This window comes from Ranitomeya imitator, chromosome 2, assembly GCF_032444005.1.
Source record: "Ranitomeya imitator isolate aRanImi1 chromosome 2, aRanImi1.pri, whole genome shotgun sequence".
Lineage (NCBI taxonomy): Eukaryota > Metazoa > Chordata > Amphibia > Anura > Dendrobatidae > Ranitomeya > Ranitomeya imitator.
Window position 1 is genome coordinate 159438503 of NC_091283.1, and position 115327 is coordinate 159553829.

At 45.3% G+C, this 115327-nt stretch overlaps 2 protein-coding genes across 7 annotated transcripts; one reads left to right on the forward strand and one right to left on the reverse strand.

Annotated features, from left to right (window-relative positions):
- The first annotated feature begins 36906 nt into the window (after nucleotides 1-36906).
- LOC138662255 (dual specificity testis-specific protein kinase 1-like) lies at nucleotides 36907-89842 on the forward strand. Of its 5 annotated transcripts, none has more exons than XM_069747640.1 (9): nucleotides 36907-37131; nucleotides 72419-72618; nucleotides 82483-82604; nucleotides 83394-83442; nucleotides 83917-84066; nucleotides 84153-84326; nucleotides 88733-88816; nucleotides 88954-89040; nucleotides 89409-89842. In XM_069747640.1, the coding sequence occupies exons 2-9, from the start codon at nucleotides 72433-72435 to the stop codon at nucleotides 89508-89510; spliced, it is 954 nt and encodes a 317-aa protein (XP_069603741.1). In that variant the 5' UTR covers nucleotides 36907-37131; nucleotides 72419-72432; the 3' UTR covers nucleotides 89511-89842. The 5 variants fall into 5 exon arrangements, with proteins under 5 accessions (XP_069603741.1, XP_069603740.1, XP_069603743.1 ...); XM_069747639.1 differs by lacking the exon at nucleotides 36907-37131 and adding an exon at nucleotides 48422-48537; XM_069747642.1 differs by lacking the exon at nucleotides 36907-37131 and adding an exon at nucleotides 51167-51287.
- Nucleotides 89843-90098: 256 nt separating this feature from the next.
- Nucleotides 90099-107926, reverse strand: LOC138662256 (ficolin-1-B-like). Of its 2 annotated transcripts, none has more exons than XM_069747646.1 (8): nucleotides 107799-107926; nucleotides 104590-104694; nucleotides 103137-103199; nucleotides 92886-92912; nucleotides 92633-92688; nucleotides 92404-92533; nucleotides 91296-91430; nucleotides 90099-90451 (listed from the first exon to the last, which is right to left on the reverse strand). In XM_069747646.1, exons 1-8 carry the CDS (start codon nucleotides 107875-107877, stop codon nucleotides 90201-90203), a joined length of 846 nt encoding a protein of 281 aa, XP_069603747.1. In that variant the 5' UTR covers nucleotides 107878-107926; the 3' UTR covers nucleotides 90099-90200. The 2 variants fall into 2 exon arrangements, with proteins under 2 accessions (XP_069603747.1, XP_069603746.1); XM_069747645.1 differs by having other exon boundaries at nucleotides 92633-92760.
- Nucleotides 107927-115327: the final 7401 nt, after the last annotated feature.

Below are 115327 nucleotides of genomic sequence, written 5' to 3' on the forward strand. Positions count from 1 at the left end.
TTTTCTGTATGTAAATCCCATTTCCTTGAGGCAGTTTCTTACAGTTCTGTCACAGATGTTGACTCCAGTTACCACCCATTTGTTCCTCATTTGTTTTGTTGTGCATTTCCTGTTTTGGAGACATATTGTTTGACGTTTCTGGTCTTGATGGTTTGATGTCTTCCTTGGTCTACCAGTATGTTTGCCTTTAACAACCTTCCCATGTTGTTTGTATTTGGTCCAGATTTTAGACAGCTGACTGTGAACAACCAACATCTTTTGCAACATTGCGTGATGATTTACCCTCTTTTAAGAGTTTGATAATCCTCTCCTTTGTTTCAATTTACATCTCTCGTGTTGAAGCCATGATTCATGTCAGTCCACTTGGTGCAACAGCTCTCCAAGGTGTAATCACTCCTTTTTAGATGCAGAATTGAGTGATTCCATAATTTTTCCCCTATGCTTGGTTAAAAAAGTAACCATTACTGACTACCACATTTTTTATTCTTGATTTCTTTTAGTGTTTCTTAAATGACTTTAGTTTTGTGCCATGTCTGTGATTTGCTTTTTTTCTACAAAATTAAACAACTGAATGAACATCCTCCAAGGCCGATGGTTCCATAATTGTTGCCAGGGGTTGTAGACTCTATGCTTCTCTAAATGCATTTTAGAACTGTGCTGGCCTTTTTTGCTGCTGCATTACACTGTTGACTCATGTGCAGTCTGCAATCTATTAGTATACCCACGTCTTTTTCACACATGCTGTTGCTTAGTTCTATTCCTCCCATTCTGTAGATTTTTTTTTTTTTGCCCAGATGCGGAATCTTGCATATTTCCCTGTTAGACTGTTAGATACCAATCTATTAGTTGCTGCCCATTGTTCAAACTTATCTCAATCCCTCTGAATTCTTTCTATGTCATCTGTAGCATTAACTATTTCTCCTAGCTTTGCATCTTCTGTAATTTTGATTGGTTTACCTTTAGTTCCCTTATCTAGTTCTTATAAAAATGTCACAAATTTAGTTGTCAGTATTTAAGCAACTGCAGCATGTTTATTATGTGGCTGTGCCTTAACCTGCTGCATTCTGTACGTTATGTTACATGTGGATATATACAATGAGCATTGTATGGAATGATGCCGTAATCACATATGTCCGCTCACTATGGCGGTAACATAAGCTGCAGACAGTTGCTTCCGGATGTTTCTGTCCCTGGGGAATCTTTGCCAGTAACTTCCCTGTCAGCAGATTGTGTAACACCAGACGGTGTCCTGCAATGTGCTCCGCTACAACTCGTGAGGGATAATTACAGTCACCCAAACACGAAAATCAGGTCTGGAAACGTGACTTAGAGTGTGACCTCACTGGTATGACTGGAAGTGATACCAAAGAGGTGCAAGTCTTTCACAGCTAATAATCAGATGAAAATTTGAACCCCCTTAGTAAACCTCTTCCGTTTTGTATATACAACTCTTGTGCAGATTTATGTGTCTCCATGGTTACAGACTACCTGCAGTCATGAGTTACTTCATTGCATTTGTCCTCTGCATTTCTGGTCTGGAGGACATCAAGAAGCAGAAGCAAAGGGGGTCAAGTAACCAATGGCTGGTTCGAATCAATTATTTGCCAGCTTCAAAATCCCTACTTACTATTCGTAGATGGAACCTCCCTGTTTATAGGATCATCAGAGTATTGCATTTATTGTATACGTATTGTATACCACTTATACATTGTAACTAGTCTCATATCAGGGCACGAGTTCCTCTGCTTAATTCCCAACCCGTAAAGGTATGTCCAATATTCAGCTGTCAACCCGATACGCGCTTCGCACGTAAATGGCAAAGGAGTTCCATTATTTAGGCAATATTGCCATGATCCGTAACATTGCTGGAATTAATATGTTTTTACGAGCTGCTGTACAGTTTAACTTACGATCTACTCTTTGGGGGCAAATTCTAAGGGCAATTGGGCCTATGTTCCCAAATGGTCACAGCCTATTTTCCATCACTCACAATGAGGGATCTCCTGGGTGTCAGTGACACCACACTTTCAGGTTATCTCAATTTTAAATATTGGAATAGTTGCCTTTGTCAGTGATGACTAGTGTTGAGCCATCTCGATACTGCAATATCGGGTATCGAACGATATTCGCAGCATCGGAGTTCCGATACTGAGTTCCGATACTTTTACAATATCGAATACCGGAATAGGAAGTTCCCATAATGCAATGAGCCAGTTTGATTTTATTCAGCCAATGAGGAATCCTAAGAAGTGTGGGCCCATCCTGTTATGCATGTTAGGCATGTTAACCAATGGCATAGCTGTGATTGGCTGCTGAAATGATGTCATGATGCACTATAAAAGACGCCGCCGCTATTTTGGGTTCACTCTGCTGTGAATTTACTTAGGGACAGGACGCTGCTGTTCTGACTCTGAGGGACAGTTTGAGCTAGCGATTTGCTTTATTGTGCTTTACCCAGGCTACTTTAGCAACCGCTGTGTGAGAATTGAGAAGCTTTGTTTTGCCTTGCAGCACTGTTCATGGCTGTCTGCGAGGTCTGTGTGTGTGAGTGCAGCTCACTCTGTAGTTGTGTTCTGCAGCCACCTCCGGTTGTAGTCCGCTCAGCATGCGTCACTGCCTCATACATTGTCCTTTTTTGCATTAGTGCAGCTCATTTTTCCTGATTTCTCCTATTAGTGTGGTTCCATCCATATCCAGCTAGATTGCTTGAAAACACTATATAAGAGTAGATGGAGCTTTTCTGCAGCCTTGCAGCGCTGTTCACGGCTGTCTGCGATGTCTCTGTGTGTGAGTGCAGCTCACGCTGTAGTGTGTTCTGCAGCCACCTCCGGTTATAGTCCGCTCAGCGTTGCGTCACTGCCTCATACATTGTCCTTTTTTTCATTAGTGCAGCTCATTTTTCCTGATTTCTCCTATTAGTGTGGTTCCATCTGTATCCAGCTAGATTGCTTGAAAACACTATATAGGAGTAGATAGAGGAGCCTTTCTGCTGGCTTGTGCCCTGCAGCCCCAGCCAGATTAGTATTAGCCTATTTTTTGGAGTCTCATCTATTGCATTGTAGGTTACCTTCCTGCATTGTAATAGCTACAAAAAGTTAGTGATACTATCGGTTTTACATCTTTGGGCACATCCAGTGTCTTTTTGTGAAAAAAAAAAAAAACGTTACTAAAGTTCAAACACTCCTCTTTACAGTTGTGTAGGCCACATTAGCTCATATTAAAGTCTAGTCCACACTTTATAAAATTAGTGTTTCTTATACCTGTTAGCAGCTGTTCAGAAATAAGCACACTAAGCCCTTAGTACTTTTCTGTCTACCAAGATGAACAAGGCAGGGAGTAAGGCACGTGGGCGTGGAGTTTCTGCAGGGAGAGGACATGGGGATTCTGTACCTGCTGCGGGCACCAGTGACTCAGCATCCCCCAGTTTTACCAGGGAACAGTCCTTTATGCGCAGCTTTATAGGAGCTCGCCGTACCCCACTGCTGCGGGATGAACAAATTGAAGCTGTTGTCAGATGGATGGCAGCTAACACATCGACTTCAATTAGTTCCAGATCCTCTCAGGTCCAGAGCACTGAAGAGTACCCATCTGTCTCTTCACCACCTGCCAAATTGCCCAGGCAGTCGGAGAGCCCTGGACCGGATCCATCTCTACTTCTGTTCTCTGAATTTGTTGGCTTGGAAAGAGGGGGCCAGCCAAGCAGCATTCGAGAATTTGAAGAAGAGGTAGTATGCAAGGATGCGCAACACGTTTGTCTCTAGGAATCTGAAGAGGCGGGTGGGCCAGTGCCTATGGTCAGCACACCTCAGTACGCATCTGATGATGAGACTCAGGTGCCACTTTCTGGTGCGTACTGTGCTGTCGAGACTACCCAGGAGAAGCAGTCGTTTGAAGAGGGTAGTGTAGATGATGAGATCGTTGACCCATCATGGCGTGAGGTACAGGAAGGTGGTGGGAGCAGCTCTGAGGAAGAGATTCCCCGAACGGCCAAAAAAGTAGGGAGGGGGCCACGTTCTGTTGCCTGTAGCCTCCACTTCGGCACTCATTAGGAGCATGCCTCTTTCAAAACCCAAAACGGGTGCTCACAAGACTTGTAGTGCCTGGTCCTTTTTTGACACAGTTGCAGATGACATTTGCTTTGTCAAATGCAAGCTGTGTAATGAGAAAGTGAAAAGAGGGAAAAGTGTCAGCAACCTCAATACCACAAATATGTGGAAACATGTGGGGACCAAGCACGTGATGGAGTTACAAAGACACACTGAAGACCTAGGCCAACCTACAGCACCACCTACCACCTCTTCAGCTCGTGTTGTAGCCTCTTCCTCCAGCTCACACACAGCTGGTTCGGCTTCCTCACAGGATCGTCATTGAAGAACCTGTGGCACTGTTTTACAGACACAGTGTCATTCCACCCACAGCACCACGTTCCCTGTCATCCTCACACTCCCAGGCCAGTCTACAGCCATCGTTAGCACAGGCATGGGAGAAAAGTCGCCCATACTCTGCAAACCATCCCCGAGCACAGGCTCTGAATGCTGGCATTGCAAAACTACTGTCCCTTGAAATGCTCTCATTCAGGCTGGTGGAGACACCTTCCATAACTTCATGGCATTGGCAGTCACACAATACAACGTGCCCAGCCGTTTTTATTTCAGCAGGCAAGCCGTCCCTTCCCTGCAAAAGCATGTGGAGGGAAAAATTAAACATGTGCTACTAAACGCCGTCAGTAGCGAGGTCCACCTGACCACCGATGCGTGGACCAGTAACCATGGACAGGGACGATATCTTTCCCTCACTGCCCATTGGGTAAATGTTGTGGAGCCGGGTAGAGATCATGAGAGTAGTGCTGTACGTGTTCTGCCAATTTCAAGGATTGCAGGAATCCAGTCTGTACACATTGACTCCTCCTCATACTCCAGTTCCTCTGAATCAGCGCTGCAGGAGCCGTCACAGTCTACCTCCACATGGACCCGTGAACGCTTACCTGTTACGACCGATATGAGCATAGCCATGGCCAAATGTCAAGGCCGTATTGAAATTAACTTCTTTGGGGAATCGAAGCCACACAACGCAGGAGCTCTGGAATGCCATCAAGCAGGAGAGCGATGTGTGGTTTGTGCCAGCGAATCTCCAGCCAGACATGGTAGTGTGTGACAATGGCCGAAATCTGGTGGCAGCTCTGGGCCTAGGCAACCTCACTCACATCCCATGTCTGGCACATGTGCTCAACTTGGTCGTGCAGAGTTTTTTGAGGGACTATCCGGATCTTGATCACTTGCGGCGTTCCAGCATGGCAAGATCGCGCATTGCAGCTCTGCAGTGCCGATTCCGCCTTCCGGAACATCGCATCATATGTGATCTACCCACCAGGTGGAATTCAACGCTACATATGTTGGAGAGGTTGTGTGAGCAGCAGGCAGCAGTAATGGAGTACCAGCTGCATCAGGCGCAAACAAGTCACACTGCGCACCGTTCACACTTCACCACCACTGAGTGGGCCTCTATGAAGGACATCTGCCATGTTTTGCATGCCTTTGATGATTCCACACGGATGGCGAGTGCAGATGATGCACTAGTCAGCATGACTATCCTCATCTGCCTGCTTGAAAAAAACACTGCAAGAGCTAAGGGAGGAGGTTGTGGAAGAGGTGGAGGATGAGGAGTCACAAATGCCATCTGCTTCTGGACAGTCTGCGCAACGTGGTTCCTCACAAAAGCCTAGGCAGGGGACACTTTGTGAGGAGGATGAGGAGGAGTCAATGGAGGAGAAAGACATCTGTCCAGAGGAGGGAGGCACACAATGCTCTAGTAGTCAGTATGTAGAACGAGGGTGGGGTGATGCAGTGCAGGCAGAGATGACGCCTCAAGCAGGGGACAGCGTTTCTTGGCCAGTTGGCAGTCTGCAGCACATGGTTGATTTCATGCTGCAGTGCCTGAGAAACAACCGCCGCATCGCCCACATTCTCAACACGGCTGATTATTGGATGTACACCCTCCTAGATCCTCGTTACTGGGATAACTTACAAAGCCTCTGTTGTGAATTCCGCTCTTGGGCTCCCTCCGGTGGTTGTAAGTAGCATTTTTGTGAGTTCTGCTCTTTGGCTCCCTCCTGTGGTTTTGAGTGGTATGGCTGCTTCTTGGATTTAGCTTCAGCAGCTGTTTTCACTGATCGTCTTTCTGGCTCGGCTATATTAGTCTGGCCTTATCCCTCATTCAATGCCAGTTGTCAATTGTTCCTGCCTGGAGTCATTGCTCTTAGGACTTTCCTGACACTCTGACCAGTTCATCAAAGCTAAGTCCTTGCTTGTCCTTTTGCGGTTCTCTTGTTGTGGACTTGTTGTTCAGCACTTTCTTTGTTTTTGTTCATTTGTCCAGCTTTTCAGTATGGATCTATTCAGTTAAGCTGGAAGCTCCGGGCAGCAGAGTTTGCCCTCCACACCTTTAGTCAGGTGTGGAGATTTTTGCATTTCCCTGTGGTGGACTTTTTCTAGTTTTTTTTACTGACCGCACAGCGTTCTGTTCTGTACTATTTCTATTTAGCTAGAAGTGGCCTCCTGTGCTAAATCTTGTTTCATACTACGTATGTCATTTCCTTCTCCTCTCACAGTCATTATTTGTGGGGGGCTAATCTATCCTTTGGGGATTTTCTCTGAGGCAGGATAGTTTTCCTGCTTCTATCTTTAGGGGTAGTTAGCTCTTAGGCTGTGACGAGATGCCTAGTGTTATGACCTGGTGGTAAGGACACTAATGGACCTAGTGGGTAAGAGCACACGGAATGACCTAATAGTTACTAATAATATAGGACGAGCTCTGAGACGTGGGAACTCTGCTGACCGCAATCCCTAATCCTATCGCACACACTAGAAATAGCCGTGGATTGCTCCTAACGCTCCCTATGCAACTCGACACAGCCTAAGAAACTAGCTAGCCCTAGAGAAGAAAAATAAAACCTACCTTGCCTCAGAGAAATTCCCCAAAGGAAAAGGCAGCCCCCCACATATAATGACTGTGAGTAAAGATGAAAATTACAAACACAGAGATGAAATAGATTTAGCACAGTGAGGCCCGACTTACTGAACAGACAGAGGACAGGAAAGGTAACTTTGCGGTCAGCACAAAAACCTACAAAAAGACCACGCAGAGGGCGCAAAAAGACCCTCCGCACCGACTCACGGTGCGGAGGCGCTCCCTCTGCGTCCCAGAGCTTCCAGCAAGCAAGACAAAAATCAATATAGCAAGCTGGACAGAAAAATAGCAAACCAGAGAAAAACAAGCAGTAACTTAGCTTCAGCTGGGAAGACAGGTCACAAGAACGATCCAGGAGAGAGCAAGACCAATACTGGAACATTGACAGGTGGCGTGGAGCAATGATCTAAGTGGAGTTAAATAGAGCAGCCAGCTAACGAATTAACCTCGTCACCTGTAGAAGGAAACTCAGAAGCCGCAGCTCCACTCACAACCACCAGAGGAAGCCCATGGACAGAACCAGCCGAAGTACCATTCATGACCACAGGAGGGAGCTTGACAACAGAATTCACAACAGCCTAGGCCGAGTTAGGAGCATTCCACGGCTGCTTCTAGTGTTGTGTTGAGCTTAGGGACTGCGGTCAGTATAGTTGCCACCTGCTCAGAGCTAGACGCATGTCGCTCCTTAATCACCAGATCATAACAGCCTCATAACACCGTTGAACGTTGAACCGGGAGCGTAAAATGCGGGAGTACCAAGACACACTGGTGCATTCCATCATGTTCTCCATTCCACCCGAGAGCAGTGCTGTTAGTGCTTTACAAAGCAGCTCAGTGCGTCGAGGTAGTGGAGGAAGCTTTGCACAAAGAGGGAGCAGAAGCAGCACCTCAGCACAAGGCAAGACCAGCATGGCCCAAATGTGGCAAAGTTTTGTGTACCCGCCACAAATGTCTACTCCATCACAGATGGCTCCAGTCAGCAGGAGGCAACGTTTCCGTCAGATGGTGACAGACTACATGTCTTGCCCTCTCAGTGTTCTCCCACATGGCTCTTCCCCCTTCAAGTTTTGGGTCTCTAAGCTGGATACATGGCCAGAGCTTAGCCAGTATGCATTGGAGGTGCTGGCTTGCCCTGCTGCTAGTGTATTATCGGAACGCGTCTTTAGTGCCGCAGGTGGTGTACTAACAGACCGTCGCATGCGATTATCCTCCGATAACGTTGACCGGCTTACTTTTCTGAAAATGAACTAGGCCTGGATCTCGCAGGAATTTGCCAGTCCTCTTCCAGATTAAATAATTGGTTGGCAACAGTATCCAGGTCTCCTGTTTTGTTCATGTTTCTACCACCTGAACTGTAATCCCTGGGCTCCAACACCGCCAGTTGCTGCTCAGAAGTGCCGTCTGCTCAGTCAACACATGCTCCAGTGTTATTGGGGTTCAGTAATGTCAGCTGATCCCCCTGCTGTGTTTGCGGCAATTTATCCTGCTCCGTCCACACTCCCACTACTACATATATTAAACTTGCTCCAATTAGGCCTCTGACTACACTCTTTCTAGCATTGACCCTGGGCTCAAAATTGCCAGTTGCTGCTCAGAAGTGCCGTCTGCACAGTCAACACATGCTCCACTGTTATTGGGGTTCAGTAACGTAAGCTGATCCCCTGCTGTGTGTGCGGCAATTTCTCCTGCTCCGTCCACACTCCCACTTCTACAGATATTAAACTTGCTCCAATTAGGCCTCTGGCTACACCCTGTTTCTCCTGTAATCCCTGGGCCCCAACACCGCCAGTTGCTGCTCAGAAGTGCCATCTGCACAGTCAACACATGCTCAAGTGTTATAGGGTTTCAGTAACGTCAGCTGCTCCCCTGCTGTGTGTCCGGCAAATTTCGCCTGCTCCGTCCACACTCTAGCATTGACCCTGGGCTCCAACACCGCCAGTTGCTGCTCAAAAGTGCTGTCTCCACAGTCAACACTTGCTCCTGTGTTATTGGGTTTCAGTAACGTCAGCTGCTCTGTTGTGAATTCTGCTCTTAGGCTCCCTCCGGTGGTTATGAGTGGTAGTGCTGCGGTAGTTGGATCGCAGCATTTATCAGGTGTTTCTATTTTTTGCAATTTGGGCTTGGCTATTTAGTCCTGCTTTATCCTTTAGTCAGTGCCAGTTGTCCATTGTTTTTGGAGGATTCACATCCATACCTGCTCTCTTCTGTTCTGCTGTTCTTTTCAACAAAGATAAGTTCTGGCTTTGTTTTTGCTGTCCACCTGCTGTGGATCTTATAGTTCTGTGCATTTTCATGTTTTGTTTAGTCCAGCTTTGTCTGTGAAGGATTTTTTGCAGCCAAGCTGTGTCTCTGGAGATGCAGATATACCCTCCATGTCTTTTAGTCAGATGTGGAGATTTGTATTTTCTGTGGTGGATATTTTCTAGTGTTTTAATACTGACCGCATAGTACTCTGTCCTATTCTTTCTTTTTAGCTAGTATGGCCTCCTATGCTAAATCCTGATTTCATGTCTGCGTATGTTATTTCCCTCTCCTCTCACAGTCAATATTTGTGGGGGGCTGTCTATCCTTTGGGGATTTTCTTTGAGGCAAGATAGGTTTCCTGTTTCTGTCTTTAGGGGTGGTTAGTTCTTAGGCTGTGTCGAGGGGTCTAGGGAGTGTTAGGTACCCCCCACAGCTACTTCTAGTTGCGCTTCTAAGTTCAGGGTTTTGCGGTCAGTACAGGTACCACCTTCTCCAGAGTACGTCTCATGCTGCTCCTAGGCCACCAGATCATAACACTGCTCCCCTGCTGTGTATCCGGCAATTTCGCCTGCTCCGTCCACACTCACACTACTACAGATATTAAACTTGCTCCAATTAGGCCTCTGGCTACACTCTGTTTCTAGCATTGACCCTGGGCTCCAACACTGCCAGTTGCTGCTCAGAAGTGCCGTCTGCACAGTCAACACATGCTCCAGTGTTATTGGGTTTCAGTAACGTCAGCTGCTCCCCTGCTGTGTGTCTGGCAATTTCGCCTGCTCTGTCCACATTCACACTACTACAGATTTTAAACTTGCTCCAATTAGGCCTCTGGCTACACTCTGTTTCTCCTGTAATCCCTGGGCTCCAACACCACCAGTTGCTGCTCAGAAGTGCTGTCTGCACAGTCAACACTTGCTCCTGTGTTATTGTGGTTCAGTAACGTCAGCTGCTCCCCTGCTATGTGTCCGGCAATTTCGCCTGCTCCATCCACACTCACACTACTACAGATATTAAACTTGCTCCAATTAGGCCTCTGGCTACACTCTGTTTCTAGCATTGACCCTGGGCTCCAACACTGCCAGTTGCTGCTCAGAAGTGCCGTCTGCACAGTCAACACATGCTCCAGTGTTATTGGGTTTCAGTAACGTCAGCTGATCCCCTGCTGTGTGTCCAGCAATTTCGCCTGCTCTGTCCACACTCCCACTACTACAGATATTAAACTTGCTCCAATTAGGCCTCTGGCTACACTCTGTTTCTCTTGTAATCTCTGGGCTCCAACACCACCAGTTGCTCAGAAGTGCCGTTTGCACAGTCAACACATGACCCAGTGTTATTGGGTTTCAGTAACGTCACCTGATCCCCTGCTATGTGTACAGCAATTTCTCCTGCTCTGTCCACACTCCCACTACTACAGATATTAAACTTGCTCCAATTAGGCCTCTGGCTATAATCTGTTTCTAGCATTGACCCTGGGCTCCAACACTGCCAGTTGCTGCTCAGAAGTGCCATCTGCACAGTCAACACATGCTCCAGTGTTATTGGGTTTCAGTAACGTCAGCTGCTCCCCTGCTGTGTGTCCGTCAATTTTGCCTGCTCAGTCCCCACTCACATTACTACAGATATTAAACTTGCTCCAATTATGCCTCTGCCTCCACTCTTTTTCTAGTATTTACCCTGGGCTCCAACACCGCCAGTTGCTGCTCAGAAGTGTCCAGCATGCCAGCTGTTACCGGGTAGTGTCAACGTCACTTTGCCTCCAATACGTTGTCCTGACGTGTTGCGGTCGGGTTAGCCGACTCTATGGTGCCTGCAGTTTAGGTGCTTCCTATGTGGGATGCGGGATCTGGCAATGAAGGCTGGTTCCATAGTGCCAATCGGACAAGCTCCCCCTGTAGGATTGTGGGTTTTGGTAAATCCGGCTCTCTCGCGGCCTTACAACTTTTTTTTTCATGTGTACCTTCTGCTGCCTATCTGAGTTCCAGTACCATTAGCTGGTTCTTTGGAAGTCAGTCTTGAATATGTCCCCCTGGGTTCCAGTAACGTCAGCTGGTTCCAGGCAGAGCCTTTGGCTTAGGTGCCTCCTCGGTATCCGAGTTCCACCAGCGTCTGCTGGTCCTTGGTAGTGCTTTCTGGCACGGGTACCTCCTGCTTAGTAACCGGGTTCCAGTACCATCAGCTGGTCCTCGGTCGTTCCATTGGCTCTTGTAACTTCGGCTACCCATCTGGGTTCCAGTACCGTCAGCTGGTTCTCCGCAGTTCCTCAGCCTTCTTGTACCTTCTGCTACATTTCCAAGTTCAAGCTTTTTGAAATGGTTTTTGGTAATCACTCTGGATCTCCCTGACGACGACCCTAAAGACGACGACCCTGAAGACCACCCCGAAGAAGACCCTGAACAAGATGACCAAAAGGACAAAGAACAAGAAGACAACCACCAAGATACAGAAGAACAAGAGACAGAAGACCAAGAAGCAGAAGAACAAAAAGCTGCAGAACAAAAAAACAAAAGAACATTAAGCACAGGACTAAAAATCAGAGCAAAAGATATTATCTAAATTATAAGCAGAAGTGTATGGGGGTGAGTACATTCCTCCTCGTGGTGCCCCTGGAAAATACCAGCTGCTGCAGGCAAAACTGAACGCGGACAAATCCTGTTGTAAATCTTTTGTGACAGGCAGAACAGAAGGTGTAATCTTCAAACTTTTATAGATAACAACTACAGGAATGCCTGTCACAAATAAGAATATGATGAAGAAGAAGATGAAGAAGTAGAATATAAAGAAGAATAAGGGTATGTGCACACGTTGCGGATTCTCTGCGGATCCGCAGCGTTTTTTGAGGTGCAGAAACGCTGCAGATCCGCAATTGATTTACAGTACAATGTAAATCAATGAGGAAAAAAAATGTTGTGCACACTTTGCGGAAAATCCGCTGCGGAAACGCTGCGGTAAGAAGTAGCATGTCACTTCTTTTTTGTGAATCTGCAGCGTTTTTGTACCCATTCCATTATAGAAAACCGCAGGGGTAAAAACCGCAGCAAATCTGCAAGAAAACCACCGCAAAAACGCAAAAAAAACACTGCGGAACCGCAGGTGCGTTTTCTGCCAGGAGAGGCAGAATCCGCACCAGAAATTCCTAAGCCTAATCCGCAACGTGTGCACATAGCCTTATAGTTGAATGAGAAGAATATGAAGAATGTAAAAAAAAAAAAAGAATAGGAAGAAGGTGAAGAAGATGAATAAAGTGAAGAAAAAGCTGATGATCAAGATGCTGCTGCTGAGGATGATGAAGGAGAAAGTGTGGGAGAAGTAAAAAAAGAAGGTGAAGAGCATAGAAGTAGTGAAACATAAATATCTGACAAAATATAAAAAAGCTTAACGTAGTTAATATCTTTGTAACTCCGAATGTCTTAAAAAAAATAATAATTCCTGCTATTCCATTTGATTGGGCTTAACCTCTATGCCCTTAATGTCTCCTCCACCTCCCCCAATACATTCTACATTATTCTTAGTTGTTTTCCTTCAAGTAGAATTAACCTACAAGGAAAGAAAGGGTTATTTTCATTCCGATATTTTGGTCCCATTGACTTGCATTGGTTTCCGGTATCGGAATCAACGATATCTGATATTTTTGGGGTGTCGGTCCGATCCAATATTTCCCGATATCGGAAGGTATCGCTCAACACTAGTGATGATGACGCTATTGCATTAGTGGTCACTGATGGTATTGCAAGTTAAAAGAAATGTATGGACCTTTGAACATGATGCTCCTGGATTGGTGTGCAAAGGGTTGAAAAGAATGCAAAAAAAAGATTGTATTGTAAATTCACCAATTGGCAGGAGGTTGTTGGGTTTTCTGTGTTGTGTTTTTATTATTCTTTTCCTTGGCCATGAGGTGAGTGTTTGTCTATAGCAGGCCTCGGGTGGAAGTTGAGAGTAGTAGTGGGAGGTTGTCAGAGCCGGGTCTCCAGCATAACCTGGTGTCAGGTGTCATCATGTAGACTTGTGACTTGTTAGTGAAGTTCACAACTCGTCTTCTGCTGGGAGAGAATGTCAGTAGCGAAGCGGAAGAACTACAGGTCCCAGTAAACAGTTGGCCTTGTTACTGTACAAGTTACTGAATGATTTATTTTGTAGCATTGTGATTTAGTGGTTAACAAACTAGCTCAGTGATCAATATGGTGTCTCAATAGCTAACTTGGTAACTCAGTGATCAGCTTGGCAGCACAACAGTTTACAGGGTAGCTCACTGACCGTCATGATGGCTCAAAAGGTAACATCATGACTCAGTGATCAGCAAGATGGTTAAAATGGTGGCCCATTGAATGGAACGGTGGCTCATAGTTTAACATCTTGGATAAGTGATCAGAATGATGACTTTAAGAGACACTCCCATCTCAAAGGTCCCAGATATAGTACATATCATAATATTTGCAAATACCTCCAATTAGAAATGTAGTATAGTTCTTCTGATGTGCATTATTGCTTACCTTATGTGCATGGCACTGCAGTAGCTTAGATATTCATGGTTATGACCACTGTCACTATATGAGTCGTTGTAACCATGGATACCTAAGCTACTGCAATAGCCTGCACATTGGGTAAGCGACATAGCAAATCTGAAGAACTATATAACATTTCTAATTAGACTTTGACAAATTTCTGTCCATTATGGGGCCTTATGCTCTGGGAAATTTTGTAGGATTATAACATTTCTAATTAGAGGTATTTGTTAATATTTTTATTACACATACTACACATTGGGATAGGATTTTGAAGATTGGCATACCCCTTTATTGATTAACATGGGGACTTTGTGATCAGCATGATGGCCCCATGATTAGCGTAGCGGTGACGCATTGACTAACCATTGATTAACATGTTTGGGACTTAAGGTACCGTCACACTAGACGATATCGCTAGCGATCCGTGACGTTGCAGCGTCCTGGCTAGCGATATCGTCCAGTGTGACACGCAGCAGCGATCAGGCCCCTGCTGTGATATCGCTGGTCGGGGCAGAAAGTCCAGAACTTTATTTCGTCGCTGGACGTCCCGCTGACATCGCTGAATCGGTGTGTGTGACGCCGATTCAGCGATGTCTTCGCTGGTAACCAGGGTAAACATCGGGTTACTAAGCGCAGGGCCGCGCTTAGTAACCCGATGTTTACCCTGGTTACCATCGTTACAGTAAAAAAAACAACCACTACATACTTACCTACCGCTGTCTGTCCTCGGCGCTCTGCTTCTCTGCTCTGGCTGTGAGCGCCGGGCAGCCGGAAAGCAGAGCGGTGACGTCACCGCTCTGCTTTCCGGCCGCTCTGCTCACAGCCAGAGCAGAGAAGCAGAGCGCCGGGGACAGACAGCGGTAGGTAAGTATGTAGTGGTTGTTTTTTTTACTGTAACGATGGTAACCAGGGTAAACATCGGGTTACTAAGCGCGGCCCTGCGCTTAGTAACCCGATGTTTACCCTGGTTACCGGCATCGTTGGTCGCTGGAGAGCTGTCTGTGTGACAGCTCTCCAGCGACCAAACAGCGACGCTGCAGCGATCCGGATCGTTGTCGGTATCGCTGCAGCGTCGCTTAGTGTGACGGTACCTTTAGTGATCAGCATGTTTACTTAATAGGTAACAAGGACCAAGGTGAAAAGAACCGAACATATGGCCAAAAAAGAAAGGTTAGGACAATAGACATAAGATAAAATACCTTTATTAGTGAGGGTGGTAAGAAGTAGCACTACAAACAAAAGAGGTGCCACACAAGTTAAATAAAAAGGAGACATAATTATACATGACAATAAAAATGTATTAAAAAAACAAATGGAAGGATTATATGTACATGTATAAGCAGAAATAGTAGAGTAATTAGACGTTCTAATATATCAAAAGCCTACAGGAAATACTGCAGAAAAGTGCTGCACAGTATTGGTGTGACTGAGATGACAGGACACTCTCCTGGATACAATAATATCAGGTATGCTCTATGCAGTAAGAGAAATAGACACCACAAGGGTGCAAATTCATATAGGAGCACAAAGGATGCGTCACTGTATGGTTGTGTAGTGTGTCCAGATGTATAGAGGACAAGTGAGAGGGGGCAGGAGATGCAAGACCTACAGGAAAGTAGGTAACCATTGCAAGATATCTATAAGGCAAGTAAAAGGAGATGCAAAACCTGGGGAATACAATTAGTCCAAAGTGGGATATGATAATGTGGGCATGAGCACAATGAATTACCTGTGTGGTTCATGTCCTGGTGTGGCGCACACCCTGACGCGCGTTTCGGAACATGTCCTTCATCCTTTTTTTTTTTACCGTATGTTCGGTTCTTTTCTCCTTGGTCCTCAAAATTCCTGAGTGGTCTTCCATTCTTCCTTTTAGGCTATGTGCACACGTTGCGGATTTGATGCTTTGGATTTGCAGCTGTTTTCCATCAGGTTTACAGTACCATGTAAACAAAATCCGCAGTGCACATGTTGCGGAAAAAACGTGCAGAAACGTAGCGCTGTTTTTTCTGCAGCATGTCAGTTCTTTGTGCGGATTCCGCAGCGGTTTGCATCTGCTCCTTAATGGGAATCCGCAGGTGTAAAACCGCAGGTGGAATCTGCACAAAAACCGCGGTAAATCAGCGGCAAATCCACGGGTAATCCGCAGTGCTGTTTACCTGCGGATTTTGCAAAAACATTGCAGAAAAATCCGTACACCAATCCTCAATGTGTGCACATAGCCTAACAGCAGATATACAGTTATGTCCATATATATTTGACTCGTTACTCAAGATTTCCCAAGCACGCTCGGGGGTCCTCCGAGTATTTTTTAGTGCTCGGAGATTTAGTTTTCCTCACCTCAGCTGAATGATTTACATCTGCTAGCCAGCTTGATTACTTCCAGTTTCAGGCTCCAATAATACAATCTATGCTACAACTCACTACTGTCTCCACTATCAGCTATATCATTCATAAAGCAAAGGTAACTGTGCCCATCGGGGCGGACACAGACAACTTGGGGCCCCTGTGCAGGAAATGTGCCTGGGCCCCCCTCCTTTTAAGGCGACATATATATATATATATATATATATATATATATATATATACTGTATAATATATAAAGCTGAATGTGTGTGTGTATGTTATGTATGTGTGTATGTCCAGGATTGGAATCTGTACCGTTGCAGCTACAGCCACAAAATTTTGCACAGTCACATGTCTGTACCCCGAGAGCATCATAGGCTATGTTGTGAAGCGAAATTTTAACCCCGCGTGTTCCAATTCACCAAACAATTTTGCCCCTATCTACATAATGGGGAAAAAGTGAAAGGAAAAGTGTTAGAGGCAAATTGACAGCAGCCAGATGTGAACAAGGGGGACTTAAAGAATGAGAGTGATGGCGCCAAAGAGTATATACCGTACAGTTGCTAAGGTGGGGCCCCGACATGGGATACTCACCACACACGGGGATATGAACACACACACAAAATGCGCCACCCACTACCATGTGCTTGAACACATATACAGGTCCTTCTCAAAAAATTAGCATATAGTGTTAAATTTCATTATTTACCATAATGTAATGATTACAATTAAACTTTCATATATTATAGATTCATTATCCACCAACTGAAATTTGTCACGTCTTTTATTGTTTTAATACTGATGATTTTGGCATACAACTCCTGATAACCCAAAAAACCTGTCTCAATAAATTAGCATATCAAGAAAAGGTTCTCTAAACGACCTATTACCCTAATCTTCTGAATCAACTAATTAACTCTAAACACATGCAAAAGATACCTGAGGCTTTTATAAACTCCCTGCCTGGTTCATTACTCAAAACCCCCATCATGGGTAAGACTAGCGACCTGACAGATGTCAAGAAGGCCATCATTGACACCCTCAAGCAAGAGGGTAAGACCCAGAAAGAAATTTCTCAACAAATAGGCTGTTCCCAGAGTGCTGTATCAAGGCACCTCAATGGTAAGTCTGTTGGAAGGAAACAATGTGGCAGAAAACGCTGTACAACGAGAAGAGGAGACCGGACCCTGAGGAAGATTGTGGAGAAGGACCGATTCCAGACCTTGGGGAACCTGAGGAAGCAGTGGACTGAGTCTGATGTGGAAACATCCAGAGCCACCGTGCACAGGCGTGTGCAGTAAATGGGCTACAGGTGCCGAAATGGGCTACAGAGAAGCAGCACTGGACTGTTGCTAAGTGGTCCCAAGTACTTTTTTCTGATGAAAGCAAATTTTGCATGTCATTCGGAAATCAAGGTGCCAGAGTCTGGAGGAAGACTGGGGAGAAGGAAATGCCAAAATGCCTGAAGTCCAGAGTCAAGTACCCACAGTCAGTGATGGTGTGGGGTGCCATGTCAGCTGCTGGTGTTGGTCCACTGTGTTTCATCAAGGGCAGGGTCAATGCAGCTAGCTATCAGGAGATTTTGGAGCACTTCATGCTTCCATCGGCTGAAATGCTTTATGGAGATGAAGATTTCATTTTTCAGCACGACCTGGCACCTGCTCACAGTGCCAAAACCACTGGTAAATGGTTTACTGACCATGGTATTACTGTGCTCAATTGGCCTGCCAACTCTCCTGACCTGAACCCCACAGAGAATCTGTGGGATATTGTGAAGAGAAAGTTGAGAGACGCAAGACCCAACACTCTGGATGAGCTTAAGGCCGCTATTGAAGCATCCTGGGCCTCCATAACATCTCAGCAGTGTCACAGGCTGATTGACTCCATGCCATGCCGTATTGAAGCAGTCATTTCTGCCAAAGGATTCCCGACCAAGTATTGAGTGCATAACTGAACATTATTATTTGATGGTTTTTTTGTTTGTTATTAAAAAACACTTTTATTTGATTGGATGGGTGAAATATGCTAATTTATTGAGACAGGTTTTTTGGGTTATCAGGAGTTGTATGCCAAAATCATCAGTATTAAAACAATAAAAGACGTGACAAATTTCAGTTGGTGGATAATGAATCTATAATATATGAAAGTGTAATTGTAATCATTACATTATGGTAAATAATGAAATTTAACACTATATGCTAATTTTTTGAGAAGGACCTGTACCACCCTCAGCACACATTTCACCACACATACACCAAACTCGCCACATAAAAGTCGAAACACAAAAGTCGTCACTCAAAAGTCGCCACGCGCAAAATTCGCCACATGCAAAACTCGCCACATGCAAAACTAGTCTCACGCAAAACTCGCTACACGTGCAAAACTCACCTTATGGAGAACTCGCCACACGCAAAACTTGCACACGCGGAAAAATTGCCACATGCACAAAAGTTGCAACACATGCAAAAGTTGCCTCACACAAAACTTGCACATAGTCAAAACGTACCACACATAAAACTCGCCAAGCGCAAAACTTGCCATGCGCAAAACTTGCTGCACACAACTTGCTACACTAACCTGTCACATGCAACTCGACACACAAAAAGTTGCTACACGCATGTCGCCACACAAAACTCATCTCACAAAAGTCGCTACATGCATGTCGCCACACGCAACTCAACACACACAACTTGACACATGAAACTCGCCCTAATACACACACAAGTATGTTATTATCCTTCAAAAATAAAAATCTGATTAATAAGCAGACAAACTACAAGAGCAACAAATGTACCATATAGGAAATACGGCAGCTGTCAGTCACATGACCTGTCTATTATGTGTATGTGTGAGCTAATATATACGTGTCAAACAAGAAAAGATAGACTGATATAGTATGCACTACCACAAATATTGAGAAAATATATAAATGTATCAAAACACCTTTATTAACACCTCAAAAAAAAACACATTTAAAAACATTTTAAACATAATATCAGAATCAGTGCACACACCATACCCCAAGAAAAACTGAGGTCCCATCATTATGCCAACAATGTCATATAAACACATATAGCCCTGTATGCACAAGGTAAATCACCCTACATAAAGTGCCCATTGGGGCTAAACAACATGACCCATATATATCCCCACTGTCCAAGTATACCTAAGGACTCAGGCACCAAAAATAGGTGTCCATACTGCATATATATACAGTCCCCAGGTTAAATGTCATGATATTCTGGGTAATCACAGTGGATACAACCTGTTATTGGTCAAATAGGACCAGCGGCGTGCAGCAGGGATTAATGGCACAGGGCTTCACAGCAAGAGTTGAATCCCCATAAGGAGAGAGACAGGCAAAATAGCCCAGAGATATGAAAGGGTATGAAGGGGTATGTTGGGAGCAGGCCCCACGCGTATCACTGCCACAGCAGCTTTGCAGCAGCGTGGGGCCTGCTCCCACCATACCCCTTCATACCCTTTCATATCTCTGGGCTATTTTGCCTGTCTCTCTCCTTGCCTTATGGGGATTCAACTCTTGCTGTGAAGCCCTGTGCCATTAATCCCTGCTGCACGCCGCTGGTCCTATTTGGCCCCAATGGGCACTTTATGTAGGGTGATTTACCTTGTGCATACAGGGCTATATGTGTTTATATGACATTGTTGGCATAATGATGGGACCTCAGTTTTTCTTGGGGTATGGGGTGTGCACTGATTCTGATATTATGTTTTAAATGTTTTTAAATGTGTTTTTTTTAGGTGTTAATAAAGGTGTTTTGATACATTTATATATTTTCTCAATATTTGTGGTAGTGCATACTATATGAGTCTATCTTTTCTTGTTTGACATGTTGCTACGTATAGACTAGGTATTGCACCCCTCTATGGCTACTTATATATGATATTGGTGCGCCCCTTTCTTTTCTAAACTCTCGTGAGCTAATATATACTGCCAGGGGGAAGGGCTTCCTGTTGGCTGGGGATTTATCAGGCTGCCAACAGCAACCAATCGCAGCTCAGCTTCTATTTTGCTACAGTTAATTAATCTGAGCTCTGATTGGTTAATATAGGCAACAAAGGACAGTCTCAAAGACACAAAAAGAGCACAGCGAGGTAAAAAATACTCTGTTGTAAAGAAGTCACAGTAAATAAGCAAGTGCCAGTCAAAAAATGAGAAAATACAGGGTATTTAGTTAATACGTTTTTTTGCAAAAAAATGTATATTAAGCTGCTCCACCAATCGCCAAGGTATACCCATAATAGAGCAGTCCTATCTAATGTACAGTGGGGCAAAAAAGTATTTAGTCAATCAGCAATAGTGCAAGTTCCACCACTTAAAAAGATGAGAGGCGTCTGTAATTTACATCATAGGAAGACCTCAACTATGGGAGACAAACTGAGAAAAAAAAATCCAGAAAATCACATTGTCTGTTTTTTTAACATTTTATTTGCATATTATGGTGGAAAATAAGTATTTGGTCAGAAACAAAATTTCATCTCAATACTTTGTAATATATCCTTTGTTGGCAATGACAGAGGTCAAACGTTTTCTGTAAGTCTTCACAAGGTTGCCACACACTGTTGTTGGTATGTTGGCCCATTCCTTCATGCAGATCTCCTCTAGAGCAGTGATGTTTTTGGCTTTTCGCTTGGCTACACGGACTTTCAACTCCCTCCAAAGGTTTTCTATAGGGTTGAGATCTGGAGACTGGCTAGGCCACTCCAGGACCTTGAAATGCTTCTTACGAAGCCACTCATTCGTTGCCCTGGCGGTGTGCTTTGGATCATTGTCATGTTGAAAGACCCAGCCACGTTTCATCTTCAATGCCCTTGCTGATGGAAGGAGGTTTGCACTCAAAATCTCACGATACATGGCCCCATTCATTCTTTCATGTACCCGGATCAGTCGTCCTGGCCCCTTTGCAGAGAAACAGCCCCAAAGCATGATGTTTCCACCACCATGCTTTGCAGTAGGTATGGTGTTTGATGGATGCAACTCAGTATTCTTTTTCCTCCAAACACGACAAGTTGTGTTTCTACCAAACAGTTCCAGTTTGGTTTCATCAGACCATAGGACATTCTCCCAAAACTCCTCTGGATCATCCAAATGCTCTCTAGCAAACTTCAGACGGGCCCGGACATGTACTGGCTTAAGCAGTGGGACACGTCTGGCACTGCAGGATCTGAGTCCATGGTGGCGTAGTGTGTTACTTATGGTAGGCCTTGTTACATTGGTCCCAGCTCTCTGCAGTTCATTCACTAGGTCCCCCCGCGTGGTTCTGGGATTTTTGCTCACCGTTCTTGTGATCATTCTGACCCCACGGGGTGGGATTTTGCGTGGAGCCCCAGATCGAGGGAGACTATCAGTGGTCTTGTATGTCTTCCATTTTCTAATTATTGCTCCCACTGTTGATTTCTTCACTCCAAGCTGGTTGGCTATTGCAGATTCAGTCTTCCCAGCCTGGTGCAGGGCTACAATTTTGTTTCTGGTGTCCTTTGACAGCTCTTTGGTCTTCACCATAGTGGAGTTGGGAGTCAGACTGTTTGAGGGTGTGCACAGGTGTCTTTTTATACTGATAACAAGTTTAAACAGGTGCCATTACTACAGGTAATGAGTGGAGGAAAGAGGAGACTCTTAAAGAAGAAGTTACAGGTCTGTGAGAGCCAGAAATCTTGATTGTTTGTTTCTGACCAAATACTTATTTTCCACCATAATATGCAAATAAAATGATACAAAAACAGACAATGTGATTTTCTGGATTTTTTTTTCTCAGTTTGTCTCCCATAGTTGAGGTCTACCTATGATGTAAATTACAGACGCCTCTCATCTTTTTAAGTGGTGGAACTTGCACTATTGCTGACTGACTAAATACTTTTTTGCCCCACTGTATATAATCCCTATCTGATGTATTTAAAAACCTGATCATCTGTATAGTACCTGTATAAGCAGGGTTCCAAGTGGACATGCTGGATGGAACAGCTTCAGTGCAAATGGCCCACAGAGGAGTGGTGGACTCCCCAGTCTTGTAGAAACAAGAGAACAATTATAGAACCAAAAACACATGGGCTACTTGCACAGTGAACAAGTCTGTAGAAACCTGTTCACACCACCAAGAAACTTGAAGACACAAAAAGAGCACAGCGAGGTAAAAAATACTCTGTTGTAAAGAAGTCACAGTAAATAAGCAAGTGCCAGTCAAAAAATGAAAAAATACAGGGTATTTAGTTAGTACGTTTTTTTGCAAAAAAATGTATATTAAGCTGCTCCACCAATCGCCAAGGTATACCCATAATAGAGCAGTCCTATCTAATGTATATAATCCCTATCTGATGTATTTAAAAACCTGATCATCTGTATAGTACCTGTATAAGCAGGGTTCCAAGTGGACATGCTGGATGGAACAGCTTCATTGCAAATGGCCCACAGAGGAGTGATGGACTCCCCAGTCTTGTAGAAACAAGAGAACAATTATAGAACCAAAAACACATGGGCTACTTGCACAGTGAACAAGTCTGTAGAAACCTGTTCACACCACCAAGAAACTTGAAGACACAAAAAGAGCACAGCGAGGTAAAAAATACTCTGTTGTAAAGAAGTCACAGTAAATAAGCAAGTGCCAGTCAAAAAATGAAAAAATACAGGGTATTTAGTTAATACGTTTTTTTTACAACAGAGTATTTTTTACCTCGCTGTGCTCTTTTTGTGTCTTCAAGTTTCTTGGTGGTGTGAACAGGTTTCTACAGACTTGTTCACTGTGCAAGTAGCCCATGTGTTTTTGGTTCTATAATTGTTCTCTTGTTTCTACAAGACTGGGGAGTCCACCACTCCTCTGTGGGCCATTTGCACTGAAGCTGTTCCATCCAGCATGTCCACATGGATATTTTCTCTCTGAACCCTGCTTATACAGGTACTATACAGATTATCAGGTTTTTAATTACATCAGATAGGGATTATATACATTAGATAGGACTGCTCTATTATGGGTATACCTTGGCGATTGGTGGAGCAGCTTAATATACATTTTTTTTGCAAAAAAACGTATTAACTAAATACCCTGTATTTTTTCATTTTTTGACTGGCACTTGCTTATTTACTGTGACTTCTTTACAACAGAGTATTTTTTACCTCGCTGTGCTCTTTTTGTGTTTTCAAGTTTCTTGGTGGTGTGAACAGGTTTCTACAGACTTGTTCACTGTGCAAGTAGCCCATGTGTTTTTGTGTTTTTGGTTCTATAAAGCAGTGATTTTCAACCTTTTTTGAGCCGCGGCACACTTTTTATACTTAAAAAATCCCGAGGCACACCACCAACCAAAATGGCACAAAATGGTGCGTCCAGGTTTGAGATGAAAGTCTGCAGTCATTCTATGTGACTGCAGGCTTCTGAATTCTCACAGCGCAAGCACTGCACACTTTCAGGATTCTCCCTTGCCGGTGGCCAGAGTGGACGGTCATGACAGCACAAGTATGTGATTTGGATACTTCTGGCCACATTCTAACTAGACGTGTCCGGCCTCAGTCAATTCATTTTCATTGAATGAGGCCACACATGTCTAGTCAGCACGTGACCGCATGTATGTAAATCACCAACATCAGAGAATTATGATAGCAGTGTGCACTGTGAGAATTCAGAAGTCTGCAGTCACATAGTATGACTGCAGACTCATCACAACCTTGGACATCCCCTTTAATGTTCCTAACAAATAAAAATGAGAATTAGTATCACAAAAAAAACACATTTACATCCAGGTACCTGATAGATGACGTTGTTTGTGGAGTCGCCTCTTTCTTTTCATCTTCACCTTGTCCAGATGCCATGATGACTCTTCTCATCCACCGGCAGAGCTCGTTTCTGCAGACTTCCATCTTCTCCTGTCTTCTGCAGCACATCCCGACACAAGACCCTTAAAGATAGCAGTGTTATTATAATGCTCCGGAATAACAATATCTGCCCTAGGCTGAGCCCCTGAGTAAATAATTGCCCCTCACTTTATTCCCAGCACATAATATGACCCTCACTGTCCCTCTTATGGTACATGCCATCCACACTACCCTCTCTCTCTTTTCCATACTTCACACTGCCTTCTCATACTGTGTCCCTCATAGAGAGCCCAGTCTCTCTACTGTGCCCCTTCATTACACTCCTCCTACTTGGCATACTGTCTCCTCCTGGCTGTTACCCTCACACTACCCAGTATCTATTATGTGTCCACTTACACTCTCATCCCCCCATACTGTCTGCACACATTTCTAATAGCCTCTTCCTGTACATCCCCCCCTGCTAACATACCCCTTTGCTCTCTCCATATTTCCTCCTCACACATTCCCCCCTCACACATTCCCCCGACCCCCCATACTGTCCTCACACATCCCATCACCAATGCTCCCAATACTGTGTCAGCACACATTTTTCCCCTCGCTACTGTGTCCACCCCCATCTCCCCACTCACCCCCACAGAATATATCCACTGCCCTTCCGATAGAATAAATCCATCCCCTTCCACAGAATAAATGCACCCTGCCCCACACATGCTAAATAATTTCCAGCCCCCCCCCACGTACACACTGAATAAATCCCCCCCACACACTGAATAAATCCCCCCCACACACTGAATAAATCCCCCCCACACACTGAATAAATCCCCCCACTCACTGAATAAATCCCCCACACACACTGAATAAATCCCCCCCACAGAATAAATCCCCCCCACACACTGAATAAATCCCCCCACACACTGAATAAATCCCCCCAAACACACTGAATAAATCCCCCCAAACACACTGAATAAATCCCCCCCACACACTTAATAAATCCCCCCACACACTTAATATATCCCCCCACATACTCCCCATAAACCCACCCCACGCTGAATCTTCGGTGTCTTCAGCTCCACAGCACAGGAGCACTTACCACCAAGTCTCTTCTTTCTCCTGCGCGCCGGATAGTGACGTCAGCAGCGTGATCACATGACTTGATCACGCTGCTGGCGTCGCTCTGACCCAGCGGTCAGAGCCTCAATTGTAGTCAGAGCTGGTAGATGTCTGCGAGTACAATTGATCTCCGGGAGCCGGCGCGCTGCAGCTTCTCTGTGCCGGCTGTCAGCTTGACAGTCGGCACAGAGAACAGCTGACTCCCGTTCCCCGCGGCACACCCGACCATGTGTCGCGGCACACTAGTGTGCCGCGGCACACTGGTTGAAAAACACTGCTATAAAGGACAGTCTCAGTATAACAAAGCTTGTGTGAGGTAATAGCATGTCAGTTAGGGTGTGTTGGTGGAAAGGCTGATGTCAGTCACATTACCTCTATGTGAGAGGATATAGAAACTGCCAGTTACAGACTATTTTTACTACAATAATGCCTCATAAGAAAAGGAATTCCATGGCTCGAAGGTCAGCTGATGTGAAAAGAAAAGCTGCATTACGGGCCAATGAAAAACGTGAAGACCGAGAAACAAGGCTGACACACATGAGAACAGCAGCTGTTTCCTCAAGAGCCAATGAACTTTCTGAGCAGAGGGAAGTGAGGATTGCAGACAAGAGAACAAGAGCTGCTTCCTCAAGGGCCAATTAACTTTCTGAGGAGAGGGAAGTGAGGCTTGCAGACAAAAACAAGAGCTGCTTCCTCAAGAGTCAATTAACTTTCTGAGGAGAGAGAAGTGAGGCTTGCAGACATGAAAACAAGAGCTGCTTCCTCAAGGGCCAATGAACTTTCTGAGGAGAGGGAAGTGAGGCTTGCAGACAAAAACAAGAGCTGCTTCCTCAGGAGCCAATTAACTTTCTGAGGAGAGGGAAGCGAGGCTTGCAGAAAAGAGAACAAGAACTGCTTCCTCAATAGCCAATAAACTTTCTGAGGAGAGGCAAGCGAGGCTTGCAGATAAGAGACGAAGAGCTGCTTCCTCAAGGGCCAATGAACTTTCTGAGGAGAGGGAAGCGAGGTTTGCAGACAAGAGAACAAGAACTGCTTCCTCAAGAGCCAATGAACTTTCTGAGGAGAGGGAAGCGAGGCTTGCAGATAAGAGAAGAGCTGCTTCCTCAAGGGCCAATGGGTCATCTGCTTCTATAAGCTTAGTTTTTGCCTTTTAATAATTACATTTCTATCTATTTGTTTTGTGGTTTTTGCGTGCAGAATAAATTTTTGTTAATGCATTCTATTTTGCTAATAGCAGTTATTAACCCGGGCGAAGCCGGGTAGTACAGCTAGTATATATATATAGCCACACACACATACATGTATATATTACATAGTCTTCTTTATTATGTATATTGCCGTCCCTTATTATACAGTGCCCTATCTTGTTATGTACAGCACCGTCCCTTACATATTGGATTTTATAGAGTCCTGTTTTTTATTACATACCGTCGTGTCTTGTTAGCTGCATAATGCAATGATGGCTGATGGAGCATGGGAAAGCTTCTTTTCTAAAGGAGGAGCTGATGGACTGGTAGTCTGGTCACTGGCTCCTCCATCAGTAGTCATTTTATATCTAACAAGAGAGGGGACTACGTAATAAAAGAAGGTGCTGTGAATAACAAAAATAACAAGAATACACTGTGTAAGAGACAGCGCTGTACATAACAGCAGAGGAAGCTATATAATAAGGGAGGGCATCATATATAACTAGAGAAGATGGTACATAATAAGGGATGGTGTTATGCATAACAAAAGAGGAAACTGTATCTAAGGATGGTGTTATACATAATAAGTGAGTACACTATACACTAAGGGACTGTGCTATACATAAGTGAGTACACTATATACTAAGGGACTGTGCTATACATAATAAGTGAGTACACTTCATACTAAGGGACTGTGTTAGACATAATAATCGATAATCCCATCATTGTCCTTTCCACTGCCATCATCATTGTCTTCTCCCCCAAAACCCCCATCATTGCCCATTCCACGACCTCCATCATTTCCTCCTTCCCCACCATTGCCCTTTCCACCACCACCATCATTGTCTTTTCCCCCATCATTGCCTTTCCCCCCATCATTGCCTTTCCCCCCATCATTGCCCATTACACGGCCTCCATCATTTCCCCCTCCCCACCACCCCCATTATTGCCCATTCACCACCTACATAATTTCCTCCTCACCCATAACCCCCATTATTGTACTTTCCACCACCCCATCATTGCTTTCTCCCCCACCACCCCTATTATTGCCCTCTCCGTCAACCCAATCATTGCCTTCTGCCCCATAACCCCCATCATTGCCCTCTCTGTCAACCCAATCATTGCCTTCTGCCCCATCACCCCCATCATTGCCCTCTCCTCCACCTACACACACACAGACACACATAGCACCATTCACCTCTCTGCATACACATACACACACACACCTCTCTTCTGCACATGGTATGCTGAAGCACCATCACTGGCAGCTTTCTGTCTCACACAGTTGTGGCGCTGAATGATGATGCATTCCCAGCAGTTCCGCTCTACTGCCATTTTCTCTTGCATGCAGCGGAGCAGCAGGGATTGCTCCCTGCCCGCCGCAAATGAGGGTAATCTGGCCAGGGGCCCCCCGGAACCTCGGGGCTAGATAAACTGGCCAGATTGTCGTCATTATTAGCCGCCCTGCAGGGGCCCCCCCAGAGCCTCCGGGCTCCGATGCGACTGCACCGGTTGAACAGGCGGTATGTCCGTCCATGGTGCCTATACTGTGTAGAGAGCACGCAGCTCCCTTCTGGCTGCACACAGACCCTCCACTCGCCTGACATGTAGCATCCACATTCTATAGTTGTCTGATTCTTATAGCATGTGTATGGGCACCTTACGCCTCAGCATAATATAGGAATTGTGACAGTTTAGTTGCTCTTTAATGGGAATGAAGTTTCTTCTGACATTGCTCTCATGATGGAGGTCCCAGTGGTAACAGCCACAACCGACTCAGTGATATGGTGACTGCCTATTGCAGCCCACTGACAGGAGCTGAAAAAAAGTTTGTGTCACAGTCAGAAGTTTATTCAGTCTTTTGCTACTTATCTCAAATACTCATCTTTATTGTGAGCCCAAGTCAACAATGCAAGGAGTGACTGAATCCAGTGCAGGTGAGAAATGCGCCAGGGATAGCTGAGATCAGCAGAGGATGTGTCGGCTCTCCTGTGGTGTAGTATATAGAGGATATTATATTGTCCTGATACTCGGGGTATGGAATAATGATGCCAATACCCGGGTGCAGAACAACGAAGCTGGCACTCGGTATATGGGATAATGACACTGATATTCGGGGTATGGGATAATGACGCTGATATTCAGGGTACAGGATAATGACGCTGATATTCAGGGTACAGGATAATGACGCTGATATTCGGGGCACGGGATAATGACGCTGATATTCGGGGTACGGGATAATGACGCTGATATTCGGGGCACGGGATAATGATGCTGATATTCGGGGCACGGGATAATGACGCTGATATTCGGGCAGGGGATAATGACACATATTCGGGGCACGGGATAATTACGCTTAGGCCGGGGTCACACTTGTGTGTGCAATGCAAGAAACTCGCATCAATACCCGACACTGCCGCCGGCACTTGGGACCATAGCGTGTGGCTACATGTATTTCTATGTAGCCGCACGCTCCAGTCCCGAGTGCCGGGTATTGATGTGCGAGTTTCTCGCATTGCACATGCAAGTGTGACCCCGGCCGTATACTCTGGATTCGGGACAATGACACTGATACTTGGAGTATAGGATAATGACTCTGGGGCAGTAGCGTAGCTACTGGGGGGGGCAGTGGGGGCCATCGCCCCGGGCCCTGTCACATGAAGGGGCCCACTTCTGTGACGAGGCAGAACACCGCATAGGAGCAGAGCAGTATAATGTCTGCTCCTATCTGACGGAGACTCTGCACGCTGGCGATTAGCACAGTGGCCGGCTGCAGTCTCCCTCCTGCAGTGAATGGTTTCGCCTGTCTGACCTGATCATGAAGCTTTTCCCAGGCTGCAGTTATCTTCACTCTGTGCACGCTGGGATTGGCTCAGGCACGCTGGGTCCTAGTGGCCACATCTTGCATTTCACATAGACACTTCCTGGTCCTGCCTGCAAACTTTATCAGTAAGTGTAGATGGAACAGTTTAGGTTTATTAAATTCAGGTATGTCACTGTGATGTGAATGTGAGACCATTGGGGTATTGTGGGCGCTGAAAGTGGGTGAGGGGGGACAGGCTACTGAGGGGGTGGATGTGAGATGATAGGGGTATTGGGTACTGAAGTGGGGGAGGGGAGACAGGGCACTGGGGGGGTAAATGTGAGACCATGGGGGTGTTGTGGGGGATATGATATTATATGTGCTCCATCATGTAATATTTGCTGTCTGGGGAGCCTGGAGATGGGGGGCAGGGGGCTTTTGATGCGTACCACCAGAGTTTTTTATGAGTATTAGTATACGAAGCCCCCATACAGTAACCAAGAGCTGCATCACATTTACAGCACCACTCCAGCATTATTTTTTATTTCATTGCTGGAGCGGTGCTGAAAATCCAAGTCCCCTGCCCTCTGTCTGATACTCACCTTCTGGCGTTTTCATCTGTTTTTGTCTCTGCTCGGCTCCGTCGCCTGCAGTTTGTGACCTGTCCGCTGCTCCAGTGTTTTATGGAGCAGCGCAGAGTTCACTAATTAATGTGAGTCTATGGGAGCCTCATTCTGGCCTCTTTCTCACTCTCAGGCTATGTGCACACGGTGCGGATTTGGCTGCGGATCCGCAGTGGATTGGCCATGTAAACTTATGGAAAACCAAATCCGCAGTGCACATGGTGCGAAAAATACCACGCGGAAACACTGTGTTGTATTTTCTGCAGCATGTCAATTCTTTGTGCGGATTCCGCAGAGTTTTACACCTGCTCTTGTATAGGAATCCGCAGGTGTAAAAACGCAGGCGAAATCCTCACAAAAAAACACAGGAAATCCACGGTAAATCCACAGGTAAAACGCAGCACGTTTTACCTGTGGACTTTGCAAAAACGGTGTGGAAAATCCGCATACGAATCCACAACGTGTGCACATAGCCTCATAGTCTTACATTGAGCGCTTGTGACATAGCTTCTAAATTCTGGCCAGTCAGAAGCTGCGCTCACAAGTTTGAGACGTGGGACTGCAGCAGTGCCACAAAATAGTGAATACGCCGGAGGATGAGTAAATGACCAGGGCAGGGGACTTGTGCTTAAAACACCACTCCAGTGGTGGAAAAAAAAACCCTGCTAGAGTGGTGCTTTAGTAATTTAATAATAAGCAATTTATTACTAAAGTTGATAAAGGCTTGGAATAAATGTCTCCAGTCAATTTATGGGAGCTGCAGGCCCATCATATTGTGTATAACGGAGCTGCGGGCCCATCATACTGTGTATAAGGGAGCTGTGGGCCCATCATACTGTGTATAAGGGAGCTGTGGGCCCATCATACTGTGTATAAGTGAGCTGCGGGCCCATCATACTGTGTATAAGGGAGCTGCGGGACCATCATACTGTATATAAGGGAGCTGCGGGTCCATCATACTGTGTATAAGGGAGCTGTGGGCCCATCATACTGTGTATAAGGGAGCTGCGGGCCCATCATACTGTGTATAAGGGAGCTGCGGGCCCATCATACTGTGTATAAGGGAGCTACGGGCCCATCATACTGTGTATAAGGGAGCTACGGGCCCATCATACTGTGTATAAGGGAGCTGCGGGCCCATCATACTGTGTATAAGGGAGCAGCGGGCCCATCATACTGTGTATAAGGGAGCTGCGGGTCCATCATACTGTGTATAAGGGAGCTGCGGGCTCATCATACTGTGTATAAGGGAGCAGCGGGTCAATCATACTGTGTATAAGGGAGCTGCAGGCCCATCATACTGTGTATAAGGGAGCTGCGGGCTCATCATACTGTGTATAAGGGAGCAGCGGGTCCATCATACTGTGTATAAGGGAGCTGTAGGCTCATCATACTGTGTATAAGGGAGCTGCGGGCTCATCATACTGTGATAAGGGAGCTGTGGGCCCATCATACTGTGTATAAGGGAGCTGTGGGCTCATCATACTGTGTATAAGGGAGCTGTGGGCCCATCATACTGTGTATAAGGGAGCTACGGGCCCATCATACTGTGTATAAGGGAGCTACGGGCCCATCATACTGTGTATAAGGGAGCAGCGGGTCCATCATACTGTGTATAAGGGAGCTGTGGGTCTATCATACTGTGTATAAGGGAGCTGCAGGCTCATCATACTGTGTATAAGGGAGCTGCGGGCCCATCATACTGTGTATAAGGGAGCTGCGGGTCCATCATACTGTGTATTAGGGAGCTGCGGGCTCATCATACTGTGTATAAGGAAGCTGCGGGCCCATCATACTGTGTATAAGGGAGCTGCGGGCCCATCATACTGTGTATAAGGGAGCTGCGGGCCCATCATACTGTGTATAAGGGAGCTGCAGGCTCATCATACTGTGTATAAGGGAGCTGCGGGCCCATCATACTGTGTATAAGGGAGCTGCGGGTCCATCATACTGTGTATTAGGGAGCTGCGGGCTCATCATACTGTGTATAAGGGAGCTGTGGGCCCATCATACTGTGTATAAGGAAGCTGTGGGCCCATCATACTGTGTATAAGGGAGCTGTGGGCTCATCATACTGTGTATAAGGGAGCAGCGGGTCCATCATACTGTGTATAAGGGAGCTGTGGGTCTATCATACTGTGTATAAGGGAGCTGCGGGCCCATCATACTGTGTATAAGGGAGCTGCGGGTCCATCATACTGTGTATTAGGGAGCTGCGGGCTCATCATACTGTGTATAAGGGAGCTGCGGGCCCATCATACTGTGTATAAGGAAGCTGCGGGCCCATCATACTGTGTATAAGGGAGCTATGGGCCCATCATACTGTGTATAAGGGAGCTGCAGGCTCATCATACTGTGTATAAGGGAGCTGCAGGCCCATCATACTGTGTATAAGGAAGCTGCGGGCCCATCATACTGTGCATAAGGGAGCTGCTGGCCCATCATACTGTGTATAAGGAAGCTGCGGGCCCATCATACTGTGTATAAGGGAGCTGTGGGCTCATCATACTGTGTATAAGGGAGCTGCGGGCTCATCATACTGTGATAAGGGAGCTGTGGGCCCATCATACTGTGTATAAGGGAGCTGTGGGCTCATCATACTGTGTATAAGGGAGCTGTGGGCCCATCATACTGTGTATAAGGGAGCTATCGGCTCATCATACTGTGTATAAGGGAGCTGCGGGTCCATACTGTGTATAAGGGAGCTACTGGCCCATCATACTGTGTATAAGGGAGCTGCTGGTCTATCATACTGTGTATAAGGGAGCTGCGGGCTCATCATACTGTGTATAAGGGAGCTGCGGGTCCATCATACTGTGTATAGGGAGCTGTGATGGCATATTGTGCATATGGGAGCTGTTGGCCCATTACACTGTATATAGGGGAGCTCTGGGGGGCATTATACTTTCTATAGTGGAGCTCTGTCAGCATTATACTGTGTAAAGGTGGGCAGTGAGAACATCATACGGTGTATCGGGGAGTTATAGAATCATCATACTGTGTATAGGGGAGCCGTGGGGGCCTTATACTGTGTATATGGAAGCTTTGAGCTCACCATACTGTGTATAATGGAGCAGTACATGAGGGAACTTAGGGGACATTATTAAATGTAAAGTGGGCACTTAAGCATTACTGTATTGTTATAGGGGCACTCAGAGTATTGCAACCATCAAAGTTGCATATCGTCACAATATGGCGGTAAAATCAATGTTTGTTTTTGTATATAGATTTATTTTCAATAACAGAGCGATCATATTCTGAGGTTCCACTGTATTCACAATTAGAGTGCAACCATACCTGTAATTATTATTATTATTATTATTATTATACATTTTTATAGCGCCATTTATTCCATGGCGCTTTACATGTGAATACGGGGCAAATATAGACAAATACATTAAACATGAGCAGATAACAAGGCACACGAGTACATAAGGAGGGAGGACCCTGCCCGCGAGGGCTCACAGTCTGCAGGGGGTGGGTGAGGATACACTAGGAGAGGGAAGAGCTGGCTGTGCGGCTGTTCAGTAGGTTGAGGATCACTGCAGGCTGTAGGCTTGTCGGAAGAGATGAGTCTTCAGGTTCTTTTTGAAGGTTTCTATGGTAGGCGCAAGTCTGATGTGTTGGGGTAGAGAGTTCCAGAGTATGGGGGAAGCACGGGAGAAGTCTTGGATGCGGTTATGGGAAGAAGAGATGAGAGGGGAGTAGAGAAGGAGGTCTTGGGAGGATCGGAGGTCGCGTGTAGGTAGGTACCGGGAGACCATGTCACAGATGTATGGAGGAGACAGGTTGTGGATGGCTTTGTATGTCAGTGTGAGGGTTTTGAACTGGAGTCTCTGGGCGATAGGAAGCCAGTGAAGGGCTTGACACAGGGGAGAGGCTGGGGAATAGCGGGGGGACAGGTGGATTAGTCGGGCAGCAGAGTGTAGGATGGATTGGAGTGGTGCCAGAGTGCTAGAGGGGAGTCCAGAGAGTAGGAGGTTGCAGTAGTCGAGGCGGGAGATGATAAGGGCATGCACTAGCGTTTTTGCAGTGTTGCGGTCAAGGAAAGCACGGATCTGGGAAATATTTTTGAGTTTGAGACGACAGGAGGAGGCAAGGGCTTGGATATGTGGCTTGAAAGAGAGGGCAGAGTCGAGGATCACCCCGAGGCACCGGGCGTGTGGGACTGGGGATAGTGAGCAGCCATTGACATTGATGGATAGGTCTGGTGGAGGGGTAGAGTGAGATGGGGGAAAGATGATGAATTCTGTTTTGTCCATGTTCAGTTGTAGAAAGCGAGCAGAAAAGAAGGCTGAAATGGCAGACAGACAGTGCGGGATTTTGGTAAGCAAGGAGGAGAGGTCAGGTCCGGAGAGGTAGATCTGCGTGTCGTCAGCGTAGAGATGGTACTGCATACCGTGGGATTCTATGAGCTGTCCCAGGCCGAAAGTGTAGATGGAGAAGAGTAGGGGTCCTAGAACAGAGCCTTGAGGAACACCGACTGACAAGGGGCGAAGTGAGGAGGTGGTGTGGGGGAGGGAGACACTGAATGTTCGGTCTGTCAGATATGACGAGATCCAGGAAAGGGCCAAGTCTGTGATGCCAAGGGATGAGAGGATTTGTAGCAAAAGGGAGTGGTCTACAGTGTCAAAGGCAGAAGACAAGTCCAGGAGAAGGAGGACAGAGTAGTGTCGCTTGCTCCTGGCAGTTAGTAGGTCATTGGTGACTTTAGTTAGGGCAGTTTCAGTTGAGTGATGGGAACGGAAGCCTGATTGTAACCGATCAAAGAGGGAGCAGGAGGAGAAGTGGGAGGACAGTTCAAGATGGACGTGTTGCTCCAGCAATTTGGAGGCATAAGGGAGAAGAGATATTGGGCGATAGCTAGACACAGAGGATGGGTCGAGGGAGGGCTTTTTGAGGATGGGTGTGATCTTGGCATGCTTGAAGGATGAGGGAAAGACACCTGTTGTGAGTGAGAGGTTGAAGAGGTGCGTTAGGGTTGGGATGAAGACCGTGGAAAGGTTAGGGATGAGGTGGGATGGGAGCGGGTCAAGCGTGCAGGTGGTGAGGTGTGATCTTGACAGGAGGGTGGAGAGCTGATCTTCTGTCATGGTGGAGAAGCTGGTTTTGGAGGAGCAGGGTTGAGCAGCTAAGAGGGGCAGTGGGCGCTGTGGGCCAAAGCTTTCTCTGATCGTGTCGATCTTCTGTTTAAAGAAAGAGGCGAAGTCATCAGCAGAAATGAGGGGGGAGGGAGGAGGTGCGGGGGGACGGAGTAGAGAATTGAAAGTGTTGAAAAGCTGTTTAGGGTTGTGGGACAGGGAGGATATGAGGGATGAGAAGTAAGTTTGTTTTGCGGCAGTGAGCGCAGACTTGAAGCTGGCGAGGGACTGCTTGTATGCAGTGAAGTGGTCGGCAGAGTGGGATCGCTTCCATCTCCGCTCAGCAATCCTGGAAGCCCGTCTCAATTCTTTGGTCAGGCTGGTCAGCCAGGGCTGCCTGTTAATTGTACGAGTTTTACTATGCATGAGTGGGGTGGCCGAATCGAGTGTTGTTGTTATTGTGGTGTTATAAAAAGTGGCAGCAGCATCTGTGTCATGAAGGGAGGCTATGTCTGTGAGAGGGAGAAGGGACTCAGAGAGTGATTGTAAGTTGAGATGTTTGAGATTTCTGCGAGGGTGAGTGAGTTTGTGGAGTGGGGGTTGCACACTAGGAGAGGAGAGGGACGAGAACGTCAGTAGGTTGTGGTCAGACAGGGGGAGGGGTGTGTTAGTGAGGTTAGTAAGGGAGCAGAGGCGGGTGAAGATGAGGTCCAGCGTAATCAGGGTTAGCTGGTTAGGGGCCCACTCAGATGTTTCGCCCCCCCCCTAAGTTGAAACCCTAGCTACGCCTCTGCTCTGGGGTATGAGATGATACTCGGGATATGGGATAATGATGCCAATACTCAGTGTATGGGATAATGACGCTGATACTCGGTGTACGGGATAATGACACTGATACTCGGGGTATGGGATAATGACATTGATTCTCGGTGTATGGGATAATGATGCTGATACTCGGTGTACGGGATAATGACACTGATACTCAGTGTATGGGATAATGACGCTGATACTCGGTGTACGGGATAATGACACTGATACTCGGGGTAGAGGATAATGACGCTGATACTCGGTGTACGGGATAATGACATTGATACTCGGTGTATGGGATAATGATGCTGATACTCGGTGTACGGGATAATGACGCTGATACTCGGTGTACGGGATAATGGCGCTGATACTCGGTGTATGGGATAATGACGCTGATACTCGGGGTACGGGATAATGACGCTGATACTCGGTGTATGGGATAATGGCGCTGATACTCGGTGTATGGGATAATGACGCTGATACTCGGGGTACGGGATAATGACGCTGATACTCAGTGTATGGGATAATGACGCTGATACTCTGTGTATGGGATAATGATGCTGATACTCAGTGTATGGGATAATGACGTTGATACTCGGGGTACAGGATAATAATGCTGATACTTGGGGTACGGGATAATGATGCTGATACTCGGGTATGGGATAATGAAGCTGATACTCAGGGTACGGGATAATGACGCTGATACTCGGGGTACGGGATAATGAAGCTGATACTCGGGGTACGGGATAATGACGTTGATACTCGGGGTACAGGATAGCGACGCTGATACTTGGGGTACGGGATAACGACGCTGATACTTGGGGTACGGGATAACGACGCTGATACTTGGGGTACGGGATAATGACGTTGATACTCGGGGTACGGGATAATGACACTGACACTCAGGGTACGGGATAACGACGCTGATACTCGGGGTACGGGATAATGACGTTGATACTCAGGGTACGGGATAACGATGCTGATACTCAGGGTACGGGATAATGACGCTGATACTCGGGGTACGGGATAACGATGCTGATACTCGGGGTATGGGATAATGACGCTGATACTCGGGGTACGGGATAATGACGTTGATACTCGGGGTACAGGATAATGACGCTGACACTCGGGATATGGGATAATGACACTGACACATAGGGTATGGGATAACTTTACGCTGATGCTTGGCGAATGAGATAATGACACTGTCGGGTTGCGATAGATAGGACACCCCATCTTCCACTCTTCCATCTTGCCCCCAGGATTGTACATATGGTGGGTGCCCAGTTGCCCTGTGGCACATGTCTCTCCCCATCCACACATGGTGTCAGCGCTGTTTACTTGCAGAACTATGCCAGGAATGTGGATGACCGTGGGTGCTCTTGGCTTTTTCACATAGCAGGAAAATCAATAGTGTAACACAACTGCCTTGTCCTGTGTGACTTGTATCTGTACAGACACTGCGTCACCACACATTCTGCTACCCTGCACTATACATGGAGGAGCCTGGACACCAGAAGTGATTCCACAACCTGGGTCTGTGGCATAACCTGGTGAGAGCACTCCACCTTCCACAGTGACACGGAGGATTGCAGCCATGCCCGTCTGCTCGGAGGACTGACTGGAGGCCGTTGCCTGTCTGGGTGAGTTCTCTGTGCTGCTTGGACACCTGCACAATTTCATAGCTTTACAGGTTGGGTGACAAGTGCTGCCCACAAATCAGCCGCTTTCATAGACATTTCTGCAACTAATCTGCCATGTGGAGCGGTTATTCTCTGTGGCACCAGATGTGATGGTGGGCGGAACACGAAATAGTTATATCCAAGGGTGTGGGATTTATCTGTTATCTACAGAGGTGCTTGAAAATTTGTGAACTCTTCAGAATTTTTGTTTTTCGTACAAATGTTACTTAATATTACATCGAATTTTCATGAGACCTAAAAGTAGATAAAGAAACAAAACAAAGAAGCGAGTCAGGAAAATTAGACACTGTCAATTTTTTATTGAGGAAAAGGTTTCCATATCCCATGTCTGTGAGTTTCAGAAGTATGTGAACCTTTGCTGTCAGTATCTGGTGTAAACCCCTTCCGCACTAATAACTGCACCTTAACATTTCTTAATTGTTACAGGACTGTGACTTGGCCGGTCCAAAATGTTATATTATAGAACAACTTGTGGCTTTGGGTCATTGTCTTGAGGTATGACCCCTGTAAACTTGAGTTTCGGCATAATTCAGAATTTAATGTTGCATTAATGATGGCAGCCGTCCTGGCCCAGATGCCACAAAATCTGTCCCAAACTATGATACTACCACCATTGCATGTAACAGACAGTAGAAGTTTACTTTTATGTGTAATGCATGGATTTTCCTTTCTCCAAACATAATGCTTGCCATTTAAACCAAAAAGTTCTATTTTTAGTCCTATCTGTCCACCATTGTTTCAGTAGCCCTCTGGCTTGTCCAGGTGAGCTTTAGCAAGCTTCATTTGGGCGACAATGTACAGGTCCTTCTCAAAAAATTAGCATATAGTGTTAAATTTCATTATTTACCATAATGTAATGATTACAATTAAACTTTCATATATTATAGATTCATTATCCACCAACTGAAATTTGTCAGGTCTTTTATTGTTTTAATACTGATGATTTTGGCATACAACTCCTGATAACCCAAAAAACCTGTCTCAATAAATTAGCATATCAAGAAAAGGTTCTCTAAACGACCTATTACCCTAATCTTCTGAATCAACTAATTAACTCTAAACACATGCAAAAGATACCTGAGGCTTTTATAAACTCCCTGCCTGGTTCATTACTCAAAACCCCCATCATGGGTAAGACTAGCGACCTGACAGATGTCAAGAAGGCCATCATTGACACCTTCAAGCAAGAGGGTAAGACCCAGAAAGAAATTTCTCAACAAATAGGCTGTTCCCAGAGTGCTGTATCAAGGCACCTCAATGGTAAGTCTGTTGGAAGGAAACAATGTGGCAGAAAACGCTGTACAACGAGAAGAGGAGACCGGACCCTGAGGAAGATTGTGGAGAAGGACCGATTCCAGACCTTGGGGAACCTGAGGAAGCAGTGGACTGAGTCTGGTGTGGAAACATCCAGAGCCACGGTGCACAGGCGTGTGCAGGAAATGGGCTACAGGTGCCGCATTCCCCAGGTAAAGCCACTTTTGAACCATAAACAGCGGCAGAGGCGCCTGACCTGGGCTACAGAGAAGCAGCACTGGACTGTTGCTAAGTGGTCCCAAGTACTTTTTTCTGATGAAAGCAAATTTTGCATGTCATTCGGAAATCAAGGTGCCAGAGTCTGGAGGAAGACTGGGGAGAAGGAAATGCCAAAATGCCTGAAGTCCAGTGTCAAGTACCCACAGTCAGTGATGGTGTGGGGTGCCATGTCAGCTGCTGGTGTTGGTCCACTGTGTTTCATCAAGGGCAGGGTCAATGCAGCTAGCTATCAGGAGATTTTGGAGCACTTCATGCTTCCATCGGCTGAAATGCTTTATGGAGATGAAGATTTCATTTTTCAGCACGACCTGGCACCTGCTCACAGTGCCAAAACCACTGGTGAATGGTTTACTGACCATGGTATTACTGTGCTCAATTGGCCTGCCAACTCTCCTGACCTGAACCCCATAGAGAATCTGTGGGATATTGTGAAGAGAAAGTTGAGAGACGCAAGACCCAACACTCTGGATGAGCTTAAGGCCGCTATTGAAGCATCCTGGGCCTCCATAATATCTCAGCAGTGTCACAGGCTGATTGCCTCCATGCCACGCCGCATTGAAGCAGTCATTTCTGCCAAAGGATTCCCGACCAAGTATTGAGTGCATAACTGAACATTATTATTTGATGGTTTTTTTGTTTGTTATTAAAAAACACTTTTATTTGATTGGATGGGTGAAATATGCTAATTTATTGAGACAGGTTTTTTGGGTTATCAGGAGTTGTATGCCAAAATCATCAGTATTAAAACAATAAAAGACCTGACAAATTTCAGTTGGTGGATAATGAATCTATAATATATGAAAGTTTAATTGTAATCATTACATTATGGTAAATAATGAAATTTAACACTATATGCTAATTTTTTGAGAAGGACCTGTAACTTTTGGAGAGCAGTGCCCCTCTGCTTGCAGTCCTACCATCTACACATGAACATAAACATGAGCTAATGTGAGAAGCCTTTAGTTGCTTAGAGGTTACCTTGGGTGCCTTTCTGACCTCACATACTATTATACGCCTTGCTCTTAGGCCGGGGTCACACTCGGCGTATGAAAATACGGTCTGTTTTTTACGGCCGTAATACGCAGAAATGTTCCAAAAATAGTGATCCGTATGTCATCCGTAGGCAGGGTGTGGCAGCATATTTTGCGCATGTCATCCTCTGTATGTAATCCGTATGGCATCCGTACTGCGAGATTTTCTCGCTGGCTTGCAAAACGGACATACAATGGATCCAGGGGTGAACCTAGCCTCTTTGCTGCCTGAGGCGAACGGAAAAAATGGGCCCCCCCCCCCCCCCCACAGTCCCTGCTGGAAGGAGGGAGGGAGGAGGGGGGGCGGGCACTTGACCTTGGAGTTTTATTAAAAAAAAAACAAACAAAAAAAACAAAACCTAGCAGCGCAAATCCAGTTACCGTATATACTCGAGTATAAGCCGACCCCCCCTAATTTTGCCACAAAAAACTGGGAAAACTTAATGACTCAAGTATAAGCCTAGGGTGGAAAATGCAGCAGCTACCGGTAAATTTCAAAAGTAAAAGTAGATACCAATAAAAGTAAAATTAATTGAGACATCAGTAGGTTAAGTGTTTTTGAATATCCATATTGAATCAGGAGCCTCATATAATGCTTCATAAAGTTTGATGGGCCCCATTAGATGCTCCATATTAAAATATGCATATAATCCTGCATGGTAATAAGGGCCCCATAAGATGCTCCATAGAGATATTTGCCCTATATAGTGCTGCACAAGCGTTATGGCCCCATAAGATGCTCCATACAGCCACTTGCCCCTTATAGTGCTGCACAAGTGTTATGGCCCCATACAGATGCTCCATAGAGTCACTGCCCCATATAGTGCTGCACAAACGTTATGGCCCCATAAGATGCTCCGTACAGCCACTTGCCCCTTATAGTGCTGCACAAGTGTTATGGCCCCATACAGATGCTCCGCACAGCCACTTGCCCAATATGGTGCTGCACAAGAGTTATGGCCCCATAAGATGCTCCGCACAGCCACTTGCCCCTTATAGTGCTGCACAAGTATTATGGCCCCATTCAGATGCTCCGCACAGCCACTTACCCCATATAGTGCTGCACAAGTGTTATGGCCCCATAAGATGCTCCGTATAGTCACTTGCCCCATATGCTTTTGCTTTTTATAAAAAAAAATAAATGACATACTCACCTCTCTTCGCTCAGGACCCCGGCACTGGCAATATTTACCTGCTCCTCGTGCGGCTCCGTCTTCGGAACTGACGTTCAGCAGAGAGCGCGCACTGACTACGTCACCGCGCCCTCTGACCTGAGCGTCACTGCCAGAGGACGCTGAAGACGAAGCCGCACTGGAAGATGGAATCCATCTGAAGGGGTTAAATAATTTTACAAGCAGGAGCCTGCTAATGCAGCTGTGCTCCGGTGTTATGGCTGGCAATCAGGCAACACAGCGTGCAGTAATCAGCGCACATACAGAGATCTGGCAATAACCAAAAACAATAGGACGAGCTCTGAGACGTGGAATCTCTGTAGACTGCAGTACCTGATCTATCCTCACACAACTATAAGCAGCAGTGGATTGCGCCTATCACTACCTATGCAACTCGGCACTGCCTGAGGAGCTGACTAGCCTGAAGATAGAAATACAAGCCTGACTTACCTCAGAGAAATACCCCAAAGGAATAGGCAGCCCCCCACATATAATGACTGTTAGCAAGATGAAAAGACAAACGTAGGAATGAAATAGATTCAGCAAAGTGAGGCCCGATATTCTAGACAGAGCGAGGATAGCAAAGAGAACTATGCAGTCTACAAAAAACCCTAAAACGAAAACCACGCAAAGGGGCAAAAAGACCCACCGTGCCGAACTAACAGCACGGCGGTGCACTCCTTTGCTTCTCAGAGCTTCCAGCAAAAGTTAATAGCAAGCTGGACAGAAAAAACAGAAAACAAACTAGAAGCACTTATCTAGCAGAGCAGCAGGCCCAAGGAAAGATGCAGTAGCTCAGATCCAACACTGGAACATTGACAAGGAGCAAGGAAGACAGACTCAGGTGGAGCTAAATAGCAAGGCAGCCAACGAGCTCACCAAAACACCTGAGGGAGGAAACCCAGAGACTGCAATACCACTTGTGACCACAGAAGTGAATTCAGCCACAGAATTCACAACACTCCGGACTGTAAAATCTGGGGAATGAATGGAAAGCAGGGGAACGTAGCTACCTAGACTTGCGGTTCTGTGCCCCCTGCTGGTATAACCTCAGATGAACTCTGGCATGGGAATTTTTCTGAATATTTTCTCACGCTCGAGTTCATCTGAGGTTATGCCAGCAGGGGGTGAAGCACCGCAAGTCCAGGTAGCTACGTTCCCCTGCTTTCCATTCATTCCCCAGATTTTACAGTCAGGAGCACAGCTGCATTAGCAGGCTCCTGCTTGTAAAATTATTTAACCCCTTCAGATGGATTTACAGCGTGGGACAAGACTGAACGACGGAAGGTATGGGATATTGTTGATTTTTTATTGTTCCTTTTTTACAGAACGAGGGTCTTCAATTAGATTGAGAGTATAATAAACTATTACAACACCCTGTGTCTTTCTTTCAATAAAATACTTTTTTCATAATGTGTGTGTGTTTTATTAACCATTTACTACTATTGGATTAATAATGGATAGGTGTCTTACTGACACCTCTCCATTATTAATCTGGCTTAATGTCACCTTACAATAGCAAGGTGACATTAACCCTTTATTACCCCATATCCCACCGCTACACGAGAGTGGGAAGAGAGAGGCTAAGTGCCAGAATAGGTGCATCTTTACAGATGTGCCTTTTCTGGGGTGGCTGGGGGCAGATGTTTTTAGCCAGGGGGGGTCTTATAACCATGGTCCCTCTAAAGGCTATTTAGATCTGTCCTCAGTCACTGGCTTTCCCACTCTGGTGGAGAAAATTGCGCGGGAGCCCAGGCCAGTTTTTTCTGCGATTTAACCCTTTATTTTATCAGCTAGAGCCCCCAAATTTGGCACATACACACTACTAACATTAGTAGTGAGGAATATGCCAAAAAAAGGGATATGAAATGGTTTACTGTATGTAAACCATGTCTAATATTATGTCGGGTTTGGGAAGGAGATAGTAAAAGACGGCAATTGAATTACCGGCTTTTCTGCTATCTAGCGCTGTATCAAATATATATATATATATATATATATATATATGTGTGTGTCTCACTGACATATATATATACATATATACAGTGGGGCAAAAAAGTATTTAGTCAGTCAGCAATAGTGCAAGTTCCACCACTTAAAAAGATGAGAGGCGTCTGTAATTTACATCATAGGTAGACCTCAACTATGGGAGACAAACTGAGAAAAAAAATCCAGAAAATCACATTGTCTGTTTTTTTAACATTTTATTTGCATATTATGGTGGAAAATAAGTATTTGGTCAGAAACAAAATTTCATCTCAATACTTTGTAATATATCCTTTGTTGGCAATGACAGAGGTCAAACGTTTTCTGTAAGTCTTCACAAGGTTGCCACACACTGTTGTTGGTATGTTGGCCCATTCCTCTATGCAGATCTCCTCTAGAGCAGTGATGTTTTTGGCTTTTCGCTTGGCAACACGGACTTTCAACTCCCTCCAAAGGTTTTCTATAGGGTTGAGATCTGGAGACTGGCTAGGCCACTCCAGGACCTTGAAATGCTTCTTACGAAGCCACTCCTTCGTTGCCCTGGCGGTGTGCTTTGGATCATTGTCATGTTGAAAGACCCAGCCACGTTTCATGTTCAATGCCCTTGCTGATGGAAGGAGGTTTGCACTCAAAATCTCACGATACATGGCCCCATTCATTCTTTCATGTACCCGGATCAGTCGTCCTGGCCCCTTTGCAGAGAAACAGCCCCAAAGCATGATGTTTCCACCACCATGCTTTACAGTAGGTATGGTGTTTGATGGATGCAACTCAGTATTCTTTTTCCTCCAAACACGACAAGTTGTGTTTCTACCAAACAGTTCCAGTTTGGTTTCATCAGACCATAGGACATTCTCCCAAAACTCCTCTGGATCATCCAAATGCTCTCTAGCAAACTTCAGATGGGCCCGGACATGTACTGGCTTAAGCAGTGGGACACGTCTGGCACTGCAGGATCTGAGTCCATGGTGGCGTAGTGTGTTACTTATGGTAGGCCTTGTTACATTGGTCCCAGCTCTCTGCAGTTCATTCACTAGGTCCCCCCGCGTGGTTCTGGGATTTTTGCTCACCGTTCTTGTGATCATTCTGACCCCACAGGGTGGAATTTTGCGTGGAGCCCCAGATCGAGGGAGATTATCAGTGGTCTTGTATGTCTTCCATTTCCTAATTATTGCTCCCACTGTTGATTTCTTCACTCCAAGCTGGTTGGCTATTGCAGATTCAGTCTTCCCAGCCTGGTGCAGGGCTACAATTTTGTTTCTGGTGTCCTTTGACAGCTCTTTGGTCTTCACCATAGTGGAGTTTGGAGTCAGACTGTTTGAGGGTGTGCACAGGTGTCTTTTTATACTGATAACAAGTTTAAACAGGTGCCATTACTACAGGTAATGAGTGGAGGAAAGAGGAGACTCTTAAAGAAGAAGTTACAGGTCTGGGAGAGCCAGAAATCTTGATTGTTTGTTTCTGACCAAATACTTATTTTCCACCATAATATGCAAATAAAATGATAAAAAAAACAGACAATGTGATTTTGTGATTTTTTTTTTCTCAGTTTGTCTCCCATAGTTGAGGTCTACCTATGATGTAAATTACAGACGCCTCTCATCTTTTTAAGTGGTGGAACTTGCACTATTGCTGACTGACTAAATACTTTTTTGCCCCACTGTATATACCCCTATACTATGTGTAGACATTTATTTTAGCTATTCTAGTCTAACCTGTCAGCGTGATTTTACTGTACACCGCACTGAATTGCCGGCTTTCCTATAGAACACCGCTGCGTATTTCTCGCAAGTCACACTGTTGGTCCATGTGTAATCCGTATTTTTCTCGCCCCATTGACTTTCATTGGTGGATTTTTTGCGCAATACGCTGACAAACGCAGCATGCTGCGATTTTCTATGGCTGTACAATACTGTATAATACGGATGCGTAAAATACGGCAGATAGGAGCTGCCCCTTAGAAAATCATTGGTCCGTGTGCAATGCGTATTTTCTGCGCCTCTCATACGTCTGTTAAACTCGCTAGTGTGACCCCGGCCTTAGAATGATCTTTCTTGCTCCATCCCATATGTAGATGATGTTGAATTCCCCCATTTATGCACAATATGTCTGACTGTCGATTGGTGAAGGTTTAGGAAATAGTTTAATAACCTTTTCAAACCAGATGAGCATCAACAACTCCTCTCCTGAGATTCTCATAAATCTCCTTTATTCACACTTCCACAAATATGTTGCTTAAGTCTCTTTCACATTTCTGTCGGTACAGGGCCGTCGCAAACCGTCGGCCCGACGTACCGACGGACGTTGTGCAAAATAGCGCACAACGAGGGCAGCGGATGCAGTTTTCAGACCCATCCACAGCCTATTATGAGTTCCGGGGAGGAGGGGGTGGAGTTTCGGCCGCACATGCGCGATCGAAAATGGCTGACGCGTCGCACAAAAAAAGTTACAATGAACTTTTTTGTGTTGACAGTCGGCCAATTACCGACGCATCCAGTGCACGACGTATGCGTCGGTAATACAAGTCTATGTGCAAAAAACGCATCCTGCAGGCAACTTTGCAGGATGTGTTTTTTGCACAGAACGACTCATTGCAACGTCTTTATAAAGACGGAAGTGTGAAAGTAGCCTAAGACCATACTTTGATAGAACCCTGTTCTTTATATAAAACAGGTCGCCCACTCACATCTGATTTGTTATCCCATTGATTCAAAACACATGACTCTTAATATGAAGGTGAAATTATCTGCTAATCATAAAGGGTCACATACTTTTGCCACTCACAGATGTGATTTTGGATAATTTTCCTGATTTAAAAAAAAAGCAAAGTCTAATTGGTTGACCCATTTGCTTGGTTTGTTTCTTTGAGACTTGTGTAAAAATCTAATGTAGTTTTCCGTCAAATTTATGCAGAAATTTGGAACATTTGGACTTGTTTACAAACTTACGAGGACCTCTGTATCTATCTATCTATTCTGTGCCATAATTATAAAATGATTGATCGCCCAGACATTAATGCCAGGGAGGAACCCACAGATCACTCTGCTCCGGGTGGGCTATTACGGGGACAGGGCAGCTGTCTCAATATTTGGCTGAGCGGAAGCCTCACTGCGCCTCTGATCTATCTCTGTTTCTCTTGTGATGTGTAGCGCTAATTAATTCCCCCGTCTCCTCTCCTCGCGCCTCCGATCACAGAATATTCTTTTATTCTCCCACACACAGAATCTTTAGTCGTTTGTGGAAGAAATCTGCAGACAGGATTGACAGGCAGCATCTAATCCCCCCAGGAGACAGCTCTGGGATTATCTATAGGCTGAGGTTCCCTTTAATCTAAGTGCTAATAGGAGTGAGTACAGATAGGGATGGAGAGGTTTCCCCTTACAGTATCACTAAATAATCAAAGGGGGGAAGGGAAGTACTACACCTCCCATCCTCCTACAAACTAGGGGTGATGGTAAACATGCTGCAACCAAGCCAAAATGTGCCGCAAATCTAGTATGTTGGGATGTCGCTAAGTGCGCACTGATGTAGGATATGGCGGCATTAAAGCTGGCGGGATCTTCCATAGGGAAAACATGGATCTCAATGACCTGCAGATCCGCCATCCAGTGCAAGATGGAAAGGATCAGAGATTGAGGGAGAGATTTACAAGGAAGAAAACCAGTGAGAAGCTGACAACCATGTCTGTCAGTGTTATATACAGTGTGTGTGTGTGTGTGTGTGTGTGTGTGTGTGTGTGTGTGTGTGTGTGTGTGTGTGTGTGTGTGTGTGTGTGTGTGTGTGTGTGTGTGTGTGTGTGCTGGGATTAGATACACAGCTCAGCAGTCAGTATCATACAGGATGGGATTAGATATACAGCTCAGCAGTCAGTATCACACAGGATGGGATTAGATACACGGCTCAGCAGTCAGTATCAAACAGGATGGGATTAGATACACAGCTCAGCAGACAGTATCACACAGGATGGGATTAGATACACAGCTCAGCAGTCAGTATCAAACAGGATGGGATTAGATACACAGCTCAGCAGACAGTATCACATAGGATGGGATTAGATACACAGCTCAGCAGTCAGTATCACACAGGATGGGATTAGATACATGGCTCAGCAGACAGTATCACAGGATAGGATTAGATACACGGCTCAGCAGACAGTATCGCACAGGATGGGATTAGATACACAGCTCAGCAGACAGTATCACACAGGATAGGATTAGATACACAGCTCAGCAGACAGTATCACACAGGATAGGATTAGATACAAGGCTCAGCAGACAGTATCACACAGGATAGGATTAGATACCTGTCTCAGCAGATAGTATCACACAGGATAGGATTATATACACAGCTCAGTATACAGTATCACACAGGATGGGATTAGATACACAGCTCAGCACAGCACACAACATCACACAGGATGGGATTAGATACACAGCTCAGCACACTGTATCATACAGGAGAGGATTAGATACACAGCAGCTCAGCAGACAGTATCGCACAGGACAGGATTAGATACACAGCTCAGCAGACAGTAACACATAGGATAGGATTAGATACACTGCTCAGCAGATAGCATCACACAGGATAGGATTAGATACATGGCTCAGCAGATAGCATCACACAGGATAGGATTAGATACACTGCTCGGCAGATAGCATCACACAGGATAGGATTAGATACATGGCTCAGCAGACAGTATCACAAAGGATAGGATTAGATACACAGGTCAGCAGACAGTATCACACAGGATAGGATTAGATCCACAGCTCAGCAGATAGTATCACACACAATAGGATTAGATACACAGTTCAGCAAACAGTATCACGCGTGATAGGCATAGATATAACATCTCAGCAGTATATTCCCCCCCCTTCCCCCCCCCCCCCCCCCCCCCGTCAATATTGTATAAGACCCTAAGACACTATGGCTACTTTCACACTTGCGTCGGCCCGACGTACCGACGCAAACTGCGGAAAAAAAAGAACAACGGGGGCAGCGGATGCAGTTTTACAACGCATCCGCTGCCCCATTGTAAGGTCCAGGGAGGAGGGGGTGGAGTTCCGGCCGCGCATGTGCGGTCGGAAATGGCGGACTCGACACACAAAAAAAGTTGCATGTAATTTTTTTTGTGCCGATGGTGCGCCAAAACACGACGCATCCATCGCACGACGGATGCGACGTGTGGCAATACATTGTAATGCGTCGCTAATGAAAGTCTATGGAGAAAAAACGCATCCTGCAGGCAACTTTGCAGGATGCGTTTTTTCTCCAAAACGACGCATTGCGACGTACATTAAACAACGCTATTATGAAAGTAGCCTAAGCTGACAGTGACAGTGACTAAGCCTCAGTGACAGCTGAGCCTCATACACCTGTTTGGTGGTCTGTCTTCAGCTTGTAGTTCCCCAGTTTGGTCAGCAGGGGCGCTGAATTCTCTTAGTGTTTGGTGTTCTGAGAATGCAGCTCCACAGTGTGACCAGCAGGGGCGCCAGATCTGCACTCAGCGGACAGTGGAGCAGCCTCAGCCTGGCAGAGCGGAGTAGAGCAGCGCAATGAGCGGACTGTGCGCCCGGAGCTCTGACCCGCCGGCTCCCGCAGCGCCCTGATCCCGGTACCAGGCTGCAGTGAGTATCCCCGGCCGTGCCGGCAGCTTTCTCTCTGTGTGGGGGGAGCAGTGCACTCTGGGGTATAGGTGACCCCTGCAGCTGGATTTTTCCGAATACTGATAAACATACCTCTAGAGTTCTGTGTGGTGCGGTGAGCGGAGCATGCTGGGACTTGTAGTTCTGGTATAGGACCTGGGGTCCCACAAAGTGGTAATGCGTGCTATACCCACTCCCCCATCCCCACTAGAGCTCAGGACGTCTGGGGTTTCTGATCAGCTCTGCAACTTTGTAATAGACTTTGTTCTTCACTATCTCTGCTTGCTGTTAGTGGAAACCTCATTATATCTGGTGGTGACCTGTCCTGAGTCCTGCCCTAGTGGCTGGCGCAATGTATCCGGTGTGGGCATCCTCTGTGACTGATACATTGGGCCAGGACAGGGATACCTGGGTGTAGAAGTGGCAGGAGTTCTGCTCCGGAGGTTGCGGCCGGAGTTCTGCTCCGGAGGTTGCGGCTAGAGTTCTGCTCCGGGGGGGAGGCTGCGGCCGGAGTTCTGCTCTGGGGGGGAGGCTGCGGCCGGAGTTCTGCTCTGGGGGGGGAGGCTGCGGCCGGAGTTCTGCTCTGGGGGGGGAGGCTGCGGCCGGAGCTCTGCTCTGGGGGGGAGGCTGCGGCCGGAGTTCTGCTCTGGGGGGGGAGGCTGCGGCCGGAGTTCTGCTCTGGGGGGGGAGGCTGCGGCCGGAGTTCTGCTCTGGGGGGGGAGGCTGCGGCCGGAGTTCTGCTCTGGGGGGGGGAGGCTGCGGCCGGAGTTCTGCTCTGGGGGGGGGAGGCTGCGGCCGGAGTTCTGCTCTGGGGGGGGAGGCTGCGGCCGGAGTTCTGCTCTGGGGGGGGGAGGCTGCGGCCGGAGTTCTGCTCTGGGGGGGGAGGCTGCGGCCGGAGTTCTGCTTTGGGGGGGGAGGCTGCGGCCGGAGTTCTGCTCTGGGGGGGGGGGGGGAGGCTGCGGCCGGAGTTCTGCTCTGGGGGGGGGGAGGCTGCGGCCGGAGTTCTGCTCTGGGGGGGGGGGAGGCTGCGGCCGGAGTTCTGCTCTGGGGGGGGGGAGGCTGCGGCCGGAGTTCTGCTCTGGGGGGGGGGGGGGGGAGGCTGCGGCCGGAGTTCTGCTTTGGGGGGGGAGGCTGCGGCCGGAGTTCTGCTCTGGGGGGGGAGGCTGCGGCCGGAGTTCTGCTCTGGGGGGGGAGGCTGCGGCCGGAGTTCTGCTCTGGGGGGGAGGCTGCGGCCGGAGTTCTGCTCTGGGGGGGGGAGGCTGCGGCCGGAGTTCTGCTCTGGAGGTTGTCTGGTTGGAGCCAAGATAATGTGCATACACCGTACTGATCTATTCATTGACTGTATATTGCTGTAGGTTCTTATGGGTTCAGAGGTCAGATCTGGCTGACATGGGACTGTGTCTTGTTGTCTGCAGGGCCGTGGAGATTTGTCCCTTTCCCAGTTGCTCCTGTCCTGTGTGTGGTCCAGAGATTGCTCAGTGATTGTGGGGTATTGTCATTGCTCATTAGATACCAGGACTTGTAATTAGGGCGTGCGTTACTTTCCTAACCTCACCCTCATTGCCGCTCTCTATGTGACCCGTGGACATTGGGACTAAAATTAGGCCTAAATATACAGTGTGGTCATTTGCTATATGGAGGCTAGGCTTAGACCCGCACTTATAGGGAAGCTCCACTTTCCCAGAATAGCTTAATTAGCATCTCCATCAGTAGAATTGCTGTGTCTGAGAGTGATCAGATCTATAGCGGGGCAGCGATCCAGACTCACCCCCTCCGTGGTGTCAGCCATTATGTAATAAGCGTGGAATTAGCCTTTTAAGTGTATGGCGCCTTTAAAAAGAATTGCGATATCACATCCTATTGATTATGAGTTATCACAGCAATGGGCCTCATATCAAACCTGACCTAGTCCAAAGCAATCAATTATAGATCAGCTGTTATTTATTACAGGAGAGCTCAAATCTTAGACATATGGCATATCTATAGGAAGTGCTGAAATGGGGGGTCGCTAAGTGGCACATGTATGCCTGCTCCGCTCTACCAGAGGTCTTAGACACAATTACTTGTTAAGGGGGCTATTAAGTGGCATTATTATTTATGGGGACTCCAAAAATGCATTATTACGTTATATGCAGCAGCCGAATGTGGCGGTGGCACAGATCAGCAGGAGCCGGGCCCGGGCACACGGTGGTAGTACAGGGATGTGCTTCTGGTTTCCTGTAGGGGTCTAGCCTACACTTCAGATCTCATCGGTGCGACCCCAAATGAGGTCAGCACTGTGCAGTATGACTTCCCATGTGCTTGTGAACAGGGCCTATTACCAGAAGCGAGCCACTTATTTGGAGGATAGGTGCCCTTAAGTGAATTTTTCTTTAACATCAATTTCCAGAAAATTTGACAACCAATAAATCGCCACTACAACTTCCTCTGTTGTGGTCTGTCCTCCACTTGTACCCCAAATCTGTCTGTGATGTGGGTGTATCAGGTGTAGCGTAAATCCTTACAGTTCCTGGATATATAGAAAAGTTTTATATCGGTGATGTCATCAACAGGGGCGGGGCTGACAACCCCTCACACAGGATATACAGAACGGTTGTCAGCAGTAATAGACGATGAGCCGCTGCTGTTATATAAGGCAGTGTTTCTCAACTCCAGTCCTCAAGACCCACCAACAGGTCACGTTTTCAGGATTTCCTTACGATTGCATAGGTGATGGAAGTAAGCAGTAATAGGTAATTATTACAGTACATGATAGTCGGATCTCCTGGATGTGAAGTGACCACACGGCTCACCCAGCACTGGCGCGCTGTATCCTTGGCAGACCTATGTGTTGTATTTCTGTTGAGTGGGCCATCAGGGTGGTCATACAGACCTCGGGGTCATGTGTTAAGTCCCAGTGGGCCCACATGTCTGATCCTGACATAGCAGGAGAGGAGGAGGCTGCTGGTGCTGGCTGATCACTGTGAGTCTGCTGCAGAGGATGATTCATGTACTAGTGGAAAAAATCTTATCTTTGAGAATTTAACCCTTTCTCTTCTCGATTGTCTTATAACAAGAAAGATAAATATCTTGGTATCGTGTTAGCCAGTAGATAGAAAAATATTTACATTTGAGAGTCCTCAGTGGTTGATATTGAGGGTCCTCAGTGGTTGATATTGAGAGTCCTCAGTGGTTGATATTGAGGGTCCTCAGTGTTTGATATTGAGGGTCCTCAGTGGTTGATATTGAGAGTCCTCAGTGGTTGATATTGATTGTCCTCAGTGGTTGATATTGATTGTCCTCAGTGGTTGATATTGAGGGTCCTCAGTGGTTGATATTGAGGGTCCTCAGTGGTTGATATTGAGGGTCCTCAGTGGTTGATATTGAGGGTCCTCAGTGGTTGATATTGAGGGTCCTCAGTGGTTGATATTGAGGGTCCTCAGTGGTTGATATTGAGGGTCCTCAGTGGTTGATATTGAGGGTCCTCAGTGGTTGATATTGAGGGTCCTCAGTGGTTGATATTGAGGGTCCTCAGTGGTTGATATTGAGGGTCCTCAGTGGTTGATATTGAGGGTCCTCAGTGGTTGATATTGAGAGTCCTCAGTGGTTGATATTGAGGGTCCTCAGTGGTTGATATTGAGGGTCCTCAGTGGTTGATATTGAGGGTCCTCAGTGGTTGATATTGAGGGTCCTCAGTGGTTGATATTGAGGGTCCTCAGTGGTTGATATTGGGGGTCCTCAGTGGTTGATACCTTTTAATGGCTAACTGAAAAGATAGTAACAAATTGCAAGCTTTCGAGACTCCTCAGGGCTCTTCATCAGACATAGAATAACACAAAATCCGAAGCATTCTTCTGATGAAGAGACCTGAGGAGACTCCATAGCTTGCTCGACTACTGAGGACTCTCAATCCTAAATATTTTTCTATGTAACAGGTGATTTCGCCTAGATAGAGGGTAATTCCACATTTGAAAAGCAGTTGTATAAATTAACATGACTTTACATAAATTTACTTTTATGCAGATACTGCATTATATGTCTTCTCCAGTTATATCCAGAGCTGCTTTCAAAATGTTTCTGCTAGCGTAAGAGCTTCTCTGGTTTAGGGCTCATTTTTAGCTTGCAAAACTGCAGTTTATTTCCGTGAGCAGTGGATGGTAGAATAAATGCAGCTTTGGCTGTGACTAGAGTAGAAGCAACTATAGAAGTGAAGAAGAACACATAATCATTTCCTTCCCAGTTACATCTGCCGACTGCGCCAATTCTCTATTGCTTGGGTGTGTCGTCTCTGTACTACTAACATGTACATGACATAAATCACACTGAACCCCAAGGGCAGTGAGAATTCAGAGAGTGCCAAGTGAAAACTGCAGAAAGGGAATTCTGCCCAAACTTATTGATGTCACTGCAGTATTCAGTGGGGTTACCACCCGACCGGTCCTGCTGCAATAATCACACCGCAATATAGGAGTGGGGGAGCTCTGAACAAGACAGGTAACATGATGCTGCCTTCTGTTTTGATATAGCAAGCTCAAAGGTGAGTCCAATTGTGCCGAGGAAGATGCTGGGAGGAAGCGATGAGAATCTGTCTGCTCTATGGACTTCTGTCACATAACTGAGATACTCAGGACTAGATACACGAGGATAAGAAGTCCATATAATGAGGTGTCTGAGTGGTAAATAGTCATAGGAAATTTTACCTAAGCAAGTCTTATAGCAGTTATATGCTTGTACATAGGAGCAGTATTATAGCAGTTATATTCTTGTACGTAGAGGGCAGTATTATAGTAGTTATATTCTTGTATATAGGAGCAGTATTATAGCAGTTATATTCTTGTACATAGGGGCAGTATTATAGTAGTTATATTCTTGTACATAGGGGCAGTATTATAGTACCGTATTTATATTCTTGTACATAGGGAGCAGTATTATAGTAGTTATATTCTTGTACATAGGGGCAGTATTATAGTAGTTATATTCTTGTACATAGGGGCAGTATTATAGTACCGTATTTATATTCTTGTACATAGGGGCAGTATTATAGTAGTTATATTCTTCTACATAGGGGCAGTATTATAGTAGTTATATTCTTGTACATAGGGGGCAGTATTATGGTAGATATATTCTTGTACATAAGGAGCAGTATTATAGCAGTTATATTCTTCTACATAGGGGCAGTATTATAGTAGTTATATTCTTGTACATAGGAGCAGTATTATAGTAGTTATATTCTTGTACATAGGGGCAGTATTATAGTAGTTATATTCTTGTACATAGGGAGCAGCATTATAGTAGTTATATTCTTGTACATAGGAGCAGTATTATAGTAGTTATATTCTTGTACATAGTGGGCAGTATTATAGTAGTTATATTCTTGTACATAGGAGCAGTATTATAGTAGTTATATTCTTGTACATAGGGGGCAGTATTATAGTATTTATGTTTTTAGTCGTTTCTGGCTTGTAGGCAGTCTGAAACCCCCATACAGTATAGATAGTGGTTGGATGACTATGGTTTGGCTGACTGTTGTCTCCTGATTCCTCCATAGACAGGAGTGTTTAGCTCTGCTGAAGGCTTCTGTGCTCTCTGAGAGACATCTCTTGTGATGTCTTATCTTGCCGAGAACAAAAGGATTGGCATTTCGAGATCAGACTTGCCAGATCCTCATCTTCCCAAACATAGTATCTGGGAGGGCGTGGGAAGGTCCCCATACACATTAGAATGACTGCTGAGCTCGCTGATATTGGGGTTTGGATGACTTTAGTCTAATGTGTATGGGGCTTTATTTTTGGGGAACAGTGTCTCCTGTACCTTCGGTGTATACATATTGATCAGTGTATTACGATCCTTCCTCATGCCCTTGATGGATTCTTGCTTGAGGTACACGCAGCCTTTGTTTGCTTTCATTATCAGGCTCTTATCACAGGGTGTATGACGTGTGTCGTGCGCGCTCAGCTGAACATTCGTCACTCTCACACCTATGTGTTGTCATATCAATAAGGAAACCTGTCGGAGCTTCGTGGTGATTTCCGTTTTTTAACGCTCCTATTATATCACTGTGTTTCGTCTATAATAATGCGCTTACATTTTCACAATGTCCCTTTAAATGTCTGGTCTCTCACCATTACAGTAGATGGTCATTATAGAGGGGCTCCTCAGCTCCGGACCGTGCTATGGCTACAGCTGTCCAATAGCGACTTTGCACATTACCCTCATGTAATACAACATGTCACCTGCAGGTGACGCTGATGGGGAAGCACCTGGCTATCCAAGTCAGGAGTGAACTGTGGCTTCTGATTGGTTTCTCTGACCAGTTTGGGCCACCATGTCTTTTCTTGACGAAACCTGTAATCCTGCGACTAGTGACGGTCTCTTACCTGCTGACTAATCCTGTCTCGGAATTGTCTGGTTACGCGCCTGTGGGTGTCAGGCCGCTCAGACCCTTCTGTAATTATCTGCACTAATTACCTGCACTCGTTAGTCACTCGAGGAAATTTCCATTCATAAACCCGGCGGTCGCCGCTTCTCCAAGAAAATGTGATAAAGGTATAATAATGTTCTTCACGCTAAGAGGATTCCTTACCATGGCAGCCAGTGTCCAAAGAAAAGCAGAGATTTCCCCATAATCCTATTAACTGTTTAATAACTTGTAAATCTTTGAGGACCGGAAGAGTTTTTCTGCGTGACGCATATAATGGGTGCAGGGTGCCCCTATTGGAGCTGCATAGCATGCATCGCTACGTAAATGCGCACATACTCTGTGATTTCAAAGTAATGCATCTGTTTATCTTCTTTGCAACAATGCTGTAAAGTGAGTCCTCTACCCATGGCAGTTCTGAAACTGGACAGTGGCGTTCTGTCCTCCGTAATGACTACTGTAGGTCACAAGTCTTAGGAACATGAGACTAGTAGGGGGTCCACTGGTTTTCAGTAAACCAATGGAGATCACATAAGACATAGCTGGAAACCTGACTCTTAACTAAAAAAAAACAGGGAGGTGCCTTATTTATAAAGAGTCATGTGGGTGGGGCTAAGCTCTTCTGGATCATATTGCCTAAAACCAAACCAGAACCTCCATTTGCTCACATCTGTTTCGGGGTTCTTTCCATTCATCAGTGCAAGGTAGGACATTGGTTGTCTTGGCCAGAGGCCTTCAGTTGAGGGTGGGTTGAAGCTAAGGCTTGGCGAAATTTTCCCTATTAGACCTCCCATAAGGCACATGGTAGGATGTCCGTGCCCCCTGAACATGTTGGTTCTCCTTCCTCCTCTGAGATATGAGTAAGATTAGTCTAGCCCTGCCCCGACTCTTTAAGATAAGTCTCCGCCTACGTGACCTCTGTTGGTTTGCTATAAGGCAGAGAGGATTTACAGGAAGGGGAATATCGGAAGATCCCGAGGAGATCAATGGGCTCAAATGTCTTGCGTCACATACGAGGGAAAGGTTGTGGTTTGGATAGAGCAGCACACAATGCAGCCAACCGGCGACACCTCCGTCTGTGCCTCAGCCTAAATGACGCATTAACCCCTTTTCATCAAAGAGACTTTTCATAAGATGAACCCTCTTGTGTGACAATCTAAGAGAAGGCGGAGGAGGAAACCCATGATGTTTCGCCTGTGGAATTCTGCAGGGTACAAAGGGACCACTCTCTGCGTAGGACATCTTTACAAGGTGCCTCGCGCTCCATCTACGGTCTCTTCTTCCACTGCTCGTGTCAAACCCCAATTTTTATTTACATTCACTCTGATTAGTGGAGAAAGACAAACTGTTTTAGAAACTATCAACAAGTTGCTGTTGATGGAACCGTTTTCCTTGATTTGACTCTATGAATGGAGTAATGACAACACAACTATTAATGATCTACTGTTTACAAGCCCATTATGCTGACTGTATTAAAGCCTAGTCAGAATGATGGATCTGTTAACAGCAACTTGCTGACTGTTTTCTGCAAAAAGTAAAATTAAAATTCTGCATTAAGTAAAATTAAAAGTGCAGGATTGTTTACTGACAACATGTTTTTTTAGCAGTGCCAGTGACCATGGCATCGATCTGCCTCTCCCGTACTATTGTGCTTTTTGCTGGCATGGTTTCCTGGCATCATTCGGGCCCCTGATCTGCCTGTGCCAAGAATGGCGGCTGCCAGCATAGCCCCTAATAAATGAATTACGCAGCCTCCAATTGTGTAAGGGGATCAGTGATGCTTTGCAGATGTCGCTAAACTTTTGTGTCTTGTTTTTTTGGCCTGATCGGGCATAGAGGGCACGGGCGCGAAAGCTTCTGTACAATGACATTGTGATACGGCTGCCCTGGTAACAAGGCAATGAGAGGGTGGAAATGCCAGCACACTGCCTGCTTCATAGAAACAAGCCTTTTATTGATGTCTGGATGCAGCTGGAGCAATGGATACGGTATCTGATTTTTACAAACAATATGGCTGCCATTACAGTTCTCTGTTGGCCTCCCAGCTTTCCCAGAACCCTGCATGACAAACTGACAGAAATGCTCATGTGTAACTGTGTGGTGTTATGTTCCTAATTTCTTCATATACCAAAGCAGATTCTTATCTTTAATGTTTCATAGAATATTTGTGAAAGAATGTCTGATGATATCACTTCCTTCTATCAGAGATTGTAATCCTCCAACTATATCATGCTGCAGTCACGAGAGGAATAACCCTATATAGCATCTCAACGGAACGTCCCTGCAGCTTGCCTCAGGGTGAAGGGCAGATGTGCTGCTGAGCGTAATACCACCCTCTGCTGAAAGAAAACAAGGGGGTTTGGTACCGTGTAAAAAAAGAATGCTCTCAGTGAGAAAAACAAGAAAAATCTTGTAGTTATTATGCCTTTTAATGTCTAACAAAAATAAAATAAATTATGTTACAAAGCAAGCTTTCCAAACTTTCCTCCAGCATGGTGTAACAAAGTTTCTGAAGAAACACAAATATATGCACACAAAATAATAAAAAACAACAACAAAAGAGAAGTAAGGACAGACATGGCATGATAAATAGGCATTTAAATAAATAAACAAACTGAGCTCAGAGACTGAATCCTTAATTGGAGAAGGTTAGTGGTGTGAGGGTATGTGCACACGTTCAGGTTTTTTTCACGTTTTTTCGCAATAAAACCGCATTAGAAACTGCAGACATATGCATCCTATCATTTAGAATGCATTCTGCAATTTTTGTGCATATGATGCGTTTTTTTTCCGCGAAAAAAACGTATCGCGGTAAAAAAAAGCAGCATGTTCATTAATTTTGCAGGTTTTTTTCACATTTTTCCCGCTATTCTATGCATTTGGAAAAAACGCATCAAAAACGCGCCAAAAATGCATGCGGATTTCTGGCATAAATGTCAGGTTTATGTAAGGAAAATTTCTGCCAGAAATCTTGACGTGTGCACATACCCTGAAAGTTTTATGGTCCCAATCAGGGGGCGGACATAGTGCATGTGCAGCGCGTTCAAACGCACCGGAGGTGGAGGGGGACCCTTGCAGGGCAGCTATCACTTGAGGGCAATCTGGCCTGTTTCTGCGGCCCCGAGGTTCAGGGGTCCCCTAGCTAGATTGCTTTCATGTGCGGTAGCTAGGGATCGATCCCTGCAGCTCCAATCCATTTGCGGAGTGGAGCTGTAGTGATCCATCCTGCTTGCTGGCTACGTTTCCTGTCTGACACAGCAGCGCAGCTGGATGATGTCAGCATTCAGCGCTCGGCTGTGTTAGATAGAGGAAGCTGCTGGTGACGAAGATGCTGCGGGGGAGCGTGCGGAGAGGTGAGCGGTGCTGTGTGTGTGTGTGTGTGTGAACGTGCGGAGAGGTGTGTGTATGTATCTGTGTGTGTAGGCAGGCATGCAGGCAGGGAATGTTGAGGGTGGAGGTGGAGTAGGCAATGATGGAGGTGGGGAGAAGGCAATCGTAGAGGTGATGGAGAGAGCAATGATGGAGGTGTGTTTGTGTGGAAAATGTTAGGGGCGGTGGTGGAGAAGGCAATGATGGAGGTGGTGGGGGAGAAGACAGTGGTGGAGGTGGTGATGGAGGTGGTGGAGAGGGCAATGATGGAGGTGGTGGAGAGGGCAACCTTGCAGGTGGTGGCGAGAGCAATGATGGAGGTGGTAGGGAAAACAATGATTGGTGATGGGGAGAAAAGTGATTGCGGTGGTGGAGAGGGCAATGATGGAGGTGATGGGCAGGGCAATAATTGGAGAGGGCAATGATGGAGGTGGGGGAAGGCAATGATGGAGGTGGGGGAAGGCAATGATGGAGGTGGTGGCGAAGGCAATGATGGGTGGTGGCGAGGGCAATGATGGAGGTGGTGGAGAGAGCAATGATGTAGGTGGTGGAGAGAGCAGTGATGTAGGTGGTGGGGAAAACAATGATTGGGGTGGTGGAGATGGTAATGTGGGAGAACAATGATTGGGGTGGTGGGGGAGAACAGTGATTGGGGTGGCAGGGAGAGCAGTGTTGGAGGTAGTGGGGGAGAACAATGATTGGGGTGGTGAAGTCAATGATGGGGGAGAACAATGATTGGGGTAGTAGAGAGGGCAATAATTGGGGTGGTGGAGAGGGCAAGATGGAGGTGGTGGGGGAGAACAATGATTGGGGTGGTGGAGAGGGCAATGATGGAGGTGATGGGGAGGACAATTATTGAGATGGTGGAGAGGGCAATGATGGAGGTGGTTGGGGAGAACAATGATTGGGGTGGTGGAGATGGCAATGATGGGAGTGGGGGAGATGGCAATGATGGGGATGATGGGGGAGGGCAGTGATGGAGGTGATGGTGAGGGCAGTGATGGAGGTGATGGGGAGGGCAGTGATGGAGGTGATGGTGAGGGCAGTGATGGAGGTGATGGGGAGGGCAGTGATGGAGGTGATGGGGGAGTGCAGTGATGGAGGTGATGGGGAGGGCAATGATGGGGGTGGAGAGAGCAATGATGGAGGTGATGGGGAGAAAAATGATTGGGGTGGTGGGGAAGGCAATGATGGAGGAGGTGATGGGGAGGACAAAGATTTGGATGGAGAGGGCAATGAGGTGGTGGGGGAGAAGGCAGTGATGGAGATAATGGGGGAGGGCAATGATGGAGGTGATGGGGAGTGCAGTGATGGGGGTGGTGGAGAAGGCAATGATAGGAGTGGTGGAGAGGGAAATGATGGGAGTGATGGAGAGGGCAATGAATGGGAGTGGTGGAGAGAGCAATGATGAGGGTGGTGGAGAGAGCAATGATGAGGGTGGTGGAGAGAGCAATGATGAGGGTGGTGGAGAGGGCAATGATGAGGGTGGTGGAGAGGGCAATGATGAGGGTGGTGAGAGGGAAATGATGGGATGTGGGGGGAAGTCAATGAGGAATATGGGAAATTGGGATGGGAGGAAGGGGGGGCTTATGATTGACTTATGAACAGGGGAGGGAGAGGAGGACATTAGATAAAGATGTAAATTGAATTGAGTGGTGGAGGAGGGTGCTAAGCCCCTGATAGTGTGCATAGGATAAGGTGCATAGGATGCTTTATAATGAATTGAAAGGTGGGAGAAGATCCTGGCAGCGACTTTTAATGAATTGTGAGGTGGCTGAGGATGCTCATTACATGATAGCGTCTTCTCCCACCCCCAAATTCATTTTGATGCTATCAAGTACTTATAATGAATAGAGGGACACATGACAGGGACTAAGGTTATGTGCACACATTCAGGATTTGCAGGAGAAAGTTCTGCTGCATGTCCTAATGTGTTGGCAGGAAGAAAGTTGCGTAAAATACATTTTTACCCTTCGCCACGACAGCACCCCACATGAGAGAGAGGGATCCGCCCATAGGAACAGGAAACCTACAGAATAAAAGGAGGCGGTCCCCTCTCCTCCTCAGTTTAGGTTTCCTGTTCCTACAGGGACCCGGCTTACCTACAGATGAAGAGGATCCCTGGGCCATGCACCCGCCTGCGCCGGTTTCTGTGGGAACGGCAGGGGCTGCGGTACCAGAAGCAGCGGCGGGGGAGCCCCTGCATGCAGCCTCCCCCCTCGTCTGGCCAAACATCCACGGTCCGGGTCCGGTCACCGTTGGTCCGGCCGGCACTGTGAGGACGCGCGCGCTGCAGCGGCCGGCTTAATAGCCTCCGGCTGCCGCATGGTGATGAGAGCGGCGCGTCTAACCCGGAAGTCGCGGGAGCACTTCCGGGTTGGTCCGGGGAGGCAGGAGAATGGGCGGCAGTTTTAAAAATGCAGCGCTAGCGTCGGGCCGGTGTGTGTGAAATGGCTTCACCGGCCGACGAAGCGCACCTGCCCGCAGTGCAACAGCGCTCTCCCAGCAGGGAGAGAAGCACGAGGAGCAGCACAAAGAGTGGTGGCCGACCTCCAGAGAAGAGTTCTACCACCAAACGAATTCCGCCTCCAGAACCGGTACCTGTCAGCTTCACTGGGTGAGTTTTTGAAAGAGTCTCTTCCTATATGCTGATATATGTTCCTCCTGTATCCTTCCTCTAGACTAAGAAAAGGACACACAAATCTAAGCATAAAGAGTGTGCTTTATGTACGCAGCCCCTCCCGGATGATTATGCCAAAAAACTGTGTGCAGAGTGTATCATGCAAACTCTACGGCAGGAAAATATCATGACTCCCTCAGATGTCAGAGCTATTATCCGAGAAGAGATGCAGGGTTTGGCGCAGACAAGTAGCGCCAGTACCCGTCAGCCTAGCAGGTCCCGGTCTCCGGTTAGTTCGGAGTCAGAGGGTGTCTGTATTTCTTCAGACGAAGAGGGATCTCAGCCGAGCTCATCCGAGACTGAAGGGGGACTTTGTCTTCCCAACAGTAATGTGGACAATTTAATAAAATCTGTCAGGAGCACGATGGGGTGCCCAGATGGGAAAGAAAAGAAATCAGCACAGGACATAATGTTTGCGGGGTTAGGACAGAGGAAACGTAGGTCCTTCCCCGTCATACAAACCATCAAAGATATTGTTAAGAAGGAGTGGGACAAGCAGAATAGAGGGTTTTTACCATCATCCTCTAAAAGGCGCTATCCCTTCAGCGATGAAGACCTAAACACCTGGTCAAAGGTGCCAAAAGTTGATGCTGCGGTAGCCTCCACAACCAAACAGTCGGTCCTACCAGTGGAGGATTCAGGGGTCCTGACAGACCCGCCGGACCGTAAAGCAGAAGCTTTACTAAAGAGGTCATGGGAAGTCAATACGGGGGCGTTCAGGCCCGCCATATCTAGTACCTGTACTGCAAGATCTCTACTAGTATGGACAGAGCAATTGGAGGAACAGATTAGAGGCAAAACTTCGAGGGAATCTATCCTGCTGAAATTGCCTCAAATTAAAGAAGCAGTAGCATTCCTAGCTGATGCCTCAGTGGACTCGCTACGTCTTGCAGCCAGGTCAGCCGGCCTAGTCAACACAGCCCGGCGTGCACTCTGGCTAAAGAATTGGAAGGGGGACGCACAAGCTAAAGCGAAACTTTGTGCGATTCCCTGTCAGGGTGAGTTCCTTTTTGGGAAGACGCTGGATGAACTCCTGAATAAAGCAGGTGAAAGGAAGAAAGGCTTCCCTAACCAGTATCTTCCATCCTACAGGAGAGCCTTCAGGAGACGCCCCTTTACTAGGAACAAGCCGCTTGAACAAAGAGAGCGATGGGAGTCGAAGGACCCAAAGCAAAAAGGTGCCTTTTTTAGCGGGTCCCATAATCCGAGACGTAAATACCGCTAACCAGGAAGTAGGCGGCAGATTAAAATTTTTTCTTCCCCAATGGGAACAGATAACATCCAGCCAGTGGATTCTGGACATTGTGCAATACGGCCTTAAATTAGAATTTGATCGAATCCCTTGGGATTCCTTCATAATAACATCTCCAAAAGGTCAGGACCAACAGAGGGCTCTAGAAATAGAGATCCTATCTCTTCTATCTAAAAAAGTCCTGATAGAAGTTCCCCAGGATCAAAAAGGGAAAGGGTTCTACTCCCCTTTATTCCTGATTAATAAACCAGATGGTTCATTTAGAACCATCATAAATCTTAAAAAATTAAATTCTTTCCTGCGTTATCATACCTTCAAAATGGAATCCATTAGTTCTACCATAAAACTCTTATTCCCTAGGTGTGTCATGGCCGGAATAGACTTAAAGGACGCCTATTACCATCTTCCCATACATGCCGAACATCAGCAGTACCTAAGGGTAGCAGTCACCCTGGAGGGAAAGGTTCGTCACTTTCAGTATGTTGCAATGCCATTTGGGCTTTCTATGGCTCCCCGCGTCTTCACTAAGGTGATACTAGAAGTGATGGCTCATCTACGCCAACGAGATACCTTGATAATACCCTACCTAGATGACTTTCTAGTGGTAGGAAGCTCTGCACTTCAATGTAAAACTCGTCTATCTAATACGATCTCGTCCCTACAGGAGTTAGGTTGGATCGTCAACTTCGAAAAATCTCGGCTGAAACCAGAAACTGTTCAGACATTTCTAGGAATCCAGCTAGACTCCGTAAGTCAGAAATGCTTTCTTCCTCAGTCAAAGAGGTTGACTATACAATCAAAGGTATCAGACGCAATACGCAAACCCTACATGACACTAAGAAAGGCCATGTCCTTACTGGGGTCATTATCATCATGTATCCCTGCTGTACCTTGGGCACAATTCCATACCCGTCAATTGCAGTACGAAGTATTGTCGGCTCAGGGGAAAGACGGTTATCTAGAAAGTAGAATAACTCTTTCCAGTAATGTCTTAGAATCGCTATCCTGGTGGCTAGACATGGACCACCTATCACGGGGTGTGCCATGGATAATAGACCCGTCTAAAATAATTACCACCGACGCCAGCCCTATTGGGTGGGGAGCACATATGGAAGACAATCTGGCCCAAAATACTTGGGATCAGACAGAATTAATATGTTCCTCCAACTGGAAGGAGTTAAAAGCAATAGAATGTGCCTTATATCATTTTCTTCCGCAGATTCATGGAACAAATGTAAGAATTTACTCAGACAATTCCACCGCAGTGGCATACTTGAACCGTCAGGGTGGTACAAAGTCAGGAAGTCTGATGACCATAGCTGCAAACATCTTTCAGCTGGCAGAGGCTCATCTAACATCCTTAACAGCCCTGCACATCAAAGGTGTAGAGAACATCAGGGCAGACTACCTCAGCAGAAACGAGTTGCGTCAAGGAGAATGGACCTTAAACAAATCCATATTCAGAAGGATAACAGAAGCATGGGGGATACCACAAATCGACCTATTTGCCACAAGAGACAACCGGCAAGTACAAAGGTTCGCTTCCCTGAACACCAGGGATCACCCAGATATGTTGGACTCTCTCCACCATCCTTGGCGGTTCAGACTGGCATATGCCTTTCCTCCAATGTCTCTGATTCCTCTAGTGATCAGAAAGATCAGGAGGGAACAGGCAAGAGTAATCATCATTGCACCATTCTGGCTGAAAAGACCATGGTTCTCTTGTCTCCAGACCATGTGCCTATGCGATCCTTGGATCCTCCCATCAGACAAGGAGCTGCTGTACCAAGGCCCCTTTTTCCACCCGCAAGTGAAAGGTCTTCACTTGACGGCGTGGAATTTGAGAGGCAACTATTAAGTTCCAGAGGGTTCTCAACAGAACTAGTAAACACCCTCTTATTGAGCAGGAAAAGATCTACCACCCTAATATATAGTAGGGTATGGAATACATTTTTAGACTTCTACACGGTACCGTTCACTAAGCAAGTTCCACTCACACCTATCCTAGAGTTCTTGCAAAAAGGCCGAGAGTTAGGACTATCTGTAAATACCTTAAGAGTTCAGGTCTCGGCATTAGGAGCCCTATATGGATGCAATATAGCAGCTAATAGGTGGATCTCCAGATTCATAAAATCTTGTGAACGTAGTAAACCGGTCCATATTCCCCGTCTACCTCCGTGGGATTTAAATCTAGTATTAGAGGCCTTAACAAGCTCTCCATTTGAACCATTAGATTCAATACCTTTAAAAATCCTAACATATAAAGTAGCCTTACTAGTAGCCCTAACCTCAGCTAGACGGGTTAGTGACATCCAGGCCCTATCAGTAGACCCACCTTTCTTACTGATATTTCATGATCGGATAGTCCTGAAACCAGACCCCTCATACCTCCCTAAGGTAGCGTCCACCTACCACAGGTCACAAGAAATATTTCTCCCTTCCTTTTTTGATTCACCTGTAACTCCAGAACAACATAAGTTCCACACCTTAGATGTCAGAAGAGCCATCCTGACTTATATAGAAAGGTGTCAGACATGGAGGGAGAGTAGGGCTCTGTTTATCTCCTTTCAGGGCCACAAGAAAGGACATGGGGTCACGAGAGCTACCATATCTCGGTGGATCAGAGATGCTATCTGCTTGGCCTATACGTCAAAAGGCGAGATTCCTCCAGTGGGTATAAAAGCGCACTCAACACGAGCCATGGCTTCCTCCTGGGTGGAACAAGCAGATGTACCGATCCATTTAATATGTAAGGCTGCAACTTGGTCTACACCTTCTACCTTATACAACCATTATAGACTTGATCTGTCCACGTCTTCTGATCTGACCTTTGGTAGAGCTGTTCTTAATACAGTAATCCCACCCAAATAATGACTCTCTGAAAATCTCTCATGTGGGGTGCTGTCGTGGCGAAGGGTAAAAAGCCGGATTACGTACCGGTAATGCTCTTTTAATGAGTCCACGACAGCACCCATATATTACCCTCCCTAAATTATGCACAGCTCTTTCCTTTAAGGTCACAAATAATGGTTGTATAGAGTTAAGAAATTTATGTGACTGAATAAGAATGAATACTAACACTTTTGCGGTTCCCTTTTTATACTCTGTAACTAAACTGAGGAGGAGAGGGGACCGCCTCCTTTTATTCTGTAGGTTTCCTGTTCCTATGGGCGGATCCCTCTCTCTCATGTGGGGTGCTGTCGTGGACTCATTAAAAGAGCATTACCGGTACGTAATCCGGCTTTTTTTCCACATTTTTCCCATGCTTTTTGTTTTTTCCCCCATTGGTATGGTGAAATACGCTGCAAGAATTGACAATATGCAGATTTTCATCTGCTGCAAATCTGCAAGGAAAAAATAATCAGCGTGTGCATGACACTTTAGGGATCTCATTCACTTACCTTGTACTGTAAAGCCTTATTCCGAGTGTACATACATAGTGTATTCACTTATGTATAGCACAGTCCCTTAGTATATAGTGTACTCACTTATGTATAGCACAGTCATTTAGTATATAGTGTACTTACTTTTTATGTATAGCACAGTCCCTTAGTATATAGTATACTCACTTATTATGTATAGCACAGTCCCTTCGTATATAGTAGTAGATGGTGGCCCGATTCTAACGCATCGGGTATTCTAGAATATTTATGTATGTATATTGCAGCCACATAGTATATAGCACAGGCCACGTAGTATATAGGAGCCATGTAGTATATAGCAGACAAATACTACGTGGCCTGTGCTATATACTATGTGGCTGCTATATACATACATATTGTAGAATACCCGATGCATTAATACAGGCCACGCAATATATAACAGTGGCCACACAGTATATAACACAGCCATGTACTATATAACACAGCCCACGCAGTATATAGCAGCCACGTAATATATAATACAGCCCACGCAGTATATAGCAGCCACGTAGTATATAACACTGCCCACGCAGTATATAGCAACCACGTAGTATGTAACGCTGCCCACGCAGTATATAGCAACCATGTAGTATATAACACTGCCCACACACTATATAGCAGCCACATAGTATATAACACTGCCCACGCAGTATATAACAGTGGCCACGTAATATATAGCACAGCCCACGCAGTATATAGCACAGCCCACAGAGTATATCACACAGCCCACATAGTTTATAACACTGTCTATGTAGTACAGGTCCTTCTCAAAAAATTAGCATATAGTGTTAAATTTCATTATTTACCATAATGTAATGATTACAATTAAACTTTCATATATAATAGATTCATTATCCACCAACTGAAATTTGTCAGGTCTTTTATTGTTTTAATACTGATGATTTTGGCATACAACTCCTGATAACCCAAAAAACCTGTCTCAATAAATTAGCATATCAAGAAAAGGTTCTCTAAACGACCTATTACCCTAATCTTCTGAATCAACTAATTAACTCTAAACACATGCAAAAGATACCTAAGGCTTTTATAAACTCCCTGCCTGGTTCATTACTCAAAACCCCCATCATGGGTAAGACTAGCGACCTGACAGATGTCAAGAAGGCCATCATTGACACCCTCAAGCAAGAGGGTAAGACCCAGAAAGAAATTTCTCAACAAATAGGCTGTTCCCAGAGTGCTGTATCAAGGCACCTCAATGGTAAGTCTGTTGGAAGGAAACAATGTGGCAGAAAACGCTGTACAACGAGAAGAGGAGACCGGACCCTGAGGAAGATTGTGGAGAAGGACCGATTCCAGACCTTGGGGAACCTGAGGAAGCAGTGGACTGAGTCTGGTGTGGAAACATCCAGAGCCACCGTGCACAGGCGTGTGCAGGAAATGGGCTACAGGTGCCGCATTCCCCAGGTAAAGCCACTTTTGAACCATAAACAGCGGCAGAGGCGCCTGACCTGGGCTACAGAGAAGCAGCACTGGACTGTTGCTAAGTGGTCCCAAGTACTTTTTTCTGATGAAAGCAAATTTTGCATGTTATTCGGAAATCAAGGTGCCAGAGTCTGGAGGAAGACTGGGGAGAAGGAAATGCCAAAATGCCTGAAGTCCAGTGTCAAGTACCCACAGTCAGTGATGGTGTGGGGTGCCATGTCAGCTGCTGGTGTTGGTCCACTGTGTTTCATCAAGGGCAGGGTCAATGCAGCTAGCTATCAGGAGATTTTGGAGCACTTCATGCTTCCATCGGCTGAAATGCTTTATGGAGATGAAGATTTCATTTTTCAGCACGACCTGGCACCTGCTCACAGTGCCAAAACCACTGGTAAATGGTTTACTGACCATGGTATTACTGTGCTCAATTGGCCTGCCAACTCTCCTGACCTGAACCCCATAGAGAATCTGTGGGATATTGTGAAGAGAAAGTTGAGAGACGCAAGACCCAACACTCTGGATGAGCTTAAGGCCGCTATTGAAGCATCCTGGGCCTCCATAACATCTCAGCAGTGTCACAGGCTGATTGCCTCCATGCCACGCCGCATTGAAGCAGTCATTTCTGCCAAAGGATTCCCGACCAAGTATTGAGTGCATAACTGAACATTATTATTTGTTGGTTTTTTTGTTTGTTATTAAAAAACACTTATTTGATTGGATGGGTGAAATATGCTAATTTATTGAGACAGGTTTTTTGGGTTATCAGGAGTTGTATGCCAAAATCATCAGTATTAAAACAATAAAAGACCTGACAAATTTCAGTTGGTGGATAATGAATCTATAATATATGAAAGTTTAATTGTAATCATTACATTATGGTAAATAATGAAATTTAACACTATATGCTAATTTTTTGAGAAGGACCTGTATATAGCAGCCACGCGGTATCTAACAGCCCACGTAGTATACAGCAGTGTGGGCACCATATCCCTGATAACAAAATAATTAAAATAAAAAATAGTTATATACTCACCCCTGGGATCCAGTGAAGCTCCGGCGATACGCGCATGGCTGACGCCATCTTCCGTTCCCAGGATGCATTGCGAAATTACCCAGATGACTTAGTGGTCTCGCGAGACCGCTAAGTCTTCTGGGTAATTTCGCAATACATCGCCGGGAACGGAAGATGGCGGCCGGCGCCAGCGGCTCGGCGGACAACGGAGGATGAGTATAGCAGTTTTTTTTGTTTTTTTATTATTTTTAACATTACATTTTTTTTTAATATTGATGCCGCATAGGCAGCATCAATAGTACAAAGTTGGGGACACACAGGGTTAATAGCAGCGGTAACGTTACCCGTGGCATAACGCGGTCCGTTGCCGCCGGCATTAACCCTGTGTGAGCAGTGACCGGAGGGGAGTATGCGGGCGCCGGGCACTGACTGCGGGGAGTAAGGAGCGGCCATTTTCTTCCGGACTGTGCCCGTCGCTTATTGGTCGCGGCCAAATCAGCGACTTGGATTTCCATGACAGACAGAGGCCGCGACCAATGAATATCCGTGACAGAAAGACAGACGGAAGTGACCCTTAGACAATTATATAGTAGATACTCACTTATTATGTATAGCACAGTCCCTTAGTATATAGTATACTCATTATGTATAGCACAGTCCCTTAGTATGTAGTGTACTCACTTATGTATAACACCGTCCTTAGCTACATAGTTTCCTCTTTTATTATGTATAACACCATCTCTTATTACGCACTATCCTCTGTAGTTATATATGTGCCGTCCCTTATTATATAGCTTCCTCTGCTGTTATGTACAATGCTGTCTCTTATATAGTGTGTTCTTGATATTTTTGTTATTCACAGCACCCTCTTTTAATACATAGTCCCCTCTCTTGTTAGATATAAAATGACTGCTGATGGAGTAGCTGGTGACCAGACAACCAGTCCATCAGCTCCTCCATTAGAAAAGAAGCTTTCCCATGCTCCATCAGCCGTCATTGCATTATACATGTAACAAGACGGGACCGTATGTAATAAAGACATGGCTCTATATAATCCGATATGTAAGGGATGGTGCTGTACATAACAGGAGAGGGCACTGTGTAATAAGAGACAACAATATACATAATAAAGTAGACTATGTAAGATATATAACTGTAAGCTCTGTCGCCGTAAAAGGAGGGGGGCGTAGACAAGTTTCTTGCACAGGGGCTCCAAGCTGTCAATGTCTACCCTGGTTTCAATATCCAAGAAAGATCAGAGACCTGTGCCCTCAATGTCTCTCGAGCAGATTCCTCAGATCTTGTAGTGCATCATAAATCCTCCTGACAGATTTAGTCCTGTGTGGAGGGAATCAAATACTCTAAGTTTGTATTCCCAAACTCTTCAATGTTTTGTGATGTAAAATTGCATTTTAATATGACAACTTTCATAGTTATGTTGTATATTTGTGTTTCTTCAGAAAATTTTACACCATGAATGAGGAAGGAACCTAAAAAGTCTTGAAAGCTTGTAACATCATGTATTTTATTTTTGTTAGCTATTAAAAGGTATCATAACTACAAGATTATCTTGTTTTTCTCACTGAGAGCACCCGCTGCTGAGTAATGCACATTATGAGCTGAAAAGAGGGGAAGGGATAACTGGTCTCTATAATACTATCCACTATAAACCACAAGATAACTACTAGAATACTGCTCATTACGTATAAGAATATAACTACTACTAGATGGTGGCCCGATTCGAACGCATCGGGTATTCTAGAATATGCCCAGCCACGTAGTATATTGCCCAGCCACATAGTATATTGCCCATCCACGTAGTATATTGCCCATCCACGTAGTATATTGCCCAGCCACGTAGTATATTGCCCAGCCACGTAGCATATTGCCCAGCCACGTAGTATATTGCACAGCGATGGAGTATACAGCACAGAGCCATGTAGTATACAGACTTAAAATAAAAAATAAACATATACTCACCCCCCGTTGAAGTCCTGACCCTGTGTGCGGTGTACGCGGCAGCTTCCGGTCCCAGGGTTGGTATGGGCGCAGGACCTGTGATGACGTTGCGGTCACATGACCGTGACGTCATGGCAGGTCCTTCTCCCACACCATCCTTGCCACTGGAACCTGCCGCTTGCATGGAGCGGTTACCGGAGCGTCTCGAGGAGCGGGAAAGGCGCAGGAATGTGAGTATATGATGATTTTTTTAAAATTATTTTTAACATTAGATCTTTTTACTATTGAGGCTGCATAAGCCTCGACCAATCAGCGACGCGGGATTTCCGGGACAGACCGATAGAAGTACCCCTTAGACAATTATATATATATATATATATATATATATATATATATATATATATATATATATATATAATATACTAGATTGTGGCCCGATTCTAACGCATCGGGTATTCTAGAATATGCATGTCCACGTAGTATATTGCCCAGCCACGTAGTATATTGCCCAGCGACGTAGTATATTGCCCAGGCATGTATGTAACAGGTTACAAAATAAAAAAGAAACATACTCATCTTCCGAAGAGCCTGTTGTAGTTCCGGCGCCTGTGCGAGGTGTACGCGGCAGCTTCCGGTCCCAGGGTTGGTATGAACGCAGGACCTGTGATGACGTCGCGGTCACATGACCGTGACATCATGGAAGTTCTTTCTCCCATAGCATCTTTGGAAGCGGAACCTGCCGCTTGCAGTGCCGAGGACAGGATGCGACGGCGGAGGGTGACAATAACGTTTTTTTTTTTTTAATTATTATTTTTAACATTAGATCGTTTTACTATTGGTGCTGCATACGCAGCATCAATACTAAAAAGTTGGTCACACAGGGTTAATAGCTGCGTAACCGGAGTGCGTTACACCACAGTCTGGTAACGCTGGCATAAACCCTGTGTGAGGGCTGACTGGAGGGGAGTATGGAGCGGGCACTGACTGACTGCGTGGACGAAAGAGCGGCCATATTGCCGCCGGACTGCGGGCGTCGCTGATTGGTCGTGGCAATGGTCGTGGGCGTTTTGCCACGACCAATCAGCGACTTGGATTCCATGACAGACAGAGGCCGCGACCAATGAATATCTGACAGAAAGACAGCCAGACAGAAAGACGGAAGTGACCCTTAGACAATTATATAGTACATATAGATAATACTGCCCCCTATATACATGACTATAACTACTATAATACCGCCCCTATGTACAAGAATATAACTACTATAATACTGCCACCTATGTATACAGGAATATACCTACTATAATACTGCCACTATGTACATGAATATAACTACTATAATACTGCCCCCTATGTGTACAGGAATATAACTACTATAATACTGCCCCCTATGTATATAGGAATATAACTACTATAATACTGCCCCCTATGCACAAGAATATAACTACTATAATAATGCCCTCTATGTACCAGAATATAACTACTATAATACTGCCCCCTATGTACAAGAATATAATTACTATAATACTGCCCCTATGTACCAGAATATAACTACTATAATACTGCCCCCTATGTACAAGAATATAACTACTATAATACTGCCCCCTATGTACAAGAATATAACGCTTCTCACCTATAATTCTATATTATTCTTCTGCCCTGCAGAGCATCTCACCTATAAACCTATATTATTCTTCTGCCCTGCAGAGCATCTCACATATACCTGCATAATATCCCCCTGTTCTGCAGAGCATTTAACCTATAGGTCTTTGCTATTCTCTGTCCTGCAGAGCATCTCACCTATAATTATATATTGTTGTTCTGCCCTGCAGAGCATCTCACGTATACCTGCATAATATCCCCCTCTCCTGCAGAGCATTTAACCTATAGGTCTTTGCTATTCTCTGTCCTGCAGAGCATCTCACCTATAATTATATATTGTTCTTCTGCCCTGCAGAGCATCTCATGTATACATGCATATACTATCCCCCTGTCCTACAGAGCATTTTACCTATAATTCAGCCTGTGGGCAATTTTCTGTGGGCATTCTTCACCTTGCACCTTAAATATCATGGATCTGAAACTTTGTGATGCTGCAATTGGCAATTTTCTGTGTGGGCAATTTTCTGTGTGGGCATTTTTCCTGTGGGCATTTTTCCTGTGGGCATTTTTCTGGTCACCGAATATAACTACTATAATACTGCCCCCTATGTATACAGGAATATAACTACTATACCACTTGAACCGTACATTCTGAATTTTTATACATTAACCCCTCCGGCACTGTCATTAGTTCACACTGTACATCACAGCTCTTGTCCTTCTTTTTCAGTGGCCGTCCCCACAATGTGTGAGTCGGGGCTTTTCTCTCCTGAGCCAGCGAGTCCCGGACCATATTATGGCGAGTGCTCTGATGCCTACTACCAGGAGGACCGATGGCAGAAGCTGCGCACTGCTGTCAGGAAACTGGAATTTTGGGAGAGTTTTAGTGCTGAGCCGATAGGAAGTGGATTCTTCTCTAAAGTTTATAAAGTAAGTGACCCCCAGGATTCATTTCTTGGGTGACATCCCTTGATGCAGCTTTTGGAGGGGCAGTTACCACAGCAGGTCCTGCATGGGAGCTCCTCTGTGTTCCTTGGCAAGTGTGACCTTTAATAATTAATCTGTGCCCACAGCCGTGGGGGTGACGTGGGGCGGTATGATAATAGGAGGGAGACATGGCGGAGGACATAGAAGCAGTAAGCGGAGATCTGCCGCTACTGAAATATTAATTGTCTCCTGTTCTTTCAGGACGCAGCATTGTGTTCTCTGCCCGAGGTGAAAAGGGCGAAGCACAGGCCGAGCGCAGCGGGTCTGGCTGAACAATGGGTCAGCATAGTAAACATGGCTGAAAGGGCTGAGTAAATGGCGAGAGCCACCAAATCAACTGCCCTTGAGGGACATTAACCCTGGGAAGACTAGGTAGAAGCAGCATGGCGGCCATTACTGGCTACAAAGATGTAAATGTATGACTGCATTATGTGGTGGCCGTCGCCCCACTGCCCCGGTTCCCTGTAATGGATGGCATTGAGGGAAGGAGCAGGCATTTCTGTCTGCCCTGTGCTGCCTGCTAATGTTACCCGTTCTCCAGGAGGCGTATAATGGCGGTGAGGGCAGTTTTCCCGCTGTTTGTGTATTTGCAGATCTATGGTGGATTCTCGCGCCTCTGCTGTATCCAGGGGCCATGGCGGTTTGTTACTTCTCTGATCACACCGAGCAATGGATTATTCCACCGGCCGTCTGCTCCCTGCCCCGATGGGGAGAGTAGTGCTGGGATAGTGACACATCATAGGCGGTATCAGGACCACAGGACAGATACAGATCTCACAGGCAGTATCACACAGGATAGGATGAGATGCACAGCTCAGCAGACAGTATCACACAGGATAGGATGAGCTCAGCAGACAGTATCGCACATGATAGGATTAGATACACGTCTCAGCAGTCAGTATCACACAGGATAGGATTAGATACACAGCTCAGCAGACGGTATCACATAGGATAGGATTTGATATACAGCTCAGCAGACAGTATCACACAGGATACGATTAGATACAGCAGCTGTGATGTCCTTCTCTGTGGCCACTTTCCAGTTCTTGTGCCGTTGATGACATGTCGGACGTTGGATGTGCCCCGATGGGGGTTCAGCTTCTTTTTTGTTGGCCATTAATCATAATTAAAATCAAGCAAGATGGCTAACCGCACTTTCACAAGCCGGAGCGCACGTCCAGGTCCAGGGAACCCACTAGGACCATCGAAAACTCGAAGAAAAGAAGTGACAGCGCTCCATCCGGGTGTAGTCCAAATCAGCAAGTTTATTTCAAGCCATAAAAGCAGCAGACAGCAACGTTTCGACCTATTCGGTCTTTATCAAGCATGCCTTGCAGTGAAAGGGGCCGGCTTTAAATAGTATATGTGCCACGCAGGGCACCAATCACCAATAATCCGCCCCCCACCACACAATTCACAGTATAAACCTAAAAAACATACCTAAAACATATACCCATTAAAAATCTCCCCACCATAGCCCTTGACATGTGTACATAATACAAAAGTTCCCCATATCAAATATACAAAAACAACACAACTCGTCGGAATCCCAGCTGTCGGCATCAGGAGGCGTAGTCATCATGGAGTCATCTTCCAATCATCATGCCACCACATGGGGCTGTAAACAACAGGTAGCCAATCAAGCCCAAGCTCTCATGTGCGTCATAGAACCTACCGACGCAATCAGACGGATCCCCGGACCGGAAGTGTCCCTACGGCCAATGAGGGAACCTGTAACGAAAATGCATCTCTACATCGTAGCTCAAGCCTCCAGCCCCCACGATCAGATAACGCAGGCACATCACCGCTCCGATCCGCCCCCTTTACAGGAACCAATCATGAGACGGGAGCGCCACACGCCCATCTCCCGAAGGGCACGGGGCCGGGCCAAAGCATTACCATAGTAGCAATAGCGCTAACATGTCATAGCCAGTGCGTCCAGTAACTGGCTGGGCCAGGCGCTGCAACGATGGGAATTGCGCACCCAGATCTCAGCCAGGGTCAGAACCCCACACAATAGTCGGGGAACCAATCGAAGGAAGAGCTCGCAGCACATTCGCCTCGCATGCCGCACAGGATCAGCAATCATGTTGTCTGAACGACCATAGCCTAAGCACCATACGTGCGGCAACAAGAAAAAAAAGAACATAACAATCAATCAATATAATGTCACCAGTATATGACAGTTGAGGGATACAGGGGGAGAACCCAATCTGTTCACATCTACCAAAAATATCATGTTAACCTTCAACTGTGGCAAAATAAACCAAAATACCAAAAGACATAAATAAACAATAAAGGGATATATCATACATGACACAAGACATGAAGAGCCCTGGTATGGGAGACATTAAAAACAAATACCGACGATAATGAGTCCATAATCCTACCGAACACAACCATGTAGGTTAAACTCAATATTCAGGCCCTTAGGTTGTAGAGACCCCAATGTGTAAATCCAACGGAGTTCCTTAGTTTTGAGCATCTGTAGTCTGTTACCCCCCCCTCCTAAGTACTGGTACACTATCAATCACTCTGAACCTAAGCTGATTCACTGAATGTTTGTTATCAACAAAGTGTTTGGGTACTGGCAATTCCGTGAGGCCTGTTCTCACTGTACTCTTATGTTTATTGATGCGTGCCCTCACCTCCATGGTTGTTTCACCAACGTAGGTGAGTCCACAAGGGCACACAATCATGTATATAACGTAGCTTGAAGCACACGTATATCTCTCCTTAAGAAATTTTTTTTTACCCGTATGCAGGTGATGAAAAAACTCCCCTTTCAACATATTGTTACAGCAAGAGCAACCCAAACAAGGAAAATTGCCATTTTTGACTGTACTTAGGGTACTTTGAACAGATTTTCTCGAGGTCCCAATATCTGACTTCACAAGTCTGTCTTTAAAGTTACGTCCCCTTCTGAATGACATCATGGGGAATAACTCAAAATTAGAGACAGAGGGCACACCACGTTGTAACAGGGACCAATGTCGTCTCAAAATATTCCCAACACGATTGCTGGCTGAACTGTAAGTGGATACAAAAGGAATCCTATCCTTGGTTGACTCGACACGAGTCTTGTTCCGAATACTCGACCTAGAGCAACTACTAGCCTTAATTTTGTATCTGGCTATCTCCCTTGTTGGATACCCCCTAGAGATGAACTTATGACACATTTCACCAAGTCTTATATCGACACGTTCCTCATCTGACACAATACGCCTAACCCTCAAAAGTTGGCTCCACGGAAGGGAACCAACCATTTTTCTCGGGTGATTACTATCAAAGGCCAATAGTCCATTCCTATCGGTTTCCTTGATAAAGATGTCAGTCTCTAGTTTATTACCACACCTATATACTAAGGTGTCCAAAAATTGTATCTGTGTGGTGGACTGTGTCAGGGTGAATTGTAGTTCAGGGTATATTTGGTTCAGAGACACATGGAAGGCCTCTAACTCCAAAGAGGTCCCCTCCCATATCACAAAAATATCATCAATGTATCGCCACCAGGCTCTGACGTGGCGCCAGAGGATGGAATTGTACACGAACCCATCCTCAAGTACCGCCATGTAGATGTTAGCATACGTGGGGGCCACATTGGACCCCATGGCGGTACCTCTCAATTGCAAGAAAAACTCATCCCCAAACAGAAAAAAATTCCGCCTGAGGATGAATTCAAGCAACGTGAGGATGAGCCGTGCACACTCAGGGGCCACGTCAGAGCCTGATAGCACACATGAAACTGCTTCAAGACCTTTATCATGTTCGATGGAGGTATATAAAGATACCACATCAAATGAAGCCAAAATGGTGGACTCAGAAACCGTTATATTTTCGATCTTATTCAAAAAGTCCCCCGTATCCCGGATATAGGACTTTGCTGATGTAGCATATGATCTTAATACCCGGTCCAAAAAGATCGCAACATTGTTAAAGAGAGAACCCCTCCCCGACACAATGGGTCGCCCCGGGGGATTGTACAGATCTTTATGTATTTTTGGTAATACATATAATACCGGGACCACCGGAGTCTCAATCATCAAGAAATCAGCCAGCTTGTGGTCAATGAGTCCCAAGGCAAGGGAGTCACTGACCACAAGCTGTAATTCCCTCTGGAAACGGGATGTGGGATTACAGGATAATTTCTCATAGACAGCCCCATCGTCCAATTGTCTCAATATTTCCGCCCTATATTTGGCACTGTCCATGACCACCACCGCTCCACCCTTATCCGCTGGTTTAATGGTTATTAGGGAGTTATCCGCCAGAGCTTTCAGCGTATTTCTTTCGGCCACTGTCAAATTATGGACCTGGGTAGATTTAAACTCTTTCTTCAATTTCTCAACATCCCCACATACCAGTTGCACATAAGATTCTACAAAATGATTCCTATTAGGTGGTTGAAAATTGCTTTTGCAGTATAGGCCCACCCCTTTCAGAGTAAAGCCATTCTCAATGCTAGCTGAATTGGTATTGGGGATTTCAGAGTTCCCCGATTTCTCAGAAAAAAAGGTAGATAATCTTAATCTCCTGAAAAAAGCCTGTAGATCTACCTCCAACGCAAACCAGTCAGGGTTGTATGTGGGGCAAAATGATAACCCCTTGGACAGTACCTTAATTTCCATATCAGACAGAGTAATAGACGAGATATTCACAACCAACTCCTTACTGTCATCTAGTTGTCCTTCCTGTTCCTTGTCCTCATAACGGCATTCCGTCCAGGCCGTTGCTCCCGGGATGTCCCTCCATTTCTTGTGTTTACGACCCCCTCTCCGACCACGTCTCCGGGAGTGGTTTTGTCCACCTTCTCTTGGCCTAAAAAATGTTGACGCTGTTGTATCTGTCTAGATCCTCCAGCATTGGAGTCATCCGTCGATTCTGAGTCAGCAGTAGTAAAACCAAAATTAGACTGTTTTCTTGTTTGTGGTCTCTTACGCCTCCTGGTTCCATTAGTTCTCCTGTTGCCATTGTTGGAATATTGGCCAGGTCCCATCTGCCAAGAGAAAACTCGACCCACCTTATAATCATCTGCATCTCGGAACCACTTGGTCCTCTTAGTGATCTCTATCTCGTTCCTGAACTTCATCAGGTTCTCCTCCATCTTGGTCTTAAGAGGACCCCAATCTTGGGTTGTCATCTGGGCCTTCACCTGATCCTCAAGTTCCATGATGTTCTTCTTCACGATATTCATTTCGGCCTTTAGAAATTCAATATTCAACAACATAACATCAAAAGCATATTTGTTAGTAATTGATTCAAATTTCATGCAGAATTGGGTATTATCCGGTAACAATGTCGGTCTAAGGTGTGGCCGTAGCCCACGTGGAATCCTCCGTGCCTTGAAATATTCCGTAAGTGTTATAACATGCAGTTCAAAGGAAATTAGTCTCCTCCTCTCATTTTCCAATTTCCTCCTCAGCATTTCAATAGTGGGTTTGCTAAGGAATCCAATGTCCATGTTTGCGCCGGCCAAGATACGGGCCGCATCATCATCGGTATATGAAAAGGTAATGGCATTCTCCGATTCACCCACCTCTGGAGTCATGAATCCTTCCGCCATTGCGGTGCGGTGCAGGTTAACCAGGTTCCAACAGTCCAAATCAAGCAAGATGGCTAACCACACTTTCACAAGCCGGAGCGCACGTCCAGGTCCAGGGAACCCACTAGGACCATCGAAAACTCGAAGAAAAGAAGTGACGGCGCTCCATCCGGGTGTAGTCCAAATCAGCAAGTTTATTTCAAGCCATAAAAGCAGCAGACAGCAAAGTTTCGACCTATTCGGTCTTTATCAAGCATGCCTTGCAGTGAAAGGGGCCGGCTTTAAATAGTATATGTGCCACGCAGGGCACCAATCACCGATAATCCGCCCCCCACCACACAATTCACAGTATAAACATAAAAAACATACCTAAAACATATACCCATTAAAAATCTCCCCACCATAGCCCTTGACATGTGTACATAATACAAAAGTTCCCCATATCAAATATACAAAAACAACACAACTCGTCGGAATCCCAGCTGTCGGCATCAGGAGGCGTAGTCATCATGGAGTCGTCTTCCAATCATCATGCCACCACATGGGGCTGTAAACAACAGGTAGCCAATCAAGCCCAAGCTCTCATGTGCGTCATAGAACCTACCGACGCAATCAGACGGATCCCCGGACCGGAAGTGTCCCTACGGCCAATGAGGGAACCTGTAACGAAAATGCATCTCTACATCATAGCTCAAGCCTCCAGCCCCCACGATCAGATAACGCAGGCGCATCACCGCTCCGATCCGCCCCCTTAATCATAATTAAGTGCAGTCATGAACCTGGGAGAGCTGCTGCTGTCCATTGTTGGCTTATTGTAGCATTACGGCTTTTGAATATTAGGAAAAAATGTTTGAGAAACTTAGCAAAAAATTTGGCCAAATCATATCTGCCCATCAACCATCGTCAAGGTGGTCTCAAAAACTGCTGGGTACCTACGTGTATGAACACCTCTCTTAGGCTGATGTCTGAATTCCTGGGTGAATGTGGTCACCTCTGTCAGCAGTGCCTGCATATAGGTGTCCACATTCACCCAGTAATTAATTTTTTGCACTTTTTATCATATCTTTTTTTTTTGCAGGATGCCGCTAGGCCTCTTTTTGTTGGCTTGGTCTAGTAGGGCGTCTGTCCTTGTGTGTAGCATATTATGGTGTTGGGCAGCCCTCCTGATAATACAAGGGCGTGATTACTAGGCTGCAAGCCAGACACCTAGCATCACACTTACCTGTGTGACTGGCCTCCTATGCAATCTATATCAATGTGCAATTTTTTCTACTAGGCAGCCAACCCCTCCATAATCTGGTAGGGGTGTGTGTGTGTGTGGGGGGGGGGGGGGGGGGGGGTGTATGTATTTATCAGTAGTTTGCACCTATGCTGCCCCCTTGCCTTTTATCAGTGGAGGCCTGCTCTATCCTGCTAGATGTGCATTTGTCATCAGACAGGGTTTTGGGAAGGCTGTATCTTATGGTATGAGCTCCTACAATGCACAACGGGGGCGTCACTATTATTAAGGAGCTCCTACAATGCACAACGGGGGCGTCACTATTATTAAGGAGCTTGCACAATGCGCAACGGGGGCGTCGCTATTATTAAGGAGCTCCCACAGTGCACAACGGGGGCGTCGCTATTATTAAGGAGCTCCCACAATGCACAACGGGGGGGTCGCTATTATTAAGGAGCTCCCGCAATGCACAACGGGGGCGTCGCTATTATTAAGGAGCTCCCACAATGCACAACGGGGGGCGTCGCTATTATTAAGGAGCTCCCACAGTGCACAACGGGGGCGTCGCTATTAAGAACCTCCCACAATGCACAACAGAAGTGTCGCTATTATTAAGGAGCTCCCACAATGCACAACGGGGGCGTCGCTAATATTAAGGAGCTCCCACAATGCATAGCAGGGGCGTCGTTATTATTAAGGAGCTCCCACAATTCACAACGGGGGTGTCGTTATTATTAAGGAGCTCCCACAATGCACAACGGGGGTGTCGTTATTATTAAGGAGCTCCCACAATGCACAACGGGGGCGTCGTTATTATTAAGGAGCTCCCACAATGCACAACGGGGGTGTCGTTATTATTAAGGAGCTCCCACAATGCACAACGGGGGTGTCGCTTGTTGTGAATTCTGTTGTCGGGCTCCCTCCTGTGGTCATGAATGGTACTTCGGCTGGTTCTGTCCATGGACTTTCTCTGGTGGCTGTGGGTGTTTCTGAGTTTCCTTCCACAGGTGACGAGGTTAATTCGTTAGCTGGCTCCTCTATTTAACTCCACTTAGATCTTTGCTCCATGCCACCTGTCAATGTTCCAGTATTGGTCTAGTTCACTCCTGGATCGTTCTTGTGACCTGTCTTCCCAGCAGAAGCTAAGTGACTGCTTGTTTTTCTCTGGTTTGCTATTTTTCTGTCCAGCTTGCTATTTGGATTGTTGTCTTGCTTGCTGGAAGCTCTGGGACGCAGAGGGAGCGCCTCCGCACCGTGAGTCGGTGCGGAGGGTCTTTTTGCGCCCTCTGCGTGGTCTTTTTGTAGGTTTTTGTGCTGACCGCAAAGCTACCTTTCCTATCCTCAGTCTGTTCAGTAAGTCGGGCCTCACTTTGCTTAATCTATTTCATCTCTGTGTTTGTATTTTCATCTTTACTCACAGTCATTATATGTGGGGGGCTGCCTTTTCCTTTGGGGAATTTCTCTGAGGCAAGGTAGGCTTTATTTTTCTATCTTTAGGCATAGCTAGTTCCTTAGGCTGTGCCGAGTTGCATAGGGAGCGTTAGGAGCAATCCACGGCTATTTCTAGTGTGGTTGATAGGATTAGGGATTGCGGTCAGCAGAGTTCCCACGTCCCAGAGCTCGTCCTATATTATCAGTAACTATCAGGTCATTCCGTGTGCTCTTAACCTCCAGGTCCATTATTGTCCTGACCACCAGGTCCTAACAGTCGCTATTATTAAGGAGCTCCCACAATGCACAACGGGGGTGTCGTTATTATTAAGGAGCTCCCACAATGCACAACGGGGGGCGTCGCTATTAAGGAGCTCCCACAATGCACAACGGGGGGCGTCGCTATTAAGGAGCTCCCACAGTGCACAACGGGGGTGTCGCTATTATTAAGGAGCTCCCACAATGCACAACGGGGGGCGTCGCTATTAAGGAGCTCCCACAGTGCACAACGGGGGTGTCGCTATTATTAAGGAGCTCCCACAATGCACAATGGGGGTGTCGCTATTATTAAGTAGCTCCCACAGTGCACAACGGGGGCGTCGCTATTAAGAACCTCCCACAATGCACAACAGGGGTGTCGCTATTATTAAGGAGCTCCCACAATGCACAACGGGGGCGTCGCTAATATTAAGGAGCTCCCACAATGCACAACAGGGGCGTTGCTATTATTAAGGAGCTCCCACAATGCACAGCAGGGGCGTCTTTATTATTAATGAGCTCCCACAATTCACAACGGGGGTGTCGTTATTATTAAGGAACTCCCACAATGCACAACGGGGGCGTCGTTATTATTAAGGAGCTCCCACAATGCACAACGGGGGCGTCGCTATTATTAAGGAGCTCACACAATGCACAGCAGGGGCGTCGTTATTATTAAGGAACTCCCACAATGCACAACGGGGGTGTCATTATTATTAAGGAGCTCCCACAATGCACAACGGGGGGCGTCGCTATTATTAAGGAGCTCCCACAGTGCACAACGGGGGTGTCGCTATTATTAAGGAGCTCCCACAATGCACAACGGGGGTGTCGCTATTATTAAGGAGCTCCCACAATGCACAGCAGGGGCGTCGTTATTATTAAGGAACTCCCACAATGCACAGTGGGGGTGAGGCTATTAAGGAGCTCCCACAATGCACAGTGGGGGTGTCACTATTATTAAGGAGCTCCCACAATGCACAGCCGGGGTGTCGCTATTATTAAGGAGCTCCCACAATGTACAGCGGGGGTGTCGCTATTATTACGGAGCTCCCACAATGCACAGCGGGGGTGAGGCTATTAAGGAGCTCCCACAATGCACAGCGGGGGTGTCGCTATTATTACGGAGCTCTCACAATGCACAGCGGGGGTGTCATATTCTCTCCCATTTTGCGCCTCTTTTTCTCTTGTGTCTCCGGGGAGCCAGGTGATGAGTAATATGGCTGTCACACAGCCTTTTTTGGCCGCTGTATCACTGTTATTTCGGACTTTGTAATAGATGGTGTTCCTCTTAAAGGCACCTTACACATTAACATGTCCTAGTCGTCTTACACTGACATGATATATTGTGTTGCAGGTGTCTCATGGCGTTGGCTCCAAGAGCATGGTGGTGAAGATCTACAAAAACGAGGTGGACGAGGAGGGGATCGTCCGAGAAATCTCCCTCCTGCAGAAATTGTCCCATCCCAATATAGTCAGGTGAGCGCGGCTTGAGGGCGACGAGAGGGGTCCGTCCTGCCTAAAGTGACTTTATTAAAAGACCTTTATGTTACAACTCCTCATTGAATTCAAGATCTCTGCTGTCAATAAACTAAAAACAATTCAGTTATTGGACAATCATATTCCAGCTGAAGGTTTGCTCCAATTGTATCTAGTGTGGCCAATCCTAACTGTGATCTCGTGGGCTCGAGTTGTGAGTCACGGCCCCCATGTGGACAAACCCTTTATAATTGAGGCTGTGTTGATTGTATGGTGTCATTGCCATCTAGTGGCAGATAGTGGTAGTACTGTCATTCACTTACGTGATCTTTGTAATGACAAAATAATACAATGTCTTGTTACACCCCTTTGTCTGTGACCCCCAGATACCAGTAAGTTATTTTCTTGGGGACCCAAAGTGTCCCTGCTGTTTTGTGATATAACCCTTTAAATATATCCAATTGTCTGGAACTACCCGGTTACCATCCTGAGTCATGGTGCACCATCATGGTCCTCTGCGGGCTGTAACTTATCGCCCTGCGCCCATCCAGAGCCCTTCCCACTGCCATGCAAGCCTTGCAATGGGTGGGAATTGCGAGACTTCAAGTATTCCTCATGTTGCACCTGACGAAGGTCACAGACCGTCCCTGAAACTTGTAGTGCCATTAAACGTCCCCTCTTGTGAATAGGAATTTCTCCTCTCCTACATTGCAGCGCCCGGGACATATCTGCACCCCTTCTTTTTCCTTCTTCATCCTGAATTGTAATCATCATTTTGTAATTTTTTAGATATCTTGGGATATGTGTGAAAGACGAGAAGCTGTACCCAATTCTGGAGGTAAATATATATTATCACTTAGCTGCACTCATCTAGAGTGAAATAATGTGTTATTTTTTTAACACCTTCAGAGCTGCACTCGTAATTCTGCTGTTTATGCAGATTATATCTCACTGCTGCCACCTCCTGGTTCAGCGCAAGTAACGAGTAAAATCTACTTGTTCTTTATAGGGCCTCTTGTGCATTGCATTGTGGGAGATGTATATAACCTCTTACGTGCTAAGCTACATCACCCAAAATGCAACGCATCATTAGAATCACTGTAGATTCCAGCTGGAAGGCAGCAGAATTGTGAATGCAGCTCTGGTTGTAAGTAGAGGGGGCATTAGTATGGCAGAACTTCCACCCAATCACAGCCGAGTTTTAATGATTTTGCTCTATTGGGTCCACCCCATCAATATATAATCTAAAATCTGATTGGTGGCTATGAGCAACTGTGTAATATAAGTTATATCGGTCTCTCCCCTCCCCCAGTACGTGAACGGAGGCTGCCTGGAGGAGCTATTGGCATGTAAAGAAATCGTCCTGAACTGGAAAGAGAAGGTCCACCTGTCGTGTGATATCAGTCGGGGAATGATCTATCTGCACTCGAAAAATATCTATCATCGTGATCTAAACTCCAAGGTAGTGATGGATGTATAAATGTACAGGGAGACATCCTTATAATATTCACTGTCAGTCACAGGACCATCTTCACATGTGTATTACAGAACTGTCTTATAAGAGTGACCCCACGGGGCCGAGAGGCTGTGGTGACGGATTTTGGCCTGGCCCGGGAGGTGGTAGAGCTGCCACTGAAGAATGGAGAAAGAAAGTTGTCCCTTGTAGGATCTGCCTTCTGGATGGCACCTGAAATGTTACGTGGCGAACCATACGACCGCAAGGTGTGTTAATAAAATATCAAATAATTGCTGGAGGTTACTATTCACCCCCTATCAAGAGTCATGGGCTCATATCTGCATAAAGCATACAAACTGGCCAAAGTGTAATTGCAGTAATATAATACTGCCCTCAATATACAAATATATAACTAGTATAATACTGCCCCTATGTACAAGAATATAACTATAATAGTGCTCCTATGTACAAGAATATAACTATATTACTGCCCCCTATGTACAAGAATATAACTACTATAATACTGCCTCCTATGTACAAGAATATAACTATAATACTGCCCCCATGTACAAGAATATAACTGCTATAATACTGCCCCTTATGTACAAGAATATAACTAGAATACTGCTCCTATGTACGAGAATATAACTACTATAATACTGCCCCTGTACGAGAATATAACTACTATAATACTGCCCCTATGTACAAGAATATAACTACTATAATACTGCCCCTATGTACAAGAATATGTCTACTATAATACTACTCCTATGTACAAGAATATAACGAATACTGCCCCTATGTACAAGAATCTAACTATAATACTGCTCCTATGTACAAGAATATAACTGCTATAATACTGCCCCTTATGTACAAGAGTATAACTAGAATACTCCTATGTACAAGAATATAACTACTATAATATTGCGTGTATGTACAAGAATATAACTAATACTGCCCCTATGTACAAGAATATAACTATAATACTGCTCCTATGTACGAGAATATAACTACTATAATACTGCCCCATGTACAAGAATATAACTATAATACTGCTCCTATGTACAAGAATATATCTACTATAATACTGCTCCTATGTACAAGAATATAACTAATACTGCCCCTATGTACAAGAATATAACTATAATACTGTTCTTATGTACAAGAATATAACTGCTGTAATACTGCCCATATGTACAAGAATATACCGTAACTATAATACTGCCCCCATGTACAAGAATATAACTACTATAATACAGTCCCTATGTACAAGAATATAAATACTATAATACTGCCCCTATGAACAAGAATATAACTGCTATAATACTGCCCCTATGTACCAGAATATAACTACTATAATACTGCTCCTATGTACAAGAATATAAATACTATAATACTGCTCCTATGTACAAGAATATACCTACTATAATACTGCCCCTATATACAAGAATATAACTGCTATAATACTGCCCCCTTGTAGAAGAATATAACTACTATAATACTGCCTCCTATGTACAAGAATATAACTACTATAATACTGCCCCTATGTACAAGAATATAATTAGTATAATACTGCCCCTATGTACAAGAATATAATTAGTATAATACTGCCCCTATGTACAAGAATATAACTACTATAATACTGCCCCTATGTACAAGAATATGACTGCTATAATACTGCCCCTATGTACAAGAATGACTGCTATAATACTGCCCCTATGTACAAGAATATAGCTACTATAATACTGCCCCCTATGTACAAGATTATAACTACTATAATACTACCCTATGTACAAGAATATAACTACTATAATACTGCTCCTATGTACAAGAATATAAGTAATATAATACTGCCCTTATGTACAAGAATATAAGTACTATAATACTGCCCCCTATCATCAAAAAGTTAATTTATTTCAGTTCTTCAATACATAACGTGAAACTCATATTATTTCGAGTCAATAAACAGAGTTATCTATTTCAAGTGTTTATTTCTGTTAATGATGATTATGACTTACAGCAAATAAAAACACCAAAAGTCATTATCTCAGTAAATTAGAATACTTTATACCACCACCTTGAAAAAATAATTTTAAAATCGGAAACGTTGGCCTACTGAAATGTATGTTCAATAAATGCACTCAATACTTGGTCGGGGGCTTCTTTGGCATCAATTACTACATCAATGCGGCGTGGCATGGAGGCTTAGCCTGTGGCACTGCTGAGGTGTTATGGAAGCCCAGGTTGCTTTGATAGGAGGCTTCAGCTTGTCTGCATTGTTGGGTCTGGTGTCTCCCATCTTCTTCTTGAGAGAGGCACACAATCCAATCTGCTTGAAAGTCTAGTGTGCAGTTTCCACAATCAGTGATGGTTTGGGGAGTCATGTCATCTGCTGGTGTCGGTCCACTGTGTTTTATCAAGACCAAAGTCAGCGCAAACATCTACCAGGACATTTTACAATACTTCATGCTTCCCTCTGCTGACAAGCTTACCTATACCTGGTTTACAAACCACAACATCACTGTGCTTGACTGGCCAGCAAACTCTCCTGACCTTAGAAGATGAGACACCAGACCCAACAATGCAGACGAGCTGAAGGCTGCAATCAAAGCAACCTGGGCTTCCATAACCCCTCAGCAGTGCCACAGGCTGAGCCTCTATGCCACGCCGCATTGATGTAGTAATTGATGCAAAAGGAGCCCCGACCAAGTATTGAGTGCATTTACTGAACATACATTTCAGTAGGCCAACATTTCGGATTTTAAAATCATTTTTTCAAGCTGATGTTATAAAGTATTCTAATTTACTGAGCTAATGACTTTTGGGTTTTCATTGGCTGTAAGCCATAACCATCAACATTAACAGAAATAAACACTTGAAATAGATCACTGTCTGTAATGACTCTAATATAGGAGTTTCACTTTTTGCATTGAAGAACTGAAATAAATTAACTTTTTGATTCTAATTTTGTGAGATGCACCTGTAATACTGCTCCGTATTTACAAGAATATAACTACTATAATACTGCTCCTATGTACAAGAATATAACTACTATAATACTGCCCCCTATATACAAGAATATAACTACTATAATATTGCTCCTATGTACAAGAATATAACTACTATAATACTGCCCCCTATATACAAGAATATAACTACTATAATATTGCTCCTATGAGCAAGAATATAACTACTATAATACTGCTCCTATGTACAAGAATATAACTACTATAATACTGCCCCTATGTACAAGAATATAACTACTTTATACTGCCCCTATGTACAAGAATATAACTACTATAATACCGCCCCCTATGTACAAGAGCATAACTACTATAATACTGCTCCTATGTACAAGAATATAACTACTATAATACTGCCTCCTATGTACAAGAATATAACTACTATAATACTGCCCCATATGTACAAGAATATAACTACTATATACTGCCCCTATGTACAAGAATATAGCTACTATAATACTGCCTCCTATGTACAAGAATATAACTAGTATAATACTGCTCCTATGTACAAGAATATAACTACTATAATACTGCCCATATATACAAGAATATAACTACTATAATATTGCTCCTATGTACAAGAATATAACTACTATAATACTGCTCCTATGTGCAAGAATATAACTACTATAATACTGCTCCTATGTACAAGAATATAACTACTATAAAACTGCCCCTATGTACAAGAATATAACTACTATATACTGCCCCTATGTACAAGAATATAACTACTATAATACTGCCCCTATGTACAAGAATATAACTACTATAATACTGCCCTGTATGTACAAGAATATAACTACTATAATACTGCCTCCTATGTACAAGAATATAACTACTATAATACTGCCTCCTATGTACAAGAATATAACTACTATAATACCGCGCCCTATGTAAAAGAGCATAACTACTATAATACTGCTCCTATGTACAAGAATATAACTACTATAAAACTGCCCCTATGTACAAGAATATAACTACTATATACTGCCCCTATGTACAAAAATATAACTACTATAATACCGCGCCCTATGTACAAGAGCATAACTACTATAATACTGCTCCTATGTACAAGAATATAACTACTATAATACTGCCTCCTATGTACAAGAATATAACTACTATAATACTGCCTCCTATGTACAAGAATATAACTACTATAATACTGCCTCCTATGTACAAGAGCATAACTACTATAATACTGCTCCCATGTACAAGAATATAACTACTATAAAACTGCCTCCTATGTACAAGAATATAACTACTATTATACTGCCTCCTATATACAAGAATATATCTACTATAATACTGCTCCTATGTGCAAGAATATAACTACTATAATACTGCTCCTATGTACAAGAATATAACTACTATAATACTGCTCCTATGTACAAAAATATAACTACTATAATACTGCTCCTATGTACAATAATATAGCTACTATAATACTGCTCCTATGTACAAGAATATAGCTACTATAATACTGCTCCTATGTACAAGAATATAACTACTATAATACTGCTCCTAGGTACAAGAATATAACTACTATAATACTGCTCCTATGTACAAGAATATAGCTACTATAATACTGCCCCTATATACAAGGGAATAACTGCTATAATATCACTTTTACTTTTTCTTATTTTCAGGTTGATGTTTTCTCGTTTGGCATTGTCCTTTGTGAAATACTCGGTCGGATTCCCGCCGACCCTGAAATTCTGCCCAGGACACAGGTATGTATAATATTATGTCCCTGGAAACGGAGATGGGGGATTCTTACAACTACCCCTCAATACCGCTTCCTCGTAAGAAGTAGTTACTGAGCTTCATTATAGCGGTATCCTCTTACTCTTCCTCCATTTTTTTTTAGGACTTTGGTTTGGACGTAGCCGCTTTTCAAGCTCTGGTGCGGGATTGTCCTCTTCCGGTGCTGGATGTGGCTGCGAGCTGCTGTCGGGTAGGTGTCGCCCCCATCTTTCTGTGTGCGGTATATGAGAGAATTTTTCAGCTGCCATATAGTGCTCATATAATCCCCTGATGGGCGATTCCTGTACCATGAGGGATCCCAGTAACTGATCCTATGGGAAGATTTATCAGAACGGTATGTAGGTTATAGTAGAAGAATAAGTGACTCTTTGGAGTTTTTGAAGACCTCTGCTTGCTGTTGGTGAATAGAAACCCTTAACATCTGCAGGCTGCCGAGCTGCCTTGATCATGTCCAGGCGCCACAGGGGAAGGGCTGGTTACAATGTGGAGACTGGATATACTGTAACGAGCCCCGCTCCTGTATTTTGTAGGATTAACCCCTCTTTTTTCCTTTTCCAGCTGGAAGCATTTAAGCGACCGTCATTCTGTGAGATTCTGGATGAACTGGAGGACGTGGCAGAAACCCTGGACTCCACGGCGGAGCTGCCGGACTCCTTCTGAGGCCCTTACGTGGGCGCTGTAAATAATGTACAGTCGGACCCAAGGTCGTTATATATAATGCAGATACAGACCTATTTATTGAACTGTTTTGTACTTTTCTGACCATTCCCGGACATGCTGTCTCGTGGCCTGACGATGGCGGTCATTGGACTCTTAATCAAGGAATGGACGGGAGGAGGAGATTTCACTATATATAAATAAATTTTGTCTTCTTATACCCTGTATAATTTGTGATTGTGACTTGGAAGGATTGGGCAGTTTTTACGTATTACCCAAATTTGTGGTTGCTAATGTTCGGTCACAGAGTGCGACCCATTAAAGCAATAAATGGAGATCAGTGTGAGGGTCTTACTGCAGCAGGTGTAATCATTTATATCTACCACTAGGTGGTGCCAGAATTTCAGGTGAGCCAGAAATGTCAGAGGGAGTCAGGAAGCCCCTCTTCTGATGGTCTGTCGCCCTCCCAAACACTATACTAAAGTCACAACTTCTAACTATTGCTCCCTGACCTGGAATCACAAATATATTCACTGATCAGTAAAACATCGCCGTTTGATCTACGATCTATTCATTAAACCAGAATGTCAGAAAGTTTGCAAAAATAAATTTTAATCAGTAAAAATAAATCCTGATAATTGTATAATAAAAAAGATCGGTAAGTTTCTTTAATCTTTCCTGTAGGCGCCGATCTCAGGGCTGAGGGCGGATTTTCATTTCCGTCACTCTGTAGGAATAATAGTGGCCTCTTCCTCTTAGCCAGTTCACCCCATTGGCGTAGCTGCTGTGGTTTCCCCTCAGATACAGGCCGTTGAGGTTTGAGTCGTGACAGGCGTTATACCACCAGCCTCCGCGGTACGACTGGGCGCAGTTATGTTTCACATTGTCATTGTCACGGTCTTTTGTGGAAAATTTGTTATTTCTATGGTGGGCTAGAGAGTCCCCTGAACGAAAGAAACAGATGCACTTATCACAGGGAGACCGAAAGGCAGCAAAATTATAACTCCCAGCCTGCCCAGTGGGCTTCTAGACAGAGCAGTGATGTCAATCACCCAACTTTCCTGCAGTCCGGAACGATGAGTGGGATATAAACTCAACCATATCACCGTGTGTGCAACGCGCCCCCTAGTTGTCACTTCTGATCACAACATTTGCCAATGTGTAATTGGAAAATATGGCGTTTCTTTCGCATACCTCCCTACCATTTCAAATGTGTGAATCTGTACTGGAAGGTCGGGGATATGTCCTGACTTAAGCTGCATGTACTTTCTCAAGATGCAGATTTATTCTCTTTTTATCCAGCTGAGTATAATGGTGCAGCAGGAGCAGACGGGTCCTTCCTCTACTGTGCAGTTTATGGAAAGACAGAAGTTCCTACAAGGACAAGGCAGCAGAAAAGCGGTGCAGGACATACGCTGTGTGGGAACATTAATGGGCTTTACTTGGAGAATCTTCGATAACAGGCTGAGCCAGGTTATGCTACTGGTTTTATGTAAAATTTGCTCTGTCCTTCCCTCTTACCATTTAAACATGAAATATATTTCTGTAATGCAATAATGTCCAACCCGTGGTTCATCAGCTACTGCTGGGACGTCATGGGTTGGAGACCTAGCAGCCATTATGGCTCCGCAGCTTTCCTGGTGTCCTTATGGCCAATCTGTGCACCAATATAGTAGCGGTGAATATGGTCGATCTGCGTAGTGATCTATACCCGGGGCCACATTGGACTCTATTAAAGCTGGGTGTGGGCAGCCCTTATTCATTATGGGGGGATGTGTGGACACGAACCTGCAGATCCCTCCAGGAACTGGACAGAACTCAGCGTGTAGTTTTTCTCCTCAGAGGATATGCTGAAATCACGGTACAAGGCGAAAGTGTGATTATTCGAAAAGTCTGCGAAGTCGACCCTTAGATGAAACTTCCCTGCAAGGACACAAGTGTGATGAGGAATGAGAGGGGGTCCGCAGGTATCAACAAACACTATAAAGCAAATTAAAAATAAAGAGCTAAAAAATAAGAGTAAAAAAACAACAGTTTGATGTGCTGTGGTGGTATAATACTGTGTGGGAGCAGAATACTTTGTGAGGAGGGGGGGTGATTTAGGGGGATTATACTGTCTGAGGGGGGACGTCACTGTCTGTGGAGGGATGAGTATTGATTCCCCCCACACTGTATAATGTCCCCACATAGTATGATTTCCCCAAATCCTCCGCACAGTTTAATGCATTCAGAGCTCCCTCAAAGTATGATACCCCACAGTGCTGCCCGAACAGTATAATGCCCCCAAAGTACACTCCCCAGTGTGATGTTACTACCCCACAGATGGTTTGATGCCCCTTAGTACAGACTTTGACACAGTATTATGACCCTAAAGCACATTCCTCCACACACAGTATAATGTGGCCCCACTCACCCTCACGCCTGCTTCTCGGCAGATTTCTGCTGCCCAGTTATATAACTGTAGACTGTCCTCTGCCCTAAAGGTTGTCCATGGGCATCTGTCAGCGCCCTGCTATATATATGTGCTTAACTATACTTATTTCCCAAAAAGTATATAGCTAAAGCTACGACATACCCCGACATACTGTGTGTGACAGTGGGAAAGCTCCCCAAATTTGGGACTGTCCTGCTGTATCCAGGACGGAGAGTTAGGACAAGGGACTTATGTCTAATCGCCCATTTTTCAACCCTCTCCAGTTCTTCTGTAGCCTGTATACAATGTGGAGCCCAAAACTCGCTCCCATATTCTAGATTTGCGCTGAAAAAGGAACCACAGATGGTAACATTACATTGGGATACACCCTGATATTTCATTTGCAGCTTCTGCCTTGGAAAGTTTAATTTATTTCACCGCTACAAAGATCCAGCCGGAGAGGACCCTGAACTCCGTCATTACCGGAATAAGTCAGACGATGAAGGTTGTCGTTTCCCAGCCAGAATTCACTGCTCTGATGGCCAAATCCCTTCTTATAATCATTCCAGTCCCTAAAAAAATCCACAGAACCGTCCATGCGCCTCTGGAACACCTATGAGAAAAAAAAGCCTCACTCAGTACAAGTGTGTCCAATATGTCACTCAGCTTTCCCAGGTACAGATAAGTAATATTACTGCAGGGGGAAACTCACTGTCCAGCCGCCTCCATCACGCTCCATGTCACACAGGACAGTGAGAGGAGCGCCACCTGTTGGATAGACGGTGTACCACCCAGTGAGAGACTGACCCTGATCCAGCAGATCCTTACAGTTCTGGGCAGCTGAAGAAAGATCATCAATGGATCATAGAGAATATTAAATTGAAAATCCTGACATTCCATTTAATTATAAAAGTCAAATCATTGATGATAAAAATAAAAAAATTAATATAACTATCACAACTTACTGCTCCGAGGGCAAACTCCTGCATCTCCTAGAGAGAAAACACACAATTATACAAAGGAGATGCCCAGGTTATACTGGCTGTACACATATAATGATAAAAAGAAAAAAAGGTATCCAGCCCCAGAGATAAAATTTAATTTTTTTTTTAATATTAAAATATAACTGTTGGACAAAAATGACGGCGAATTACTGGAGGAAAAGTGCCTGAACCAACTGAATGCGTTTCGAACAATTTAAAATTGTATCTCCGGAACTGGATACCTTTTTTCCTTTTTGTATAAGACTACAACGTCAGACAGAGGATCTCCTAGGGCTGAGCTGAATTTTTCTTGCATTTCCACACATATAATGATACCCAGGTTATACCGGCTGTACATATATAATTATATAGAGGTGGTGCCCAGGTTATACCAGCTGTACATATAGAATTACAGTTGTGTTCAAAAGTTTACATAACCCTGGCAGAATTTTTGCTTTCTTGGCCTTTTTTCAGAGAATATGAATGATAACACCAAAACTTTTTCTTCACTCATGGTTAGTGGTTGGGTGAAACCATTTATTGTCTAACTACTGTGTTTTCTCTTTGTAAATCATAATGACAACCCAAAACATCCAAATGACCCTGATCAAAAGTTCACATACTCCATTTCTTAATACCGTGTATTGTCCCCTCTAACATCAATGACAGCTTAAAGTCTTTTGTGGTAGTTGTGCATGAGGTTCTTTATTTTCTCAGATAGTAAAGCTGCCCACTCTTCTTGGCAACAAACCTCCAGTTCCTATAAATTCCTGGGCTGTCTAGCATGAACTGCATGCTTGAGATCTCCCCAGAGGGGCTCAGTGATATTGAGGTCAGGAGACTGAGATGGCCACTCCAGAACCTTCAGTTTGTTCTGCAGTAGCCAATGTCACAGTAACCTGAGTTCCCCTATAAGGCTGGGATCACACATACACGAGATACGGCCGAATCTCGCAGATGAAACCCCTCCTCTGGTGCCGGCACTTGGGAGCGGAGCGTGCAGCTCCGCTCTGGAGTGCCGGCGCCAGAGGAAGGATTTCACCTGCGAGACTCAGCCATATCTCACGTATGTGTGATCCTGGCCTTACAATAAGTGCCCAGTTTACATTTAATAATGTCCCGAGTCTGCCCCTGGACAGCTCCCCTATACACAGCATGATGCTCTCTTATACACAGTATAATACTTTATATTGTATAATGTACCCCCCATAGGCAGACTCTATAGCACAAGGCAGCACCCATAGGCAGACCCTGTTGTTATGATCTGGTGGCCTAGGAGCAGCATGAGACGTACTCTGGAGAAGGTGGTACCTGTACTGACCGCAAACCCTGAACTTAGCAGCGCAACTAGAAGTAGCCGTGGGGGGTACCTAACACTCCCCAGACCCCTCGACACAGCCTAAGAACTAACTTCCCCTAAAAACAGAAACAGGAAACCTATCTTGCCTCAGAGAAAATCCCCAAAGGATAGACAGCCCCCCACAAATATTGACTGTGAGAGGAGAGGGAAATAACATACGCAGACATGAAATCAGGATTTAGCATAGGAGGCCATACTAGCTAAAAAGAAAGAATAGGACAGAGTACTATGCGGTCAGTACCAAAACACTAGAAAATATCCACCACAGAAAATACAAATCACCACATCCGACTAAAGACATGGAGGGTATATCTGCATCTCCAGAGACACAGCTTGGCTTCAAAAAAATCCTTCACAGACAAAGCTGGACTAGACAAAACATGAAAATGCACAGAACTATAAGGTCCACAGCAGGTGGACAGCAAAAACAAAGCCAGAACTTATCTTTGTAGAAATGAACAGCAGAACAGAAGAGACCAGGTATGGATGTGAATCCTCCAAAAACAATGGACAACTGGCACTGACTAAAGGATAAAGCAGGACTAAATAACCCAGCCCAAATTGCAAAAAACAGAAACACCTGATAAATGCTGCGATCCAACTACTGCAGCACTACCACTTATAACCACCGGAGGGAGCCCAAGAGCAGAATTCACAACACCCTGTAGTATAAAGCAGCACCCCATAGGCAGACACTGTAGTATAAAGCAGCACCCCATAGGCAGACCCTGTAGTATAAGACGGCAGACCCTATAATATAAGGCAGCACCCCATAGGCAGACCCTGTAGTATAAGGCAGCACCTCCATAGGCAGACCCTGTAGTATAAGGCATCACCTCACAGGCAGACCCTGTAGTATAAGACAGCACCTCCATAGGCAGACCCTATAGTATAAGGCATCACCTCACAGGCAGACCCTGTAGTATAAGACAGCACCTCCATAGGCAGACCCTGTAATATAAGGCAGCACCCCATAGGTAGACCCTGTAATATAAGGCAGCACCCCATAGGCAGACCCTGTAGCATAAAGCAGCACCCCCATAGGCAGACCCTGTAGTATAAGACAGCACCCCCATAGGCAGACCCTGTAAAATAAGGCAGCACCCCATAGGCAGACCCTGTAGCAAAAGGCAGCACCCCCATAGGCAGACCCTGTAGTATTTGGCAGCACCCCACAGGCAGACCCTGTAGTATAAGACAGCACCCCCATAGGCCGACCCTGTAGTATAAGACAACACCCCAATAGGCAAACCCTGTTGTATAAGGCAGCATACACACTCCCATAGGCAGACCCTGTAGTATAAGGCAGCCCCCATAAAAAATACATACTCACCTCTCTTCTTCCTGGTTCCTCCGCAGCTCTGAGCACCCGCTCATCTCCTGACAGGGGGTGCTGGTTAGTGACATCATCTCGCCCGCTGTCAGTGTTGGCGTCAGTGACATCAGACGCTGACGGGGGTTGATGGGAGGAGCGTATCAATGCGATCAACTTTATCAGCTAAATGCCAGTACAGCTGACCTTGCGATGACAAGTGGGGGAGCCACTGCTGGCAGAGGGGCCCCCCCAGCCTGCTCATGGGCCCCATAGCGGCCGGGCGGCAGAGCAGAGAGATCGATTCTCCCTGCTCTGCCGCAGGATCTAACTGTAACAGTAGCGTAGCTCCGGGTGGGCCCCCTCAGAGCGCGGTAACTAAGCTACTGCTCCAGAGAAAGGATATAGCATCTGTCTGCTCTTATGCAGGACTTAAGACCACAGGGGGAATCTCCTGGTAGCATGTAGAGGTGTCAAAAATGGCAGCTTCACAGACCTAGCAGATGTTTGTAACTAAAAGGAATATTTCTTATTGTCTATATAGAGAGGAAGTGATGGGGAAACACAGGGTATTTGAAATGCAACAACTTGGCTCATCGTCCATTCACAGACCGCAACCTTTGAATGGGGCAAGCTGGGTCGTCCTGGAAATATGAGCCTATGATCAGGACTATAAAAAGCTGTGTGACACAAGAGAAAGTATTCACATGTGGGGGCTACAAGAAACTTGAAGACACAAAAGAGCACAGTGAGGTCAAAAATACTCTGTTGTAAAAAAAAATGACAGTAATAAGCAAGTGCTAGTCAAAAGATGGAAAAAACGGTATTTAGCTGATACTTTTTTTTGCAAAAAAATGTATACTAAGCTGCTCCACCAATCGTCAAGGTATACCCATATAGAGCAGTCCTACCTAATGTATATAATCCCTATCTGATGTATTTAAAAACTTTCTTGGTGGTTTGTGAACAGGTTCCTACAGACTTGTTCATTGTGCAAGTAGCCCATGTGTTTCTGGTTCTGTAATTGTTCTCTTGTTTCTACAAGACTAGGGAGTCCACCACTCCTTATGGGTCATTTGCATCAAAGCTGTTCCATCCAGCATGTCCCCATGAAAATTCCCTCTCTGAACCATGCTTATACAGGTACGATACAAATGATCAGGTTTTTAAATACATCAGATAGGGATTATATACATTAGGTAGGACTGCTCTATATGGGTATACCTTGACGATTGGTGGAGCAGCTTAGTATACATTTTTTTGCAAAAAAGTATCAACTAAATACCCTGTTTTTTCCATCTTTTGACTAGCACTTGCTTATTACTGTCATTTTTTTTTACAACAGAGTATTTTTGACCTCACTGTGCTCTTTTGTGTCTTCAAGTTTCTTGGTGGTGTGTGAACAGGTTCCTACAGACTTGTTCATTGTGCAAGTAGCCCATGTGTTTCTGGTTCCTCAACAGGGCAGACAAAGTACAACTGCGCCGGAGCTGTGGCGTGAAGACAAGAAGAGGATGTCATAGTAAGAAGACAGGAGGCCCCGGACCGTGACGCCCATCGGACCCGGACTGCAGCAGGACCGCCCCTGGGTGAGTATAATATAACCTCTTTTTCTCATCTTTCAGGTTACATTGGGGGCTTATCTACAGCATTACAAAATGCTGTAGATAAGCCCCTGATGCCGGTGGCCCAGCTCATCTTCGATTTTTGGGGTGACAGGTTCCCTACTGAACACACTTCAGAGCTCAGAAGCTGCAGAAGCCGTTGACTTCGACTAACAGCGTGTCCGCTATTAAAGAGAAATGAATATTCACTGCTCTCAACTCTCATAGGCGTGGGGAGCAGTGAATATTCATTGAGGTTTAATAGCGTGTGCAGTAGTCGCAGCATTCGGCTTCCAGCAGACGCCGGAGGATCATATGTGCATGCTATTAAAGAGAATGAATATTCACTGCTCTCCACTCTCAACTGAGTTGAGCGCAGTAAATATTCATTCTCTTTAGTAGCGGGCACACGTGATCACCCGGCAGCTGCAGGAACGGCTGCGGCTACTGTGCCCTTTATTAAAGATCAATGAATATTCACTTCTCCACACGCCCATAGTGCCGGCGTGGGGAGCAGTGAGTATTCCGGCAACTGTCCTCTGATTGTAAGCAGAACATGACGCCACTGCCATGTGCTGCTTACAAACATAAATTAGCTGCTTGCATCACAACAGGGTGCTGGGAGTGCAGGGAAGGCAAGCAGAATTTTTTTTTTCAATGTTTTTCTGATGGGGGCCATTCATACAGGATAGGGATGTGGGGGATATGCATACAAGAATAGGGATGAGGAGTCCATGCATACCAGGATAGGGATGAGGGGCCCATGCATACTAGGATGGTGATGAGGGTGCCATGTATACCAAGATATTGGTGAGGATGCCGTGCATACCAGGATAGGGATGAGGAGGCCGTGCATACCAGGATAGGGATGAGGGGGCCGTGCATACCAGGATAGGGAGGAGGGCACCATGCATACAAGGATAGGGATGATGAGGCCATGCATACCAGGATAGGGATGATGAGGTCATGCATACCAGGATAGGGATGAGGGGACTGTGTATACCTGTATTGGCGACATATATACCAGGATGGGAATATTAGTATAGGATTGATCACATTTTTTGCTTCAATTTTTTTTCTATTTTCCTCATCTAAAACCTGGGTGCATCTTATAGTCCAAAAATTACAGTATTTTGTGAAATCATCACCCTGTGTTTGAGGAGTGGTGGCAGCGAGTTAACCAGGGTGTGCTGAATGTGTGGGGGCAGGGTCGGACTGGCCCACCGGGATATCGGTGAAATGTCCGGTGGGCCCCGACCCAGGGAGGAGGAGAAGGAGGAGGAAAAAGAAAAAACAAAACAGACGCGGGCCCTTTAAATCTTCGGGCGGCGCCGACCGCCGCCACGACCAGGGCCCCCCATGACCAGGGCCCCCACCCTGGTGCCATCACTGGCATTGGACCCCCCTTCTATACTCACCTCTCCTGGTTCCTGCGGCTGCGCAGTAGCTGCATCGTCTTCAGCGCCCTCTGACTCTACGACGTCTCAGGGCAGAGAGCATGATGACGTCATCACTGCGCGCTCAGCCTCTCTGTCCTGAGCGTTGCAGAGCTGGAGAGACGCACCGGACCTGCGCTGGGAACGGGAGAGGTGAGGATTTAACTTTTTTTTTTTTCTTTATGTCTGTCTATGGTGGTAATATGCTGGAGACACTGGGGCCGGGGGCAGAATGCTGGAGACACTGGGGCAGATTGCTGGAGACACTGGGGCAGATTACTGGAGACACTGGGGAAGATTGCTGGAGACACTGGGGCAGATTGCTGGAGACACTGGGGTAAATTGCTGGAGACACAGGGGCAGATTGCTGGAGACACTGGGGCAGATTGCTGGAGACACTGGGGCAATGCTGGAGACACTGGGGCAATGCTGGACACACTGGGGCAATGCTGGAGACACTGGGGCAATGCTGGAGACACTGGGGCAATGCTGGAGACACTGGGTCAGATTGCTGGACACACTGGGGCAATGCTGGAGACACTGGGGCAGATTGCTGGACACACTGGGGCAGATTGCTGGACACACTGGGGCAGATTGCTTGACACACTGGGGCAATACTGGACACACTGGGGCAGATTGCTGGACACACTGGGGCAATGCTGGACACTGGGGCAGATTGCTGGACACACTGTGGACAATTGGACATACTGGGGAAGATTGCTGGACATACTGGGGCAGATTGCCGGACACGCTGGGGCAGATTGCTGGACAACCTGGGGGAAATATGCTGGACACACTGGGGGTAATATGCTGGACACACTGGGGGTAATATGCTGGACACACTGGGGCAGATTGCTGGACAACCTGGAGGTAATATGTTGGACAACCTGGAGGTAATATGTTGGACAACCTGGGGGTAATATGCTGGACACACTGGGGCAGATTGCTGGACACACTGGGGCAGATTGCTGGACACACTGTCTGGGGGCAATGCTGGACACTCTGGGGCAATATGCTGGACATACTGGGGCAGATTGTTGAACACACTGTCTAGGGGCAAATCTGGACACTGGGGCAATATGCTGGACATACGGGGCAGATTAATGGACACACTGTCTGGGGGCAATGCTGGTCACTCTGGGGCAATATGCTGGACATACTGGGGCAGATTAATGGACACACTGGGGGAAATGCTGGACATACTGGGGCAGATTGCTGGACATACTGGGAGTAATATGCTGGACACACTGGGGCAGATTGCTGGACACACTGTCCGGGGGCAATGCTGGACACACTGGGGCAATATGCTTGACATACTGGGGAATATTGCTGGACACACTGTCTGGGGGCAATGCTGGACACACTGGGGCAGATTGCTGGACACTGGGGCAATATGCTGGACATACTGGGGCAGATTGCTGGACACTGGGGCAATATGCTGGACATACTGGGGCAGATTAATGGACACACTGTCTGGGGGAAATGCTGGGGCAGATTGCTGGACATACTGGGGGTAATATGTTGGACACACTGGGGCAGATTGCCGGACACACTGGGGCAGATTGCCGGAAACAATGGGGCAGATTGCTGGACACACTGGGGCAGAATGCTGTACACACTGGGGCAGAATGCTGGACACACTGGGGCAGATTGCTGGACACACTGTCCGGGGGCTATGCTGGATACACTGGGGCAATATGCTTGACATACTGAGGAAGATTGCTGGACACACTGTCTGGGGGCAATCCTGGACACACTGGGGCAGATTGCTGGACACTGGGGCAATATGCTGGACATACTGGGGCAGATTGCTGGACACACTAGGGGTAATATGCTGGACACACTGGGGGCAGGACTGGAGGCATGGGCAGAATGTAGATACGGGGCATGATTGGAGACACGGGGCAGAATGAAATACATGGGGCAGGATTGGATCATGGGGCAGGATGGATACGATGGACACAGATGGGGCAGGATGTGGAGATCATATGGGGTAGAATGGATACTCATGAGGGCAGGATGCGAGAACATATGGCTGGAGCCAGGAATCAGATAAACGGGGCCAGGGTGGAGGATATTATTACCATAGGGGCTAATTAAGGGATATTATTACTGCAGTGATGTATTTATTTTATTTTTTAAGTATACTGTTTAAAATGGGGGACGGTCCTGTTACTGTGCAGAGTGACACTATATCACCTTTTTTTCTTCATGTGGTGTAATGTAGAAGTTGGGAAAAATTAAGTAATATGTAATTATGATGGAATATAGGCTGAACTGGATGGACAAATGTCTTTTTTCGGCCTTACTAACTATGTTACTATGTTACTATGTTCTGCAAGCGGAGCTTGAGATAACTGTGTTATTTCCTGCAGAGACGAGTCCTGGCTGGATGAAGTGATGGCGGTCTGTGCTGGATGAAAGATGAAGGATTTCACCTAGAGACGTCACTGGTGAGTCAGTGTTACCTATACACTGACACTATACACTGTATACTATATACAGAGCTCCTGTGTATAATGTCACCAGTGATCACTGTATTACTTCTACACAGACACTGCATACCAAGTACAGATCTCCCGTGAATACTGGCACTTATGGTGATAGTATTGTGTTGTTTTTTTTTTATTACTGATCAGTATTGTAGTATTCAGTCACTATGTGGTGGTAATATGTGGTCTGGAAATGGTGTTGTGGTATTTGTCCCTTGTATGTGCTATTTGGTCACCAAGTGGTGGTAATATGTGGTCTTGACATGGTGCAGTGGTATTTGTTCCTTGTATGTGATATTATTCGATCACTGTGGTTGTAATTTGTGGTCTGGTCATGGTGTGGTGGTATTTGTCCCTTGTATGTAGTATTATTCGGTCACTGTGGTGGTAATATGTGATCTGGTCATGGTGTGGCAGTATTTGTCCCTTGTATGTAGTATTATTCGGTCACTATGTGGTCTGGTCATGGTGTGGTGGTATTTCTTCCTCTATGTGATATTATTGGACTTGGTATAGTGGATTGTGTTGTGTATGGTGGTCATTTGTTCTCTCTGATATTAATTAGGAGAAGATTCTTCATTTCCATTAGAGTTTTAATGCTTTGTACACAGCGGCAAAGATGCACTTACAAGGGGTTTCCTGTGGAAAAAAGTAATCACCTCTCCACAGGATAAGTGATAACGTATTGATTGGTGGAGGTCTGACTGCTTTGACCCATTCAGCAAAATGTGGAACTTTTTATCCCCATTAGACTGGAGTGGCATGTCCGACTAGATCACTGATCCATTCATTCACTCTGTGGCTGCACTTGTTTTTTTCTGGAAGCCCCAAAGAGAATGAATGGAGCTGCGGTCAGAAATCCCACCTGCCGCTGCATTTTAAAATAGTGATAAAAGTGTCCTGTCAGGGATTAAACTTCCCCATTCTTCCGATCGGTGCAGTTTCTAATGGTCGGATCTAAGCGATCACCTATCCTGTGGAGCCCATGGATCAGTGATAACTTGTTTTAACCAAGAACCCCATTAATGTAAACTACCGTAATTATACATCCCAGTTATTGGGGCACACGGTAGATGTGCAGCAGCCGCTGGTGTTTTACAGCCGATGCTCCACTATAATGACAGATATTTGCATATAGCTGTAGGGTGGGCCCCTAGAGTCCATTCCTCTGGTGGGCCCCAGACACCCCAGTCCGACGCTGTGTGGGGGTGTGATACACACTCACTTTATAGCCTAAAAGCAGAGGTTGAGAACTGGATTGGGTGAGAGGAGATAAATTAACCCATGCAGGCGCATTCCACGTCACATGCGTATGTACATGACACTATTGCATCAAATACTTATTTCATGCACTAAAATGCAAATTAATTATGTTAAAAATCATTTAATGTGATTTTCTGGATTTTTTTTATATTATGTCTATCACAGTTGAAGTGTACCTACGATAAAAATTACATACCTCTCCATTCTTTGTAGGTGAGAAAACTTGCAAAATCAGCAGTGTAGCAAATACTTATTTTCCCCACAAGAGATGCCCAGGTTATATTGGCTGTACATGTATAATTATATGCAGGAGATCCTCAGGTTTTACCAGCTGTACATGTATAACTACATACAGGAGATATCCGGGTTATACCAGCTGTACATATATAATTACCATACATACAGGAGATGCCCAGGTTATACCAGCTGTACATGTATAATTATATACAGGAGATGCCTAGGTTATACCGGTTGTACATATAACCTCGGCATCTCCTGTATATAATTATACATGTACAGACTGTATACCTTGGGTATCCTCTTTAAATAAGTATATATGTACAGCTGGTATAACCTGGACATCTCCTGTATATAATTATATACCAGCTGTACATATATACTTATATAAAGAGGATACCCAGGTTATACCAGCTGTACATGTATAATTATATGTAGGAGATGCCCAGCTTGTACCAGCTTTCTCCACATCATTATAATAAGGTGCTGGCTGTTTTTCTCTAAGTAATATAAAATATGATTTTTGTACCTTTATCTCCTTTAACCCCTTGTGGACCCATTTTCCCTGGGATTCCTGGTGTTCCGCTCTCCCCTAGGATTAGACAAAACTGAATGTCAGACTTTATCTGATTTTCTGCTGAATCCTGGAAGGTTTAAAGAGGTTTCCAGCTTAATAAAGTTTGTTTAATGTGTTAAATATTAATAAATGATTACATTACTGATAGTTTGAGTCTAGAAGGTGCTGTTCTATGGTGATATCGTCTGGTCCCTCCTCATTGTACGGCCTCCACCGCGTCTGAGACTCACATGCTCCAACATCACAAGCAAAAGATCCACTTCACAATCCCTAAAGCTACCAAAAATACAGACCTACAAGGAACTATCCCTACAGATGTCCTCAAATATACCATTGAATATAGTACGTCACTGATGAAGGTCAAATGTGACCGAAACCTTTGTAAAGCGTACAATAAATCATCACTATTTCTAAGTCGAGTGCAAGGTTTAATTTTTACCATTGTACGGTTTGGGTACCTACCTTAGCACCACCCATAGTAGTGCTCACGGTGTTTATTTTTATATGTAGCTGAGGTCCAGGCACCATTCATATAATAAATTAAGTTAAGCATTTTATGCACATGTAAGGAGATGGACAAGCGAGAAGATTCACACAGTAATGCCTAACCAAGTCTAGAAGCGAGCATCGCCATCTGCTAGTCAAAAATAATAGGAAAAGAGAGAGCAGAGAGAATTACATTATCAGGAACTGAAGAGTAAAGTGCATGTTCTCTGAGGGGAGAGATTGGAGGAGACACCAGGTCAGGTGATAGCTGTGGAGCAGTTAGTAATTATAAAAGGCCTATAAGGGCAGTTAAGGGGAGGGGTTGAAGCCGGGACATGTAGCAGGAAGGACATGTGTGGTAGTGGAGTTGGCTTATAGCCGCCATTGCGAGTGACCAGGCCTGAGGAAAAGGAACCGAGAGACCGGAGATGGGTGACCAGAACCAAAGGCGAGAGGCCAAGCTGAGTGAGAAGGGTCAGGGCCGAGAGAGAGGCGACCAGGCCGCAGCAAAGGGATGTTCGTGTGAGCCTTCACTTCCAGTGTAGACGTTCAGCACAAAGTGGGACCAGGGCTGTACTTCAGGGAACGAAGGAGCCATCACTGACAATAACAGCTGTTTAATTGTAATAGAACGATATTGTGTAAGCAGCATTGTGTTCATATCTTGCTTATCCGAATTGCTGTATTCTCCACGTAATATAACCTGCTTCATTTTCAGCGTTTGCATTATCCCCAGATATTGTGCCCTAGGTACCACTTTGATTGTGTTAATCAAATAAATCGTTGTTAGGTTAAGTACCACTGTCTCATTTTCTGTGCCATTGCATCTGCGTACCTGTTAACACACATTTTAGAGCTTTTTTTTAGCTGAAAACCTACTGTACTGTAAAAGATGAAAATGTGAGAAATAACTAAAGACCTTTAGATCCAGCAGGTCCTGGGGGTCCAGGAGGTCCGGGGGTTCCTGGACATCCTCTTAAAATGGTCAACTTGTCTGATCCTCCAACCCCAATCACCTTCACATCTATGGATTGAAAGAGGAAAAGAATAGAAATTATCTTTGAACACCAAGGAAAAGACATGTATCTGATCTTATCCTGTGTGATACTGTCTGCTGAGCTGTGCATCTAATGCTATCCTGTGTGATACCGTCTGCTGAGCTGTGTATCTGATCCTATCATGTGTGATACTATCTGCTGAGCTGTGTATCTAATCCTATCCTGTGTGATACTGTCTGCTGAGCTGTGTATCTAATCCTATCCTGTGTGATACTGTCTACTGAGCCGTGTATCTAATCCTATCCTGTGTGATACTGTCTGCTGAGCTGTGTATCTCATCCTATCCTGTGTGATACTGTCTGCTCAGCTGTGTATCTAATCCCATCCTGTGTGACACTGTCTGCTGAACTGTGTATCTAATCCTATCCTGTTTGATAGCATCTGCTGAGCCGTGTATCTAATCCAGTCCTGTGTGATACCATCTGCTGAGCGGTGTATCTAATCCAGTCCTGTGTGATACCATCTACTGAGCCATGTATCTAATCCTATCCATCCTATCCTGTGTGATGATGACTGCTGAGCTGTGTATCTAATCCTATCCCGTGTGATCCTGTCTGTTGAGTCGTGTATCTAATCCTATCCTGTGTGATACTGTCTGTTGAGCACTAAAACGTAACTGTAAAATGTAGCCATTAATTGTTGAATTAGAAATGTCCACGCTGAAGGCTGCAATACCACCTCTAGACACCAGAGGGCACACTCTTATCTGACCACATACAATGTATGAGGTGCTGCCTGCAGTGAATCAAATTTGGGATTATTTGTAATGATCTGAACCAGGGTCGGTGCCAATAGTGGGCCGCTGCGCGCCGACTCACCCTCCCCCCCTCCCCCAGCGCCGCTGCTGCCGCATTCAACTATACCGGCGTCTATGACGCCGCTACAGTTGAATGCAATGATGGAGGAGAGAGCGTCACCTGACGCTCCCTCTCACATCATTCCCCGCTCTGCCTCTGACACTGCGGGAGCGCTCGCACTCACTATTTCCCAGGCAGAGCAGCGGCAGCCGCCGAGACAGGAGCAGGGAGCAACGCGGGCACGAGGGGAGGTGAGGAGTGTTTTTTTTTTACTGGACTGTGGGGCCGTTCTGGGGGGGGGGGAAGAGATGTGGGCTCTGCTGTATACTACTATGTGGGCTGTGCTATACACTACTGTGTGGGCTGTGCTGTATACTACTGTGTGGGCTGTGTTGTATACTACTGTGTGGGCTGTGCTGTATACTACTATGTGGGCAGTGCTGTATACTACTATGTGGGCTCTGCTGTATACTACTATGTGAGCTGTGCTATACACTACTATGTGGGCTGTGCTATACACTACTGTGTGGGCTGTGCTGTATACTACTGTGTGGGCTGTGCTGTATACTACTATGTGGGCAGTGCTGTATACTACTATGTGGGCTGTGCTGTATACTACTATGTGGGCTGTGCTGTATACTACTGTGTGGGCTGTGCTATACACTACTATGTGGGCTCTGCTGTATACTACAATGTGGGCAGTGCTGTATACTACTATGTGGGTTGTGCTGTATACTACTATGTGGGTTGTGCTGTATACTACTGTGTGGGCTGTGCTGTATACTACTATGTGGGCTGTGCTATACACTACTATGTGGGCTCTGCTGTATACTACTATGTGGGCAGTGCTGTATACTACTATGTGGGCTGTGCTATACACTACTATGTAGGCTCTGCTGTATACTACTATGTGGGCTGTGATATACACTACTATGTGGGCTCTGCTGTATACTACTATGTGGGCTGTGCTATATACTACTGTGTGGGCTCTGCTGTATACTACTATGTGGGCTGCGCTATATACTACTATGTGGGCAGTGCTGTATACTACTATGTGGGCAGTGCTGTATACTGCTACATGGGCTGTGCTTTATATTGCTACGTGGGCTGTGTTATCTGCTATCTGGGTTGTGCTATATACTATGGGGGTATATTATATTCTATGGGGAGGCCGTGTTATATACTATGTGGCTGTTATATACTATTGTGGGGGTATATAATATTCTATGGGGGAAGCTGTGTTATACTATGGGGGGCTGCATTATATTCTGTGGGGGCTACATTATATATTATGGGGAGGTGGGCTGTATTATATTCGATAGGGTGGCTGCATTATACTCTGGAGTGGCTGTATTATATTCTGTAGGGTGGTGGCTGTATTATACTATATGTGGGCTGCATTATACTGTATTGAGGACTATGGGGTGCATTATACTATGGGAAGTGAATTGTACAAACATGGATGACTATGGCGGTGCATTATACTATATGGAGCACTATGAGAAGTGTATTATGCTATATGGAGGACTATGAGGAGTGTATTATACTATGTGGAGGACTGATCAGTGTATTTTAATATATGGAGGACTATAGGGAGTGTATTATACTATATGGAGGACTGAGGTGCACATTATAATATATGGAGGCCTATGGGGTGTATTTTACTAAACAAGTAAAATGCTGCATATTCAGATTGTTTTTGCTGGAACAAAAATCATTGTTCTCAGCAGCGCATCGCCAGCGTAAACTGTAGATGTGCTGCTGATAACATGATACTGTATGGTGATCTGTTAGTGATCTATTAGTGATCGTTCTGTCCCATAATTATTCCTCAGTTGGTGGAAAGAGGCCGGGAAACAAGTGTTGAACAACTTCAGTATTGTTGATCAAACTCATTTAGCGGCCTGAACTCAGCACTTGTAAATACAACCAAAATGCTTTTGTGTAATGTGCAATATGTTAGCATTTGGGGCCCCATTTTAAACTTTGCCTAGGGCCCCACTTTGCCTAAATCCGGCCCTGCCTACAAGTTTACAGATATTATACAGTCACCATGTGACAAGTGGGCCTGTGTAACTTCAAATGCCAGGGCTGAATTTTAGTCCCAGTGCGGCCCTGATCTGAACTATCAGGATCGCAAGGTTTAGTGGTCATTGGTGGTCGGGCCGGAAGTGTGGCCAGATTGTGGTAAAATGTCCACCTGTGATAAATATTGCTACACGAAATGAACTATACAACTGCTGGGCTGATATAATGAGTATGACAATAATTACCTGGACAGGAGTCCTCACCGGAGCTTGTAGTTGTCAGACAGAGCAGGACGCACGCGATTGTTGGTATACTCCCGTTCATTGCTGCTTCCTTTTATCAGTAAATGCTCTGAGAGAAAATATCCCCATCTTATATATAGAAACAATTTGTGCATTTAGCAGTTTCTGCATCAGCACATTTGTACCTTCTGCTGTTTCTGAATATTCGGTTCCTCATACCTGGAAGAAGTAATTTCTGCCACACAAAGCAAAAAAAAAATTCTAGAAACTACATGATTTTGAAGTTTCTGGAACTGACTGATGTATTACTAACATGTTGAGTGAGAAAACATCATAGTTTTGTTGCAGAATTCAGCTTTCAGCAGAATCCTCAGAACTCAGATATTGTGGGAAAATGCAATGACAAATGTAATAAAACTGAAAGGTCCTTTCAATGAGCTCGATTTCTGGTGCCGCATCAATCTGTAGACCATAAATGTAGTTTTTCTTTCATTGGTGGGACAGCAGCTGTTTTAATTGGGACATCAGTATCTACAGCAACATGGAAGATAAGAGAACTGGAACATAACAAGCCAGAGCGCTCATACGGTACAGTCTTATCAAACTTCAACATTTAAAATAGCTCTATCTCTTGTCATCACAGAACAGTACCTCTACAGCAAAAGCCTGCAGCTGTTGTTTATCCAGCACCTCTTCTCTGAGCACTAAGGTTGTGGATTCATATTCATTGACTATGCTTACTGTTTAAAGCCGGTTTCACATTAGGGTTTTGAGGAGCTGTGGACTTCCTCCGTGAAGCCCCGCCCTCGGCCGCACGTCCACGCTAGCTCCACCTACTTCTGCATGCGGCCTGCGTACCTATCTTTAACATTAAAATAATAGAAAAAATGGAACAGCACAGATCCTATACTTATCTTCGGGTGCAAAGCCCAAACAACCCGTCCAATGGTTGTTTTCAATCCAGATAGATCACAAAAGCAGGCAGCACTCCATGTTCTTAAAGGCAATACGCAGGTGTTTATTGAGCCCACATCTCCATACAACGTTTCGGCTACAACTGAGCCTTTCTCAAGCAGTGAACAAACCTTTTTTACACATATATATAGAGGGACATAACTCTACCATCCCCTAAGTGCAGCCAATCAATGAACCTCATAAATTTACATATAATTGCAATATAAAGTGTATTAGTGCCAGCTGTGTACTATTAAAAAACTCCATAGGACAACTCCTTCATACAGTGACCATCTATTGTAAATTATCATACCTTTGGAGAGACATATCCGTTAATGGAGGAGGCAGCGTGTGGTCAGCGTACCACTACTACTACTGCGCATGTCATAGCGCTACTACGTGCATCACGATCACATGTCATGTAGGAGGCCAATCAGAAACGCTACTATGTGTCTGGCGTCATGCGCCTGCGCACTAGCGCTCGACACTTCCCTCTTGGTTGGGGAATCATATCATACCACTGCAGCTACTGCGCATGTCATAGCGCTTCTACGAAACTACACAATCACATGTCATGTGGCAAGCCAATCCGGAACGCTACTTTGCGTTTGGCGTCATGCGCACTAGCGCTCCACACTTCCATCTTGGTTGGGGAATCATATCCGTGACTCTACAGTAAACCAGCGCATGCGCGGTAGCGCCTATAGCTGCGATCTTATCGAGAGTCCTCCTCAATATTATTCTGGACACCATATGTATGATCATTATGGTCGCCCTTTCACTGGTGGCATGAAGGTACAGATAGGGGCACCATTTTAATAGTGGCACAAAGTCCAATACATGTTCCTTATACATGTACACTATAATTATTTATAAAATACCCGGCTTATTCAGTTTACCACCTTACAGTTCATAGAGGCGACACTCCTCCTTGTATGCCATATGGACTCATATGACCTACACAAGACCACAAAAGGAGTATATGTCCCACTCAGGTGAACATTTAAAAGTACTTTATTAATGAATATGCAATATATAAAAATATAACACATATGTACAAAACAGACATGAAGAAAGGTCCAAACAGAAACTCATGTGAAGAAAGAGCAGCACATCTAAAATACCGGACTGAGAAGGTAAGCGTACCTAATAGGCATATAGTCCAAGATAACCAACATCCATTATAACTCGTAATATCCCATAATAGGGCTAAACACTAAGGGCAACACAACCTCTTTACATGGATATCAGTGACCTATTCCCCACAAGCTGAAATTCTACCAAACATGGTGTAATAGGGAAATATCCATTGATATCCATGTAAAGAGGTTGTGAGGTTGTCAGCCCCCGGAAGAAGCCCACGCGAAACGCGCGTTGGGGCTGCTGTGGAGCGCACACTGGCGGATTATATTATGGGTAAGATGAGCGTCCTTTGATAGGGGTCAATGGATATTTCCCTATTACACCATGTTTGGTAGAATTTCAGCTTGTGGGGAATAGGTCACTGATATCCATGTAAAGAGGTTGTGTTGCCCTTAGTGTTTAGCCCTATTATGGGATATTACGAGTTATAATGGATGTTGGTTATCTTGGACTATATGCCTATTAGGTACGCTTACCTTCTCAGTCCGGTATTTTAGATGTGCTGCTCTTTCTTCACATGAGTTTCTGTTTGGACCTTTCTTCATGTCTGTTTTGTACATATGTGTTATATTTTTATATATTGCATATTCATTAATAAAGTACTTTTAAATGTTCACCTGAGTGGGACATATACTCCTTTTGTGGTCTTGTGTAGGATTTATGGTAGTCGGAGTGTCCTGAGAGACTTATATAGTGGTCTATTGATGTGGCAATTTGCCCTTTGGAAATATATATTGATGTTTCAGTGGATTATTTTTCACTCATATGAATAGTGCCTACTCCTGCTTTGACCCACCAGAGAATGTCTTAATTCAGACCTTCACCTGGCACTCATACAGTGTCCAGAGGGTGCGCTTCACCCTTCCGGGCAAAGCGCCACCGTTCATGACCCCTGCATAGCAGTAGCACTCTAGTCCTGGCTAATATGAACACAAGTGGTTTAAAATACTGAAATACACCAGTAATCATATTGCAACTAGCCCCTTCTGGCCACCCTATCAATAATAAAAGAAAGCATACCGGAGCAGAGGGATAATTTTAGAATATTTATTAATTGGCCTCCCATCATCCATGTGCATGATACAACAAACTATTTTCATATATATGAATAAATTGTATATTTTTAATAATGAATAATTTTAACAAAGAAACATATTATTATAATTAATCTGTTCCTCCAAATCTTATGTCTCTCCAATTAGGATCTTCCATTATATACGACAGCAACAGTACCTGGACAAAGAATATACAAAATAAAATTAGGAACATACTCAAAAAAACTAAGTATTCCCAAATATAAAATAATACCAGTTTTTTAACTATAAGGATCTAGTACGGGAACATTATCTTATATCACAGTATGAAGTTTAAAATCCACATTGAGGCCCATAGGCCTAAGTGTATTCAATTTATAGATCCACATGAGTTCTTTTTTTGCGGAGGATCAGCTCCCTATCACCCCCTCTATTATCAACAGGTACCCTATCAATTATTCTGAACTTTAGATCCTTCTCCGAATGATTACACTCAACAAAATGTTTGGGGACCGGAAGATCAGTCCTCCTCTTTCTAATGGAGTATCGGTGTTGATTCATTCGGACTTATAGATCTAGTGAACATCCCAGAGGAAGAAAAAGACGTGGAGGCAAGAGCCAGCATCGTAAGCAAAAAGAAATCAGAAAAAATCAAAACTCAACCACAAAGACGTTGAATAAGCCGGGTATTTTATAAATAATTATAGTGTACATGTATAAGGAACACGTATTGGACTTTGTGCCACTATTAAAATGGTGCCCCTATCTGTACCTTCATGCCACCAGTGAAAGGGCGACCATAATGATCATACATATGGTGTCCAGAATAATATTGAGGAGGACTCTCGATAAGATCGCAGCTATAGCCTACCGCGAATGCGCTGGTTTACTGTAGATTCACGGATATGATTCCCCAACCAAGATGGAAGTGTGGAGCGCTAGTGCGCATGACGCCAAACGCAAAGTAGCGTTCCGGATTGGCTTCCCACATGACATGTGATTGTGTAGTACGTAGAAGCGCTATGACATGCGCAGTAGCTGCAGTGGTATGATATGATTCCCCAACCAAGAGGGAAGTGTCGAGCGCTAGTGCGCAGGCGCATGACGCCAGACACATAGTAGCGTTTCTGATTGGCCTCCTACATGACATGTGATCGTGATGCACGTAGTAGAGCTATGACATGCGCATTAGTAGTAGTGGTATGCTGACCACACGCTGCCTCCTCCATTAACGGATATGTCTCTCCAAAGGTATGATAATTTACAATAGATGGTCACTGTATGAAGGAGTTGTCCTATGGAGTTTTTTAATAGTACACAGCTGGCACTAATACACTTTATATTGCAATTATATGTAAATTTATGAGGTTCATTGATTGGCTGCACTTAGGGGATGGTAGAGTTATGTCCCTCTATATATATGTGTAAAAAAGGTTTGTTCACTGCTTGAGAAAGGCTCAGTTGTAGCCGAAACGTTGCATGGAGATGTGGGCTCAATAAACACCTGCATATTGCCTTTAAGAACATGGAGTGCTGCCTGCTTTTGTGATCTATCTTTAACATTAGGTACACAGGTCGTGCGGCTGTATGCGGATGCTTCCGTATGCGTCGTTTTGACGATGCGGCGACCAGTGTAGGACGCAGCTAGTTGCAATTTCTTTTTTTCTTTGCATCGTCAAAACGACGCATGCGGAAGCATCCGCATACAGCCGCACGACCTGCGTACCTAATGTTAAAGATAGGTTACGCAGGCCGCATGCAGAAGTAGGCGGAGCTAGCGGCGGAGGTGCGGTCGAAGGCGGGGCTTCACGGAGGAAGTCCTCAACCCTCCGCAGCTCCTCAAAATGCTAGTGTGAAACTAGCCTAAGAGATACATAAAGGTGTTTTTCAATTTCTTGTGTTGAATTACCTTAGTTCTTTATCCGAGTTCTCTTGCTAAATTCAGTCATTGTTCAGAAGTCATTTGATTACTGTCCATTTTCTCTTTAGGGAGCGGTGCCCGTTTAGCGCTGGATTTTATACAGCATCTATCTCACAGGATTTGGACTGCTTTGTCAGACTCAGATTTTGCAGTTCCTTAATGCTTTTTGGATAAGTGTGAAGCAAACTCCTGTGCCATGTGAGGATACAGCCATTGTGTTCCAGACCGTGTTCCGTACGGTCAGACACAGCCATTACACAGTACACAGCAGTGGCAGTTATAAGATTATCTCAGCGCAGGAACATTTTTTAATCATTTCCTATTGTGGAAGTTATTATTATTCCAAGATCTATTCATTAAAATATACTTTTGTTTGTTGGAAAACCCCTTTCAGTTAAGTTCTATGAAAAAGCTTCTATCACTTGACGTGATTTGTTGCTGTTGAGGCACCATCCATGCAATGTCTGGTCATTTGTCACTTCGGGGTGCCTCTCCAATTATTGGCACATGGATCAGAGATTGTAGCTTCGAACTTTTGTTTAGCCCTTTCTGGAAATTGCTTCTCTTCTTTTGCTTTCCATATTGTACAGTCTTTAAATGTCCCTGGTTGTGGCTTCTTGTGTGGTCTTGAATCCATTGCATTACGAACGGTAGCACTGTCACTTTCCTTGAAGTCCTTCACAAGTTCCTTTCTTATTTGTTATGGAGCGCCCCGTTAGAGCAGCCGGGTACTCGGTAACGGTTCCTGAGTTTCACAGGGGGATGTCACGGTGGCTGCAACCCGGTCCGTGGCCCTGGGCGCCCATGTAAAAGGGAAAGGTCTTTAAAGGGAATAAAGTTTGTGTTTGTGACGCCACCTGTGGTATTCAGGCAGTGGGGACTGACACTGCTTTAAGGGGTCCTCTGGGGTGATGTTATGGCAGCTAGATGGTATAACTTCCCACAGGTGAAGTATATCCCCAGGGCTCCCGATGTGTAGATGGAAGATGGTGAGGGGTGCAGTAAAGAACGAGGACACAAGGTTGCAGTCTCTTTACCTTGGTTTACTGAAGACTTCAGCATCCACAGTCCAGAGCACCAGATCACAGGGCAGGCAGGGTCTGGCCGGCTTGAATGTAAGTTAGGAGTCCCCTTACCCGGGTGGAAATCAAAAGCCTTCCTTTAGCGCCGTGGTGGTGTAGTCCCTTACTGCTGAAAGCTTCACATAAGGTCCTCACAGATGTTATCTCTCTCTCTATCCCCCGGGTAGGATAGGACATAACCAGTATGACTGGTGGCTTGATGCTGTTTATAGGGACTCTAGCACGCCCCGGCCTCTGAGGGGTGCCACCGTGCCTCCTGGGTGTTAGGTCGGACAGGTAACGTAGAGTTCAGCTGTCCTGCCAGTCTCTGATGTAAGTCATGGAGGGCCTTACAATCCTCGTTGTTCTGGCTACCGGTTCCTGCGCCTCAGAGGGAGGCAGCCTGCTCGGGGCTGGTCTCCCCCTGATGTCCTCGCCTGTGCTTTGTTCTCCTGCGTGCTCTGCAATGTATTCGGCTTTCTGAATGTCTATTTCCAGGAACTGCTACACAGCTCCGTAAAAAACCCTTCTTCTGCCTCAGACTGACCCAGTCTGTTCCCTAGCCAGAACTCACTCTCTGGAGCTCTGTCAGGAACTAACTGTGTCCGGAACTAACTCACTTTCCCTACAGTTATATATATATATATATATATATATATATATATATACATATATATATATGGGGAGTCACCTAGCAAGTAGGATCAAAAGCTCCCCCTGGTGGCCTGGAGTGTGAATGTGTTGCATGTTTGTGGTACCTGGTTTCAGTTATCCCTTCTTGCCTTCAAGCGTAACATCACTCTCCCCGTGAGGAAAGCAATGTTACTGTGATGACCAGGACCCTGGGGCGCCACACTTATTTGTCCACAATCAGTGCGCTATATGTGTTAAATCCAATTAAAAAAAGGCATGCACAAGATGCAAGTATGACCGGCACTGAACAAGCTGCTATTCATCAGATCACCTGCATGTGTGATCTAGAGAGGGCTAGACGGACTCCGTTCCCACTGAAGCTAAGGCGGTGCTATGCATACACAGTTTGTAATCCAAGCACATGAAGAGAGAAAAAAAAAAAGAGTGCAGCACTCACCCAAAATCTTCCAGTAATAAGAAGTCCTTTATTTAAGCATTACAAGCCATTTCGGACGTGGCGCGGTGTAGACAAAACTGCAGAGGGGAGCAGGAGACAAGACAGACGACAGCCGTTTCGCGCTCCTGTGCTTCTACGGGTCAGGTGAATAGTGCTAGTGATGTAACTTCCTTATATAGGGGTAGACTTACCATAAAAACACATATAAACATATATAAACATTGTAAAAACCAACCTGTCTCCTTCCAAGAACTGCAATTTACCGGCAAGCTAGATGAAAATTGCCATGTCCAATTTATCGTTAAGTCCCCATGGTCCCTGAGCATTAG

What these genes read in the sequence shown, in the direction of transcription:
- LOC138662256 (XM_069747645.1), bottom strand. Translation starts at nt 107,877, where the DNA reads ATGAACGGGAGTATACCAACAATCGCGTGCGTCCTGCTCTGTCTGACA. An exon ending in AGGGGTTAAAGGAGATAAAG is followed by an intron (nt 92,913 to 103,136) that starts GTACAAAAATCA and finishes TTTTCTCTCTAG; the next exon opens with GAGATGCAGGAGTTTGCCCT. An exon ending in GTGATGGAGGCGGCTGGACA is followed by an intron (nt 92,534 to 92,632) that starts GTGAGTTTCCCC and finishes TTTTTCTCATAG; the next exon opens with GTGTTCCAGAGGCGCATGGA.
- LOC138662255 (XM_069747639.1), top strand. An exon ending in TCCCATCCCAATATAGTCAG is followed by an intron (nt 82,605 to 83,393) that starts GTGAGCGCGGCT and finishes GTAATTTTTTAG; the next exon opens with ATATCTTGGGATATGTGTGA. An exon ending in ATCGTGATCTAAACTCCAAG is followed by an intron (nt 84,067 to 84,152) that starts GTAGTGATGGAT and finishes TGTGTATTACAG; the next exon opens with AACTGTCTTATAAGAGTGAC.